General features: G+C 40.9%; 1 long non-coding RNA gene across 1 annotated transcript; it reads left to right on the plus strand.

Annotated features, from left to right (window-relative positions):
• The first annotated feature begins 7714 nt into the window (after positions 1 to 7714).
• Positions 7715 to 73586, plus strand: LOC128822744 (uncharacterized). Its single transcript, XR_008441581.1, has 3 exons — positions 7715 to 8090; positions 25791 to 25898; positions 73515 to 73586. It is a non-coding gene; the product is annotated as an uncharacterized LOC128822744 (long non-coding RNA).
• The last annotated feature ends 70593 nt before the right edge of the window (positions 73587 to 144179 follow it).

The raw sequence follows: 144179 nt of genomic DNA on the forward strand, positions 1-144179 counted from the left end.
GCAAACACTTCTGTATGGTAAACAATGCTAGAAACACTCAACCAGCAAACAGTAGCTCTATGGTTTTGACATCAATGTCAAAAGTAATATTTCTACTCTCAGCAGGTTAGCAGATATAGGTGGTTGTGGCCCACAGAGAAGAATAGGTGCTGATTTGTTTCCTCACAGTTGTATTGGCTCTGCAGTGCTAAAAGTCTTGTTAGTTCTTGTCCTTGGCATGGTCAGATGCATTACTCTGAATTTTGAGAGTTAGAAGAACCATTAGGGACAAAGGAGGGAACAAGAAGACCCACAGCATATGTTCAGTCTGCAGGCGAACAGCACTGCCTGTGCTAACCCTGATCCATGTGCACAAAGATGGTCTGGGAAGTTAATTATGACAGGCAAAAAAAAAAAAAAAAGAAAAAAAAAAAAGAGAAAGGGCTGTAGGAATTTGCTCCAAATTACAGCAAATGCAGTTGGCAAGATGACTGTAACTCAGTCCCTGAAGAATCCCTCCAGGATATGTAGCTTCCCTGACACAAAAGGAGTGGGCTTATTAGCTGGATTTGATGATAGATTCATTTGCTACCCATAGCCAGACTAACATGTGTAATTCTTCCTCTTTCTATTTTTTTTTTCTGCCATTGGATAGGAACCAGCTCCATAGATCAATTTGTTTATTTGTGGTGTTTTTTTTTTTTTTTTTTTTTTCTGATGATGGATGAACCAACTGATAGTGCCATCACCGCCTGGTGAACCCAAGGATAAATTGTTAGCAAAAGCACTGCCTGATACCTGTCATCTCCACTGAGCAGGCACTGCTCCCTTCTCCCCAACTCTCAGGATGGCTGGAGGCACCTTTTCCTTTAATGTTTTATTTTTCACTGAGCTGTACCCTGTGGTTAATTTTCCTTCCTACTTTGCAGCTTCTCATCACCAGCCTGCTCCATTATGTAGGTTTATTCCACTTTCAAATCTCACAGCCCACCAAGTGCAAGGCACAGGGAGGAGCAGTGGCACAGATTTCAGAGGATCTGGCTAATTTATCTCCTGGTTGGCATTAAGGAGCAAATAACTGAGGATTTGTACCTGTTCATTGGAAAAGAATCCCCAAAGGTTTGTGGAGACAGAGGAAAGATGGTTTTCAGGCATGGCCCACCAGATGCCAACAGGGGGAGTTTCAGCTCTGCCTCAGATTTAGGCCTCTGACAGTCTCCTCACCTTTGCTGATATTGATCATGAGGGATAAAAGTTATTTAATTTCCCACATTTCAATAACATTTCTTAACGCCTCTTTCCTTTAAAGAAACACTTCTGCAACTCTTCTACAGATTGAAAATGAAGGCGCAGTTCATATCTCTTGTTGAAATCCTTTTAAAAAGAGACCAGTGATGGAATGGTTCTACACCTTCCTTTGCTGGAAGGAAAGAAAGCTAATTTGCCTCTGGGACAAGTCAAAACCAGATTTTAGAAAGTAATCTCCATTTCTCTCTCCTCCCTAAAAACCCTGATGATGAGGCACAGTTGACTTCTCTTGCTCACTTTGCATTGACTAAGATTTGAGTGATAAGATTTTAGAAAACCAAAAATCTGCTTCTAGCCTACCAGTTTAAACAAATTAATTCATAGCAAGATAGAAATCAAATGTAAAAAAACCTATACCTCTTTGATATATTTGTTTGTTTAAGGGGGCAATAAATGGAAGGACTTCCATTGTGAGGAGGCAGAAAAACATCTTATGAAAATGAAGCTCAGTCCTTAGAGTGGGGGTGTAAACCATGCTTGTGTAGAAATGAATGGAGGAAGGTTTTTTTGAAGAGACATTTTGTCTCTTAATAAACAGGATAGATTATGTCTGTGCAATGCTGCAGTCAGTTCTGCCAGGTCCCAGTGAACTAGAGTTTCTTTCTTTTCTTTTCCCAAAATTTCTCTTTTCTTATTTGAAAAATTGTTTTGGAAATTGGCTTCAAAGAAGAAGGACTGAGTATTTTTTGTAACAGAAGCATGATATTTCCAGTTGCTACTGAAGAGGTTATCTTCCATATAATGAGCCTCTAGGGTTCACTCAAGTTGCATTTCAATCATTTTTTGCAGCCATCCAGACCAGACTTCAGCTGCTGAATCTGCTTCATTTCTGGGTGTGAAAACATGAACAGATTAAATCCAAAGCTCTTCAGGAGAAAGCTGAAGTGTCCTGAGTCATCCCATGAGAGTTAACACTAGCTCATCTTTTCAGAGACTTATTACCTCTGGTTCTAAGCTTCAAAACTACAGCTACTTTCAGCTATGATATCTCAGCTGAGAGGGTCCAGAGCTGTGATCTTGTCAATAGAGGAAGAAATCGCCCTTTGGCAGAGTTGGGCAAATCCTGGAAAATGGACTTCTTCCTAATTTGTGGAAAGAGCATTTTTAAGAGATTAAATATTCTTTGTTTTCCATTTGGCATATGAAATTTGAATTCACAAGCTTTGTCTTTTTCTTCATACCCATCCATGGGAGGGCCATGCTCTCTGTAATATCCAAAAACATATAAGTAAGGATGTCTGTGTATATATGTATGTGTATATATATATATATATATATATATATAAACTGTAATTGCCTATTTCAGAAATCTGAATTAAAATTCATATCTACAGAAGTGATATTCATCATTTCACTCAGTCCAGTTTTGCAGTCAGTTAAAAACCTTTTTAATTAGTAGCTATCAGCAATCCTGTGAGTGGGTTGATGAGTAGAGAAGGTTAATGCTGTATCTGAGGGGGAAGGGAGAGAACTTACTGCTGTAGGAATTAGGACATTTTTCTTGATGAAATTGTGTTGGAGAGAAATCCACCGTGTCTTGATATTGACGTAATTGCATTGCATATGCTGAAACATCCCTCTGTAATGGGCTGATCCAAAGGGCAAGGATGGCCTGGTGAGGTTTGCTGAGATGCTCTGTCTATTCCCATGCCAGCAGACCAGCCAGGAGGGGTGAATGGTTCCAGGGGTATTAGGAGCAATGCCAAAATCAGTCAGGTCTGGCAGGTTTCACTAGGACAGTTGCAATATTGTGGTAATACATCTGTCTGGGCATGGCTCTTGAGTCAGAAATGGAGAGTAAGAGTAATTCCCAAGGATACAGAAGTAGGTCACTCCATCCCTGACTGTGACCCAAATATCTCCCCTGAGAATGAAGCCTCATTTCACACCCCAGCCAAGCAGTGTGAAGACAGGGCTGGAAACCATTCCAGTTCTCCTGTGTGTGAACTTCTGGTTGGAGCCCAGACTGGTTGTTGAGGCCAGTTTCACTGTTGAGGTTGTTGAGGCCAGTTTCACTGGCAGAGAGTGAAAGAGAGGAAAGGCATGTGGATGTAGGAGGCTGTTCAGACCAAGAACTGAGAGAGGCTGTGCCACAGGATTAAGGCAGCTATGCAGGCTTGCACAGGTATTTCCACCCGCGCTATCCTCACACCTTCTCTGAGGGGAGGTTTTTGTCCTGGACACAAGGGCTGTTTGTGCATTGCCATGCACCACACACACACGGCCCCTGGCCACGTCTGCTGGTGTGGACACGCCAGTTTGCACCATGCCAGGTGTGCCCTGGAGAAGGGAACGGACAGGGAAGGAGCTGTGGAGCAGCAAACATCACTTGGGATGGCTGTAGGAGCAGGCCCTGCAGGGCCCAGCTGGAGGCCATGCTGGGGACCCGGCCTGCGTCTCGTCTGTGCCCTACTGGGCTCTGGGCAGCGCTCTTTGGGTTGCAGAAACAAGGATCCCAAGGCTATATTCTGTAACTGTGGGATCTGGTCCGTGCTTGGGAAGCGTACAAAATGTTGCTTGGGAAACATGCAAAATGGCTGCAGCAGGACACGGGGTACGTCTTTCTGTGTCTTTGGCCAAGAAGACAAAGCTGCTGCTGTCGCAACACCACGTGTAGCACCAAGGGTCACGGTGGTGTTTTAAACAGGATTAGCCAGTCAGTGGGGAGATAGGTGGTGCATGCACCATGTGCACAGCTGGCTTTGCAAACCAAAATCAGAAGCCTTTGGAAAGAGTAAGTAGGAAAGCATCAGTTAACTTGTAGAATGAAGGTGGACATTTGATGGAAGTACATTAAGATTGTTTAATATTAAATGACATATCAATAGAAAATGCCTTATAACTCTATCTATAACTGCCAGGCAGGCTTACATGGACAGTAAATAAAACAGTGTGCTTTTATGGAGTAAGGCCAAGATGCTGTCTTGGATCACATATCTTTTAGTCAAAAGTGATATAGGATCATGTTGTCTCTAAAGAGAAAAGGGACAACTACAGAAATATCTGTAGAAGAATTGTTGATTCTGACAGCTGTGTGTTTAAAGCACAAAATCCTGTGAAACACCACCAGGAATTAGAGAGGAATGTGAGGCAATTCTTTAGAACAAAACAAAACAACAAAATGGGAAGCAAGAAAGTTGTGTCTACCATGTGCCTAAGAACAATAGCGCTGAGTCAAAATCTGCTGGATTTGGTTGGGAATGCTGTGGTTTAGCAAGCCCAACTGAGTTGAACTGGAATGCTCTTTTTGTCTTTCAACAAGCCTGTAAAGGCTGGCAGAGATCTGGTCAGCTGTTCAAGCCCTGCTGAAGAGCCCTCAGAATTCAGTTTTTATATCTGGTTAGGGGCCCAGTAGAAAAATTAAGGGTCAGGCATGTTGTGTTTGAGCAGTGTGTAGAATGGGTTTGTTCTGCATGGAAGAAAAATGTTTGTTGCATCAGAAAGATGTGTTCTCGTGCACTCTTCTGAAGCAGGGGATTGCTGTGTAAATAGAAATGTGAGCAGCATTTGGGGGAATTCTTTCATGCTTGTGACGTTACACAGACTAGTTTAGCTCTTTGTTTAAGGGCTCATGTCCAAATTGATTCAGGTCCAAGTCAGAGCTTTGGTCTTGCACCTTGCTCCCTCTCTTCTTGCCAGCACTGATAATTGCATGGTCATGTCATGAGCCAGTTCAGGGAACGAAACTTCTTAAAGGCCTCAGCTTTTTCCTGCAGAGTTACTTTTTATCTGATTTGACTCCCTGAACCAGCTCATAGCAGGGTCATGGCAAGGCCTGGTACTGGCACACAACATCTTGCTGGAATTTGTGGCTGGGGTGTGAAGGAAATTGCAGGACTTGGATTGGTTGAGCTCTTGGGGAACCTCAACTTACAGCAATTCACCCTTCCTCCTGCTCCACTGCATCCACTTACAGACCTTCAGTCCCTTTAGATATTTTATATCCATGTTTACCTGACTGTAGTCTCTGTAACTGGACTCCTGCACTCATCAGTATGTGTCCATTTGGGTCTGTGAAATGCTGTGGGTTCCCAGCTTGGCAGGCTTAAATCTCACCACCGTGATGTCTCCTTCTCAGGTGTAGACATATGGAGAGGTACAAAGACTCCTGCTGTGTAACTGAGGTAATGCTGACTTGTTTTGGGCACATCTTGGGAAGAAAAATGGGTTGGAGCCAATGTCTTGGCCTCATCCAATGCTGGTGAATCTTAAGATGATCACTCATCCTCTGGGCATAGGCAGGCTATGCAGTCACATCCATTTAATGTTAGAAGATATCTATGCATGAAAAGAAATAGACCTCAGGATGGTAATGATTGGTCCTATCTTCTTTATGGGGTCCACAAGTATCAACAGAAATGTGCACTTTGGTAGAATTGGTGCAAAACAGGGCTTCAGAGGATGGTCTCAAACGGTGTCCCCTGGGAGCTTGCCTTACCAAACAACAACATCTCCTTCAGTTCAAAGAAAGTCAAAATATTTTCAAAATTTGGTATGTAAGTAACAGTTGCAGCTGCTGCAGAGATGTTGAGCAATTGTGGCTGAGTGTGGGAAGTGGCCTGTGAAATCAGGAGAGGTGGGGAAAAGTCCCAATGTACAATTTCTCTATTGAGTGTGGGTTCCATGTGAAGGCCTGCGACCCTGACTGTAATTTCACCTTTTCTGTCAGTTTGACTTCTATTTCCATTTGCCAGCCACTGTCATTATTTTATGCCTCCATCGCTCATCTGTTTGCCATAGCAATTTCTGCTAACTCTATCCCAGCTTATGTGTTTTAACTACTAATGGCTTCAGGTGGAGAGACTTGACCTTCCTTCCTTGACGTTTCCTCGGTGTTCCTCTGTTGCTGGGTATGGAATGCAGGAATTTTATCCCCCCAGAATGAGGCTGTAGTTACCTGAAGGCTGAAAAAATGAACATTGTATTTCAAGGCAGTAGCACATAGCAGTGAAGAACCTAAGTGGTGCTTTTCATTTAGCCTGGTTTCCTACAATCTCTTTTTTTTTTACCAGGAGCAAACAAGTGACTATTCCAATAATTAAAAGGAATACACCTGGAGAATAAGCTGCATAATGAGTGCTCCAGATGTTGACACTTCAGCTCTCTGATTGTGCTTTTGGTCTCCACAGATCTAAAATGCAGAAGCCAAATTCCAGTTTAGAGCCGCTGCTTTCAGATGGTAGCATGAGCTCTGGTATCAGCACCAGTTAAAAATATATTATTATTATTATTATTATTATATTAATTATTCTTTTCCAGTGCATACCTCAAAGTGACACTTAACAGGAGGAAGACTAGGGAAGAAATAAATACTGAAATGTGATAGCATGCATTTTATATGATGTACTCATGATCAAAAGTGAAAGCAGTGACCTGATAAGTGTTCCTAGTTTTAATATACCTGAAGGAGGGAGAGATTTACTCCCACTATGGATCTATATATGGCTGGTTTTGGTCATATGGAAATATGTAGCTTCTATGCCCAGGGGTGATGGGGCAAAATCTAGGGTAGCTGTACTCCTCTATGTATGAGTAAACTGGCTGTATTTCTCTCTTATTCAGAGGATATTCATCTTGCTTTTTAATCTTAGAATATAAGCATGGCTGAATCTCAGAGAAAAGGCTTGAAAAAACCCAGTAAATTTCTTTTTCTTGTTATACTGCTTCGGACACCCTTTTCTGAATAAAATGGCACAGCCAAGCGTGAAGTAACAAAGGAATTGTAAGCAGTGGCCAGCTTGTGGGAAGTCAAAACTATCTACAGCTGAAAATGTTCTTATTAGAAATGAAGGGCAAACAGGAATATAATTTATTATTGCCTCTCTATGTGGCTTCAGAGATCACATATCCAAAGTAAAAAAAGGCATGCATATGTTCCCTAAGATATTCTTCACCATAGAGGGGCTATATATCAAAACCTTATTTCCTGGTAATGAATTTTAAATAAGTGCCCAGGGCATCAGGTCACTGATGTTTCCACTTTGCAAACTGGGTGGGCTATGAAAGCCCCTAGAGCCCTTCAAAGGCGCCTTAAAAAAAAGATCCCTAGCTTTAACTGACCAAACTTTTCAAGAAAAATACCTGAAACAATTAGGAGAATGAAAACCAGGAGGTCAGATTACTTGGCCCATGGCTGAGGATTTACATAAATAGGCCTAACCTTTGACTTGAAAATAAAAGGTAAGTACAGAGCCCTGACAGAACAGCAGGTCACTGGTATTTACTCTGTAAAGTACTGCCTCTGATGCTATGACAAAAATGCTAGGAATTCCACTGATCACCGTGTGCTGATAGGGCTCAAAGGTATGCAGGCAGCTAACAGAAACCCAGCCTACCTGACTGATCGAAACTGCATTACTCCCACGCATTTATAACCCACAATCTGCGAGCGTGGGAAAGCGTGCACGGCCTCAGACTAATTCCTCAGGAAAAAAAAGGAGAAAGTTACTGTCCTTAAACTTTTTTTTTTTAAAGGTAGTTTGGGCAACATATAATAAAATTAACAAAACTTCTCTGAGCATCTTGAGACATTTCACAGTGTGTGGTGCTGTTCAAGTGACTCCAGAGCTGGTGTTGCCCATGCAGGCTGAGATTGGTACCACATTCAGCATCTTGGGACTTTGTCAAAGATGAGCTGTGCTTCAAGTGTTGAACTGGTAACCAGCTGTAGGAAGCCAGTCCTTGGCTCAGTTTTTAACTGAGGAAACTTTAGACAGCAAACCTGCAGGAGAAATGCCATGCTGTGTGTTTGTGCTACATTTTGTCAAGCAATGGCTGTGTGCTCCCAGGTGAGAGATGGAAAGGTGAGCAAAGCAATTTTTTTTTCGTTTTTAGTTCTAGTACAATAGAAAAGATACTTCAGACATTTTTTTCTTTTCTACATGGATAGCAAAGAAAAGAGGACCCCTGTGAAAGTGGAAACAATAAGGGCAGAGTTTTTATGTTCATGTTTTATAGAGAGAGATTTGGTTTCCTGTTCCAGTTTGAGACACAAGCACACACCAAGTATCCTGCAGGCTGTTTCAAACTTGTTTCACTAATTAATCAAAAGTGATCCATTACAGAAAACCTGCAGGAATGTCAGAGATGGATGCTTCTGCTCTACTGTTTTTGACTTGCTTGTTGCAACAGAGGGGGAAGCTGTTAGTGCCTGTCTAGTAAATTGTTGAAGGATGGTGTAAGAGAGCCTGCCGCCTTCCTCTTGAAGGGCCAGGGAGCCTGGGGCTAGCTAGTCACATGCTGCTTTCCCTGGCTGCTAGACCATTGTGGGGTTTTGGAGGGAGGTGGAGGAACACCCCACAGCTGGGTATTGATCAGAAAAGACAGGCTGGCCCCATGCCCTGGGCACTGCCTAGCCAAGCCCTACGAATGGAAAGCTGGGCAGGCAATGCTGAAGCAGAAGGAGACAGTGGCCACCTGAGGATGGCCAAGCAGGGTGTCCCAGCACCCATGTGTGACCAGCATGGCCAGGGTAACACTGGGCACAACTTCCTTTCCTCTCCAAAAAACAGGCATGAACTCAAAGGGAAGTTAAAACCCTTTGAGGGACATCCAGTCTGGAGGGTGTTTGTGGTGACTACAACCCCTTTGGTGTTAGTCCTGGTGCCTCCCCTCACCAGCATCAAATGCCTCCTCCAGTGGACCCCACTGGCCCTGGTCTTCCTGGACAGAGCAGTAGCCAAATGGCCCCTCTTCTGAATCAATTCTGTGATTCCCTCATGCTAAGAAGGCTGCACTGCTTTGGTGTCCGTGTGTAGGCGTGCTGTGCTGGCACTGTGTCACTGTGTCACTGGTGCACTAGGCTTGGAGGCCACAGGGCAGAGGTGTCACCTATCCAGTCCCTGTACTGTGCTGCCACGTGCTCAAGCTCTTGCATGCTGAGCTGTGTTCCCTGCCCTGCTCCCATCATCTGCTTCTGTTTGGCAGGCAGGCTGTTAAGGGCAGCATCCTTTGTGGAGTGCTATCCCTGCACAGTCCACTCACAGACTGCTCTTGAGTGCTCTCAGACTAGATTTTGGCCAGTGAGATAGATTTTGTGGAATGCTGAACTTTGTACCCTTACCTTGACCAGTGGAGCAGCAGACTGTCTGTAATCTTCTTCTGATTCTGTTTCTACTAAAATGTCCAGTTTGTAAATCCTCTTATCCCATTTTGCCATCCAAAACGTGTTCTGGCTTCCTGTGGAATGCCTAAGGGCAGTATTGAATTCATCTTTATGTGATCTCTGATGGTAGGCGGCTTTTTCTTAATGGTGCTTGTGCCATTCCATTCTTGCAAAACCACAGGAAAATATTCAGTATGACAGGACTTTCAAACATTGTGCTGCCATTTTCTTTCTTCAGATAATTATTTGTTTTTTTCAGGATCACTGTTAAATGTGACATTCACCCTGACATTCCCTAGAGGCAGTTCAGTTCATGCACACGTAGCTTTTCCTTCAGTCTCTGCACCTAATGGAGCAATTCACCTTTCCAGCCCCTTTTAGCTTCTGCTTTGGAGGTAGAACTAAACTTTCACTTCCTACAAGAATTGAATGGAATTTGTTTGGGGAGAGTGTAGGGGTTGAACTCTGTTCCCAAAAACTCATCATCAGCCCCTTCAGTCTCCACCAATGTTGTTTGCCCCCGACCAATAAGTGCCTCTCTCAGCAGATAAAAGCAAGAATTTCATAAAATTTTAACCCCAGGGAGACATTTTCTTCCCCAGCTCTGTATTGGTTGAACATGTTATTTATTCCTCCACTCATCCACTTGCTGTGCTGCCTAATTAAGGTAAGACACTGGCCCTGTAAAACCCAGATCAGCCCAGCTTGCCTTCTTTTGCCTATAGATTTTCCCTCAGACCTAGAAAGACCACAGTGTAGACCAGAGATCTGGGTACCTACATTCAACTGGAGATTAAGATGCCCCTTTTTTTGCTTAGGTTGGTTGTCTGTTCCACTCCAGGCACAGTGCTGTCCCCAGCTCTGTCAGAGGACTCCCTTGAGTGGTATCTCCTGGGTTGCTGAGCACATGCTCTCCACACATTTGTAAACTCCTCCAGTGCCCTCATGTAGCTCAGGCTCGTTAGGTTGCTTCCCACTGCACAGAAGAGCTATTTCATATATTCACTCATAGCTGGAAAGCATAAACATTCAGAAGAAAACATTACTCAAAGTCATAAGGATGGAAGGCTGCAGTTGTAAAATCTTGTGTGGAGAAGCCCATTTTCTCTTGTGAAGAGCTCTCAGGCACCATATCAAGCTTGTGTTTTTCTAGAGGAGGCATCAGCTGAAACAGCGGCAGCCAAAAGGCATTGATTCCTTTCATTTATTTTTAACTTTCCCATTGAAATGCCTGAGGGGAAAAAAAAAGGGAAATCACTCCCTTGAAGAACCCTTCAGCTCTGGGAAAGATACCTGCTGCAATCTAGAAAGAAGCTTGTTCCGGGAACAGCCAGGCCAGGCATTGCCCAGGGGGCTGCAGTTTGTTCTTTCCTGATCTATTTATTTAACCGTGAGCACAGCAACCTCTTTCAAAGGCTGTTGCCGTGGGTTTGGTTTTTGGTTTGGGGTGGGGTTTTTTTTTGGGTTTTTTTTTTGTGGAGTGCTGAGCAGACTCCAGTCATGGGGGTGGAACGCAGCAAGAGCAGGGAGAGCCTGAGCCTGGGCAGCCTGGGCTGTGTCAGCCAGCCGGTCACAAGGATGCCTGTCATGTGCTGCTGCTCCTCACACAAAGATCCCTTTCTTTCCATGCCTGGTGGGTTCTCCATCAATGAGAGGACCTTGTCCTACGAACAGAAATCAAACGTCTGTAATTGCAGTGTCACTGATAAAACATTACTTCTTTACCAATTTGTGTGAGCACTTTGACCTCCTGCTTCAGTGCAGCAGACTTGAAGATTCTTTTTTGTCTCTGGCTCTTTTGAAGGCTGTGCTGGAAATACTGCAGGAAGGTTTATTTGGGGAGTATTTTTGATCCATCTCAAGCAAAAAGCTACGCTCGTGCACTTCAGTCAAAATTGCACTGAATTGTCTGGAGTGATTGCTAGCTCTAAAAAAAAAAAAAAAAAGGATTTCAGGTTATGGTTTATTTTTGCTTAAATTTAGAACTGCTTTTGCATGAATAACTAGTATTATGTATTTTCAACAAAAATGAGAACAAAATTTCTGCTCCACACAGCTTCCATTCCTAAAAAAAAGTGAAAAACTTAAGAAGGTTGAAAAGAAAAAAAATTTCAGTGCTGAATAGCATGGCTGAGCAGCTGTCTTATTTTTTTCTTCCCTAAATTGGATTATTGCTATAACTGTTCTTTCTAAGTTAAGATCTCACCGGGGGAAGGAAGAAAGTTTCTAGGTTTCCCAGCAGGAAAGTCTTTAACAAGAAGTTAATGTAGGATAATGAAGGGGTCAGGAAAATCGTAAGCATGAATGGATTGTCCAGGAGGCTGTGCAGAGAGGAGTGCAAATAAAGATACTAAAGAGGAGGGGAAATGTGCAGCAACTCTTTTGAATTTTAACCAAGCTTTTCATGCCACAGCACATCACCCTGGGCACAGCAATCAGCAGCACCCATGGTCAGTGTCCTAAGTTGTCACAGAGAAGAGAAATTTCTTGTTTGTTCATGTGTTTTTCTTTAAAGGGAAATACCTTACAAGTGACAGGATTTAAAGTCTAGAAGATGCATAGGAAGACAATGCTGTTTGAACACAAAGATGAACTGAAAATGGGGAGAAGCAGATATTTTTGGGATTTTGAGATTATTCTTGAAGTTTGGATTTTGAGATTATACTTGAAGTTTCTAACATTTAACTCCAACAACAGGGAATTAGAACAAATTAACTGGGTTAGCAGACCACTTAGATTTGCTGTTGTTTTTCAGTCAATAGGTCACTTCCCTGGGTTAAGGATTGTGCTCTGCCAAGCAGCAGGATTTTCTTGCTGGTTCTGTATTGATGAGAAAATAACTCTCAGATTCTATACTGCCATAGGTCATCAATAAAATAAAAAACTATTATGTTCTTCAATACTGCAAAATTTCTGCCTTTAATAGTCTTAGAGTAATAATACTTGTAAACATATTTGAAACCCATCTCAGACATTTTTTTTTTGCAAGCAGTTTTATAAACATTATCTTCTTCTTCTTCTTCTTCATTATCAGTCCTTGAGATGCTGTGTACTAACTGTGCCAATAGCTAATTCAGATTTATTAACTAGAGTGGGATTTTGCCAGTTAGGTCCCTTTAGGGTCAGGCTTGGACACTCACAAGTGTTATGGCCATGGAGACTATTTCATCATGCAGGTGTAGGTACCTCTCTGGTCTGTATAGTTGTGTTTGCATTGATACCCCTAACAGTGAAATAACTTGCCAGCTTTAAACACTGCGTACAATGGATGAGAGACAGCACGAGTAGCACTGAGTTCCGTGAACAGGTCTGTTGCTGAACAGCATTATTAGCAACAGAAAAAATGCTTCATCCAAAAAAAAAAAAAACCAGAAAAAATGCTATCTCATCTACCAGTTTCAGGAGGTTTTATTGTTCCCTGCTAGGATAAGAAGATTCCACATTCCTTATTTCAGACAGAAGTGGTTTTTATCTGTGAAATGTCCTCACTTCTCAAAAACAGATGTCACAGGCTAAAATACTTAAATACTGAGGAAAATGACAGGTCACCCCTTTCCTTTTGCCCTCAACAAAAATGAAGTCATGGCTAGCTACTGGCATTTTTTTTAGGAATTATGCCTGCTCAGGTTTGTTTTTTTTTTTTTAATATTGCTGCAACTTTTTTTTTCCTGATTCCTGCAGAAATGAGGCTTATGCAATCCTACTGCGTGTGCTTGTATCTTCGTCACTTCCACACCCCCGAAATCTTTTGAACCTATTGACAAATTTCAACCCATTGATCTCTCAAAGAAAATCAAGTTCCTACAAGCTTTGTGAAAATAACCTGCTCATAGAGAGGTTGGCTGCAGTGTGAACAGGCACCATTTCAGCCAGAGGAAAACCCACTTTTAGGAGAAGTGTTTATTTATAGACACATGTCCATGGGGAGCATTTCAGGGAAAGCTGTTTCCTTCTTTGAACTGAAGTCAATTGAGTTTGAGGCTCTGGTCTTTCAGTAGCCAGGCTTCAATGTACTGATCTCCACAGCATGTGGGGATACTGATTTGTAGTAATGATTTACCACCTTAACTGCATTTAAAGCAAATTATTTTAAAAACCACTTAATTTTCCATTTCCTCTCCTTTTTCTTCCCTTCCTTTTTTTTAGAACCAAAAACTGCCCAATAGCCTGTCTCTTAAGACCAAGACATTACGCCCATCACCCTAGAAGTCAACCCTTGACCTTTAACACTGTCACTTTTCTCTGTGGATTCTCTGAGGTTAAAGTTACAGAATTGCTGAAACAGATAACAGAGTGCAGAAGGCTGAAAAGTGACTGAGACGAACCTTCAGGGACAAAGTTAATCTGTCGGAGCATTTCCTGTGTGTACTTTGAAACCTCTCAATTTAACTTGATCAAAGCATGAGCCGACACGTTTCAGCTCCCTACTGAACAAACAAATTTGCTGCTTATCGTTGTTGCCACCTCAGCCTTTAAGTTACTTTACTTAGTAAGCCAGTACATGTTAAATGAACAACCTGGTTACTACAAATTCTGGGTGCTGGTCTCCAAAAAGCTGCAGTTTCCCTGACATTATTTAGCTCAGCACATCACAGACCCTGTTTTTCACCACAATCTCAATGTAACGAAGTTTAAGCCATGCACAGCCAGAGGCCTCTTAGAGACCACTAGATCCATCAGCATCCATTGGCTTATATTTCAATATCTTGGGATTCTACCTTTCTTTTTCATTAATTCCCACAGGGCATATGTGAACTGAGAAAATAAATGGTGGTACTTTCAAAATACATTTGTTAACTCTTATTAACACCTTTCAAAGCACGTATGGATTAACAGTTCCTTTAAACATCACTTTTTAAAATCAAAAGCAGTAACTAATACTTTTTAAAATGTTCTGGTAGTTGGGATTTTTTTCCCAAAAAATATCTTTAGTCAAGTTAATAATAACAATAGTAAAGACTAGTGTGAGGTGTTGCATGAAGGGAGCATGGCCAGACATGATAATGAGCTGAAGTGGCTGCTTTCTGTTTTTAAACCAAAACAACTTGGCAAGTGTTTTCAAACCAAGTCTAAAGTATATTCATTGTTTTCCATTTATTTAAATCCACTGGCCCGTATTTTCCAGCATATTTGCCTTCCCTTATTCTCAGAGAAATTGAATCCAATGATTTGATTCCTGTGTCAACTGTTCTTCAGTGCTTCTCTGTGGCTGCAGAACCCCTGAACTAGGAAATTACTCCTGTCCCTTCAGGGTATAGGTTTCTGAGTCCATCATGCAAATATTGAAATATCCTGGGCTAGAGGAAACAATCAGTCAATAAATCAGTCTCTTAAACCAACCTTCCTCCCAGAGCAATGCTAGAAGGGAATTTTGCTTGATATAGGTAGGTACAGATATAACCTACTCTTCATCCAAACCATGGTTGCCTTTGGCAGCTTCTTTCCTTCTTTCAAGTAAAACTGACTTAAAATATTCTGCAAGCTCAGATATTAAACATAATCAGTTTTTGTTCTACTTCTGCGTTCATCACTCATTGAAAATGCAAAATACTTAGACAATGTAAGTAATGATGGAAAATTTCTAAAAAAGTGCAGTGCAGTGACACGTCTTCTCTTGGAATTAATGGGACATGTGTGATGCTCTCCTGAACAATTCCCTCAGTGTCATTCAGAGACTTGTGAGCATCTCTGTAGGAAATGACAGGGCAGCCAGCCACATGGCAGTGTCTGCTGACACGGATCAGCCTCCACAAGCAATTCAATAATAAATGTATCGTGTCTTTCCCCATAATAATCACAGACTAGTTGAGTTTAGGGGTTTGTGAAGCTTGCAGGTGATCTTTTGGCTTTGCTGGCATGTAAGACTCTTTCAATTCCACAAGGTTCCTTCCCAACGTGGACTTGCACTGATTACTCTCTTTCTCCATGTTATTAACATGTTATTAATATGTTGCTTAACAAGTTAAGCAACTTATTTTTCCACCTAAATGAAAACTGTGCCAGACAGAAAACTCCTTGCCCAAAAGAGGAGTTATCACAAATAAATGACCTGCATTTTGGGTTAGGTTTAATGAATTAACTGTAATTATTGCAAGATAATACAAGATTTATCATTTTGCCAACCTGGTTTCAAATTTGTCTAAGGAAATCTAATTGCAACTAGTTGCCATTTTCAAGAACAAATTTAGGCTGCAGAGTTGGCTGTGTAATGTTTCCATGCTTCTCTGGCATGAAGCAGAACTCTAAAAGTATTCTCCAAATAGGGAAAAGAGCAAGTTTATTCTGGACTAGGTGGTGGCCTGGTGCTTGTTTTCCACATTGGGGTTATTGGAGAACCAGATTTAAACCCTTCATTGGCTTGATCTGGGTTTCTCACACCAGGAGGGATTCCCTTGACACCACTCCATCAGCTGCTCTGTGATGGATCTCCTTAAATGGGTCTGGCCATATAAGTTGCTTGTGCTTCTCCAAGAGATGTTGTCTGTGTGGGTTTGAGCACTGCTCTATGATGAGGGACACTCAGATGCTTGCTCCTGAGCCAAGGATTTTTTATTTATAAAAAATGGAAACTTCTGCAGTGGGTGGGCTTGGAGGAGATGCTTTTTCCTTTCTATCAAATGACACTGGTGAGAACACCTAATCCTGAAATTGAAATCCCCACATCAGCTCCAGCAGCCTTGACACATATTGTCTCCTAGAGTGACACAAGCTGGTTTTTATACCAAAAAAATTTGTTTTAACATCTGTATTTCCATAAGATTCTCTATCTTTTTTAGCAAGTCCACATTTTGTAAAAAAAAAAAAAAAAAAAGGTATTTTTTAGACATTTCCATAGCAGCTCTAGAGAATAGGAGGTCAAAGGACTGGTTCCTTGGGCTGCTCTGTGGATCCTTTCACTCAGAACTCAAAAAAACTTCAGTCCTTTGACTCCCCTTCGCATCCCAGCTGGTCTTGGCACAACTAATCATAGAACACTGTTGTTTCGTAGTGCGACAGAACACCAGAGCTGATGCTGCCTGGAACATGCTGCTAAGGGCTGCAAATGCCCTTGCAGATATTCCTGTCTGTGCTGAAGCAGCCGAACAAGTCAGGGCCCCTAAATAAGCAGGGCTGCATGGAGGCCAGCAGCCCAAAGGTGACCTGTCCCATGTGTGGAGCCCTTACACAGCTAGTAATGGTTTTTAAAAGTAGAACGGAAACAAAACATTTAAAATCCCTTACAAAGGAGTCACCATCAGCTGCTGCTCAGCTGTACTGGAGGCCCCGTCTCAATGGAAGTCTGGCTGAATGGTTGGGAAGTAAATTCCACACACCCCTAGTTACTAAAGGAATAAGAGCCAGGATTTGTCAGCCTTACATGCTCCTTGGCCCTTCTCTTTTGGATGAATATTAGTTATACTTTTCTAGGTGGTTTTGTGGGTGGATAGAGACAAAGGAGAAAAAATATCTCTATTTCTGTGGCAAGGCCACCTGCTAGTGTCTTCTCAGGGTGGTGGCCTCATTGTGTGTACTGCTTCTTTTTTCCTCTACAGACAGCCAGTGTTCCACACATCTGCAATTTTCCAACCATGAGTTATTTTAAATTCAGACACCAATTTTAGCCTTCAAAAATTAATCTTTGCAAAGCATCTCTGTCAGGAAAACTGCTCTCCATTAGTAGGAAATTATTCAGAAAAAGGAAGACAATTTGCTTATTTATGTAAGAAACTGCTGTACAACTAAATACAGATATAGGTCAGTAAAATAAGTTCTTTGATCTATTGCCACAAGAAATCAGTGTAAATATGTTTCCTGATAAGAGTTGCTACAACATAATTGCATTTTACAAACTGTGTAGTGTGCTATTACTCAGGAAATGTGTTCACTGATATACATGTCTCCACTCAGCCTCATGGCTGAAAGGTTTGCTTTTTCTCTTATTTATACTTCTTGCACATTTTTTAATAAGGTGATTAAACTCATGAAGGCATGGAAGAGAGTCCAAATAGGGAAAATTGATTCTAGAGCATACACAACCACAATTGAAATAGACACCAGTTGATTGTTTTCAAACATATGTATGTTAGTGGCATTTGAGTTTAAAATGCAAGGCAAATATTAAGAGGGATTAATTTATACTGTCAACTATGACTGTTCTGATCTTCATCCTTTTGCTAGAATAGCTGAGAGCACAACTCCATCACAGCCATAAAAAGGCTTGTTCTTCATAGAGTTTTGTCCAGTTTTAGGGGGAGCAGTGCTCACTCTAGAAATTGAGCCCTCCAGAGCTTGCTCAAGCTGCTAACTGAATGCTGGTGGTATTGGATGCTCACCAGGTCCTCACCTTAGGGCAGATTTACCCTGGGCTTTAGTGGGATTGCTGATATGGGAAGATGGAAATGATCTGTTAGAACTCCAGCCATGATTCCCTATTTACTAGGGATGCTGCCATAATAATGAAAGGTATCCAGGTAACTCCTTTCAAGGTTTGTGAACCTACCTGCTGGATAGAAATTGTTCAGCCAGGCAGGACTGAGCTTATTAAACATTGTCTCAGCATGAAAATATGTATGTGAGTGTACAGGTTTAAGCAAAGCCATCTCATCAGATTTAATATGGGGGATATGAAAAGAGCATTGTTAAGAGTGTCAGGGAAGTGGTTGCAGTAGTATTTCTTTGTTTTGGAGAGCACATGGTTGAGCTACCAGAAACAGAACACCACAGCAGGATGGGAAGAGCAGGAGTGCATCTCTGCACTCAGGTTACAGAGGCTGGGATTTGACTACTTGCGGGCTGCTATAAAGTCCCATTTTGCCTAGGCATGGTATTCTTGACAGGATAAACAACCCCGTTCAGGCTCCAGTGGGATGTCAACCATCATGGTCTGTAGTAGGCAGCAGAGGAAAAAACAGTGGGTCACTCCCAAGAGAGAGGATGTGGTTCTGGGTTCATTGCCAGAGTGGGAGGCAATTCCCGCATCCTGCCTTTTCACTGGGTTCTGGAGCCAAACGTGCTGCTCTGCACATCGTGTTCTTGTCATAGAAAAACGATTTCTACAGCTGTCTGCCCTGCAACAGCTTCAGGGACAAGGCCTTCCTGGGACAGCCTGAGGGAAGCTCTTGCTTTTTCTTACAGGAGGTGCAATATGCAGTCACGTGGAGGACAGCCTGAAATCAAAGTGAAACTGAAATCTGATTTTTCATTGTCTACTGGTTTTGGAGGAGTAATGGGAGCCATCACCATCGCTTGGGATTTAAGTGAGCCTTGTGCTGTTCCATGACTTTACTACTCCTGACCTCTCTCCTCGAGGTATTTCCTTTCAGTTTTTTGGGAACCACTGTCTTTGTGTGACTGTGAAATGGTTCAGTAATACTTGCCTTCCTTCTTAATTCACTTGGAGATTGACTGGTGGAAAGCATTTGGTGGAACAGTCTGAGTTCCTGATGGCATAGCAGTTCAGACTGTGATCAGGTTCTGCAAAGGTAGAAATGTTTTGTCTTGTTGTGATTGTAACTCCCAGAGTATGCAGAAAAACCTTAGAGATATATAGGATTGTCCTTGCCATAGTTGTTAGAAATTTAGCTTCATCTTTTTCTGTCTTCATTTTTTTTTTTTTTACCTTTTAAAATATGTTGGAATATTGAATAAAATAGAGAAAATAAACCTATAAAAGAATAAAAGAATACATTAAGAATATATTATAAGCAGATACCAGGAAACAACTACATTCATGTTGCACACAGAGTCTCAATTTGGCTGTTTTGGGACAGTACAGTCTCTAATTACATGAACAAATACCATTTTTTGAAGTCATATGATATAAAAATATTGACTATTTAAAACCTTAGACAAACATGAAAGTCCCACCAGTTATGTTACTCTTCCTCTGCTTTGTTGCCCTTGTGGGTATGACACTCATTTTCTACAACAGTTCACTGACAGTATGGAGGGATTGCAAGTGTGTTCAAATGTTCCTGACTCCAGTGCTTTCCTAAACAGGGATAGATGTAAAAAATTTTTAAATACTTTCCTCACTTAAGCCCATGAAGATTGCTAGCAGGAGCCATAGCTGGAGAGCAGAGAACCTTGGCTGGGAGGAGGATGTCCCATCACTATATATTAGAAGAACAGGGCTTATCTTTTTCAGATTTCTGAAGAGAAATCTGAAGAAAAGTCTGGAGGGATTTCAGAAGATATGTAAAAGGAATGTACACTAAGATATGTAGAAGAGGAATAGTCTGACCCAGACAGAAAATTGTTTTTCTAGTCTGTGTGAGGGCATCTAACTTGAGTCATCTTACTTAGGGATGAGAAAGTTAAAGTAAGGCTCTGGATACTGAAAGATAAGGGTATTGATAAGATACCTGAAAAGCATGAAAAGAAATTCGGTGTCTCCTTCAGACATACATCAGGCTTTTGCTCAATCTCTTCCCCAGCAGTATTACATGGAGAAATGCTTCCTTCTGTACAAGAACTTTTCTACTGGTTAAAGACATTAATGAAGTCTGAGACAGACCTTTAAGTCCTGTTTCTTGACTGCTCCTAATAGACTGCATGAACTCAATCACACAGTTTTACATCCCTGAACTCCACCTTATTTCTCTGTAAGACAGCCTTCTGCTTTCAGTGTTAGGTACCTCACACAGACTTGTGAGGACAGACTTTATGTAAAGCCAGCAAAGATTTGCTGGGAAAAAAAAAAAGGGTAGTGTAATCATAACATCTTAGAGTTATTATCTTTTGCCATTAAAAGAATTGTACTTTGGCATGTGAGAAAGGGAAGAAGGAAAGATCTGCTGCTCATTAGCAGCTTCCTTCCTTAGGCTCTGAGCTTCCAGAAGTGTGAGCACAGCTGCAGAGAAGTGTGAGCACAACTGCAGTCCCACAGCAGCCTCAGCTGATGGAGCAGCTGCCTCTGCAGTGCAGTGCCATCATCTGCCCCTCTCTTCAGCCCCACTCTATTCCCTCCATCCCCTGCACTGGCCCAGATGTTCACTGCTCCTTTGTGGAGCCATTTTAAGGTGTTGATGTGGAAGAAAGCTATCTGTGACCTTTTGTTTGTGGAGATAAGGAAGGCTCTGAAGTGTGGCAGGACACTCAAGGTGCCCCAAGGTGCTGCAGGAGAGGGGGAGAGTGGTGGGACAGGACAGCAGAAGTGGCTGTGGTGGACAGAAGACACAGTGACTGAGGATGCCAAGGAGCCACAGCCTTTCCCTTCAAGCCAGAGCTTCCTGGTGTGATGGAAGCTTCTGCTGAGACTGCCTGGCTTCCCTAGAACCCCACAAACACCAATGTTGCCCTGACTGTGGGGGAAGTGCAAGAATGAAGAGAAAGGAGAGGAGTGAGGATGCTGTAAGATGGGACTACGATCAAGAATTACTTTAAGAGAGAGAAACAGGAGTCTGAAAGTACCATGGGGAAAATGCTGTTTCATGGCTCTGCAAAGCTGACCAGACTGGGGTTATTAAGAGAAGTTTATCTAATAGTCTGGATATACAATTTTCCCACAGTAGAAAGTGCCGGATTTGCTCGCCTCTTAAACTCTGCAAGGAGTTGTGGTCCTTCTCCCCTCCCTTAGAAGGGGTGAAGTTGAATAAATAATAGGACAAGGATGAATGAAGGTACAGGGCATCTTACCCTTTTCTAAGGGGAGAGGCAAAACAGAATAATCACCCTGGTATCTGGAAAAGAGACCTGGCAAGGACAGGGAGGGGCTCTTGGTTTTTGGTCCTTCATGGGATCATCAATGATGTGGTTGATGGTGTGAATTATATGAAGAACGAGGTGTTTCACTATTATTTGCTAAAAAGGGGGGGTGAACACCCTGACAAGTTACAAAGACAGGATGATTTAGGTTGAAAGGAATCCCTGGACATAATCTGGTTGAAACTAAGCGCTGCCAGCTTAGCTCAGGATTTGTCTTCCTTGGTTTTGAATGTAGGATGCAAATCCTACAGCCTCTCTGGGCAAGCACTTCTAGTGTTATCTGACTAAATATCTGAAGCAAATTAAGAAAGTGGATAAAATGCATAAATCAGATCATTGTATATGTTTTACTCATAGGATGCTATGGAGTGGAAAGTCTGAATTGCTTCATAAAATGACCAAAACACAACATGAAAAACACTTCCTGAGCTACTAAAACTGTGAGCACATCTGGCTCGAGGCAGCAGGTTGAGGAATGAGTATGAGTCCCACCACAACTTATTTGTCCTCCTCTGCCCTGAGACACCTACTATTGACCACTGTCAAAGGTCAGGTATTGGTTTTGAAGGGCCTCCAGTGCACCCAGCATGATGGTCTTTGGTCTGATCAGTGGGTGACCCAAGCCTGCCAACACATCAAGCAGGTGAAAATGCTGCTTTTAATTCTGCCTTCAGTTTTCACAGGACAGCTGCCCAGGCAGGTTCGGACCTATTTCCATCAAGCATTAAAATTTGGTTTCATAACATGTATTTTTCTGTCAAACTTTGTGAATAAAACAGTGCAGGAAGATGTCGTGACTAACGCGAAGCTTTTTATTCAGGCAGCAGATGAAGTGGGTTAGTTTTAGAAAGGAGTAGGAGTCAGAAGAACATGCAGCTTAAGCAGACAGACCAACCCTGGTTAAACTGAAGGGAAAAGCAGTGACACTAGGACCTGTATATCTGATGTGAAAGACTAGGAATACAATACTGGATTTATTGTTCGGGTTATACATTATCCCAGAAAACTGTGGTTTTATAGTGGCAACATCTGACCGCTTGCTATCAAGAGATAACTTGAAAGTGCTGCATGATAGGAAAGCTGTTCTTTTCTTGTTGCAGTTACTTTTATTGACGAGCTTTCAGACACCATGAAAGAGTCCACTGGTACTCAGCAGCAAAATACTGTTCACAACCAGCCAGAGGAAGATTGAAGGCATGAACAACAAAGCAAATTAATACCCTGCTGCCTCTCTGCACACATAGCTGCTTGTTCAGCCTTCAAAAACAAGTAAATAAAACTCAAAGATGCTTGGATAAAGAGATAAGATGATTCCTCAGTGCAGGAATGTCTTCCATTTGTTGGATGCAATGTGCAGCATCTTGCAGGAGAGATGCTTCTTTCTGCAGCAGAGCCCCCTCACTCTCACATCAGACCCCTCCTTTCCCACTCACAGGAGTTGATAATCTCTTTTGTTGCAGAAACATTAATTGATTGCTTGGGGGGGAAATACATTAAGAAGGAATGCAATACTTTATTTATAGGTTAGTTGTTGCTTTTCCTCCTGTAAATTGCTTTCACTTCTGGTGGTTGATTGTTAAGGAGAGAAATGCTGTGATCACAGGCAAAGGCTTTCTGGTGTCTCTGTCTTCTTGCTCTAATTTCTGCTGTTCCCCTGCTGAGCTCAGCTGCAAAGGGAAGTTCTGCACCAGCTGTGGTGGTGTCCAGAGCTCAGGATGGCACAAACCAGGCACAAGGGCTCAGCAGGCAGATCCCAGGCAGGGGATGAGCCAAGGGACCTGTGACAGGTGCAGTGCCTGGATCTGCAGCTCCAGTTCCAGAGGCTTAGTGTTGCCAGGAATGTCATGGTCAAGATGTGGTGGATGGGCAGGTGGAGTGAGCTCAGCCAGGTGTCATCATGGACACCAGCTATGCCAGAACACCCAGTGTCTGAATCTATGAGCAAAAAGATACCCTCATTTCCCCTCCACATGCACTTGCAGGAAAGGAGGAAGCCTAATCTGTGTCCAGTGGGGCTCCACCTCAGATGAGCAGCTCTGGAGCCAGAACTTGTCCTGGATGGCAAAGGAAGGGCAAGCTGGATGCCCACGTCTGCACATTGCAAAGATGGGGAGACAATGAACATGCACATTATTTTGGTTTTGCAGCTTGTATCTTACCCAAGCCTTTATTTTTAGGGATCTCAGTTAGAACAAGGGAAATAGCAAAGCTTTTAGTAAGATCAGTTTCTCTAATGACTCACCAAGTGCTACAAAGTCAAAACAGGTTGCTTGTGCTTGAAAGGTATAAAACATGTCATTTTTATGGTTACTGTACAAAACACTGCATATATGCATGCAAGGGAACATTTTAAAATCTCATCGAGCTTTTCTCTTGTGCAGCTAGAGGCTCCTTTCTCCTGTTCTTTTATTTGTGTGTCATGATTTGTATTAAGCATTATTGCTCTAGCAATTAAGCAAATTTCCTCACTGCACTCTGCCAGTCAGTGTTGCTCCTTTATACTCCCAAAAGAAAGGAGGAATTAAGTTGATGTACCGGTGTCCCAAAACAGATCCTTTTGCAGTCCACTAGAGTCTTTTCATTGGTGTGAGAAGGGGCATCAAGTTCTGTGAGCACTGGGGGATGAGTAATACCTGCATCTGACCTCCAATAAAGACCTGCAAGTCCATCAAATGTCTGTTACATAATGCTATTTTCAACAACAATTAATACACCTACATTTCTTTAATGTCTTTCATTCCAAATGAAATTTCACCACCATAGTGGAAAATGTGCCTTTACTGTTGTAATTACACAAGATTTGACAAGAAAAATATCCCTTTCAGCAAAGTCTGACAGAAAAACAAAATTTCAAGGAAATAAAATATTGTGTAATGCAATTAGAGGTTTTTGAAAAAAATGTTTGAGGGAAATACTCTGATATCTTCAGAAAAAAATGACAGCCATTTTAGGATTTTCCATTAGTTTCTTAATCTCTCCCCCCTTTTTAAAGATTTAAAAAATTTGATTTCATGGAACAGGAAGCATACAGAATTACCCAAGCCCCTAGAGGATACAAAATAATATAAATAGTAGCATGTGATATTTCCTTGAGTGGAGAATAATTCTTGTACATCATATTCCTTTTGCAAGTTATGGGACACCTCTGCTACAGCACCTGATGATTGCTGATGTGGCTGATCCACACCAAAGTCCCACTTCCACAGCAACACCTCTACCCAGGCCCCCACAGCTGGTGTGGAGCTCACCTGGGTGTGAGCTGCAGACAAAGGATGCTCAAGACATCCCTGCATTGTTTTTAGACCTGTCTGAAATGGATTCTAAAAGGAGTTTATCTGATGCGTTAAAGCAGCAATGCATACAAGAAATAGTTCACATCTTTGAGATCTTTGGTTTCTTTGTACAAAGGTAAGTTACAAAATCCCTGGTAGAACTCTGCAGGTGAAATGGCCTTTTTCCTCCTCTTCATTCCTGCTGGGGAACTGTGCCAACTGGTTGCTCAAGGAATTTGTCCTTCTTACCATGCTGGCTACAGGATGAGGACTTCTTGATGAAGACTGTCTTAAGGATGGGGATGAAGTAAAAATTTAACCACACTCTTCCCTTGCAACACTGGCTTCACAAGAGCACTTTCCCTCCCTAGGCCATGGAGAGATGTTATAAAAACAGGTGGAGGTGCATCACTCCCATATGGAATTGTGGAGAACGTTGGATTCTGTGGGGTTTTTTCTACACTGTTGCTGTGTGACTTGCACAAGCTGTTAGAAAAATTGGAAGACTTAATTGTGGTGGCTTTTGGGAATGCCTTCCCAGCTTGGTGCAGGTATTTCCTGCCCAACAGCTCAAAAATGGTAATTCATGAAGTAATTCAAGGATGCACATTTCTTTCTGCTCTCTGCTCATTAAAAAAATCAGTGATTGCAGACACAATCTCCAGAGTGGCTGTTCTGTGCCTTGCCCCATGGCTCTGGCCTTCCCCCAAACAAGAGGGCTTGGTGGTGGTGAGTACCAGGACAAATTTCCAGGGCCCAGCCACACATTGTAGGGGTGGAAGGAATAGCTTTGAATGGCCTCTAGTCCCTAATCCTATTTACATCCTCATGTGGTCAGAGAAACCTTTGACTAAAGTGGTCTTCAAGTTCTGGAAGAATGTGCTGATCTAGGTCTTGTGCAATGCCACAGACTGGGGACAACCCCAGCAGGGAAGAGTTTTACAGCAGGGTGATGGAAAGGTGGGCTTGTTGCCCATGGATGGCTGAGCTGACCTGCACCCCAAACTTCCCAGTACTGGTCCAGTAACTGCTCTAGGCTCTTGGAAACATGGCTTGCATGCCCTCCTCCAGGACTACTGAGCTGCTCTGCTTCTTCAAGATCTTTAAATTTGGGTTTCCCCACAGCCAGACCTTTCTCAGGCTGCTTAGCTTTTTTTTCCTAGTACACCCACATAATTACTCCAGCACAAAGAGTGGGCTTGTGAAGCAGCAGCATTTTAAAAAACCACAAACTCTGATCTCAAGGCAATCTTTCCCTCCCACTTCCTCCCCCTTCAAGCAGGGGTGTCAGCCGTGCTGTTTCTTTCAAACTTTCTCTGAGTCATCTCATCAGGCAGCTTGTAAATACTTGAATGCATCCATCAATGTCAAGTCAAAGTAAGTAAGTAGCAGCACATGCTGTGCAATGGACTTCCCCTTGCTCACATTTCTTTCACTTTCAGGGATGCAGAGAATTTAGGGGTGACCCTATCTTCCTGTACCATCAGCATACATACAGAGATGTCATCAAAGATGTTGTCTCATCATGAGAACAAGACACCAGAAATAAGGTGAGCTGCTTAAATTCAAGAAGGCTTCAACTCTTCTGAAACTCCCACTACTGCATTATCTGCAGTGGAATGCCTTCATGTAGGATGCTCCATTCATTTCATCCTAAATCTAAGAAATTTGAGGAGCTGTGTTACCAACATGCCTTTGAGAATTTGAGAATGTGTCATTGCTAACCATTTTGGACCAGCTGGTCACAGCATTATGAACTGTTGCTAGAGAAATATTATGTTTTCATATTACAAGGGTGTAATTTGCTGTGTCATTGTTGCGTACTAAAATCTAAAAGGCAGAATGTGATTCAGAGGGTGCATGGAACAGAAACCACCTCCTCAGAAGGCAAAAATTTCTGCTGAAGAGCAGCAATGCTCCCGAATATGACTGATAAACATGTGAGTCTTGTCGTGAGCTAAAAGGCAAAATATGGACCCTGCACCAAGGCTTTGCTCAGCACAGTGCATAATTCCCTGATTTGTCTGCTAGCAGGATGGTTTATGGTAATGAAATCATGGCAGTGGGAAGAAAGGAAAAGTCTTGCAAAATTTCTGAGTTATTCCCTCCAGATGGCTTGGAAGGAAGGTCTGGTGTCATCGTGATATTTGCCTAATAACTCCGAAATGATCAGTTGAGGTGGATGAGTGTACTCTCAAACAAGTATATGTGTGGAAATATGTTCCTCCCCAGCCCTTCCACTCAGACAGGTTGGTTATGTGTGAAAATTACATTGTGAGTCAGGAACTCAAGCTCAGTGCTACCTTATGGAGTAGACTGGGGGGAAATTGGCTGAGTAAGAAGAATGTTATACTGCCAAATGGAAGGGAAGATGTTCTGAATACTCTTCCTCCTCTCTTCTCCAGCCCCCAGTGAGAGCTGAGCACAAGTCCTGCTGTGAGGGGCATCTCACTCGTATCTACTTTGCTTTTAAAACATAATGCATGGAGATCTCCCTCTGAATTCAGTGGCCTGTCAGAGTAAGATACTGGTTAAGGTGAGCACAGATGGTAGAACTGATCCACAAGCAATTTTTCCCTGCCATGACCAAGAGACATTTCAAGGGTTGCCCTTCCCTCTTTTTTCTCAGGGAGTGCAAGTTTAGAATCAGGATAATTGCACAGCAAAAATGCTTTCAATCTCACTCCTTTATTTACTTTTTTTTCATTATTTCCTTCCACTCCCAGGTGAAGGAATGTAGGCTGTTTGAAGAGCTGATCTGCTCGGGTGGGGCATTAACTTAATTTGAAGCATTGCTGAATATTTAGTCATGTTCTGTAGGAGTATTAGAATCAGAAAATTCTTGGATTCCTAGCAAACTCTGCACGTGTACATGATCTCCAGAAAGAGAACAAGTGTTTAAAAACAAAGGTCTGTACACAATTCTGAAGTAATTTAAATATAAGATATATATATATGTATATATATATATATAATTTAAGTTTAAAACATCTTGCAGTACTACATTACTGACAGCTGAAAGTCAGACACCAACTGTGACAGCATAGATCTGTAAAGTGCTTTAGGGAAAAATTACTAACTGGTATAAATCTGATTTTAAAATAAAGATAGCACAAAGAGAAGTTTGAGTTAATTTAAATAGGAACATGCCATTTACAAAGAGAAGTCTCTTTACAATGGTCAAACTGGTCAACCAACAGTGGTTTATGAAGGTAGCTCTTTTCTTTTTAAATCCATTAGCTTGTGCTGTGGCATGCGACACCTTGCTTTTGTGACTTATATCTCTAATTCAGGACACTTCCCAAGTCTGCTAAGGGCTATAGCAAGATTCTCTTCTCTAAAAGATTTTGTGTTTTCAAAAAAAATTTCCCATTTTGGACAAGGATGAACATGAGTGCTTAAGTGAGCATTTAATCCAGGGCTTACAGAAGTGTTTTCAGTATGGAATCACTTTGTCTCCCTTTTTCTCAGAGTAATAAAAGTACACTTTTTTTTAGAAAAGCATAAGTACCTGATTAAGTGATGGCTTTATAAATAGGCCCTTTTCTGATCCTTCAGACTCAGACTAGAGATGGAAGTCTCACAATGCATACTGGAGTGGTGTGCAACAAGAACTGGACCCAGCGTTTTCAAACCAGGTCCACTCATCGTTCACACACACTGGCTTCTGGCTCTTTTGGTATCAGATTTCAGAGGAAGGTAGAAATTGTTGGTAAAGTACAAATGCTTTAGAGTGAATACGCTTTCACTGTGTGAAAGATGAGCTCAAAGCTGATGGTGGATGACAGATTGGCTGATTTATCCAACTTCCATGGACAGTTTTCCAGCTGTAGCTCCAGAGCCATAGTCAATATGTAGTCATGTAACTACTTCCTGGAGAGGCATAATGAAGTAATTAGCTGCCTAAGCTCTATCAGATATACTTGCCCCTATGTGCCCACAAAACTGCTCCTGTGAAAGTCAAAACACAAACATGGGAGGAACTCCAAGCCATAATGTTATGTTCACAATCAAAGTGAGGCAAAGGCAGCTGCTGTATCAAAAAACTCCCCCCCCACTTCCATTGTCAAATCAAATTGGCTTTCAGGTCCTAATGGTCATTTCCCAATCCCTCATCTGCCCAGAGGCTGACGGCAGCTCTCCCACAAAGCCACACAACATCATTCACTCTCACACACCACGTTGACTTCAGCACCGAGGTGCATCTCATGCCCTGACTTATCTTGGTACGTGCTGCCTATGAATAATTCAGGACATCTCCAGACAAGTTTACCATTTCAGTCCAAGTGAATAAGCAGCAGTAACAAATTCGATGTAAAAGTGTAGCAACAGACTGTGTAGCTAGCGCAAAGCAAGGAAGGTTTCCATGGACACACTTCTGCTCTGTTAGGAGGCTTTAAGAGAGAAATGCAGCATGAGTGGAGCAGGTTAAGGACATAAGAGAGGATGGACTGCTCCAGAGAGCAGCACCAGTTGTGTTTGCCTGGCCAGTGGGGCAGGAAGGTGTGATGAGATCTGGAGGCAGCTGGCAGGATGAAGGCTGTGCAATGTGCCCATCCCTGCAGTCCGGGGCTGCCCGAGTTTTGCCAGCATGCTGTGCTTATTAGTCACTGCTGGTGTGACAATGGGCTGCACTCCTGGCACTGCAGCTGTGCCAGATGCTCAGAGCTGAGGTGCCAAGTCACACCGTGCAGGACACGGTCACATGCAGATAGACCTGTGCACATGGTTAAAAAGACACTTTGTTACAATGTTGAATTGGTTTTGGGTACATAGCTTCCCGATTTTAACTTTTTTTAGCCAGAAATTATACCAAGCAGCTCCGAGGCTTATGTTAGAAACAGGCAGAATTCTTGTGACAATGTGTTTGGCAAGGATAACACTCAGCAGATTTCAAGGACATTTTGACAGGAAACTTTAAGATACATTGTCAGTGCTATAACGAGAAAGAATATCCTCCTATTAACATGTATCTAGATTTTCTCCTTGATTGTTTGGTTAATGATCCCAGCCTCGTTAGCTGCTACTAGGGAAGATCCAGCAGCTAGAGGTCTGAGATGAAGAAGATGAAGAATTATGGATTTCTAAATTAGAAATGTTCAAAGGTAGAAATGGGTAATAAGGAAATGAAAGGAAAAATCTTTGTGATCATCATCCAAACTCTAGGGGGAAATAAGGAAATCTGCTATGGATAGGAGGTACTCTCCATTCAGCCTTCAGGTCAAAGGGTTTTGTGAAGTTTCTTTCTTTGAAGAGAGAAAATAAAATGAGCACAGATTTAGAAATACAGGGATAATGTGGAATACAAATGAGAATACTTGGAAATGTTGTGGTATTTGGGTCCCTTTCTTTGGGGAGAATGACTTTACTTTACCCTGCCAAAACTCGTCACACCTAAATTACTTAACTATTCCCGTTATGCTTGTCCTTTGCAATATTTGAGTAGCTGAAAGCTCGCCCAGCTTTATTGGTGGATTTAGGAATTTGTTGGGGTTCAGGGTTCGGATTTGCAAAATTATTTAATTTTGTAGTTTTCACCACAGCTTCTCTCTTCATTCCAATGTTTCCTTCAAGTTGTCTGAGCAGGGATTGTGTCTTGCTATATTAACATATCCTGCTTCTGGTATGAAGAGTCCTGCTCTGGGGCAGGGGTGCTTCTCCTGCACAAAGCATATCTAACTTTTTATTTTACAACTAGTTTCTAAAGGTCTTGGTTATCTTTTATCTGCTATTTAGGTAAAGACTCTACAGCAAAGAATCCTATAAGTCTTTCCAGCTATCTGCCAAACTAATTAAAAAAAGTCCCATTAATTTCTTTTGGGCAATTACTACATGGTGAATAATGCAGTAAGTCACTCCAAGCTCCTGTGTAACGTTTCCTTGCTTTATGGATTGTTTCCTAGCATGCCTGCAGCAGAGCTGTTTATGTTGTTTTCACTTTGTAATTTTGTGCATGAAGAACTACAACAAACATAATTAAAACCAAATTTCCCTATCTCTCCTCCTATATTTCTTCTCATGACTCTTCCCTTCTCTTAATCTTTTTCATTCTCCTGCTTCCTTCCTCTCAAATTTATTCTTCTTTCTTTACTCTTTCTGCTTTTCCTTCTGCTTCCTCTCCATTCCCAGTTATTTTCTGCCTTTTTTTTTTTATATTCCATGTGTTTTCAGAGCCCTCAGAGGGCCTACACTTAGCATAAGCTGGGGTTTCCAGAGATGACAAGTTTGTGGGTAGATGCCAATAAGATTTGAAGCTGAAACACAATCATAAAAAAGATCTACAAACTCTTGCAAAACTGGCTTGTATAGACTCATACCTGTGAATGACTTATGAGCAGACTGTCTACATTGCTTGTATTTTCCATTTAAGGTGATCAAATGTCATCTTTCCACCATTCATCCAGCTGCCTGATTTTGTATCTATCAGTATTTTTTTTTTTTTAAGGCGATAGCTACTACAGTATTGAAAGCACAGCTGGATTTTATTCCCTAAAATGCCCCCTCTGCATCTGGATTTGTGAGTGCAGACCCTATTTTAGGGGTCAAGATTTTAGGGCACTCCAGGTTTTGTTTCTGCTTGACCATGGGTTGACTAAGTCATCCTTGATCTTCTGCTTTCCATCTGCAAGATGGAGATATTGACTTCTTTGTAAATTACTTGGAGTTCTACAGATGACAAAGGTCTTTACTGTAAAAAAATATTTTTTCTTTTATTTACACCAAGAAAGCACTAAATGGTTCTTGATGAATGTTCAGCCCTTGCATGTAGAGCAGATGAATGCTGATCACTGGGATGAGGGGGTGAATTTTTCCACAAAATTTAGCAGTTCATCCAAAAAATGTGTAGAAGCTGATGAACATTATCCAGTGGGATTTTTTTTAATTACTTCTTCCTCTGCATCTCAGGAAAAGCCATCACATCTCATTATGCAGATTCTGATCACTAAGTGGGAATAATTGCCTACTGGAATGACACTGCTTTAGGTAAGCATTGCCCATGACATAATGACAAAAAGTGTATCCCTTTTGAAAAAGAGAGAGATGCCACCCTGACTGTGCTGAACACCAATATCACTTTGTATTTTGCTATCTTTTCTAAGGGTCCCTGTAGCACTTGCTCTGAAATTTTGTTTGGCCATTGATAAGGACTGTAGGATTTGGCTTTTAATGAAGATGATACAAATTTCACCTTGGCATCTTTCAGAAATGTCATACTTGTGTTAAAGGAAAATGCTTCTGCTCAGCACAGTATCCTGTTTTGGCAGTCACAATGAAACATAGACTAATACTTTCATGCTAAAATGTTCTTTCATGTACCTTTGCTAAGTTTACATCAAGAAAACATGTCCCAAGGTGTGGAATGGGATCATATTTTTTTCTTACAACTACATAACTTCCAAGCTTCTTTGAATGTTATTTACCAATGCAAGAAAAGAAGGTGAGAAGGTTTTCCCCACCCCTTCACCCCCTCCTCTATGCTTGCTGCTATTACAAAATACCCAAATGAAGAAATGAAGCAAAGATGAAGATGAATTAACATTAAGCACATTTGGACACACCTATGAGAAGGACTTGGGAAGTTCCAAGAGACCTGGGAGAATGAAATCCTCTGTTTGTCAACAGCTGAAATGGGACCACTTGGAGGAATTGCCACTAAAAGTCACTATGTTTTGTCAAGTCCAGAATATCTGCACTAGTAAATTACACAGTACAGTTGCCTCAGTGTAAATACTGTTGCCTCAGTGTAAATGCCATCATTTCTTTAATGCTATAGTGTTAGAAGACTCTTGGTGCCCCAAATACAGCAGCGACCTTCACCTAACAAACTTTTCTAACCAATTAATTCAAAGGTTCCTTGCTCACTAGAAGGGAAGAGATAGGGCTTGATCCAGATTTTGTGGGGATGGGGAGACATCCCTTTGACTTTGCTGCCTCAGGCACCTGGAGACCACTTGTATGTGCATTTTAACGTGGATATTCCTCGCACGTCTCCAATCCAACCCAGGGGTCTTGGCAGGGACACAGCCTAAAGGGGTGACCCAGGGTTCATCTCACACTGCATCGAGGGCAAGGCAGCTCTCTGTTTCCATTTTAATTGTGTCAGTGTTAGCCAGGGCTCACGTCTGCTTCCTCTCTCACCCCACAAGGGGAAAATGTGTGCCAAAATGCTTCCTGTTTTTCACTGCCAGCTGGGTCGCGTGCTCGAGGTGAAGCTCATTAAGGCAGTGTGTGGCACTAACCCTGGCAGCCTCCAGGAGTGGAAACAATCTTATTTCAGCATCCTAGACCTGAGTGGACTCAAGTGGAAATCAGGCTGCAGAGCACAATCAGTCCAGAGACAAAACCTGAATGAGGGAAGGCAGCCACATTTAGCGGTCTGAACAAACCAGGGGAAGAGGGCATTTGTTCCACACAGACGGTGTAATTGTCCTTTGCTTCAGACAACGTAGGAAGGAGAGCCCAAAAGGGACAGCTGATGGTGCAAAATTGCTTATAGTCAGAGGGGTTTGCCTTCTTTCCCACAGTATGAAGGGGTTGTCCATTTGGGCAACCCTTTTCTGGCTGATGGAACCAACAAAAGCATTATCCCATGAATTAACCTTTAATAAAATCCCCCTGTTTTTTGACAAAAGCACACACATCTGTGTCCTTCCCATACTTTTCTGTACTTTATACTTCTCAGCTGTGATATCTCTCTCTCCCTATGTTGCACCTACATTTTCCTAAGCCTTTCAGGCCAAATTGTTTGAATACTGCTGGTCATTTTGTCCTATAAGGGCTTCTTTTTCTCCCAGAGCAGGTTACAGGGCTGTTATGTCTAACTCTAATCTCACACGTGGAATAAAAGACAAAGAAAAGCTGTCTAGTGTTACACTCTCTCTCTGTTCTTGGTGGCTGAAACAAGATTTCATAATAATGTTTATGTTTAGAATTTCTGCAGTAATAAGCAGATCAGTATCAGTGTGTATGCAGTAAGTTTAAAGAGCTGTTAATAGACAGTTGGATGGCTTAGGAATTTAAAACCTTCATTACTATGTCATCAGTTCAAAGCCAACTCAGTTTACCAGGGATCCCTGATAGCATCAGTCTCTCCTTCCCAGATGAAGCAGGTATGCTTGTCCAAACTTGGAATTGTATTGCAATTCCACAGAAAAATTAGGAATTGCAAACTTTCCATTCCACAATTTCCTACAAAAAAAAAAAAGTTCTGAAAAATGGTATTTTTAAAAATTTCAATGCTCATTTTGAAATTTCATTTGGCCTGCAAAACACTCATAAACAGCCAAGATTAAAAATATGCCAAAAGTAGAATGGTGTAACAGAAGATATAATACCCAACTTTCTTTTTTTAAAGAATGAATTCTGAAAATCTATTTTATAGTTATGATCCAGAAGGGATATATCCTATAATAATGTGTCATTTTGGTTATTTTCTCCAGGGGAAATAATTATGAAAGGTTCTATTTTGATTTTTTGATATGAAAATACATCTTTTGTAGTTTTTGGAGACTATTTAGGTTAATGTGCTTTGAATGTCCTTCTGATATTGTGTGTATACAAATTCCTCATGAAGAATGGTAGGGAAGAGCTGGTTACTTAGAGTCTTCCACTTAGGATTTCTAATAATTTGCTAACGATCTTGTAGTCATTTTCCACAGCCACCAGTTGTGGTCTTGCAAAATGGATTGGGACAGCAAGGAACTGAGGGAAGGAAGGAGGAGAAGGAGGAGAAGGAGAAGGAGGAGAAGGAGAAGGAGGAGAAGGAGAAGGAGGAGAAGGAGAAGGAGGAGAAGGAGAAGGAGAAGGAGGAGGAGGAGGAGGAGGAGGAGGAGGAGGAGGAGGAGGATGAGGAGGAGGAGGAGGATGAGGAGGAGGAGGAGGAGGAGGAGGAGGAGGAGGAGGAGGAGAAGGAGGAGGAGGAGGAGAAGGAGAAGGAGAAGGAGAAGGAGAAGGAGAAGGAGGAGGAGGAGGAGGAGGAGGAGGAGGAGGAGGAGGAGGAGGAGGAGGAGGAGAAGGAGGAGGAGGAGGAGGAGGAGGAGGAGAAGGAGGAGGAGGAGGAGAAGGAGAAGGAGAAGGAGAAGGAGAAGGAGAAGGAGAAGGAGAAGGAGAAGGAGAAGGAGAAGGAGAAGGAGAAGGAGAAGGAGAAGGAGAAGGAGAAGGAGAAGGAGAAGGAGAAGGAGAAGGAGAAGGAGAAGGAGGAGGAGGAGGAGGAGGAGAAGGAGGAGGAGGAGGAGAAGGAGGAGGAGGAGGAGGAGGAGGAGAAGGAGGAGAAGGAGAAGGAGGAGAAGGAGAAGGAGAAGGAGGAGAAGGAGAAGGAGCAGGAGGAGGAGGAGAAGGAGAAGGAGAAGGAGGAGGAGGAGGAGGAGGAGGAGGAGGAGGAGGAGGAGGAGGAGGAGGAGGAGAAGGAGAAGGAGAAGGAGAAAACACGTTGTTTGTTTAACAGTGTATATCCTACATGGTTAACAGTCTGTTACACACTGCTTTGCCCTTCCAAATGCTCCATGAGGAGACAGTGGGTTTTAAAAATACAGTTGTAGGTTTTAGGTATTTTCCTGATGAGACTCACCAAGTAAGATCAGAGGGCTAAACTGTAACTCATTTTATGTTTGTCTGTCCATTTCCACCATCATGGGAAATCCCAAAAGTTATCCACCAGAGACTGGTTTCTGTCTTCCAAAGCCAAGTAAGGAGTTCAGAGAGGCTGATTGTTTCCTTGTCTGTGAAAAGTCACTTTGTATTTATCTGTGTTGCTCTCCCAAGGGAGGATTTTCTTGATTAATTGGATTCTGGTGATAAGAATAGATGAGGTAATGGTGTGGTGAGTCCAGTTTTCAGCTATAGAAATGCTCAGGTCATTGGCTGTACTTAACCCTATATTTAAAAAGGAGAAAAATTCATCATCCCTTTGCCTTTGCTATTGTCACTAGGAATGTAGGTACCAATTAACATAAATAATAAAGAAGGAGGAAATTTTCTTAAACCACAGAATTTGAATGTGGAAAATTTCCACTTTAATGCCTGAAAAAATGCCTTTATCACTTTTTTAATGGAAGTTTTCTTGGGCTATGACTTTTTCCTCTAGTGCCATGGTTTTCAGCATTTTGTCTATGAATGCTTCATGGTCCACAAAGTATTTGTAGGGTTCAGGAAAAGGTGAATAAGTGAAGAAGGTTCATACATGCTCTTGAGTGATGTATACACATGAATAGTTGTGGAAAATTGAAAAGGCTTGGACATCCATAAAGCAAAAAATTACACTTGCAGTCAGTGAGGAGTAGAGAAATTTTGGACATGGGTATCTGGATATTTTGTGTTTAGTCTAAAAGACCTTCCCATAAGCTACTTTACAAGTTAAAATGGTATAGTATGGTTTCATGATATTTTTAAAACATGCAATGAAACTGATAAACTGATTCTCATTTGAGGGTATCTAAGAATGCCAGACAAACTCAGGATACATACAACATGTAGGTCCTGCTTCCCTAAGAGGTTTTCGAGTAGGCATGCAGAGACAGACTTTTTCCTTTAGAAAAGCTCATGGTTAAAGAAAAACAGTAAAACAAATTGCTTGCTAATATTCTTTCAAAAGAAAGATGTCATGTGAAATTGCTCCAATCCAACCATCAGGTTGTAACTCCCTATTTTTTCATCTCTATTTTTCAGAGCTGCAATAATGATATGTTCCTTCTGGTATGGTATCTGACATCAGATTGATCCACATACTCTGAATGCCAGGGAAATCTGACAGGTTTTGGTCATTCCCTGACATTCTTCTGTATCCTGAGGCTGGAATCAGGCCTTGTCCTTTCCCTGGTGACGCAACTTACACCAACAGGCACCAGCTGACCTGCAGGTTTCTGTAGGTAAAATGCTCTTTATTTGGAAAGCTTTGTCCTATTGCTGAGAGAGATCTTTTGACAATTATTACTATTATTACTATTACTATTGATTTTTTAGAAACAGAACTCCCCACACCTTTTTCTGCAAGGCTGTAGTTTCAGTGTGTAAAATACTCACATTTTATATCATCTTAGGGTCTGAATCCAAGCATTCCTCTACTACTGGTTATGTAGAATGCTGCCTTTCCAAGTTGGTGTAGCCATGTATTAGGGTGTAGCTTTTATGCAAAATCCCAGCTTTAACTTAATATTAACTCTTTCGGTCAAGACTTTCAGATTTTCAGACCTACACAAGTAGCTCCATGGCCAGAGATGTTAGCAACAGTGAGAGCTGCATGCATTGAACTTCTTTGGAAACCAAATTCCTTGTGCCTCTCTCTCCTACAAAAGCTTTACATGTGCAGTGACGCACGAGCAGTTGTGTTGATGTCAGTGGAACAGCCTCCATGTGTGCAATGAAATACATGAATACCTGCAGCATTGAGCCACCTATTTTGTGATTTGCTTGTCTTGATCTTAACTTGAAGCCAGTGAGGCTTGAAAAAATTGTCTTAGTTCATGTAAGAGATTAAGTGAAAAGTGAAGCTACTGTTTATGCTGAAGAAATTTCTGAGTAATCTCAAGGTAAAATAGCTAAAGAACACTTATTTTGAAGCAGTCAAATATTGTAGCCTAGCTATGATTCATAGCTGCCAAGTTCAGCATCTTAGAACTTAAAAATGACTGCAACTTCATGAGAAAAACCAGGTGAAACTGGAGATGGTGGCACCTTGAAGCATCCTTCTCTGACAAGGAGGTGATGTTTTCTGGACTGCAGCATCATTTCACTTGTTTGTTATTTGCAGATGCCCATAGCTGAGACAATCTGAGTCAGTGCGACAGAGTTCCACAGGAAAGTTTTTGTTTTCAAAGGAACTGAGTGGTGACTGCAACTCACTGTGATTATGTGAGAATCTCTGAACTTCTCACAATTTCATGAGTGCAAAACAGAAGAAGGTTCAAAAGTTGTTGTGTTCCTTCGTTTCTCAGTCTGATTTTCAGCTATACACAGCCAGGACATTCAACAACCTCTGTATCTTAAAAAAAAAAAAAAAAAAAAAAAAACAAAACCAAAACAACTATATCTATATAGATATAGATATATTTATATTCTGATTTTTTTTGGCAACTGTAGTACCAGGTGTTTGAGAATCTCAGCTATCAGCATCAGGTGTTTCCTACATGGAAGACTCGTGCAAAGAGAACTATCATGAGCTTTTGGTATAAACAAAATGTTCCTTAAAGCTCCTTAAGTGTTCCTTCCTGCTATAGAGTGAATGGGAGAAGAATACTCTCTATGTTAGAATTATTTGTCCTCAAAAAGTGAAAGCTTGGCTTTGGTGACAAAAGGAATGGTTTGTTCAAAGGCAAGCCAGTGAAAGATGGAATGAAATTCTGGGTTCTCTGTAGCCAGATCTCTTTGGCTTCAAGGATGCCCTTAAGCCTTAAGTAGTAATTACAGAAAAGAGCTTGAGATGATTGTTTCAACATCTCTGCAACAGAACGTGTATATCACAACACTCTTTATGAAATGCTCCCTGGGTAATGTTTGGAAGTTAACTTTGCCATATGAAGGTAAGAGTTCCCCTCCTGTTTGAAGGGTTTCATGAAAAAAAGAAAAAAAATAGTGGATCGCCCACTGACAATTTCAAAGACCAATTTTAACAATATCATACTTTTGTTTGTTTATAGTAAAGCTCTTGTCTAAACTTGAAGATTCAGGGTTGTTTTCCCCTGGAGTAGTTTTGCTGGCACTGTTCGTAATCTTTTAAATTCCAAGCTAGATTTTGGAGGACAGTCAATGTATTACTTCATGTGAAAGCTATTATTCCCTATGAATAATTAGCACTCCATTCTGCAGGATGGTGAATGTGAGGCTTAGTGCTGAGCTGCTGACTCTGGTTTTCACAATTTGCAGTCCAAAGTGGAATAAACTGTGGGCTTGGGCTGCTTGAAACACCACTCCTAGGTGTATGGGCTGCTCACTGAATGCGTTCTCTTTGGGAGAAAGCTCATGGAAAGCTTTTTGTGCACATGGATGTCTTGTCCTCCCCAGCCCCAGGTTCATCTGCAGGAAGAGCTGCTTGCAAAAGTGAAAATGGCTGCTGTGGAATTCCTTGCCATGTGGAGGATTGCAGCTTGGAAAGAGACCAAACTGCACAAACTTGTTCAGTGTCCTCCTGTCCATAGGGGTGTCACTGAAGTTTTTATCCAATCCTGAAGAGGTCAGATCCTAAAGCAGCAAAAGGATGAGGAAGCAGAGCAGGAAAAGGCAGATTTTGTTTATGTGCCATGCTTTTCAGGCTGCCAATCCACATATCTCTGTGCTGGTCACACTTACAGAAGCTTCTTGTAATCCTGACTAAGAAATTTCATCTGTTTTCTGAATTAATCCATCATAATGATGTAGGGATATCAGTGTTGTAAGGCTGCTGTTATCTATGTAATACAACCAAGACATCTTTATAGATTATTAATTCTAGTGTAAACCATTTACCACAACACCCACATAACTGGTATGTGAATACTGATAGTGTTGGACTCTCCCAGAGCACAGGAGCCTGTTGCACAAAGAATCCACTACACAAACCTAAGATACTGAAAAAGATAGTGCATGGTTGCTTATGGAGTTGCTAGAAGTCATAGCAACCTGGAGAAAAATTGATCCATATTTGGCACTGCATCTCTGTCATTAAGAAAATATGATGATTCCTAAGGCAGGGTATGAAAACAGTTTTAGTTCCAGGACTTTTCAGAGTGCTCCCAGGAGTTTGAAATATCTCAGAAATTACTTTACCACATGAATTGTGGAATTTCTATAGGAGTCTGAGGTTCAGGCCATAGATGTTTGCACATGATCTCAAAAGTCAGTTAGTATTCCTGTGAGAGGACAGGGAAAGTGAGCAATTGTGTTGACCTGAGCTATTTTTACCCAATATCAAAAAGTTTCACACATCTTTATAATTATTCTTTCTATTTTTTTTTCTCTGGATTGAATATTCTGGTCAAAGTGTGGATCCTCAACAGGTACTAAATGTTCTGGAGAAGAGTAGAATAGGAATTTGCACCAGTGAACTCTAAACCTTTGTGTGAACACTGTGGCCATATCACTTTTTTCCTGAACAGGCATGTTTTGAGAAAGAGAGTAAATAGAGACACTTCATTGAAGAATTTCTAAATTAAATACTCCTCCCTTTATGCAACTCTAAACTGAATGCTAGGAATATAGTTTTAATGCCAGAAAGGACTATTTAGGATCATCTTGCCTGACAGAAGCCATACATTTTTATCAAATTGGTTTCTCTTTTGAGCCTCTAACCCTTGGTAGGGTACACAGGTTCAATTTCAAGGCTTCACCTGAGAAGGAATCCAATGTACCCTTCAGCAAGTGATTTGGTTGGAGATCTTGGCTGTTAGGAATGCATGCCTTTGCTCCTGAATGCAGTTAGCGTAGTTGCCAGATGTTGGATCTTGCTTTACCCTAATCCATTAGTTTAAAAAGCCCTTTGCTATCAGAGGTATTTACAGGCCATGTTCAGATCCTTTTTTACCTTTCTGGGGATAAACTAAACAGACTGAAGTCCAGGAGTCATAAAACTCCTCCTTACATAAAGGTTTAACTTTAGATTGTTGCTCCCTCTGAAAGGTGACTGTAAAAACAGCGCTCTGGTGTTTTATGTTGATGGTTTTAATAGTTTCTATATAAAGAGCTTTGGTTTACCAGTTAAAATGCAGTGTGACTGCCTGCCAGACCTTTCAGTTTTATCATAGTCTCTGAGGGAAGTTGAGATTTTGCATCCTGTCTGTCATCACAGGCAGTAAACACAGATTAAATCAGACCAAAGATTGAAGATTGCAGTTGAAATCCATCATCTGCATCCCTCTCCCCTTGGAGGAAAGGGATCACATCTCTGGTGACATCAAGCCTTCTCATGCCATGTGATGTAACTTGGAAGTTGTTCAGTCCCCCCATCCCCTGGTCCCTTCCTGGCTCCCACCACCAGGAGCCATATCCAGTCCAGCATTGTACAAATGGGGAATGAGAGGCTGGAGAGCAGTGCCATGGAAAAGGGTCCTGCTCAATGGAGAGTTGAATGTGAGCCAGCAGTGCCCTGGCAGCCAGGAGGGACATCCCTGTCCTGAGGGACATCAGGCACAGCATGGCCAGCTGGGCAAGGGAGGGGATTGTCCTGCTCTGCTCTGGGCTGGGGCAGCCTCACCTCAAGTGCTGAGGGCAGTTTTGGGCACCACAATGGAAAAAAGACGTGACGCTATTGGAGAGTGGCCAAAGGCAATGAAGATGGTGCAGGACCCTGAGGAGAAGCCATGGGAAGCTGTGGGCACTTGGTCTGTTCAGCCTGGAGAAAGGAGACTGAGGGGAGACCTCAGTGCAGTTACAGCTTCCTTGTGAGGGGCAGAGGAGGGGCAGGCACCGATCTCTGCTCTGTGGTGACACTGACAGGGCCTGGAGTTGTGTCAGGGCAGGTTTAGGTTGGATATCAGGAAAAGGTTCTTCCCCCAGAGGGTTGGTTTGGCACTAAACAGGCTCTCCAGGGCAGTGGTCACAGCATCAGCCTGGCAGAGCTCAAGAAGGGTTTGAACAATGCTCTGAGTCACATGGAGTGACACCTGGGGATGGTGCTGGGCCAGGAGTTGGATGGGTGATACTTGTGGGTCCCTTCCAACTCAGCATATTCTGTGGTTCTGTGATTTTGTGATCTCCTCTGGTCCTGCTACTCCTTCATCTTCCCCATGTGGTGGTGGCATTGTCAGTGCCTTTCACTGAGTCAGCAGCCAATGTCACCCCGTGAGGCCGGACAAGTGGCCCTGTTAACGAGCCACAAGATGAAGCAGAAGTCTGATCTTGCTCCTTCAGCCACACCAGCTCTCTCCTGCAAACACCCAGTGAAGCAGTATGTTGCTCTCCAAAAAAAAATAACTTGAATGTCCCTTAGTGCAAAAAGCATCAATTTTGTTCTGTGAGAGGATATCAATTTTATACAGTCATTTCTTCACAGCGATGCTGCCCTTTAAGGCAAAGAAATGTTTTTTTACTCCCTCTTGTTCCAGTTGGTGGGTGTAGATAGAAAGAAAATTCCATACTTTAAAGATAAGAATTACAAAACTAGTGGATTAGATTGGTGATCGTGAGGAAGAAAACCTAAATACAGAATGAGTGAAAGAAAAAGGGAAGAAGAAATTAAGGAAAGCAATGAATATTTGAGGAAAGAAAACACAGTATTTCTTTTTCTCTCTACTATTTTTTCTTCCCACCACTCCTTCCAATTTAAATCTTTCCTTTGGTTGTAGGCATAAATCCAACTATATGAAGCAAATAATTAGTGCAATGTATGGAAATAGTATTATTAACTTAGGTGACCACAGTCAAGATCAGATTTCTGTTCCCTTTTTTTTTCTATAATATACATGTAGAATTATATTTCCCATGACAGAATATTTCCTTTGCAATTTGTTAATTGCCTCTTTTATTATGAAGAGAATTTGTACTCAGAGAGCTACAAAAGGCCATAGGGCTCCAACAACACTTAGAAACAGTCAGATCTGAATGGGAAATAAAGGGATGAATTAAATGATCCCCAAATGGTTTCCAAGCCTGGAACAAGAGTTAAGGCTGTCTTTTAAAAAGTTAACTTCTCCCTAAGCACATCCACATTGTCAAATAGGCAAATCCAGGTTATTCTGGGTTAGAGCTGCACCTGCAAGACCCAGAGGTGCAGGAACAAACACTGCAGCTGTTTTTTAACAGGTGGGGAGCTGGATGTGAGGTCTGGGGAAACTCTTTGGATTTGCCCCAGTTGCAGGGTAACAGGTGTAATGCTGGTCTCCAAAAGCCCTAAGTACAGACACAGTGTGATCAACCCTTTTGATAAAATATTGGGAATTCAGGCTGCAGTGTTCTAGGCTGGGTGTCATCACCCTCTTCCCCCTGCCTGATGCTTTTACCAAATAGAAAACATTTCCAAATACATTTCACAAGCTGTGTCCTTTTAATTACCATTAATGATATTTAATTCTTGAAGATACATGTCTGCTTAAATATTTATTATAAATAAGCCTGCACTATAGAGTTAGAGTCCATTTTAAAATGCAAATCATCTCTAAAAAGCAGATTTAAGCCAGATCTTATGCAATATTTATCAATTAAAACTAGTTTCAGGGATTCATAGTTGCATAAGGATTTATAAATAAAAAATAATACTGGGGGATATGTTTCATTTAAACGATTTTATTTTCTTTAGATTCAGTTATATCTAATATTTTGGTAGTTAAATTGAAATCCTGCTACATAAATTACATCTGAGAACATAAGCTAACATCTAATTTAATTTCATCTTCTTTGGAACAGATATAAAAGATATTCTGCAGATTCATAGGAACATTTTGAGATTTTTATAATTAAGCTGACTGGACACAGGAAATGCATATATGGATAGTTGTCAGCAGCCTTCCACCATGGTTAAAGTCCTCTTGTAAAGAAATCAAGAAGGGTGTGGATTCCTTCAGAAGATCAAAGGGATAATGTATATTTGTTCCAAGTGTTGTCCAGACCTGGCCCTACCTAGACTGTGAGATCTAACACAATTCTGGTCACAGTCTGTACTGGTTCAAAAGAAAACAAGTTCTGCAGCTGCTGCTGCCTGAAATGTTTGGTTGGTGTAGCCAGTCTGAACTGAATTCGAAAGCTACTATTTAATAGTAACTTTTTATTCCCCCAGGAAGAAAACATTGGAAAGTTAATATTGATATATTTTATTCACAAAGTATTTGAAACTTCCCGAGGCTGCAGAGGTTGGCAGGGTCTTAAAAACATCTACAGATTTAGAATTTTGTCCTGGTATTGCTGTGTAGATCAGTTTGTCCTATTATCCTACATCCTTCTGTTGTTCCTTATCTCAGTCTTACACTGAAAACCCCTTCAGACAGAGACCAATCTTTGCTTCTGACATTGTGCCCATGGCAGGGTTGTCTTTCCCTATGAAGTCTTGATGACACAAACAATTATACCAAAAGGCCATTGTGGCAATCTGTTTAGGATTCCTGTAGTAACAAATGTCTGAAGACTTTGAACAGACCTTGTTTGAATTGCAATGAATCTTTAGGGGGGGGGAAAATCTATTTGTTATTTAAGCATTTTCCAGTGGTAGAGAATCCATCACAATCCTCTGCAACTGTTAAATGTTAATTATCAGCATTTCTATCAATTGTTATCATTTCCTTAAAACAACCACATCAAAACCTACCTTTACTCAGAAAAAGTTTACTCAGATTTTACTCAGAATTGCAGATGAATCAAATCTGTTCAGTTTAGGAATCTGCCAGGATGAAGGTATCCTCCTGCTATGCCACTCCATCCCAAAGAGTATTGTATTTCTCCAGAAATTCACTCCAGGACACATCAAAGAGTTTGGGGGGAGATTGCTTTACTTCTCTAAAGAGTTAACAAGCAATAGGGCTGAACAAATAATGAAATATGTAACACTGTGGATTTCACTTCCCCCTGCTGCAAAGTGTCCATGAGCAGCACATACATTATTTAATGTGGCTCTTGAGAATTGCTGCACAGAGCTGTATATTGGTGTGTGTATGTGAGAAAGGAGGGTTATTATTCCTTCCCAACCAATTGCTTGGCAATTTCCCTGCAAATATTTGGGTCTTGAGAAATATGAACTGTGATGGATCATATCAGTATTTTGGTATTCTTTCTGGACTTGGCAGGTGCTATCAGCAAGTAGAATGTATTTGGGTTTTCAGCTCTGCCGTGCAGATGCACAGTTGGAAAATTCAAAAAACTGAAAACAAATCTCCCCTTCTTGAGTCAGTCAGGGCTTACATGAGACACTATTGTTGCAAATCTTATGTTTGGTGGTGAAATCCGTGGACAAATCTTGAAATGGATCCACTTTACTGGAGCCAGGCTAGCCCTGGGCACCTGCAGCATCATGGCCGGGAGAGGTTTGAGAGTTCCCTGCCAGCAACAGCCTTGGTAATGAGTGGATGACAACTCCAAGTTTCACTCTTCTCTTTTCCCTCACAAATACCTGCACACACCCTGATTCACAGCCTTCAGCAGCAAGTAAAGCCTCAGGTGGGCAGCAAAGGACAGTAACCTCTGGAGGTGTCCTGGTCCACCCACTGCCTCCAGGGACCAGGAATGTGGACTGGCTACAGCAGCACGGAAGATTTGAGGTCATTAAAATAAAGATTGCTTTTTACTGACAATCCTCTGTGAAATTAGCACCTACTTCTCCTGATTGATTGTTTGTTTGTTTTTTAAGTACCTGACACTGAAATGCAGCTAACAGGCACTCTTGGTATGGCTTGTATTATGAAACAAGAAATTATTTTAATTGCACTAGCAATTCCCTTCCCATTGCTGTAAACAAAACGATTTCCTTCAGCAGCAGTCTGACTCATGTGGTGGTTGACAAAGGAGCTGCTCCCTCGGATCAGGGCTGCTGAAAAGTTCTGTGGGGGATGCAGCCTTTCCCCTCACCTGGACCACAGGGGCTGCAGCCAGCCCGGGGATGCTGCTGGGGCAGGGGCTGATCTCTCAGCCCTTTGCTTCCAGCTGTCCTCACCCAGCTGAGTCTGCACAGACCCTGCCCCTCTCCTTTGCAACTGCTTTCATTTACAAGTCATTTCAATGCTGCGTGTGTGGAAAACATTTTAGGATAGGGGAAGGGAAAAAGGGAAAGAGACTGAGCTGGGAGAGCTTCGAGAGCCGAGCTCTCTCTGAATAATTTCTAGACTGAAGTATCTTTGTGAAGTTTGAAGGTTTTTTTCCCTTGAGCAGGATTGTAAAGGGATTCAGTTAAGACAGAAAAGCAGTTGAATCCAAAGGAGTAGAAAAGGGATTTTGATGCATGGGAAAATCCTGTGGATTTTCTCTCAAAATGTGCTGATCTATAAATTCATGCACTAAATGCAGGACACAAATATGAAAATGCATCTCTGGCATTGCACAGCCTGCAGAACCTCCTACTCTGGTGATGGCTTTGAACTCACAGCTTCAAAATTATTGATTTAAACATTTTATTATTGATTACATCATCAAAGTATGAGTGAAGGAAGGAACATGCAGCCAGTTATGGTATTCATCTTCTCTTTATATGACTTTATGAGACACATTATTTATTTGTGCCTTGATGTGGGATGAGATTGAAATGTGTCTTTAGATATGCTTTTGGCCCTTGGCAGGTGAAACATCTTGGATTAATATCAAGTCTTAAGCCAGAAGCACAATTATATGAACACCACACTTCAGCTTTCATATTCTCTATGCTTAATCATAATGCTGTAGTTAACTAAATGCCTGTAACTATCTCCATAAGCCTAGTAAGTCTGTATTATTAATAAAAAAGGCCTTTGCTGAGACTTCTAAAACTCTTCTATATTCTCAGTGCTCAGGTGAAAAAGGGAGACATGAAGAGAGATTTTCAGACACTTCAGGGTGTAGAAATGACATCACAAGCTTTTTTCTTCAATTCATAATAATTTTCTGCAGGCTGCACTCTGACTAATATGCAGCTTAAATTGTGTAAAATCAAATTGGCATTATTTAAGAGACACAGATTTCTCTGGAGAAATACCTATTTTTCTACATGTATCTCTCCTGGTAGTGGGACTGCAGAAGCACACAGATGTCCCAGTCAGAATTTGCTCATAGACATAAAAAGACCTTTGATAGTGATACATATACATTTTAATTAAATAAAGAAGACATGACTTCAAACTAATTCCTGTAGTAGATGATACAGCAAAGCTAAATATTATCTTTGAATCTGATAACAACAGAAGTAAAATCTTCCTGATGCAAGGGAAAGAGATATAGAGAGCATTTGGGAAAGAATGTAATGCAGATTCAATGACTCTTATTTTCTATTAAAATCAGATATGAAAGTAATTATAGCATTTTTGTGTGCCTGTGTCAAATTTTGCCAACGTCAAATAAGCTGGAACTACAAATTCTTAAAAAGATACCCCAAGTAACTTGCAGTATTTATCTTGTCAGCATTTTCAGATGGATATAGTACTGGTTTGCTGTGTTGGCTGCACTTATTCAGCCAGAGATGAAGTAGAAGAGATGTTATTTATAGTTACTCCTTCCATTAAACTCGAAGCTTGTACTCTGCCACAGAGGAGCATCCAGCAGTCTACAGAGTTCAGATTACTCCAACTGCTCAGACTTCAGTCTGGCCTTCATTCCATAATCAATAATGATCCAGCCCTCATTTTTATTGCTACCTAAGCATGACTACTAAATAGATATGGTGGGAGATATACACCACTACTACCACTAAAACATCTTTGTTCAACATCCTGTCCATGACACAGCAACACTATCTTTTTTTTTTTTTCCTCATCCTTTGAAAAAGAAAAGATTTTTAAAAGATTTGCTATATTGATGAAGTGGATTTCCCTTAAATCTGGAAACTTTTGGGGAACTTCATGCAGCTAGGTTACAGACTGTTTTTTCACTTGCTTGTTTTCTAATTGCATATAAATTGCAGCCAAAAACTTGGTAGATTTGAACACATATAGCCTCTGGGAGATGTGATCTGAGCTCAAAATTGAATTAGATTGCAAATTTTGTGATTTTTTTTGTTTTCAAATCACAAAACTCTGAAGCCAGACGTGCTGACCTTGAGAGCACTCCATACTATATGGTCCAAAGTCATCTCCTATAAAACCCTAGAATTTACAATCTGTTACAAAGGGAGCAGAAGAGTCTCTTGGTACCGATACTATTAGTGTCAAGGTTAATTATTCAATAATTAATTACATTTGGTTCAAATTATTAGCTTTTGCTTTCTGTTCTTCATTTGTTTGCATACCTGTGCCAGCTGTTCATACAGATTGCATAGGATTGGGTTTCTTCATTTGGATTGCTTGATACTTTTAAAGCAGGAAAATTCTAAGCAGAGCAATTTTGGCTTTGAATTTTATGATACACAGTCCTTTGAACTAAAATTTGTAAAACTCTGCATGTCCTGTTAATACATAAAATCTAATTTGTACTTCTGAATAGTTGAGGTAGTAAATAACATAATTCTCTCATAATCTGTAATACAAAATAAAACTAATTTTTTTTTTTAATGTGCCAATCTTTCAGGGAAAACAAAGTGGCATTTTAATAGCATTACTAATTTCTAGTTAGTAACCAGTAACGAGAAACCCTAATTATTCAAGGTTTCTTTTTTCTACATCTTATAAATTCTGGATGTTTATTATGAGTTAACTCCTTAGTAAAGATTTGTGAAGGAGTGTTTTCTTGCCTTTAATATGAGCAGTTTTTTGCCCCTCAAATTCTGTTCAGAATTCTGAAGGTTATTTTCTTCTCCAAGGTGAATCTGTGTAGAAGCATGAACTCAGCTGCATATGAAAAAGGTTGAGGGCAAAACCTGACCTCAAATTTTGATTTTGTTCAAAGTCAAAACCCAGGTGTATTTTCTAGCACTCTGTCAAAAATGAGCAGTATTGAGAAACCTGAATTACTCAGGCACAGCTGAGAAGTTCACAGTTCAGTCAAGAAGGATAATGTAGTTTTCAGGTCTGTGGGTTTAAACTCAGGCAATTTAAAGGAATGTTGCTTAAACTGATCATCTCCTAAGGAAATATGCTCAGTAGCCTCTCCAAAATGAAGACTAGCTGGCTCATCAGACTTTCTAGTAGATACCCATCTACAGACCAAGAAGTAAAGTTCTTTTCTCAACTAAAAATTCAGGCAAATAGGACATATTTGAAGTAGGGAAGGGTTCAAAGCCTTGTGGTTGAACTGGAGATGTTCACCTGTTCACAACAGGCCTGGATTGCAGCAGTCCTATGTTATTAAAAACTATTGTCACAGCTGGTTGCAGATGTCCAAAGTATCCAAGAGTTTATGCCACTAAACCTCATGCCACAACTACACCTTGGTAGAACATGGCTTGGAGCTTAAAATCAATTGATAAACTGAAATAATTAAATCATTCTAGGGAAATCAGGATTCAAAATAACTCCATTCATTAGGATTAACTCTGTCTGGCACTGTACAGCTTGGGCAACATGGATTGCTATTCCATATTTATTTTCTGAATATGGTCTGAACAGTATTTGAATTGACTCCTGCATTAGGAACTTTATTCCCTGGGTTTAATCAAGCTGAAATTGCATGTATATGCTTCACATTTTGACTGTGTGCATTAAGCATTCAGTTTTCAGGCAATCATGCACATCAGAGCACTCTCAGATCATTTCAGATATGATGAGAAAAACATCAGCTCTTGGGTAACCCAAACCTGCCCCAGTCAGGTATCTCTTCCTTCCAGGCCCACTGTATCATGTTTCTATGAAAAGTCAACATCCTTCCTGGAATGCTCCCCCTTAGGGGGAAGAGCAAGGGGGAAAAAACAGGGAACTTGCCTGTGAGACAGTGGTATGCCTTTGATTCATTGATCCTAAGGACATTGCTGAGGCATCCTCAAGAATTTAATAGCTTTGGAGCCTGAATTCCAGCTTGCCAGTGTTTTTTTCAATGCTAAAACCATGGAAAATTGAAGAGTTTCTTTCTTCTTGTTGTTGTGGTGTTTGTTTAGGGTTTGTTTTTTTTTTTTTTTTTTGCTTTTCTGTCAGTGAAAATGCTGGTTTAATGTTTTTCATTTGTTTGGAAAGAACAAGAATTAGTCCTCCTCTCTGTAGTCCTGTGTTGATCTACAGTACACCAGCATGAAGTCAGTAAATGATGCTGGTATTAAAAACTGAATCCATTTATTTTCCTGTGTTTGGATCATCTGTGGATTATAACCTTGCAGCTGCACTGAGCCCCCAAAAGTCCATAAAGCTGCACTTAGTGTTTCCACATGTAGTCAGATTGCAGGGAAATATTAAATACAAATATATTAAAAACAAGGTTTCAAGAGCAGGCCTGACACTCTTCCCTGTAAGTCTGGAATATAACCACACATTTTTTCTGTTATTCTAGCTGTATTAATAGAAATAAAAAATTAATTTTAATCAGAGTATAAACTCTATTGTAAAAACTTCCTTTATTTATGAGTAATGTTATAAAACAAATAGTATTTACCCTGGAATGTCTTTAAACTTGTTGAAACTGTAAAATCCAATTAATGCTGTCTCTTCTTTGCTTCAGTCCATTCAAAACCCAGTGTCTAAGTCTTGCAAACTGACAGAAGTGTTGGTTAGCTTCATAGAAAACATCCAAACAGTTCATGGAATTTATGCCTTGGGGAAGCATTTGTTTTTCTTGTTTGGTCAATTAAACACTGCCTTTCTTAAGGGAGGGTGTATTGTAACATCAGGCATGATAATAAACAGAAATACCAACGGGTTGCTGCAAAAAGTTTGGGTTGATGTTGGGGTTCCAGTTATGCCTTTGGAGAGCTCAGACACTCAGGGAAGGGGTAATGCAAACTGAGGAGCCTTCTGCACAATTTTGCTTGAGATTATTCAAACTGAATAGCTCCAAGCTTCTTATGAAGCTGATGGTACTCTAGTGGCAAGAAGTGAAAAAAAAAAAAATTAAGCTACGTGATTATTTTTTCAATGTGAGCAAAGGGAATTTTAAGCAGAAATGCTATGAAGAAGTTATGATGGTTCCATCAAAAACATTGGGAAAGCTTTTCTGCTGAAAAGGAATAGATGTACAGAGCATACAAATTCTTGAGCTGGATGGAGGCTTAGAGAGTCCTAATTCAACACAGAACACTATGATTTCACCAACATCTTTATGAAAAGTTTTGCTTTATTTCAATACATTTAAGATGCATGGTGTTCACTTTAAGTTTTATTTTTATGCTTACATTTAGATTTATCTTTTTTGTAACATTATAATAGAAAGGTCAAAATTATATGAAGCAGCAGGGAAGCATTTATGTAAGTATGAAGTGAGTAATTAATTTTGAATTATTTCAATCTCAAACAAAGTTAAGGATTACAGATTCTGAAGCCTAGGATTTTCCCATGAGGTGGTCTCGAGTGGGAAATCATCACATTGCAGAGGGTGTGTTTCCTTTCATTGGTTCTATTTGCAGGTCCTGCCTTCACAGTCACAGGCACAAAGTCTTTCCTGATCTTGCTCTTTCCAGGAGGTCTGGCTGTAGAATTGCACTCAAGAAGCTCTGTCCTGTTCCTCTGTCTTTTTGGTGTGTCACCAGTGATTTAGAATGAAATACAAAGTGTATTCTTCAAAGGTTCAAAATAGCTGTTGGTAAACTTCCTCCTTTGATTTTGTTCCTACCTTCCCTCTACCTACTCTGTCCCTCCTGAACTGATTATGTTAAGGATGACTCTGGAAGAGGAGGTGGCTGGAAAAATACAAAAAATACACACATCTGTGCTTCTCTCTCTCTTCCCCCACAGGGTTGCTGAGCACATATAGAAACCCTGGACTGCAGACCCCAGCAGGCCTGTGGCAAACCATAAGTAGGACATGTTAACTGTGATTCTCTCACAAAGTCCTTATTAGGCTACACCAGCAGACTTTCCTCTTCTTCCTTCTCCAGGTTGCTGTGGGAGTATAACTGATGCACTTCATTAGGGTTTGAAATGATGTGAGTAATCCTATTGTTTCTATCACTCTGTGTAAAGTGTGTATAATCACCCTGCTTCCTCATGATGGTATGAGTAACCCCTTTTTATGACAAGCTTTTTCCATTTTCCCTATTTTTTTGCTCTTTAACTTGTGATTCTACTCCTGCAGCTTTGGATTGATTCAGGTGAGGGGGGAGGCTGGGAGGTGGGAAGAAGGAGAGATGCAAAGAGACAAAAAGAGCACTTTTCCTTCCCTTACCTGTAACCCTGATGGTTCAGTTTGGCTGTGGGCTGGAGATCAGATCATAAACCAGAGGAAATCCCACAGGCTGTGACTGCTGAGGGTTGTCAGTGAGGATGTGGCAATAGAGGTGGCTTGTCCTATTCCCAGCAGATGGAAGCAGTGTTTTGGTGAGGGTGTCACCATCCCAGGGGCCTTTTCCATGCTCCCTCTGCCAGTGCTGCTCCTGCTGGTACAGTTGTACTGAGATGGGAAACCTGGGGCCAAGAAATCAAGTGTAGGCAACATCCAGAGTTTGCTTCCAAGAAAGTTCTTTTAGCTACTCTGTGAACAAGGATCTGGAAAAGAAAAACTTGAGCTGGTTCTGGGCACAAGGAATACCATTGCTCCTCACTCATGTCTCTCAGTTACCTAAAAGCACTCAATGTATAACTTGGCTTAATTATTTCAGGTAATACATGTGTTTTCCTCATGCTGTGTGTGCCTTGTTCTTGCTGCTGCTCAGTATTCAGTAATGCCATCACGTCCAGCAGTTTGTAGTGGTTTCCCCAGTGTGTCCCCGTGTTCAGCTCCCTCAGAGTCATTCTGGGTTCTACAGTCACATGTATTTTGCAATATTCCTCTGCCACTCATTTCCACCAGCACTGTCTCTGCTGCAATGTTTTGCCACAGGAGGAGAGGACAGTGTTGTTCAGAGCATTTCCCAAAGGCTCAATAAGACTTTTTGTTTCTGAAGTTGAGGGTTTGTTATACTTGTTATACTTCCTGGGAATGAAACAGTTCCCATCCTCTTGGAAGAGCAGAAGTAGGCCTAAGGAAGAAAGGAGATTAAACTCCAGCTACTGGATTGATGGATTGCCTTGCTTTACTTCCTTCATAATATACGGACATAACCCAAAATCTTCCATCTCACACTTTGACATTTCTGGCAAACGTAAAATACAGACCAATAGAAAAAAAAAAGTAGCATATACCAGGAATCAGTCCCACAAACCAAACTTTTTTTTTTTACTTTGCTGCCACAAAACCCTTATCCCCATATTGTTAAAATAATTCCTTCTCTTCCTTCCTACATACAAGCTCAGCCCCCTTGATAGATAGTCTACTCATTTTTAGTGTCTACTGTCTTTGTTGTAACATTTTTATTTGCTGGATGAAAGGGGAGGAAACCCACTGGTGATTTTCCATTGCTGTTTATTTTATGCAGAATTTCCTCAGATGCTCCAGCATGGGTATCTGGGGATCTTTTCTTCTGTAGTATTCGGCATGGAAGGGTCTTGATCCTTGTTACACATACAGTAAATACTCAGCATTAGCAACATATCAATATTTTGTTTTCCTTAAATAATTGTTGTTGCCACTGGCTGGAAAATAGAATAAATGGGAGGGGAGGCATACCATGGGCAAGTATTGATTGCTGTTTCAAGATATTGTCAAAAATGAGATCCACGTAAACTATAGTAAAACATTGCAGTACAAGTTGGTGAGACACTGTGTTCTGAATTGTTTTCAACTTTGTTGAGAACATTATTGATCTTCTATATCCAAGGGGACTTGGTTTCCTAAGCATTTTCATTACAGCTTCTAGCTCCCTACAAGCACACTAAACCAAGAATACTTTGTCTGGGGAACTAAGTGGTCTCTGGTCTGCCTTGCCCTTGAATTGAATCCGACTTCTAAAAGACTTCCTCAGCCCTGATGTTGTCAGCAGAGCACAGTGCTATGTTGGAACATGAGGGAAATATTAGATCATGGAAATTAACTAAGTGGAAGGACTTAATCTAATTCCTTCAGCCTAGGTTATTGTTCTTTTAGAGTCATAACAAATTAGGAAGACTACATAGTGCAGGGAAAAAAATGAAAAACACTTTACCCCAAAATCCCCTAAGAAACAAAACAACAGACCCTGGCTCATGATGTCTTTGCCTTGTGTTCTGATGTGTCCCTATTCTTGTCCCTTTAAAATACATCATTAATATTTCAGAATGTGCTCTCTGCTGTTGTGCATGGAGCCGTAGGTCACAGATGTTAATAGGATGTGGTAGAAATTAGTTTTAAAATTTCTGGTGAAGAGAATTGTGCTGGATATGGTCATAGGTTGGTTAGATGATCCACAAGTGGTGCTGAATGTCTGTGATTTCACTGTTTTGAAAATATACATCCCAGGAGTGGGGCTGATTGGAACAGCTGCAAAAAATAGAGCTTTTATTTTAAGTGTTGAGGAGAGATGATAAGAGGGCATTTACTGCAAACTGAAGCTTGTGAACATGTTGGTGACAGTTCTGATACTCTGGCAGTGGCTGCCACATGAGAGAATCCCTGAGTCTGAGGACGGGCTGGGGCAGTTTCCCAGCTGCCCTCAGACAGATGGAGGAATGGATGGGTGCCAGACTTCTCTGGCACTCGACACTCTCTTTCTCGACAGGTTTTATGTGACCCAGCAGAACACTACTGAAACAGTTCCTATACCACTCATGTAGTAAAAGCTAATGTGTTTGTTGCTGAAATTTTTAGGTTTTCTGTGTGCAGTTGTAAGCATCCCATTTATCTAACAGCTGTGCTATTGTTGTTTATGACCACTGACTTGAATGAGTTACCAGGAGCTGTTCAGAAGGGGCTCTTTGCTGCCTGTGACTGCTTTTATCTATGCTCTTGTGTCCCCCAAAAAGAGCTGGGCTTTAAAAAGGTGTGACTCAGCACAGTTGTGTCATGTAATTTATTATTATTCTTGCTGAGAGCCTTGGGTATTACCTCAACACAATTATGAAACAGGGCCCTTTTGTGGTTAGCCCCATACACAAATATGCTGAAGGGTAGTCCTGTTATAAAATGAACTGTACAATGAGAAATACCAGCTAGAAACACTAAAATGAATGCAAAAACCCAATATAATGTTTTAGCCATCAGTGGCTGGGTTAGTCTACAACTGCCTCAGCTGAAAAAGTAGGATTTCTAAATTGTAAAAGGCTCCTTAAAAAAAAAAAAAAAAAAAAAAAAAAAACATAAACTTTTCACCATATTTGTGGGCCAAACAGAATCAACAGTTTTGAAATGTTTGCAGAGTGATTAAAATAGGGCACTAGCAAACCTGGGCTTGCATCTCATGGTCCTTGCTGCTGGAGAACGAGTCTGTTTCTATGGCTGGTGGTTGTGTTCCCAGTCCTGTCCTTCTCTGGCAGCACACTTTTGGAAGCTGTTTCATGGCAGGATTGAGAGTGTGATGGGCTTCAGACGAGCTGGCTCAGACAACATGTCCATTGTTCCAGAGAGGATTTCCAGAATCCAGCTTTGGTCCCACAGGAGAGCACTGGATTGCCCAAAGAGATCCCATTAAAATAAAGGTTCCAGAAATTTCAGATCTCTCTGCTGCAGAGCTTAAGCTCAATTAGATCAAGAGCTGCAGGACCTTTGCTTTAGCTCCCTGGATGACTAAAACTTTCTGGGGGTCTGGTTTGTCTCTCACTGCCCATGAAGTTTTCCTCTAGGAAAAGTCTGATGAGTCACAGTGGGTTGATTCTGCCTGGATGCCAGGTGCCCACCAAAGGCATCCTATCACTCCCATCCTCAGCTTGACAGGGGAAAGAAAATACAACACAAAGTTCATGGGTTGAGATAAGGACAGAGAGAGATCACTTACCCAGACTTGATATGAGAAAATCAGATTAATTTATTACTAATAAAAGCAGAGTAGCATAATGAGAAATGAAAAGCATACCTTAAAATACCTTCCCCCTGCTTTTCCCTTCCTCCTGGGCTCAACTTCACCCTCATTTCTCCTCCTCCTGTCCCCTAGCAGTACAAGGGGACAGGGAATAGGGGCTGCAGTCAGTTCATCACTTGTCTCTGCTGCTCCTTCCTCCTCAGGGGGAGGACTTCTCACAGCTTTCCCTTGTTCTAGTTTGGGGTCAAATATAGGGGAAGCTTCCAGCAGCTTCTCACAGAAGAAGCCCTGTAGTCCCCCGGCTTCCAAAACCTTGCCTCAAAATCCCAATCCAAAGAATCATAGAATGGTTTGGGTTGGAAGGGACCTCAAAGATCATCTAGTCCAGCTTCCCTGAGAAGAACAGGGACACCTTCCAGTAGATCACCTCTAATCATGACATGTAGGTGTCTAACCACTGCCAGATGTCTAATAAGTCTTGTGGCTGAAAAATACATTTAATTTTAGGGAAACCTTGAATTGACAGCAGCGATTCTGCTTTGCAAATTTCCATGAGTGCTCCATCAAGACTGAAGTACCATCATAGTGGCTGAGTGGAGATTTGATTTGTAGGTCAAGAATACATTTTCACATCTCTGAATAGTATAACACCCTTTCACATTGATCCAAGAACACACAGAACTTCTGAATAAACACTGTTTTTCCCTGTGACTGTGGCTTCTTCCTTCCACCTCCCTTCACAGGCCAGACTTTGCTGCTGCTACATAAAGTCGTTCAGCTGAAGTCCATAAGGCTGTGACAAATGACCACAACTGAGTATCTGTCCCATGGATGGTTTTCTTCTCTGATTAAAAACTCAGGCAAATTCCTCTCATTCCCTAATTTCCCAAAGTGCCATGATCAGGTCTGTGTACCAGCACACCAGTTCCTCACGAGCAGCTTGGAGTGACACAGAACTGCTCTGTGGCACGTGCAGCTGAGGATGTTGCAGAGTGAAGATGTCATTTAGCAACTCCCTCTAAAGTGACACTTTTTTCCTCCTGAAAATAGAAATAAAGTTTTTCCTGTCTCTCAGGACAGGTTCTGAGCTACAGCAGGTCAGTGGTGTCTGGGCCAAGCAAATATTGCATCAAACATCTGGCCCCCACTGATCCATGTAAGAGCTCCAAGCATGTTGTTACTGCTTATTTTACCAGGTAGGGAGGGAGGTGAACCAAGCACACAGCAAATATTGCATGGTTATCTCTGCAGCCTCAGAATGAGTATTTAACCTGGAGGGGGAAAAAAAGCACATAAAAAGATAAAGTGGGTGTGCTGGGAGGGGAGGTAATTTTTAAGCAAAACAATATGGTGTTTGGAGATAATGGTTTGATTCATAAGGTTTTCTAGAGCTGGAGGAAGGATATGTATTGCTTGAGTCAAGGAAAGTCTTTGGGGGGGGCATTCTGAAAATATAAAATGACATGATTAGTACGAGCATTCTCTAATTGTCTTCCCATAAGACTAAAGAATACTTATTTTTTCTACTTAGCCATGCACAAGTTTTTGTGCTGAATGGCTGCTTTTGGGAGATTGGCAATGCCAAAGGTATAGGCTGGCTACTCTTTTCTCTCCAGTTGATACATCTGGATGTATCAGTCAAGGAATGTATTGTGAAAATAGTAACATTTTAAAATTAGACTAATCACTGAGAGAAATAATTTATGCCATGACATGAAATAGTTTAGGTAGTTTAGGAAGTGGCATCTATGTTGTAGCCAGCTGCAACTGGATCTTGTCTGTCTCTCAGTTGTTGAGTTTCTTTTCAGTTGATACTGTCATTGGAATAGCTGAAAGTCAACTCCAGATACCTTGACCTTTTTCTGCTTATTTTAATACTGGCTGATTCTTCTGGATTCCCTACTCTCCTTATTAATTATACATTGAAAAAACAAGAAAATATTATGAAGCACTGCCATGTTTGTGGAATCCAGCATATTGGATTTTTCGCCTGGAGTGTCAAGCTAGATTAATTATTCTGAAAACAGCAGGATTAATCCATTCATCACATACAGTGAAAAAGGCACTGTCAACATTCGGACTGAGTTATTCTTGGTCTTGAGAGGTGCAAATGGCAGAACTGGGATTTAGAGGGCATTTGTGCCTTTAAAAAAAAACACATTCCCCTGTTACCTTCTCCCTTTCTTGGGCCAGATTCTTGCTGCAGGGCTGGCAGTTACCATGGGGGCAGGAGGCAGCTCTGTGCAGGGCTGTGTAGGTGCAAATGTTTGGCAGAACCCTCCAGTGTTAGGTAGAGGGTATAATTAACCTGTCATTTAACATTAAAAACAAAACAAAACATAACAAAAAAAAAAACAACAGAAAAAAAAAAGACGGAAGTGTTTTTGTTTCTCTGGTTGCTTTATTTCTTGCTTTCCTAAGGTGAGATTGCCAAGAACCATTATACGGCTTTTGAAAGCTAATTTGAGGTCAGACAGTGAATCAAAATCAATTCCTGATTTTTGTCAAGTGTGAGCTGCAGCCGAAGGGTCTGATTTAGGAAGAGGGTGAGCATCCCCGCTGGCATCCTGCCCTCACTGCTGCTTCCAGCTGCCAGCATCTTCTGTGCTGGCCTCCATGTTCCTGTACTTCCTCTGAACTGATGAAACTCAGGGGCAGGATTCTTTCAGCTCAAACCCCTCATGTTCAAAAAACTTATTCTATTTTGGTACAGGGAAAGGAAAAGAAAGTTAGATCTCTGGAATGTGCCCTCATTAAAAAGAGGCAGGTAACTGGCTGGATGCATGACTGGAACTCGTCTCAGCTCATGCACTTGTAACTGAAACAACTCAACTTTCCAGAAGTCTCTAAATGGATTGCTTTCAGTCGGAACAGTACACAGACATTATAAAACCTGCAATTACTTTTACTGTAGGGCCATAAAATATAGATCTGTTAAAGTCTGGGTGCAGAACACACGGACATCCTACAGTTCCGACCAGCCCAGATGAAAGTCTATTATGAATGATGAAAACAAGGTACTAGAAAATCCATTAGAGCTATTTGTTCCCACTTGCAATGATAGTCTCTGTAACCACATTAAATCAAAGCATCTCTGGGACTTCATTACAAATTTTTTATCGATCCCATAAGCTGATATAAATAACAGTGTAAGAAAATCTGGGAGAAGAAATTACATTGCTTTGTATGATTTAGGGATTTGTGATCAATTATTTAGCATTTCTAGCAGAGATGCACTTAATGTTTTCATTGGAATGGGACCCTCTAGTGCTGGGGACCGTGTGCATATTGAGCGAACAAAAGTCGCTGGCCCGGAATGCTCTGAACCCATTTAAATTGGGTTAAGGACATAAGAGTGTAAAATGAGAGAACAAAAATTACTAAACTCCTCTCTAGATACCACCACTGCTCTGGGAGTGAAACTACATTCATATCCAGTGAGAAATGAAAAAAATATGTTTGGTTTTGACCTGTAAGAAACTGTAAAAACAGAGACCAACAGAAACCTGTGGTCACTGTGTGTAACAGCTCCTTCCCTGTGCTCTCCCAAGCCCCTTCCTCTCTCACAAAGAGAAACAAGACTGGCTGGTGTCTCTTCTGGAAATAATGACCTTGGTCAAGAATGGTTAGCAAAGAGAAGCAAGAACTGCATGTTTTTGTGGCAAAAATTGAATCAAGACTTTCTACAGGGGCAAGTAGAACAAGGGATAATGTCCTTCAACTGAAACAGGGTAGACTTAGATTAGATATTGGGAAAAAATTCTTTACTGTGAGGGTAGTGAGACACTGGGACAGGTTGCCCTGAAAAAATGTGGACTCTCCAGCCCTGGAAGTGTTCAAGGCCAGGTTGGACAGGGCTCTTAGCAACCTGGTTTAGTGGAAGGTGTCTCTGCACATGGCAGGGGGGTTGGAATGAGATGATCCTTAAGGTTCATTCTAACCCAAACAATTCTAACATTCTCTGATTCTATAATTAAGATTATTGTTGTGTTTTTGACAAGAGTCAAAACCAGCCTTGTCCTTCCTGACCCATCAAGAGGTTTGTATTTCAGTTTGTAAATGAGCTCAAAACATAAAAAAGAGATATTAATCAAGCATGCCAATAAAGTTCAGAGAAAGTAACATGAACCTAAACCAGTGATTTCCCCCCCACACAGATTGCCCTCCTTCTCTGCAATATGTAATTATCATGAGGTGGTTATCAGCCCTGCATTAACTAGGCACAACAGCATGAATTAGGAATGTATCATCAATTTATCATCAACATTACCTTGTAATTTTTTTGCTTTTATTGGTCTATACAACCTCATCATACATAAATAGTGGTATGCAACCTTGTGAAAATTGTTCAAAATTAAAAAGCCCACCTTGAAAAAATGATATTAAACACATCAATTTCTAGCATAAATATATAATTTGCATTTTAGAAATCCAAGATGCCTGCAACCCCAAATTGTAAGAACTGTGACTTGTTGACACAGATGAGAAATGTCTGTGTCTGTCAGTGGTTCCAAAATAATCTTAAACAATAAATCTGAAACTCAAACTTGCATAATGCCACATTTGCAGGGTCTGCCTGGGTGGGTGAAGTTTAGACAATGATGGCAAAGGCTCTAATTACCTAAAGGATGTGAAAATCCATTTTTTACTCAAGGTGGCTTTAAAAATCTTGGACTGTTTATTCAGCATTATCACCTCCATGCATTTGTCCCTGTGAACTGGATGTGTCAGAGAAACATGTTCCTGTCCTGAAGGATGGCGCTGCTGTAAGGAAGACAGAATTCCAGGAGTATTCTTTCAGGATGCACATGGGGGAGAATGGAGTGGTCTTCTGAAGGCCTCAAATGGCAGAGAATTCTTTGTCTCCCTCTAAGGGTAAAGCCCTGGAGACCTTCCCCAAGGTCTGGACAGTTGGAGTTGATGGCATGTGCAGGAGCAAACTCCCAGTGCAAGCAGCAATGCTTGTTCCTGACCCCAGCCACAGCCTTCTTGTCAGTCGTGGGGGTTGGTTGGCTCCAAGACAACTGCAGCAGCTCATCCTTTACCCTTCTTTGGGTCTGAAAGTCTGGGTTTGTTGTACTGTTCTCATTCTTTGAAAGGAGGAGCAGATGTGAGTATCCAATCCAAAGAGAGCCTTTGGGGCAGTTGCTATTCCTAGTTTGATCTTTAGTCAGTGTAATCATGGAAGCAGAGTGTTTTACATTACTGGCATTCATGAAGAAAGCAGAGGACCCTCCAGGTGGGCATTGCAGGATTACATCAATATTGCCCCTTTTCCTCTTCCACTTCACTGTACCAGAAAGGTGAATCTATTAATTATGTCGCAAAAAGCTACTGATTAAATAAACACACAGCCTGCTGTCTCCCATCAGCCTCTGTCTGACCTGTTTGACTGAATGCCACATAGCAAAGCCAAAAAGCAGGAAAACTTCCTGTCCTCACAGCAGTGACATGATATAACCAGTGTCCTTGTCTCTGGTGTCCCTAAGAAAAAACCTTTTGAGGTTTAGCTGAAGCTCCTGAAAACATCTTTGAACATGGCTTCTGAACACACCAGAGTTACAGCTTTTTTGTGTATATCTGTTTATATACATACGTACATATAAATATTTTTAAAAGGTAAAAGTCCAATTCAACTTCCATTCCTTACAAGTAGAGTACATCCACTGGGTTTAATGAAAGGGCTTCAGTCTGAGCTTTGAGGAGGTGACACGTACCAGAGACTTTAATTAGTCATGTCAGCAAAAGCTTTGCTGACTAAGGGCTTCCATAGCTCAGCTGGTCTGTAGGGCAGCATCCAAGCTGGATGCTATAGGATGTTGACCTCTCTTGAGAACCCTGTGCAGCAGCCAACCATCTGCAAAACATGCAGAGTAATCATAATAATTCCCTTGGCAGTCTGTTTCAGAGAGGAAAGGGAAAAGAAAGAGAGAGAGAGAGAGAGAGAGAAAAAAAGGAAATTAATTTCAATATTTCAGCATTGAAATACTCCTATGATTATTGTTTTCACGGTTTTTAGTTTGGGGCTATATATTAGAACATTTCTACTCTCAACACCAAATGTTGTTACAAGGTCTTCAGGGCTAAGACAAAAAAGAAAACTTGTTATACTAGTTTGGTATTCTGCCCCATCAACAAAGGTAGATCTTGATTCTTAAGAGATGTTTTTTACACATTTTTACACAGGGGTAGTTAACATTATTTGTTAGTAGCTGCAATAGCTTTCATATCTAATTGTAGGCTAACCTCCCCGACCATATAACAATATATTGTTCCCTCCATGAGCAATATAACAAAATCTTCAGATGCTTTACAGTCTGTTATCCCTAAATTTATAAGAAGAGGAAGGGAAATAAATTGATGGTGGTGGTTTTGTTTGTTTTTTTTTTTTTTTTTTTTTTTTTTTTTTTTTTTTTTTTTTTTTTGTTGTATTGCTGTATCTGATGCCCTGAACTCCTCCATTCCCCTGGAAGCAGTGGCAAGGGCAGGTGCTGCTTTGCAGAACAGCTGCCTCTGGCTGGTGACTGCAGCATTATCAGGCCAAAACTGTTTTCCGTAGAAGGCCTTGTTTACCCAGGAGAGGTCAGGAGGTGGAAGTGTCCCCACGTGGAGGCAAACCCGTGACAGTGCATGGAGCTGACTTTAAAATAAAGGCACTCTTTAGCAGGTTCAGTTCTGAAATTTGTCACTTGTACAAATGGGGGAACAGAAAGTAAAATGAGACTATTTTTCATGTACCACATGTAATAACCCTTTAAATACTTTGTGAGCCCTCTAGTGGTGCTGTCCATGCCCTGGAAACCTCCGGGAGGCAGCTGGAGCAGGGCAGCCCCTCGTGTGAATACCAACACTGCTCTTAAGGGTACAGCATGCACATCTCCTTTTTTCTGATTAGCTTTTAAAACCACAGAGGTGAGGGCTTTATTTCTGCTTCCCCTGATAAAAAATTCTTCAGAACAAAGGTGTGTGGCTCCTACGTCTCGGGCAGCTGTGGTGGGCAGCTAAGACAACATCATCCTTAATGTGTCTATTGCAGGTCTGGTTTTCAGTATGCCATGGGTTAAACAGCATAGCAGGGATACATCAAGAGTTCACCAGAGAGGAAAAATTTGGCTGGAAAATCCTAAACCCATTTCTAAAAGAGCTCATCTATGGGATTTCTGTGCTGTGAAAAGCATCACTCTGCTTTTATTCCAAACACAGTTTGGAGCGCTCCTTTATTTTTTTAGAATTGACTCATAAAGACTACAGGAGGGCAATTAGTGAAATAAACCTCTAATCCTCGGTGCAGTGCCTGCTATGGGACTGCTGTTTAACAGCCTCCTTGCTAATCAATTCTCTTCAGTCGGCTAAATGCCATAGATGCTATGTAAATAAATGCAAGTTTAAGAGTGTTCTACAGCGAGCAGTTGCAGGTCTGTTCCTTCTCCTCCACCATAAAATCAGCAGGCATGTTAACAGATATCTACTCCACCTTGTAGAAACGACTTTCCTTGTTTGTTTGATTGCTGCAGCTTGGGAAAAACAGAAAGAGGGAGCAGCAATAAACCTGCCTGTTCATCGTGGGCAGCACCTCAAACATCTGATACCTCGATGGCAGCCAAGGCATGGAACAAAGGTGCATATTTTAGAGTCAAAACAATGCCCACAGTTTAGATGGCTATTTTATTTCTTCTGTGATAAATTTAAAGTGAGACTCTTATAGTTACAGCTTTCTGGATGAAATGGCTGCTCCTTGTCACCTTCTTCATACATAACATTCCTCCAGAGAGGTTTTCCTGTACAAGTTGAGATGTTTTCCCTTACAAATTGAGATATTAGTGAAACATGCAATAAGTATAATTTGAAATGAGGCAGTGAACAAAATCTCATCAAAGACAAATGGAACCTAACCCTGTTGAGGATGGTGGCAAACCCACACCTTCTTTAATGGAACTAGAATTTCACCCTAGTGTGTCAGTGAGCAATACCTTTTAACTAACATTTTTCTCTTCTAAGGAGGGTAAATGATTTTTTTTTTCAGAAACCTGAAAAGCTGTGTGTATTTTTCATTACTTTTCTGTGCTGTCCTGAGGTAAGAGCAGTGATGCTCAGAAAGTGATAATTAAACCCTTAATATTTCTAATGCTACATCCCAGTATCCTCCAGCACAGACTGTGAAAAAATGAAGACATGGGGAGATGGAATTACTTGCTCTGAATTATCCATCAGAACTTTAAACAAAGCACAGGCCTTGTATGCTCATGGCATTGAGCAGACTTTTAAAACCAAGTAAATAAGATGATGCTGTGTCCTGCAAGTTTCACTGAGTTACTTACATAACTGTCTTGTCAGTCTTCATACTTACACTGAATAACAAATCTAAATAAACAAAGCATTTTATTTGAGTTGAATAACAAATCTTGAATAAACAAAACATTTTATATGAGTATCTAGCATTTAAGAATTTTCAGAAGCTCCAAAGTTCCATTTTCTTGCCTTTGTAGAAAACTACTCCCTTCCTTTTTTTTCAGTGTGGATTTTTTAATAATTTCTGATAATGTTGTGATACATATCACTGACAACTTCAAACACTCACTTTTTTACAGATAAATGATCTTAATTATACAAATTCCTTCTGCCTAGTGGGAACTTATTAATATAGCAACATCTTATACATTAACGCTAACTAATTTCCACATATATTATTTATCAATATTTTAGCATCTAGCACAGGTGGTGAGCTTTTCACTGACTAAAATGGTGAATGAACTCAGGTAAATTATACTGACAGACCATACGTACCATGCGCATGCCTGCTGAAACCTCAGAATTTCACAAAGGAGAAAAAAGGATGCCATACTTTTTTGCTCTCCAAATGTTACCAGTTTTGGAGCTCATTTCCTTCTATGCACACAGAGACACAAAATGTTCAGCAGCTTCATTAGGTATATTTATTAAGGATAGAGAACTGGACCTATTGACATACTGCACATGCAAAGCCATACTGAAGTTATTAGTTTGACTAATAAGCAGTTAAATGATTTCAAAATATGCTTAGGACAGGCAAGATTGCTTAAAGAGGAATATTTCTGAATTCAGTAACTGAAAAAGGTGGCAGCAAACCCTGTAAATTTAAATCATTGCAAACTAGAGGACAAAGAGCTGGTTATGCAGAAAATGGGAATTTAAAAAAACTCAGTGAGTCCTGGTGAAATTCCACAATAGCAAAATATAACAATTTCTTTGGACAATGTTGGAGAAAGTTTTTTTCTTTAACTTTATTTGAATTTTAATTTTAATATGAGATGTTCAGATTTTTTTTTTTGTTTTCTTAAATTAGCAAGATCTTATCCATCTAGGAAAAAGAGTGGGGGCTTTTCTTCTACCTTGCATTGGATTGAAAATATACACACTTAGTATGAAATAGCTTTAAATTATGTAGCATAATTTCCTGCCAAAGATTTGGGTCTGCTCTTACTAGGGCTAGTGGTTTGTCAGGATAAACCATACATGTTTTCATGGGGAAAATGCAAGGTAAGCATCATGAACATGTAGTATAAAACATGGGTAATTTTATTTAAATACATATATTCTTTATTTTTAAAATACACATAGATATTATCTATTTTTAAATACACTTATTGAAAAATAAAGGAGAACAACAATTTTGTTACCTATTTATGTTTACTTCAGTGGTAGCAATAGCAGAGTGGTGTTATTGCCCCCTCCTCATTTCTGCTGCTTTGGCTGTGCAGAGGGAATTGAGTTCCTGGTTTTGTGGAGTCAGGAGCTTGTGAGCACACAGGTGACTTCTCTAGGGGCTGCCAGGAGGTGAGGCAGCCAGCCCACATCCAGTGGGTCACCCTACCAGCCTTCAGTCCTCTAACAGAGAACTCCAGGGATCTGTGATGGACAAGACAAAAATCATTGCTAGGACAGATTTCCACAGAGCAGCCTCATCCCTAGAGGGTGTAATTACAGAATCATCAAAGTTGGAAGAGATCTGCAAGATCATCCAGTCCCACTGTCAACCCAGTACCACCATAATCACCCCTAAGCCATGTCCCCAGGTGCCACATCCAGATGGTTCTTGAACACTTCCAGACACTCCACCAACTCCTTGGTCAATTTATTCCCATCCCTGATCACTATGTCAGTGAATTTCTTTACTAGTATCTAATCTGAACCTCCTCTGGTGCAACTTCAGGTCATCCCCTCTTGTCCTTTCACTTGAGAATGGCAGAGGAGGCAGACCCCAGCTCACTACAGCCTCCTCTCAGGTAGCTGTAGATGTCTTTGGGCTCCTTCCATGATCACAACTGAGATGAAGTAATCTGATATAACTGAGATAAGGTACTCTCCCAACTGAGATAACATAACCACTTGCCCAGAGAAGTCTATTTCTGTCCCTAATTAATCAAACAACCCTGATAAAAGAATCTACAGCAACTTAAATTTTTTCTCTATGAATTTTGTCCCCTGTTAAGCCGCCTTCCATTCTAAGCACAGGTGGTACAGAACCAGAGGGGGTGGGTTTATGTACAGCAGCCCTGCCAAGTCAGTGTCCACCTTTCACTGAAAAGAAAGGTCCTGCTCCATCTCCCCTGCCCTTTCTCCCCAGCTGCAGGCACCCTTCTGCCTCCTCATATTGGCTTTGGAAACTGTGTGGCCTCAGGGTGAGCCCGCTCACTTGACAGGTTGACATATCTGGCAGTAAAATGTTCTTGTACTTGCATATTTATTTATCTGCGGTGTTGGATTTCCACCAGGTCAATTCTCTGCATTGATTTGCCCCCGGGCTACCTGATCACTCAAACCATCCCAAGGGAATGGGGCAGGAGAGTCTGGCTGGGGGAGGAGAGAGGGTGAGGGGCAGGGTCTCCTCTCTCTTCCTTGGCAGGACTCAGCGAGATGTGAAACCATAACCAGAAGATGAAGCTCACTGGCAGCTTGATGTCCTGCCTGCTCCTGTCACATGCTCCTGTCCTGTCCTTGTACCAGCCCCAGCAGCTGCAGGAGCTGCCTTTGACAAAAACCTGACACTTCCTTGCAGTCCTTGTTTCAGCTGCACTGGCAGAAATGCATTTCACTACTGGGCAGGCAGGCAAGAGCCCACCCACAGTGACAGGAGGGAGCAGGCAGGGCAGGGACATGGAACCACAGCAGATAGGATACAGATGGGTTGAGATACTTTGGAAGGGCCTCTGAGATATGCAGAAGAAATCATGAGCTCTAGTTGTGGGATTGGCATCCCTGAGAGCCCCTCTGAATGTGTTCACCGTGTCCCTCTTCCCACATCACTCAGCACATCTTTCTCCTCTTAAGAAACAAATGTCTCCTTATGGCAGGAGCTGTGAATGGATTTAAAACCACATGAAGCCAGCTGAAAGCAAAATTCATGTGACAGCTATCACAAAACTGCAGCTCTAACAGTGATGGCTGCCTGGATGTTGAAACAGTGCTGAAAGAGAGTCGGACTCAGTGCAGTGGCACTCGTCAAACCCTGACATGATGGGAGGTATCCTTCCTGTTCACACAGGCATCCCAGAAGCCAGAACTGTCTTTCTGCATCTGCCTTATAAAAACTTGCTTCTTGAGCTACACGTATCAATTCAGTTTTCTTTCCATCTGGATGATGAGCAAACGCGAGCTTTTCAGTTTATCAAGCCACAGCTGTGAGATACCTTTGACAGGGAATCTGCAAACCCAAATCCCCCAGTCTGATGAATATTCTCAAAACTAAGCACATCCAGGCTTATGTGCACTGGATATCACACGGGCTTCCACAAGATGTGAGGGACTGGCAAAACAGAGTAGTGAGCTTAATTATGAAACAAAAGCAACTATGAGAGCAACTCTGTAGTAGCTCAGGGTACCCAAAACCCAGAGATTAACTCTGTCTTCCTGGGATATGAAGGACTGGCTGTTACAGGCCTGGTTTATCACTGTGTTAAACCAACTTTATGTTGGTGTAAAAACAGGATGATAGAGTTGTGCTGAATAAACCTAAGTATGCATCCCCTCTGTTCTGTCATGCACTCTCACAGATATAAAACCAGCTAATGATTGAGAAAATCAAAGAAAAAACTCTAAAAATGAAATGGTAGAAATGTCAGGTGTGGGGGAAGAGAATCATTACACTACTTGATCAATATACTCCTACTGAAATGATTCGGCCTGAGGGGCAAGAGAAATTTATTGGGAAGATAACATGCAGCAAGATAAAGACCTCTTGGAAAGCAGCATTAAAATATCTTTCATGAGTAATTAAACCAGGCTGAAAGTTTCTTAAAGACTCTAAAGTTCAACATACACCTTGTGTGTTTGACCACGTCCATCTCACTGTGTTATTTAATGCTTGTAACCCTTTGAACCCCGTTCTGCTGTTACTGAGCTTGTTGTACAGTACTTTATTGGTTTAGGAGACACTTTGATTCACAGTGACTTATTCACAGCATAATTCTATTCAAGAGAAACAAGCATGTGATTCTGTACAACAGCAGCACATTCTGAGTGGATAGTATGGCACACATTGCAAAATCTATATTCATCACAGAGCATGTGTTCATGCCATGAGAATTCATATTTCTTCTTTAAAACTACACGAGTCTTTCTCAAGTGTAAAAGGCATTAGGAAGTGCACTTGAAAACACTCTGAAGTTTAGGAAATGCCAAGGAACCTCATTTCTAAGCGAGTCTATTTGCACAGGAACGTCAATATGCGGGATGGATATAGCTTCTGCTGGGCTAGAACACTGCAGGAAAAGAATTTGCAGAAAGGGGGCCAGCATGGCTGGGATGAGCATATTGTGAGAAAGGTACCTTGCATGGTACCAGAGCTTTCAAATAATGGCTCCATTTGATTCCATCTATGATTATTAACTTTGGCTGTTTAAAATATTGCAAATGTATCCCTTATGAGATTGTTTCAAAGAAATATTTGGCTTGCAATAAGTCAGTAATAATCAATGGTACTTTTGCAGTAAATGTACATGAAGTTTATGAGTGACTACACAGTAGGACATAAAAATATGTATTTGGAATTTCCAAGTTTTATGGGTGTTCTCCAGAAAAAAAAAAAACAACCTTCTGAGAAGCCTATTTACCCAAGTAGGCATCTATATACACTCATTAACTGTAAGAGAAAGCAAATTTGTGTTCACTGTAATGTTTACTTTGATTAACTATAGGTGGTTTGCCATTTGATTGCTGCTAATGTTCTGTGGAAGTATTTGTTTTCCGGCAGAGTTAAGGGCATTAAAGGAGGAGGTATTGCCTTCTTTTTGGCATGAATTAATTTTAAAAGAATTTTTGTTTGAAAGAGTATTTAAGAAATCCTGAAGAAGCAGAGATTGCCCAGTCTCTTACCTGTCCACTTTAGGAGTGTGCATGAGAAGACAACTGGGACAAGGACCTTATTAAGGAAGAAGGGAGAATATTTTTGTAAGGAGCACTCTGTTAAGTTATTGGCAACAAATCACTTGTCCCTCAGGACACACAGCACTTTCATTTCTACTGGCAAAACATGGAGGGAGCCTGTTCTAAGTTTACCTGCTATTTATTCTGAAAGGTTTTAATAAAGACTTAATTGTAGAAGGGTTTCCAAGGAACGACTTGAAAGTGAATGTATCCCTGTCCAGGGAAAATAATGGTTCTGCTGCATAGTTCAGAATCTTTGGGATTAAGGATGTGGCTGGTGGAATTTATGAAAAATAGTGTAAATAAATACATCAAGATATGATCATTTGGAGGTTGTTTCTCATAACTGCTCTTTCCCCTCCTTTTGTGTTATTTATTCTTCTCAGTTGTGGAGCCCTGACAGTTTCCTTTGGGAGCTGGTGCAGACACCTGGGTTCTGGCTGCTGGGTCCCCACAGTCGGGATAGGCTGGTCCCACCTCGATGTGCTTAGAGGGCTTCAGCCTCCAAACACACCTCAGGAGAAAGCAAACAAGGGAAGGCTCAGGTTCCCTTGTCGATGTTCAGAGATGTGGTACCTGCTGTGGGTGGGGGCTTCACCAACCTACAGCACTCTGCTGGTGATCTTCTTTCCTTTGCTTTCTGTGGAGGAGTCTGTTGACAATGAACTATTTTCCACCTGAAAAATTGAAGCAGTTTTGCTGTTCATCTTCGCCACTGGAGGTTTTTGATGGCAGGTGTGCTGCAGCAGCTCTGGAGAGCTTGAGGAGCCCACTGCTCTCACACCACAGAGTCAGAGAAAGGCATGTGGGCATGAAGAGCCTTTTGAGAGACTCTTGAACCTGAACTTGGCTGCTTCTGTTGTGAATGAAAGCAAAGAGCAAATCACCCCTAACCAAACTCATGTTGCAGTAAAGGGAATTTAAATCCTGAGTTTTTGCTTCAAGGCTATACAGACGCCTCCATTTGGTCACTGGCCTGTCTTTTTTTTCCAGCACCATTGTAGGAATGTAAATTAGGACCAACAAGGAACAAAATGGTTTCTATTCCTAAGTAGATGCTTAAGTTAACACCATCAGATGCAAGTTTTAATTATCATTGAGGTAGTCGAATACTAACATTTTTGCCTTTGTTTCAGGCTGTAATTATCTCATTTTACACCTTCATGGTCACTGCTTGTTTTCATGGGGAGCTTTTTTGCAGTCCCTCACACTGATTTAAAAAAACATCTGAAATTACTAGTACCATAATTAGGACTGAAATTAGGAGCAGCTCTCCCTAATAATTGCAGATATGATGAGTAACTGTAATTTATATTGGCTTTTTATCCCCACAAGTTTTACAAAAAGCAAGCAAACAAAAACATGTCAGCATCCCCACACTTGTTTTTTGCCCAACCTGTCTCCTCCCCTCCTGGTTCCTGTGGGCTGTGGCCACACAAAGGCAAAGGTGTGGGCTGAGCATGTCTGTCTGTCAGTTTTTTGCTGCATCTCTCCAGCGTAACACAGGGATGAACCACACTGGATCTCATCCCCTTATCCCCTCCTTCTCTGTGCCACATCCTCACACAGCAGCTCACAAGGGTGTGAGAACTGAGCTGACAAAGTCAGAGGACCCAGTGGATGGGAACCTACAACACTGAGTGTTGTGAAGCTACGAGGAGCCAACACAGAAAGGCTTGGCCCCAAATCCTCCTCCCAAGTGTGTCTGCTGAGCAAAGGTCCATTGCAGTCTCTCTTGTCTCAAGATACTGCAGAAGTACTTTAAGAATTAAAACCAATTATGTTTTTAAAAATAACTATATTTGGGGGAGTTGCAGGTTGACTTTTTAGACACAATTGTCTAAAACCCCAGATGTTTCATGTTTACCATGAACTCAGAGGTCTGATGCTCCACTCAGGCTAGTCCCAAGGCTTAGGACCATCTAATAGATCATCCATATGTTGTCAATCTGTCCTTTCAGTGATGATTCAGACATTAAACTTCTAATTTTTATGCTTTGTCTTTCAGTGTGTTTTTCATTAATATTAAGATAAAAAGAAACCCCAGAAAGTTACTAGGTGTATGAATGCATCATTAAGACAAGTGTTGAATGATTGCGTAAGATAAGAGTGCTTTTTCTTCTCCCTTGTATTTCCATGGAATAAGAAACTGTAATACACCTCAAAACCCTCCTTTGAAATGTTGCTTCACAATCATTGACTAGAAAGATCAGAACATTTCCTGAAATAATGTGGTTTGCATAAGGTCACAGTAGAGATCAGAGGGAAGAATTGCACCATGTCCCAGTTAAAATATGTCTTTTAACCACTGAATTTGATCTTTTGTAATTTTGACTATTCCTCCCAAATGAGCATAATCAAGACACCTCCACATATGTTATTGTGCATATATCTGTATTTATACATACCCATATATATAGCATATGCAAAGATTTTGGTTGTGCCACATACAACTGCAAAAGCAAACTTACTTCAGAAATTTAGCCAGTAATAAAATGCTGTAATTTTTCTTAGAAAGACAAGAAAATGTGAGTAAAGATTAGATTTATAAAAACAAAAATTCATCTGGAAAACTCTTCTGCAGTAAGCAGAACTGCTGTTCTTTATCACAGTGGTCAGACAGTCACCTGCAGTGTGGCAGCTGTCCCTGACCACCATTGAGTTCTGCACGCCCATGGCTCTGTACTCCTCTCATAATTGCTAACTTAAAGTTATAGGAAGGTAAATAAAATAAAGGGAATATCAGAATATCAATTGCAACAGAGCACTGGAAACCAAAGAGCCACAATGTGTTGTCTGGCTGATGGTGTATCCAAAGTTCATCTGGAAGTTGAAAGGGGCTGCAGGAAGACATCGAATGCACCTGAGAGATAACAATGTAAATCAGGCTTTGTGGTAATTAAGGTATGTGTGGTGAAAACAGAGGCAGATGCATGTTTAGATTAGTGAGTTGTGCCAGACATGATTGGTGCTGAAACTTCAAGAATTGATTGCCAAATTTGTTGTTATTCCCATTCTGGGCAGAGGGTTTGGAGTAGGAGAAGAATCATTAGCAGCAACTCTCTCAACACATACCAATGTAATGATTAGTAAAACACCTGAAACATGCTGGTGCTGAAACATGCTGTCTGGAGAACTGGCTGCTTACATGGCCCTATAATTTTCTCTTACATTTTGTCTTTTACCTCCTGGTGTCCTAAAATGATATTTTCCACCTTCTTTCGTCCTAACCCCTGATTTTGGAGACTAAAATGAAACGTATGACACACCCTTCTGTTCTCAGCGTCAGTAGGAATATTCACTTGCTGAGAGTTAATCACACACCAAAAAAAGCATTTTGAATGGCCATTTTAACCCTGCAACACCTTGCAATGTACCAAAGAAAAACGTACTGGCAAGGATCAGTGTTATTCCCAGTGTTGTCTCCCCAGCTCTGTTTATGGCAAGAACCTGTGCTTTTAATTTATCATAGTTCCCTCCTGAAGTCTGATGTTTTCAGGTAAAGCCAAACAGAGCAGATGTTGTTATGACGATGATTATTAACATTATTATTGATGTTTATAAATTAAAGCCTGTTTAGGGGAGCAGTCACCTGCCTGTTTTAGTTCCGTGGAACTGACAGGACCACTGAGGTCCCCAAGCTTGATTAAAGGCTGTTTTAAATAGGAATGAACCTGAGCATATGTTTAATTGATTCACTAGATGTATGGAAAGTCTCATTCTCTTCATGGGACAAATCTTTGTTCCTTCCAGCCAGACCACGCAGGCATAAATCACTCTGAACAGCCAAAGAATCCTGCAAAAATTCCCGGATTGATCAAACTTAGCACCTAATTACAGAGCTGGTGAACTTACACTGAAGGTGGTTTGAAAGGCTGCCTGGAACATCATGGGTTGAGATGCCTTTGTTGAGAGCATTGTGCTGTGATGTGTAACGTGGGTAGATTCCTGTGGCATGTTGACAGTTTGTGGGAAATGCATGTAGGAGGAACTGGGTTGTGAAGACCAGGGGGTTTCAATTTTTATTTTTTTTTTACTCTCTTTCTCATTGTACTGCGTGTAGGCTTGGAGATTTTTGGGGTTTGGTTTGTTTTGTTGGCTTTTTAAAGTATGGGGAAGGAAGAGCTTTTGGTTTTGGAAAAATCTGGCCACTACGTGCAGTGTGTCATGAGCCACTCGTTCCTGAAGGTTTGACACTGCACTGGTCCTGCCTTCCCAAAAGGATGCTGGTTGATGCTCCTGAAAGCTCTAATGTTCTGTTTTTTGGTTATGGCATTTATATTGAGTGCTAATCACTTGTTAAACTATGGATTTATGTAATAAATTAATTAGCTCTACAATGTTTTCTCCACTCTCTGCCTGCCAGTCTGTCTCTGCTGGGACTTGTTAGTTTTTTTCCAGTTACAAATAGCTCTCAGTCTTATTATTTGCTTTTAAATAATTTGTCAGGCTAATATTTTTTTTCCCTTTCACACCAGAAGTCGATTTTCTCCTGTGTGTTATCCCAGCCTGAGGCACAGGGCAGGCGTGATTTGGGTCTGCACTGGCAGTGAGTTTTCCACACACAAACATACAGAGTTTAAAGTTCATTGGCTTACAGCAATGCAAGTACAGGGCCAGAAGCTTTGCCATTGGAAAAGGATGAATCTTGCCTTCATAAACAACTTAGGGCTATTATCAACAGGGCATGCGAGATCCAAAGTCATAATGCCATTAGTTGTAGAAAAAACATTTTCATGGCATCCTCCCTCCCAGGCTTTCTGTTCCCTCTCCTGAATGTATACTGGAATTGGTATGATATCAGAGCAGGATCTGTTTAATCCAGAGATGGTGTTTACAACTGCTTGAAAAATATTTCTTGAACTTCATGAATTTGCATATTCTAGTTTTCTTCATATGCATTCAGTCCATTTTAATTTTGCTAGAACAAAGCATTTCAGAGAATAGTTTTGTATTGGTGTTGTGAGAAAAAATGCAGTCTTTTGTCACTCCTTATGGATTTTTATTATGCAATGTTTCCACCTTTTTGAATGAGAGAAACACTGAATAGGAGCACAGGATATTTCATTTGCATTAAACTCATCATATTGAAACCTCTAATATATTTCTTCTTATTTTGTCTTCAAATTAAATGGACCTAATCCTTTTTATCTTTTCACATAGCAAATACTTTATTCCTCTATTTATTTTAATTATTTTTATCTGAATCCCCTCTGTTGTTGTATTATCTCCTCTAAAAGCACTGACCAACACTGAACACAGTGTCCCTGTTGGCAGTGCATTATTCATTTACCTATCACGTTATGCTGTTTATAATGTTTTCCACCCTGTCTTACACCTCATAATACACAATTTGTCATTTTTTTTCCCACAGATTCCACACTCTACAGAAGCTTTCCTGCAGAGCTGTCGTCAGGAGTGAACCAAGCCTTTTCCAGAGTGTAGCAGTTTAAAAGTCAATAAAGTTCCCTTGACTTTCCAAAATCTTCTTACTAATTGTCAGTGCTTCTCACTCATCAGCATGTACTAGGCTGCCATTCACCTGGCATTGTTAGGGTTGTCACCATGTTTTTTCTCTAATTTTAGCCAATAATGTGTTCAGTTCTGGGCCCCTCACAACAATTAATACTTTGAGGCTCTGGAGAGTGTCCAAGGAAGGGCAATGGAGCTGGGGAAGGGGATGGAGCACAAATATTATGATCAGCAGCTGAGGGAGCTGGGAGCTGTGTTTAGCCTGGATAAAAGGAGGCTCAGGTGGGACCTTATCACTCTCTAAAACTCCCTGACAGGAGGTTTTGAGCAAACAGGCATCAGTCTCTTCTCCCAGGAAAAACAATTATAGGACAAGAGAAGGAAGTCTCCCTCAAAGGGAGGTTTAGATTGGCTATTAGGAAATATGTCTTCACAGGAACAATTGTCAAGCATTGAAACAGGCTGCCCAGAGAAGTGGTGGAGTCACCAAACCTGAATGTATTTAAAAGACCAAAAATTGGTCTTCTATATAATATATTAATTATTATATATTAAAGTGTAAGCATGGCACTGAGGGACATGGTTTGGTGGTAGATCTGGAAGTGCTGCGTTGACAGTTGAAACCGATGCCTTTTCCAACCCAAACTCTACGACTCTGCATGTGTGTGTTCTGCAGATGCTCCCACATAAGCACACATCCCTTTCTCAGGTTCATTTCCATCTCCATCAGTAGCCCTGCTAGAAGACATGAGACACCCCAGCTCAGTTTCTGCCGGGCCATCTGGGTTCTTTGTTCTTACTCTTCACCTCACACCTCTGTGCTGTGTTCCAGCTGTCAGTGCAGAGCTGGCATGGGGCTCAGACACATCTGAGCTCCTCTGAACTGGCTGGCCCAGGTGGAGCTGGCAGCAGTGTGGGAGGCTGAGAGCCTCCCTGAGGTAGCTGTGATGATCTCTGTGCTGATACACCTCCCCTCCTGCAGCACGGGAGCTACGCTGGCAAAAAATGATTCACATAAAGCTCCTCAGCCTCCAGCTGCACCTCTGAGTGCAACTTGTGCATGGCCTGCATATTTCAGCCATGAGGAGGGTTTCTCCAGCATCCTGGGCTGCCACGTGTTAAACAGCCTTTCTGGGAAAAAAAATCACTTTATCAGAGGCTTTTGGATAGTTCTATTGCATAATATCCACTGAGGTAACTCCAGTGATTCTAGATTCTTTCAGGCCTCCATCAAGTAAAACTCATAATCTTTTGCTTAATAGTAAGTTACCACCAGTGGGATTTTTCCTGTGTTCACATGCAAAAATGCATGCTCCTATGTTAAACTCAGTGACATCTTTGTGTTTGAGTACTTGGCTGAAGAAACAAGCTGTTTTATGGGACGCAGTCTTTAGACTTTATTTCTAAAAAGTTCACTTCTGTAGCCTGCAGAGCAGGTTCTGCGGTGCTGTGCCTGAAGGGCTGCTCACTGATAGCGGGAAATGTTGGCTGCACTACCTTTCTAAACTCTGGCCAAAAGAGCATTCAGATTAAGCAATAATTTAAGCAACATCATCATGAGTGGGGAGAGCACATGGCCAGTTAGTCACCAGAGGTACAGACGCACGCAGAAAGTAAATCCCCAACCTGTTATAGTAATGCACTTAGTTACTGGAAATGCAATATGAGCCTACTTTCATGAGCAAGGATGAAAGAACTTGTTTAACCTTTGTACAGCATTTTCCACCCACACACAGGAGTGACATCAGATGCTTTGTATAGGTAAAAAAAAACAAGTCAGCATTTGGGAGACTCCCGAACAAGAGACAGAGATAACCCCTTACCTCTAAATTTGTGCATTTAACACGCTTGTGGTGGGTCACTTGAAACTTCTTGCTACTTATTCCTGGATCCTGATGACTCTGACAGAAAAAAAAAATCCAAAAAACCTTCAGCCCTTTGTGTAAAACACTGGGTGTGAAGCACTTACTGGAAGGTATTTTGTGTTTGTGCATGCAGTATAAAGTAGGGTTTTGCATTTAAATTGGGGGACATTTTAATTTTGAATATCCTGAAGACCAAATCATTGGCACTGAAGAGGGATTTTTAGGAGGCCAGTCATTAGCTGGCCTTTAAGTAAGATCATAAAGCCTGGGAATGGAAGTTTGAGTGAGCATCACTGAGCCAGATAAGCAGGACTGGAAGTGTCTGGCTCTGCGCAGCACCTGGGTGGATTTCAGTCCACTCAGTGCCACCTGAAAAGCCCTGCAGGATTTCTGAAGTTCAAGATCTCCTGAGCAACTCCATGCTAACCTTTGTGTAACTTTCAAAATATGCTGGGGCTTAGTTCCTGTGTGTCCCAACATACAACAAGAAAGAATTTGGTTTTAATTGATGGTTTTGATTTTTGGAACAATCTGATTCCTCTTTCCTCCCTCCTGCTCACCTCCCACCCCTCAAAAATGCTTGATAAATAAACTTTGAAGTCCTGGGAGAAGTAGCATGTGTTGGTGAAGGGAGAAGGTGGGGGTGGCAGGGGTGGTGGAAGGAGCTCAGTTTGTCAACACAACAGCCAGGAAGCAAGTTATTTATAAGGCTTGTGGTGGAGATGGGGCTGGCCCACGTGTTTTTAAAAAAGGGCTTAACTAATCACATGGTACAGCTATTTCTGATATTTGTAAATACATTTCACTCTCCCTTGGTGGATGAAAGGAGAGCTAAAAGAGGATCACAGTTCAAGACATGATAAGTCCTTCTCTATGCCCAAGAGCTGCCCCGTGCAGGTGCCCAGATTTCTCTGGACTGCAGTGATGCTCCTGAAAAGGACTTTGCTGTCCCTAGGCAAAGCATGAATGGAGGTGCACGGGAACTGATGCTTTCTTGGAATTCAAAAATCCTAAATAATGGCTCTGACAATGCTCAGCCTAAATTCTGAATGCATTCTTAAACCACAGAATGCCTCATTTTCAGCAGGGTTTCATGACTCTCTCAAGTTGGAAGTTGACTGTGAGAGGCATATGACCATGAGACTATACTTGGCTGGACTGATATCAAAAGTGATTTTTTGACACACAAAGATTTTTAAATCCATTGATTCAGTACAGTTATATATATATATTTTTTAACATATAGTGAGCCATTCTTGTGGGTTCAAAGACACTCAAAGTCCCATGATGGAGGCATGACATGGACTTGACACTGCTGCTACATTCCTCATTTCAGCAGCCATGGGAAGACTGTGTCCTCCTCAGCTAAAAAAGGCCAAAAAAAATAGTTTTATCTCCAGAGGATAGTCTGCAATTTAGTGCTTGGCTGGGCAAACTCAAATCACATGTATATGTCTCTCTCTCTCTCTCTCTCTCTCTCTCTCTCTCTCTATATATATATATATATATATTTTATATACATAATGCATAGACAGAAATATACATATATGTATATAAACAACAGTGTTGCACTCTTCAATACAGTTATATTTAATTTCATTTTCTTACAATAAAAAACTAAATCACACAAGTTCATTTCCCTTTTTTCCTTAAAGAGCAGTAAAAGATATAAACATGTGACATAGCAGATATGCAAGTGTTTGTACTTTATTTTTATACTTGGAAAATATATTATAAACAGATACATGTATAATAATATTAATAAAAATAATAATAATAGTAGTAGTAGTAGTAGTACTTAGGTCTGCCCTGTTAAAGAAAAGGAAAGCAGAGAGAAGCTGCAATAGGTATTGCTGTAGAAACCCCACTGAGTTATGGCCATTTACTGTTTAGAAAACTAAAATCACTTCAGGGCATGCCCTGCCCTTCATCCTCTGGACGTGATCCCAGTGGGATCCTGCAAAGTCTGGAAGTGCAGCAGAGCTCCAGCTGGGGACGTGCCATCACCATCAGGAACTCACAGTTAGCGTGGAATGAAATTTCTTGGTGAAATTCTGGCCCTGTTGACCTTGGCAGGTGTTTTGCAATTGGATGAAGTGGAAAGAGAATTTAATCTTCTTTGTCCAGAAGACTAGAGAAGAGAGAAGTTGTGAATCAAAATTAATACCCAGGTACAAAACTGAGGGAATTTTATACTTTTGGGTATTAGGGGACCTGCTCTTGGTCTGGAAGGTCACTGGATGAATCAGGAAATGAAGTAATAGAAAAAAAATCAGTGTCAATTTCAATGTTTTCCTGGTGTTCCAAAGAGGTAGGAAATTAGCATCAGTTATAATTTAAATGTACCTTGCTGACAAGATTTACCAGAACTTTCCCACACCTGATAATGAGAATATATGGCAACTTTTACTCTCCTTAAAACAAAAAAAAAAGGCATCCAAGAGCAATTTTGGAAAGCTACATTTTGAAAACAAAAAGTTTTAAGAGAAACAAACATCTGGAAAAGTACTTTTAGAGGACATTTTGGTACCCTAAAATGCAGGGCACTCAGTACCCTTCCAATATTGTATAAAAATGATGGAATTTGCTGCACCCCAACGTCATTGTGAAGGGCGTTCCTTCCTGGCCAGCAGAACATGACATTGGAAGGACAACAAAAGGAGCACTTACTTAAAAGTTACAGCTCCCATTTAGCCTGTAAACTCTTACAAACAGGGGAAGACTAAATAGAATTTCTATTTTATATGCATATATGAAAATAGATATTTTAGCAATCTACTCTGTGTCACTTCTCAGGCCAGTTCGAACAGAATGCATTTAGGGATGCACAAAGAAATTATATTTCCATTTAAGTATAAAAAAATGAAACTTTCATTTCAGTCTTTGGATTTATTTTTAGTCTAATATTTATATTCTTTCACAAAGGCAATGTATCAGCAAAAGCTGTCCTGGCCCTACAAAACACAAAAATTGTCTCCAGTAATTTGCAGAGGTGTTTGAGCCCAACATTCCTCACTGGAATGGTTTGCTGAATGTAACCTGGTGCTGCTCTTCCCAGAGGATCATAAATAATGTTTTCAGTGGAAGTTCAGGAGGCTTCTTGACTTTAAGACTCTCCCACATTCATATCAAGCTAATCTCTGTTCTGTGTTCTTGTGTTCCATAAAATAAGCGAAAGCAAGTAACATCTGAGTTCCCAGCTATGGTTTCTGGCTGATATTTTTCCCAGAAACAAATTCAGACAGTCAAATCCCAGCACTCCCCTCCAGTTCAATTTGTAAAAATACAATTTTATGCTTTAAAGGTTGGATTGCAATTTCTTGTTATTTTGCCTATGTTTTAACCATGATCAAGAAATGATAAATTGATCTCATCTCATCAGTACCATCAGTCTAAAATGTTATAATAACTTTAGCTAAGTATTTAAATTGATTGCAAACAATTCTAATGAGACCTTTTTATGTGAATTTATTTTTAAATGATACATAATTATCTTAAATTGGGACAAGTGTTTAAACTGGCAAGCAAACTAATTGAGACAAATGTCTCAAAGCCATGATCTCTTGTCTAGGAGAGGAAATGTTATACTGACAGTGGATAAAATGATAGGATTTGTAGAACTTACTTATACAGGGGGTCTGTAACACCTTATGTCAAATCAATCAATCCATTTCAAGCAAGTATGTTCTTTCTGGGCTGACTATGGATCCAAACCAGAAGTCTGTGCTTCAGAAATATTCAGTTTAAAAATTCTGATTCTCTATGCATTTCATGGACTTTGAGTAGAACTGGATCAAAATTTCCATGGAGAGCAGTTCCAGCACCAGTGATCCATCCGTGAAGCTGCGTGCTAGCATTGATCAGGCTGTGTTGCAAGTATTGTGAAACTGCAATATTTGTTTTGAAAAGGCACAGATCCTGAGGCTCAAGAGCCTCAGCCACTTTATTTTTGATTAACAAACTATTTCTAGCACTGAAGCCTGAACTTTTTTATTCTGTACAAAACACCTTGACTTATTAATGGAAAATTATAATTAGACTCAATTTTGTGTTTTCTCTTTTAGATATTTGTATGGCAGAGGTGGCATTTAATTAGGGAAGAAAGAGACCAGAGTTTTGCACTCTTAACCTACCAAGCTGAGGTGCTTCCCTGCAGAAATCTCACGTCTCCCATGTACCAGGCAGCAGCATATGAGCCCATGTTCTTCCTGCTCAGATGACCAGCTGGGTAACAGTTAATCCTGACATTTTAAATAGAACTGACAATTCAACAATAGTTGCTACAGCTGTGAGGGAGTTCATTACGCCAAGGGACTGCATCTACAATGCACAATGGAAGTGAATCTGGGGAGGATTTGAATAAAAAGGAGCTGAGCTGTTTGGAGGGGAAATGTGGAAGATTAAATAGCGTCAAGAGCATGAAGGCTGCCTTTGTATAAATATGAACATATGAAAAGAGGTTGTGGATGGAACTGAATTTCACCAGGGAGGTGGGCTCCCCATGCACAGCCTCTGTGGGCTGAGCTTCCCTTTCCAACCTGGATGTTGCCAAAGTGCAGCACAGAGTGAGGAAGCCTCAGAAAGAGCTGTGGTACAGAGGAGAAGCTCAGGAGGCCAAATAAACCAGCCAAATAGAGTATTGGACACCTAGAAAGAGCACATGTTATAATTCTTTTTCCTTCATTTAATGGATCCTAGAAGACAAAGTCTCTGTTCAGGAGGATCTGTCAAGGTAGATTTCAACTGTGCTGTATCGACATCCTCAGAAACCCCTTGCCTAGATGTTGGTTGATTGCTAATATTAAGAAAGGTGGGCAGACAGAAATGGGCTGCAGGCTAAAAAACATAATTCAAAACTACATAAAAATGTGTGTTAGGCTACTGGGTGAGCTGTGCAATACCCTGGTGTTGCGTGACCCAGCCTAAGGAGAGATGCATGGAACAAACCTGCACGTAGAGTCCTTAGAAGGCAAGGAGCACATGAAACCACATCAAGGCATCTGTGAGCTCCTTCTCAAATGTTAACAGGCAGCTTGCTTAAAGAGCAGTGGCAATGATGAGAGAGACAGAGAGAGAGAGTGTAATTGGCTAGAAATAATTTTACTGCCAGAATGCTCTTTTGAACTGCTTGCTATAGCTTTCCAGCAAGTTATTTGCAATTTCAGCCCATGTTTAGCAAAGTTTCATTTGAAACAAACAAACAAACAAAAAAACCCCAAAAACAAACAAACAAAAAAAAAAAAACAAAACCAAGCAAAAAAAAAAAAAAAAAAAAGGGGCAGCTATGATCCTATGTGTCTGCTAAGAAAATAGTACTAGCTGACAAGAGGAAAATATGACTTGGCCAGCAGTCTTAGCAGCTTTTGATCTTTTGGAAAAACTTAGACTGGATGAAAAGAGAGGGAGTGTGTGAAAAATGTCTGATGGTGTGTTGCTGAAGGGTGGAGAGATGAGTAGGTTGTGGTAGTTGTTTTTAAATTGTATTAGTAAAATGTTTGCAAAAAGGACTCACATGCTGCTGATATCCTTCCTGAGCTAAAAGGAAGACAGAAGAGAAGCCAGTCCCACCTGCAGCCCATCAGCTCCCATCACAGCTGTTGGGATAAGAGGGATACGGGGAGGTAGTCCCAGATGAGATGCTGAAGATGAGACCCTTGGAAGCATCACAGTGGCCTGGCTTCAAAACTGCTGGTGCACCACAAGCCCTGGAATTGTTTCACACCTCTGGCATGGAGTTTGCTCCCACAAAGCAGGAAAAAAATCACAGAATGATGTGGCTTGGAAAGGACCTTAAAGATCCTCCAGTTCCAGCCTCCCTGCCATGGGCAGAGATTGAGTGGTCATGGTGCCCTGTGGCTCCTGAGAAGTAATCTCAGAAACAGTTTTCTCAGAAATAATCTGAGAAATAGTTTTGGATCAGCCAGGACCATGCTTTAATTAGGCACAGTAGTATTGTTTGAAAAACCTGGCAACACACTGGCCATGCTGATATTAAGAGAACCTGAAAAATTATGAGCGAGGCCCTCATACATGTTTTTTTTTCATTGTTCTTTACGCAATCCAGTGCCTTCAGAGAGTAGCTGTGCTGTTTGTTTATTATTGTCATTAGCTTTTATTAGATTCAATGCAACTTACCTCAGAGTCCCTCTGTGTTTCAGTTTCTGTTTTGACACCATTATTTGTACTGAGGAAAATTTCAATATATTGTAGAAATTATTATAAAGTAAATTATTTTATGATAAATTATTAAAATTTCTTATATAATATTTTAATAAAAAATGACCAATTGTTGAAAACATTTTAAATGCAAATACTTCTGCAGCTGGCTGAGGGGAGACCAAGCAATTCAAGCAGCCATGAAATGTTTATATTAGTGGTATCTATAGGAAAATGGAGGGTTTTTTTAACACAAACTAAGCAACACCTTGATTCAGATATGGTCTTGAGGTGAAGATCTGGAGCAGTTCTAGCACTTGGTTGACTCTGCATTTATCTACAACGGTAGCTAAAGCAATTTCTTTTGATAAATGTAAAAATGCTGTGGAGCTGAATTATATTTGTTTGCTATGCAATTAAACTGTTAAGGTCGACATTTCAATTACCATCATTAGCCCTCAGGCTGAGCACCCCACCGAGAGGGATGGCATCAGTTTACAACCACACAGAGCGCCCCGGCTCCAGGCTCTCTGAAGAGCTGGGCATGGCTCCCTGTGCTGGTCTCCCGTTCACCCAGTGTCTGGAAGGTTGCTCCCATCCCCAAACAGGCTGGAAATGATGGTTTAGTTCCCAGTACAGCCCCACTTTTTCCCACTGCAAGCCAATTTCAACAATTTCACGTGCTGAGAGCTGTGATGGCTGCTTGCACTCACTGCATATCTTCAAGTGAAACCCATGTCCTCCTGTTGCCAGCTTCTGCCCCGCACTCACTGGAAGCTTTCTCACCCTTCCTCTCCTGTACTATATTCCCAAACTTCCTTGGCTTCCACATCTTGTTGCACATGTGCCACACCAGAGCCCTGTCCTGCTTCAGAGCCCTGTGAGGCTTCTGGCTCTGGGACAGGACCTGCTGCATCTGCTGAGGGGAGCGAGGGTGTGACAGACACACAGCCAGGAATTTTTGTCTCTTTTTTGCCCTGAGCCACTGCCCCTCCCCAGTTCCACCTTGGCGTTTCCATGACCACGTCCCCTGGTCGGGCAAGGCACCAGCGACAAGGGTGATACTGAAGGAGGGGGAAGAGCAGCCAGCTGAGAGAGGGGAAGGTGGCACATTCAAAGCAGAGCTGGCAGTTTTGTAAAGCTGACACCAGCAGTGCCAATGCCCAGGAGGATTACCCAATACACCTCAAAGGTTTCATCAGGAGAAGGCAAGAAACTCTGGTTTCAAGAATGGAAAATTTGGAATAGTTCTGTCCTGTCTGGGAGATAGTTCAACCTCGAACACAGATTTTTGTAGGGTGCCTCTCATTCGTGCATCATCTCTGAAGTTACTCCCTGACTCACACCCAGTCTAAGTGCTCTAAATGCAGTTATGAAGGTGTCATGCTCACAGGAGCCAGAGGATGGATGGATCTTCCCAAATCTGCAGGCAGAGCTGTACAGAGGTCTCAGGGGGCTGCAAAACCTCTTCATTTAGGATGCCTGACACTCTTCTTTCTCTGAAGCTTTTCTTTTGTAGTTCCCCTTCTGCAGGGGTGGGATGAGAACAGACTGCCTAGATTTTGTGTGCATTTCACCAGGGCTGGGTTGGGCCTTTTGGGAGATTAAACCACATTATCATTGCAGACAGCTCCTTATTGTGCAAGGTCACCAATCCAGATTGTGGGCTGAAGAGATGCCCAGCATGAACCCCTGTGGTTCTGGCTGGTCTCTTCACTCCAGCCCAAAGCTGACCACAGATGAACAGTGGAACCATGACATGACCATGGATATCTCCACCCTGTGCTTCCAATTCCTGCATTATCCCAGCCTCTGATCCCAGGGAAGCGGGAATTGATTGAAGCCCAGAATTACACTACAAGCATTGCATTGGCAGGCTTGCTAGTGTGGAGTATCAAATTAAAAGTGACAATAACATTTCTTTTTCTTTTACTTTATGAGCATTCTCATTTTTAAGTCTGGCAAAACTGATGCAGAGATAAGGTGACTTACAAAATGTCACTCATCCAGCAAGTACCAGTCAAAATAGAGACTAAGTAGCCTGAATCCCTTTATAAGCAGCTTTTGTCTCATATTTTAGCCTGACTTAGCATCATCTCACATCCCAAGGACTTTTAAGTGAATACTGTCTTCAGCAATGCATGACAGTGACTGCATGACATTTCCCAGAGTCCTGAAAACTTAATACAGGAATCCAGTGGTGATTCTGATGTGCTTTTACGTGCACATCAAATCAAACCTAACCTTAGTACACAGGCACATTACAATGTCAGCTTTATCCCCATCATAACTCTGTTAGCTCTAACGGAGCGGCACCAGAAACGAGGTTTGGCAGTGAAATGCTAAAGCAAGTTTCAGGAACAGGCTTTTTTAGCCCATGTGCAACTATTTTCCACAATGGCAAGAAGTACATTATTCAGTGAATGAAATAGAAACACTGACAGTCTGAGTGTGATGTCGAAGAAAGTAGTTTTTTCTTCATGTGCTGAAGGAAAATGAACTGTCTGTGTTTAAATATGTAGCCAAGCATATGTGATGAGTAACATATAAAATGACTCAAGAAAAAAACCAGGACATTTTCAGCATTGCTGGGAGCCATGCTTTTAGACCAGAATTCATAGTAAATCCAGGTGGTGGGACTTTTTTGGTTTGACTTTTTAAAAAAATTTAAATCCAACTCAGGTTTATCAGAACATGGCAGAAAAAATTCCTGTCCACAGCATTTTTCCCTGTGGGGAAGGTCATAGTGGCAGAAATTTCACAAGGACAACTGGCACCATCCTGTCCACAGCATTTTTCCCTGAGGTGGAGGTCATGATGGCAGAAATTTCACAAGGAAAACTGGCACCAGCACATTTCCACCTTTCAATTGGTTTGGGGCCAAAATAGTAATTGATTTTTCACTTTCTGCTGGAGATTGTAAGTAGCCATAGTGTCTTTCTTTTTCCTGCAAGTTTTTTTCATTAGTATGGCACTAATGAGCTACAACAGAACTACTTCTGATCAAATTTTAATTTCTTCATCTTATTGTTAAATGCAATAATTTGTATTTGGCACATTCAATCAAATTTGTTCTCAGATAAGCTATCCTTAATGAAATATAAAATAAATGACAAAGAAGATTGGAGGATTTCTTGAGTACTACTGTGAGTAGTAAAACCAAAGCAAATTGGTCAATGAGTATTCAATTCCTTTATTTAAATGCCTACAGAGAAAAAGGTAAACAAAAATATATTTGACAGTGAGTATGTCCAGTGGGAGCATTTCCTTGTATTTTACTTTATACTGGCTAAACATTAAGTCAAGCCTTTAAGTTGAATTTAATGTATTAAAGCAATAACAATCAAGGCACAAGGCATTTCCTGGGAATTAATGACTGACTGCGAGAGTTGATGGGCCAACGTGAAGCTGAGGGCCATTAACCTTGGCTAGTCATTAATTTCCCTGAAAATTCCCTGTCCTGAAGTTGTTAGTGCTTTTCATAATCTTCTTATCTGTTAAGTGTAAATATAAACATTTTCTCTCATGTCCAAGAATTTTTTTAAAATAATCCATAGGATGGAGCTAAGCAGCAATATGGCTCCAGATGTCCCTTCCAAACCCAGCCACTCGGTGACTCTGGGAAAACAGAGAGTTTTGACCACAGAAAAGATTCTCTCAGGAAATTCTTATGAATAAATGCTGAATTTCCAACATTTTCTAAAGGCCTTGCATGGCAGCAGGCTCATGACATCGGATCCTGAACTGTCTCATGGAGTATAAAACCAAAAAGGGTGGTTGTGATCCTTTATTCTGATGAAATTAAGTTCCTTTGTACATATCCCTTACCAGGTCATCTTTGTGCATTATTAGTTGCTATTAATAAAGTTCACTGCAGGAATATCTCAGGGGCTTTGGGGAATGGCTTCCTTTTGTGTCAAGGGAACAGAACAGACCCCCAGACAGTCCCATGGCATCCACAATCTCACTTCTCCTTCACTGCTTGGGACAATAAATAAATGATCCACAGCAACTCTGAGGAACAGAAATGGTGATGGCATTCTTTGTCTGGCTTTTATTTTTTTCCCTTGATGGTATTGATTTAACCTTTACAAAAATTAATCTCAGGAGAGGGACAGAGCCTGAAGATTTTATTATTAAGACTTGCCATTTGCAAGAGCAATTGCAAGTTCTTGCTCTTCCTGTTTTGGTTTTGTTTTGTTTCTTTTCAGGTTATTTGTTGTTGTGGTTTGTTTGGGGTTTTTTTGGTGGGAGCTTTTTTGAGTTTGTTTGTTTGGGGGTTTTTTGCTGGACTTCTTTTTTTTTTTTGTGGATTCATTTTTTTATTTGATGAAAAGGTTATTAGTTAGTGCCTCCTAACTTCGCCAGCCTGCTTTGAGGAATCATTCATTCATCTTATAATTGGCAATAAAATGTTCCACCTCACACTGTAGCATGCTTAAAAATCAGTCATTGCTAACAACAAATGAAAACTCAGCATGTGGAAGTGTTGAAAAAAGATGCTGAACCATGTGTAGGGAATTTTATTCATCCTGATAGTTTTGTGCACCTGTGAAGTAAATTGGGGCATATGAGCCCATGATTAAATGTAGGTAGGAAAGTAATTCCAACCCTGTATTAGACCTAGGGAAGAAATTACTCACATGAAGAATAACCTCTGTATTAAGAGATTTGAGATGCACCCCTTCAGCATGGAGAAGTAAAGGAAAAAATCCATGATTGGCAAAGGGCCACTCCTCTTAAATCTGAAGTCCAGCTTCTGTTTAGGTAGCATTGCTATACAATTTTCCATAGCTCTGTCAATTTTCTTCACGGATGCAGCTCTCAAAGTATTCAGGGAATTGGAATGCAACCCTGGCTCGACCTGATCAGAAGCATAACAGGAGATATCACCTCCCTCTGTGCCCTGTCCTGACTGTGAATAGGAGAAAGGAAATCTAAAGAGGATCCTAAACCAAAGGTACTTAATTCAGCAGATTCTAGGGAAACTGTGACCCAAGTCACAATCTGAACTTCGTGGCTGACTCTTCCTTCTTGAATGGGCTACATTAAAACTTAAAACCCAGTAAATGAGGTTGAATTGACAGAGGGGAAAAGACAATTCAGATATATATTGTGTTGCCTCAAACAGTGGCAAATTACCCAGTAGGAAACTATAGAAAGCTGTATCAGTGCCTTTTCTTTTTGGCAAAACTGTTTCCACTAACTGAAACAATTGCCAGTGAGGAGACAGTATTTCATCATTTGAAATGCAGCCCCAGCTGCAAGAGTTCTATTAGATTGTCTAGCTCAATGTTTTATATTTATTCTTATCATTTAGGAGCATCAGATACTCATATCTTGAAAGGTGTCTCTTCGTAAGTGTTTAGTACTCACACAAGTGATAACACTGCATTGGAGTTAACTCAATTTCACAACCTGTGACTTCAGAGTATTATCATGGAAAAGGTCTTGGAGTTTATTTACATCAAATTGACCCATAATTAAGTTTGGCACTTGCATATATAAAATTTGTGATTTCTCTAGTGCTTTCTCCCAAGATGTTCTACAATTCTTCCCTAGGCAGTCAGTCATCTGATTATCCTATTTATTGCTGTTATAAACCCCTCACTTTAGAAATGTATATATTGCATGGGTAGTTAGAGATAGAGCCCTTACAAATAAATATTAAGAATATATTCTAAAGAGATCCAAACTACTGGAAAATGAACAGTCCACGTGTTGCAGTGTTATGAGCTGAAATGACTGTAGACAGCAGAAAAAGGGGCACTGGAACTTTTCCTCCTGTGCAGCTGTGTAGTGGTTGAAGAAGTGTAATCAGGCTGAAAGATGCTTGCAGGGAATTGCAGTTACTCTGCTAGTTGAGGTGTTAGGGCTGGATTGGACTTGATGATCTTGAAGGTCTCATCCCAACCCAGTGATTCTGTGTGATTCTCTGTGATTCTGTCTGACTCATTAGCATGGCAGCTATTTGGTTAACCAATTAAGAAATTATATTGATTTACGCAGCAGTTCTTAGAAATGCATGTCAGTTTTATTGCAAATGCTTTTAATAACCAGTGGTGTTTCTAAAAAGGTTTGGTCCAGGGAAATGGTTGCATTAGAAAACAGATTAATGAATGGCTTCAGTGGTTGATGTAGACAAAAAGGGATAAATTTCCCAGGGAGTTATGTGGTCATGGGCATCTAATTTGTAGGCCCATATTAGCTACAATCCATTTAAAAGCAGATAAAAATTTTTAATGATTTCCCAGTCTGTTGGAACAGAGCTCTTCTGGTTTAGATGAAAAACACAGGGTTTTTTTAACCTGTATTGGAATCTAAGTGTAAACTGTATTGCTTTTGGCCTCTCCTCGAAGAGGTTCAGCAAACCAATGTATTCTTTAGGGGAAAGTAGAATAAAAAAGGGGAAAAAAGCAACAAGATCTACTGAAATCCATTTGGGGAAGAACATAGTAAGGGTTTGGGCAGACCTGTGGTGAAGACCATCCTAAGAAATAAGACAGATTCTACTACATGTGTTTAGTTAAGAAGCAGCACTGATCATGAACCTGTTACAGAGATGGCAAGGGAAATACTTTGAAGCACAGTAGATGAAGTAGGAGAGTTTCATTAAATGATTGTGTTTCCATGGAATTGACACTCAAGCCTTATTTTGCTTGAGCTAGATGGTTGCTGGCATTATCATATTCATTGAGTAGAGACCAGAAATAGTTGGTAACGAATAAATTGATGTGAAGGAAAAATCTCATTTTCTTGTCCTGATGGTTGGAGATTTTGTAACTCCAAAATAAGGAGTTTGGAATTACTGTAATACCATCAAATTGGAACAGCCTATTGCCTTAAAATGCTGTCCAGGTTTTGTTAACATTTTATCACTGAACATAACTCTCAGCTATTCTTTTCCAAAGAAGGAGAAAAAGGCTCTTGATGGTCCTATTATTAGAAGGATGATAATTTAACAGGGGAGGAAAGATGTAACGTGAGGAAATTGCTTGTTGTTATAGGCAACTGTTATTCATTCCCAATGATTGGGATTGAAGCAATTCTTTGAGGGAGCAGATTCTTTGAGGGAGAACTTGTTCTAGGGGAGCTGATCAGCTGCCTCCTGGATTTTCTGGCTTGGCTGGAGACAGAGCCTTTGTAGTTCTGTTTGCTTAGATGTAGCGTGCAGGATTATAACATTTCCTTATCCTTGCAGAGGTCTGGCCACACATCTCCCACTACCACCATGAGCAATTCCTTCCCACTGCCAGCTCATTTCCTTTGCTCTTCTGAATCCCATGTCAGGGCATTTAATCTCCTCTCCAGCTCTGAAGTTCTCTGGTGTAAATTTCAGTGCTCACTGGCTAATGAATGTCTCTAAGCAGATGTTAAAATTAAATTAATAGTTTTAACTAGAACTGGTTTTTTACTCCATAGCTCTGCCTGTTTTTGTCTCTGATGTCCATTGGGGAATGTTGCAGAGCTTTGACAGAAGTTGAAGATATTAAAATACCCTCATTGCTCCTTGCTGATGTTCAGTGTACATAGCAAATTGAGGCAAGAGGACTCCCTGAAATTAGGATAACTTTCCAGCTTCTTGCACTACATTTTGCATAGTTCATAAGGACTGTTTAACACAGATTTCTCATTAGCACAATATTCTTGCATGCTAAATGTTTTATAGAGTATTTTTTTTGCCGCTATTACAAGCAATGGATGGTTTTCCTATAAGAAAATTGGTTCTTGATAGATGGACTTATGAAACGGCTTTAACTCCTTACTACTACTGAGAAACATCATGTGCTATCCTAACTCTGTCTTTGATTGTTTGCGTTCATCTATGAACATCAAAGACCCCACACTGTTAGTCTTCCTCAACCAGCTGTTGGCTTTATTATGCCAAATTCTGGTTTCCTCGGAGTAGACTGAAGTAATTCTTTTGATTATAAATGGATCAAAATTTGCTTCATCACCTCACTGACTCTTAGAAGGGATTGTGCATGTTGAGAACAAAAACCTATTTTCTCCGAAGTAGTTTCTATAAACTCCCGACACAAAGTAAAAGATCTCTGTACCCACTATTCAGATTTCCCTATACAATAAACAAGGGTGCAGTCCAGCCTGGAAAGTTTTATTATGACCTGCATGTTCTTAGAGCTGTAAGCACACTTGGTAGCAACTGAAACAAGGAGCTAGACCAGAAAAATACTGGAGTAGAAGAGCTTTCCCCTGGTCTGGTCTCAGATGGACAGGGCAGGACATGGTGTGGCAGATTAGACCTGCAGACACAGGAGGGTTCTTAGTAAGTTCTGGTGGAAGGAAAGGGAGAGATGATTTATCAGCACATAAAATAAATGGATGGTGCATTGAGATGTATCAGTAGGAGTACTGAGTCACAGCTCATCATCTGGAAAACTGGAAATTTTCAGTACTACAGGAACACATTAGTTGATGTATATATTTTGGGAATGAGGGGACAGTGATAAGTAATGCTCTCTGGAGCATATTATAGGAGAACTGGATTTTATCTTCTGAGTGTTTCCATCCTATAAGTTTTCCTGTCAGATTTGGGAGAACAATATTTCACTTGGCTTTCAGTTTGTCTCTGAATCATTGTTACAATGGAATTTATTCTTCCAAGCCTGAATTGCTGAAGAAAAAAAGGCAGAGCTGTTTGGGAGGTGGGTGGTATAGAGGAGAGGAGGTGAAAGAAAGGGTCTGTGCATGACTGATCTAATTTTCTTCATCTCACACACTCAAGGCAAGTATGATTGTGTCTGATTAATAGTCATTATTAAGTGACCAAATGCTTATTTTCTTGGTTTGAAAATAAGAATTGAGAGAATTTCTCCTGTGATGGGCTAGATTTAACAGCAGTGTTGTGTAAGACCTGAAAGGAACAATGACTTCTTTTGCAGAGGGAACAGTCTGTGCACTGGCCATGCTTCAGCAAAAAAAGACAAGAACTTGCTACTAGCATTTAATACATTTGTAACAGTTATAGGAAAGACACCTGTTGACAAAACATTATGGAAAATGAATTCTTCTGCACTGGAGGCATGTCAATGTGGTTTCTATTGCTGAGGTAGTGTTTGAAGAGACACAGTCCTCAAAGTCATGGGCAGACCTTACTGTAGATAAATATGGAATTTCATATGACATTCAGCAGTTGGTAAATCTTGGTATATTGATAGTTGCATTTAATCGAAATTTAGGTGAGGAGGTAAAACTGAAAAACTTAACAATTTTGTCTCATGTACCATAAGCTCAAAAGAAACAGGATAAACATACAGTCTAGAGATAAAATTTATTGTATATCAGCTGTAAATCTTGTTCTGTATGTTCAACAAATGCCTTTTTGAGCAGAGCTATGGCACAAGGATTTTAAATATTCACATTGTTTTCTAAATTATTAAACCAGTGTGCCACTAGGTTGTTAGGTTTTGAAGGGAAAGACCAGGAGTGCTTTCTTGGATGGAGTAGATTACAAAAAAACCCCAATTTCTACATGCCTGTATAAATTCTTATCCTCATCATTATTGGGTTAATTTATCCTTTTTTTTTAGTGTAAGCTTTGTTTCATTTTGATATTTTTACATTTGGAGTGGCTGCAGATATGATTAGATAAAATTGCTGTTTATTAATCTAGTGGAATTAAATTGTACAAACTTTTCTCAGATAAGTACCTGTCTATGTTGCTATCAAAATATGTGCGTTATATTAGCTACTTTTATGGATTTCTGGTTTACTACTCATTAAATATTCAGGTAGTCTGGCATCTCACTTATGAGATGTAAGAAGAGGAACTGAAAATTCCTCTTCTTCTCTGCAGAAGATTCCTCTCTTCTAATTCTGCAGAAGGCTAGATGAAGAAAAGTTATTTTATTTTTGTAGCTTACTTCTTAATATGTCTAGACTACAGGGTGATATCACAGTTTGTAACATGACTGTATGGATTTCTGGCTTACCTTGAAAAGTTTGGGTCCCAAAATATTAGGATTAGAATAAAGCATTTGGGAAAGGTAAAGGTTGTCTTAAACAAAGTGGAATCTATTGCTGTGGGAAGAATGAATGTAGTATATTTTTATTACACAAATTTGAAAATGGTATCAGTTGGTGTGACGCTGCATCAATGCACTCAACTCCTCCCAACGCTCCTTTACTGGGTTGTGCTAGGGCACACTTTTAATGCCAACATCATCCATTTGAACAAAAAGATACAAACTCAAGAATTTAAATACATCATATGTTTCCAAGATGCAAATACACCAGGCAAAAGACAGAGAATGAGAGAAGTGTTCATAAGGATGAGCTGTTCTTCCACCAGTGCGAGAGCTCAGACGGCATGTGCACAACCTCAAGTTGAGCTGCAGTTTTAGTTACAACACAGACATTTTCCTAACACTTTTTTTGTATTTACCTGCTGCTTTTCTCGAATTTTTAAAGCATCACAACTCAAATTTTTAAGAGCCTACCACCTCCTGCTAGGTTATCTCTCAACGCCAGCTGTCAGAGACCCATCAACAACTGGGCTTCCAGCACGTTCCTGAACACGTAAATTATTTGTAGCGGCCAAGACTCCTCGTTTGTTTGGGCGGCAGAGCGGGGAGGCACTCGGAGCTCCTCCAGCGCCTGGCAAACGCCTCCCCGCCGCGGGGGCGGCGAACATCCCGGAGCTCGGGGGCTGCGGGCACAGGTGGGACGCGGCCCCGCTGTAGCAGCGCGGCCACCGCGGGAGCGTCACCGCCACCTCCTCCCTTCCTCCGCAGAGCCCCAGCCCGAGCCCGAGCCCGCGGGCGGCTCCGGCGGGAGCCGCAGAGCCCCGCGCTGGCGGAGGCCGCTGCGGTGAGCGGGGCCGGAGCGGGGGCGGCTCCGGCGGGGCCGGGGCGCGGACAGGTGGGTGGCGGGCGGTGCGAGCGCGGCGGCGGCGGCGGGGGCGGACCGGCCGTGCGCAGGCGGCGGCGCGGATGCCGAGCCCCCCGCACGGCGGCGGCGGCGGCGGCGGCGGGAGCCCCGGCCCCGCGATAAAAAGGGAAGGGGCCGGAGGTGCGCGCTGCGGGTCCGCCCGGGCGCCGTGCGGCAGAACGTGCCTGGAGGGGATAGAGGCAGGCTGAGCCGGCGGGGGAGCGGGAGGCTGTGCCCAGCGATGAGCCGCCTCCCTCCCTCGCTCGCTCCCGCCCGCCCTCCCGCAGGAATCCCGGGCGGCGCGGCGGCACCCGGGACGCGCGGCTCCCCTGAGCTGCGCGGCGGCGGCGGCACGGAGCGAGCGGGGGAGCCGCGCTGGCGAGGAGGAGCCGCCGCCTCATCCTGCGGCACCGGCCCGGCCAGCGCAGGTGAGTGGGCAGCGCCCGCTCCCCGCCGCGGCTGTAGCGGTGACCCCTTGCCCCGGCAGCGTCCCGGCGGAGCCACCGGCGCCCGTGTGCGGTTGGGGCGGGGGGCGGCTCGGGGGGCGCGAGTGCGAGGGGTCCGTGGGGCTGGGGGATGGCTCGGGGGTGCCGGGGAGGCGGCGGCGGGGACCGCGGGCAGCGGGGCGGTGCCCGGCGCACCTGAGCGGCCGCAGCCGGGCTGGGATGGTGGCCGGGTCCCGGGGGGCTCCCGTGGCCGGAGGAGCCTCTCCTGTCCGGGAGTGGCCGGCGCTGGTGGGAAGGCGAGAGGGTTGCCTGGACGTGTGCGTCGGGACGTGGGCAGCCTCGCCGGCGCTTGGGAATTTTATTTCTTTATTATATCATCTTCGGGTTTGGGTGTTTTTTTGTTTTTTTTCTAAGACCAACTTGTTCTTGGAAATCGCGTTAGATTTCGGTTTCTATTCTATTCAGTGTGAGGTTTCTGGTGGCGGCTGCGGCTGTCGCCGCCGTAGGGCAGCGCCGGGTGCGGGTGCCCGGAACCTCCCGTGGTGCGGGGACACGAGTTTGTTTCTGCCCGCTCCTGACTCCGGAGCGTTTTTCCCGGGAGACGCGTGGTGGGAGCATTCGGGCGCCCGCTTCCAGGGATGGTGAGCAATTCTTAGCTGGAAGAAAGGAGAAGGCATGTGCGTGCAAAAGCCAGGTTTCCCCCCAGAGCTCGTACTCCGAAACTTCGCTATTCGGTGAAACCCGTGTTCTGAACACCAGGAAGCTTTGGTTTTTCTAGGAAGGCTGAACTTTCTGGTTTTTTTACATTTTCAGGGAAGGATTAACGTGAGGGCTCCGGGTACACTGTGTTTAGGTCCTATCTTGTTGTAAATTGTTAATTTGGCAGGATCTGTGGCATATTGCTCAAAGTGCAGTAAGCCTGGAATAAATGGAATGGTTTTCATTGCATAAAATGTTCAAGATCACTGCTAATTCTATGAGATAATCTTTCAAATACTAGCAATTTTTATTTGCATACATCTCCTTATAACCTATAAAAGGTAACTAAGCTGAGCACGGTTATTATGTTTCTGTAAAACTATGTTCATTTTTCAGATGGAAGAACAAATCCAATTGAGTTTTTTGTATTTACCAAGTAATTAGGCGCACATGTTTTTGCATTGCCACTTCAGAAGTCATCTTGCTCTGTGAAGGTTATAATGTATCCACCAAGCAACAAGAATAAAATAAAAATCTGCAAAGATTCTGAGAGTTTTAAATGTCCTCTTGGTTTAAAATTAATTGGGATTGTTTGGTGGGAACTCTTTTTTTTTTTTTTTCTTCAATGTATTAAAGAGAGAAATGTAAATAACTTGGTTTGAATATTGAAATGCACCTTTTACAAAAGGGGATGCTTTAGAATGTTTGTCTAGAAAAACAAGTGAGCTGAAACATTGTGCTAATAGGATTTGCAGCATAAAATATTGTTAATTTCTCTTGTATGACTACAGGTGGCAGTGTAGAAGCCAAGAACAAAAATTGGCAGAAATTGTGTTCTGTGTACAAGAATATGAAGAGTGTACTCATGACTAAGCACAGGAACCTGGAAAACCACAGGTATGTGAAGTGATTCATACAACTGCCTATGGTGCTCCTGGTATTTACTGTATTCTGATATTCCTGGCTCAATAATTATTTTTGGACCAATTATCACTTAATGTGTTCACAGTAAGAGCCTAATCAAAATGTCATGGAAAAATCTATATTTGACTACTAAAAGGAGCAAAAATACTTTGAAGGCAGTATGGAAGGAGAGGTGGGATTTTCCTACTTTTTATGGTTTATTGTAACTATTGAGAATTGGAACACTAAGTAGCCTGAAGTTGGGGGTTTTTTATCCCTTTAAATAAATAGGTTTTATATTTGTAAACCTAGCAGCAGTTACAGGCCTGGATATCCTTGAAAAGGAGAAAATTTAGATGCAAGAGGCAAGTTTGCATGTCTGGATGTTTTGGATGTCTTATCAGTAAAGTTTTTTAATGAGCACTGAAGGATTGAAAGTGTGAGGAAAATTGCAGAATTGAGAAGATGTAATTAAAAATTACATGTAATTTCAAATAAGTGCCCAGTGGAGATATATATACCTTGTTAAGGGTTAAATCTTGTAAAATTAAAAAAAGACAACCCTGCTTTCAATTAAGAAATAAAAGTAAAAATAAGCAGTATGTAATAAGAGCTCAAGATTAGGTCTCCTATTTCAAAGCACGTGGAAATACTAGACTATTTTAATAATTATTATTTGGTCATTAATTAGCAACATTAGAGTAAGGCAAAGCTTTTCCTGCATGTTTACCTTGGTGTGCACAGCCTGTGGAAATTAGTCCATGGATCTGCATTCCTGGATTCCTGGGAAGCCATGGAGGATGAGACAAGCTCAAAGCCAGGGCTTGAGGAGTTTTTAGAACTGATGAGTGGGAAGTTATCCTGGTAAGAAGCGTCAAAGTGGAATTATCACTGTGATCATGGATATATTTATAGTCTTGCACTTCCTTTTCTGGTCTAGGAGAGCAGTTTGTCTAGCTGCTCCTGAGAGAATGTGGTTCTACTGCAAATTCCCATGATGACCAAGTCATCTTCTGTCAGCCCCTCTGCAGGAACTGGCCTTGGGCACGGTTTGAGCTATGCCCAGTTGCAAAGGAAGCTGCAGAGAGAATGATTTATTTTGCTGTTAAAATGGGCTAAGACTGTGCACCCCATAGGTACAACCAACCAGCTGTCAAATTATAGTCACTTGGCATCTTGAGATTATCAAATCCAAGTAGAAATGATTAATTATTTCCACCCAGTGCTTAAAGTACCTGTCAGCAAACCATAGTTCAGGTATGGCTTTGTGGGCACTCAAGCCCTGAAATTGTAAGGTCTCTGTAGAAAAGCTGAGTCTCTGTTGAGGAATAGTAAGACCCTGATCTCTGGCTTTGAGTACATAATAATGCTTTCAAAATGCTGTGTGCCTTGTGCAAAGCTTTCAGAGTTCTTCAATTACAAATGAAAAGGTGGCTAAATCTAGATCTCCAGGCTGGTGTGCAGAAGAGAGCTCTTCTAAGCATCTGGCTGTCATGTTTTTCTTGTCAGCTGTTACTTCTGAGTGAGCATCAGCGCTAACTTCCATATAGGCCAGTAGTTCTTTTATTATTATATGTTATTGAGCAACAAGGTTTAAATATCCATCAAAAACTCATATTAATATCCCTGATAAAGACAGATGAACTGTTTATGTAGTACAGGTCAGCATATGCTTATGGCTTTGTTGAATGTTGTTGAGTTCATTAGCTTGTGCTAACACATTTAGAAGAGAAAATGAAAATGTTATTTGTAATTGGCACAAAATTTTAATGGGGTCTTCCATTACATCAAGTGCTGAAAATATTTTAAAAAAATGGCAACTAAGCAGTGTGATGCTCAAGAGTTCAATTTACAGACACTTCTCTGTGCTAATTATGAAGTATTGACATAAATGAATGAAATCACTTGTTAAAGCGCCTTTTTTCAGTGCATAGCAGTTATGTGTTCACAAGATGATTCATAACATTCAGCAATTTGTAATGAATTTCCCTGCCATTACAGGAGATTACTAAGTATCTGATGTATTTGCACTACAGTGGGTTATTTTAAATTAGATTTGATGGTGGAAAGGGAACTAGAACCATTTTCTATCAACTAAAAAATCAGGCCTGTTTTTGTGAATCAGTATTGAATTTTTCTGTACTGTATGGCACAATTTACCCCTTACAATAAAATGCAAATGTTTGAGCATCTTGCCTATAAATACAGCAGTGACAGCGTATGTATGGAAGCTCTCGAGACTTCTTTTGTGTCGAAAGCTGTGTACATCAGAGCCAACAAAATGCAGCAGACTTGATGTAATTGAAAGTAGAATTCATAGTAAGAAATCTAAATCTGGAATCTAAACGCGTGAGGTCCCACTTTGAATCAGCAAGTCTTGGTTATGTAGAATACTCTTTGATTTGGTGAAGGGTGTGTTTGTAAGTACAGCTCCCCTCAACAGTGCAGAAGAGGCTGCATCTTAAAAAAACCAGTTCTGTGCTTCTGTTTTGAACTAAAAGTTGTGGCTGGTTGTGTGCTCTGTTGTCTTAGGGAAGCAGTGTTTAAGGGCTTGCACAATCAGTCCTTTCATGCTGTCATAAAGTGGCTGTGATCTGTTAGATTATAAAGCATGATTGCCCAGCAGTTATGGGAAATGTCTCTTAATGATACCAGAGTGTTACACATGAAAAAGTAAACTTTCTATCTCCTCCTTACTTTCATAGGATTGTCTTGAAAATGATTTGTGGGAACCTGAGGAATGGCTTAAAGATGCTGAATGGAAGGCAGAGAAGTTATTAACATTACACAAAATAAAGAAATACTTTACACTTTCACAAGCACCAACCAGTCCAGGATTAAAGATGGATTTTTAGGAAACCACAAGAATGATTTTAGGCTTTTAGAAAACCAGTGTCTTCCAGGAGGATGAGGACAATCTGAACCAAAGTCTCTGGAGGGAAAGACACAAAATGAAAATTTCAATGGAATACAATGAGAATAAGCCTAAAACACAAGGAGTGTGTCTGAGGCCATTTAGCCTAGACCCTTTGGCTTCTCAGGCTATAGGTTGATATCAGATTGCCAGTTGGAAATAAAAAAATAAAAGCAAGCCTTTACTTGCCCTCAACAGTATAAATGCAGCTGTTAAACCAAAGGGATAGTTATGACACTGCAAGATGCTCATTGCAGATTAATGCAACTGAACTCTTGTGAAAGTCACAACATGCAAAGGGTAAGGAAAATACTCTCAATCAGCAAATGTGTAAAGCAAACCTGCAGGCAGGTATTTCCACCTCTTTCTCCAGGGAGGCTGCCACTGGGGTTCCATGAGAAGCTGTAATCCAGTGGGACATCAATCCTGCAAAGGAGAAACGACCCTGAAATTACATCCAAAAAATCTCATCCTGTAGATGAGACCTTGCTGTCAGGCGACGGCCAAGTATCCTTTTGCTCTAAGAATTCCATTGCATGGTGTTGGTTCCAGGTGATGGAGAGACATCTCCTGCTGTGGAGTGTAACCAGGGCTGGAAGGGAGCATTTGGAAACCTTCCAAGCACATGCCAAAGTGGCTTAGAGCAAAAGGGGTCTGGGCTGTCTTCTCACAGTGGAGAAGTGCTGGAGATATAAAGGCTACCAAAAGAGTGCTGGAAGCAGCGCATGAGTTGCTGGATAAAAGGTGAAAAATAAAGAGCTGTGCAGCATCAGTCTGCAGTGTAATCCCAATGTTCTGCATGAGGGCAAGCAGGAAAGGCACACAGGTCAAGGTGACACTGGCTGTGGCTGAAGTATGTGAGGCAGAAGTTGATGAAGGTCATTTAGAGAACAGTCAAGGACTGCTGGAAAAATTAGGTCCTTTTTAGACAGGAGGACAGAAGGACAGACCAAAATGGAAGTGTTTCTATGCAAATGTTGAAGACTGGAATTTAAAATGGAAGGATTGATGGCTTAGTTTTGCAGTGGGTTATTGACAGTCCTCATCTGCCATAGAGAAGGTATCAAGTAGGACACTGATTAGGGATCCTATGGACAGGGTTCCTGGTAAGAGGAACTGTCAGGAGAATAAAATGCTTGCAGCCACTGTGGAGAGACTCAGGAAAAAATGCCTATTTCCTAAAAACTGCTTCTCTGACTCTTTAAAAAGGTTTTGAGGGATATTTAGCATGGTTGAGCAAGATGTAGGGAACAGAAAGATACTCTGCAGAAACATGTTCAAAAATTTTAAAAAGGTGAAATTCATGCAAAATAAACATGAAATATACAGTAAAACAACTTAAAGCCTGATATGTGATTTGTAAAAGGCAGAGAATCTTGTCATAAGCTCTTTCAAAACAATCAGAAATGGGATGGCCAATGGTCCAATAGATAACTAAGATCTAAAAGAGCTCAGAGCATATTGCACCCGTAGCCAAAGGCATATGAGAGAGCAGTGTTCACAGTAGCAGGGAAGCTGAGGCTGCCAAAGGTGATGCCAGATTTTATAAAGGCTTCCAGAAAACCTGTGGGAAAGAACAGGACAAGTTTGACTGGCATTCATACCAGCCAGTTTTCTTGTAAATACCATGGAGAAGAAAACGAAAGCATTCATGGACAGTTTGATGTACCAGGAAAGAGTCAGAACAGTCTCACAGGTCTGGTGGAGTTCTTTGAAGGCACTGTTGAGGTTGTGAGTAAGTGTGATTTAGCTGATGCAGTACACTGGGGTTTCAGGGAGTCTTGTGAGAGCGACTCACCAAAGGTGCTGAGCAAAATGAAACTGCTCTGACATAAGAGGAATTTTTTTGTCCTAGACTGATGGCCAAAAGATGAATAAATGTCCTGTTTAATAGAAGGGATGGATAGAATTACTCATGGATCTGTGCTAAGATTAACACCAGTATGCATTGGTGATCTGGAAGGGAGTGTACAGAATGATTCTAAGTTAATGAGAGTAGCATAAATGAAACCAATTATGAAGAGCCCAAGAGGGAGCTTGTGATGCTTAGTAAGTGGGGTTGAAGCTTGCTGCTGGTGCTATGAAGTAATGCATGTGGAGGAGAACAATCCTGCCATTGTTGAGATTATTAGCATGGAAGGAAGCAATGTGGAGAGTTTATCATGACAAATCCAAGCATTGATCAAGTGTTTGGGATTGGTGGAAAAGAAAATTAGGGAAAAATGGCTCACAGAGCAGAGTCTGCTATGCCAGTTTGTAAACTGCCTGTGCTTTTATCTTGACCTCAGGGTGCTGTTCTGATCCCTGGATTTAAAGGAAGAATGAGGAGGAAAAAAAGGGGAGATAACAGAACTAGAAATGGGTGGCAGTGATGATAAAGAGCAATTAAATAGATTGAGAACCTTCAGCCTGGCAAAGAAGCAGCTAAAGATGAAAATGATAAAAATCTATATAGGAGTGTAATGGGGAAAAAAAAAAAGAACAGGGAATGTTCATTAAGTGTCTCTTGTAGAACAAGACCCAGAGGGGATCAAATAAAATTATCAAGTGACAGATTCAGAACAAGTAAGAGGTGGTATTTTTTTCATAGTGCATAGTTTAGCTGTGAGCCACTGCACATACTGCAGGATTATCTGGATATGGACTGTCAGTGCAAAAGCATCAACTCTTGCTTAGAAGAACACAGAGCCCAGTCCCTGAAGGCTGCAGAGGGATCCCAAAGTCCATCCCCTGTTTTTCTTGTCCTGGTGCTCTTGCCAGACCTCTGCTCTCTAAAGACACAATATGAGGATAGGTGTATCTTTGGCCTGATTGAATGTGGTTATTAATACGTAAAATGAAGAAAAATTGCAATCCTATACAGAAAATGCTGACCAAATGCCACTCCAGATACATAACAGAAATACTGGTGAGGAAAACATGTTGAGAAGGACAGATTTATTTTTTTTGTCTTGGGCCTGGTAACTTCCCAAAGCAAAAAAAGTTCAATTTTCTTTGAGGAATGTCCCAGTCTTTACTACATTTTAGTGCTGTGGTTTAGTTGATATGGTGATGACTGGCCAAAGGTTGTGCCATCTGATCTTGCCTGGTAACTTCCCAAAGCAAAAAAAAGTTCAATTTTCTTTGAGGAATGTCCCAGTCTTTACTATACCACATTTTAGTGCTGTGGTTTAGTTTATATGGTGATGACTGGTCAAAGGTTGGACTCTCTGATCTTGGAGGTCTTTTTCAGCTTTTATGATTGTGTGATATGTGGAGTTTAATGCCCATACAAGGGAGTTAAGATTCTTTGTTCTGAAGTATCAGCGTTCAGCTGTACTTCTGTCCTTGTTCAAAGTAAGTTGGACACTTGTTATCCCTTACAGTTCACCTTCAGATGGATTGAATTTAAAACCTATATGTAAAAATAAACTGGAGAATGTTTGTTCAGGATAAAATGCTTATTGATATAATAAAATGAAAAATACAGGTTTTGAACATGGAAGATGAAATCTTTTTCTATAAAAATGGTGAGGTTACACCTAGGCTTGTTCCTTATCCAAATGTAGAAGGACTAAAGCTCTGTTAGACTTGAACTGAGTAAGAGCTTGGAGAGAATAGCTTGTTCAGAATAAATAACAACTTGACCATTAGACATGAGAATGGCATTTAAATATTCAAAGTATTTAGAAGTTATGAAGCCAGGATTGTGTAGCCTTCCAACCCAGTAATAAATGAAATCAAAGAAGTCTCCCAGTGGTAGATCTTGGTGTGAGCACAACAGAATCAGCACAAACACCGTGCTGCACCCTACAAGGAGTCACAGGAGTGGACAGTGTAACACAAAGGTTAATCTAACCCAGGAATATTTGTCTCCTTGGGTTCCTGGGCTTGGAACAATAATTCAGCTTCCCCAGTGGGTGATGAGGAGCACCCTCTGGTTTCTGCTCTGAATTACCTGCTGGAGGAGGTTTTGTCTGTCCACACTGGCTACAGACTGACAAGGGAAACAAAGTAGGCTGGCCTCCCTAAGTCAGAGCTGGCCTTTGAATATACCCATTCTATATGTTACTGTCAGATCTGATTTTTCTAGAGGTTTTTGTAGGTCACTTTTTTTTTCCCCAGTGGTACTAAGATAAAAATACATGAAAAGACAATACCAGCTAAACCCATTTTTAAGAGTTTCATGGGGAAGTGTCTGTTTCCTACTAAAGTTCAGATTGTCCCACAAAGTTTTCCATAGTTGCTTATTAAGCTGAGAGCCATATTAAAACATGAGACTAAAATATTCTTCTGTTTAATGAAAAAAAAAAAAAGTAAAATCAGAGGTTTTTCTGAAATAAAATGAAGACTCGTGCAAAAAGATTATATGGAGTTTTTGTAAATTACAAAATTAAGGCAGTAGAGACTGTTTGAAAGAAAGGGTTAATTATTTACCTAATTATTTACCACCTAAGGCACTCATCTCTCTCAAGAATGGGAGAAGAATCAGTCCTGTCATTAGCTCAGTTATTTTGATGATTCCTTTGAATGGTCTTCAGTCTTCCCATTTGTTCAACAATAGCAAAACAGGCTTCTTAGAGTAATTTCTTGAGTTTATTTTTCTAACATGGAATGTTATCCTAAAGGAAAGAAAAACTATAGGAAAAAATCTTGGTTTTCTCTTTATCCACTAATTGATATAGTGAGGTAATGAAGCTGAACCACTGGCAGTCAGACATTAAGGAGATTTGGGTCAGCACAGGATAACAGCAAGGTTTGGTTGTTCTCTAAAAAGAATTTGTTACCAGGCACTGTGGAACTGAACTTCACTAGTAACATAGAGAGTTAGGCTTTCATATCTATTTAAAATCATGCTTTAAACTGTAGTGTGTGGTCTTAAGTGGTTAAGGGGATGCACCAGCCATAACATATTTCCCAAGCAATTATTTATTCCAGTGTTATCTTAGAAAGTGGACACTGCTGTATGCTTCTTTTTTTTTTTTTTTTAATTGAGTGGAATCAGTTATTTGGAAACTATTTCAGTTATATTTTTCTAATACAAGATCATCTGAGAAAACAGGTTGTTTATTTCAGTATTATAAAGCTTGTGCATACATACCTTTTTTTTAAATTTTCCTTTTTATCATCAACTACACTTGTATTTTTCATTTTTTGGGGGGAGGATATCAGGTACTATAATTATTCTCTGATGCCTTACAAATAGTTGATTGTGCTTGGTAGTTTTTATCTGGATGGTTCTCAGTGTTCCTGATAATTGAGGAGGTTGTGTACTATATAATGAAAATAATAATAATTCCAAAGTCAAAATGAAAGTCACATGCTGCCTTTGATTCAGATTTTGGTTGTATGAAGTCTGTGTTGCTCACAAAGAAAGTTGTAAACTCTTATGAAACCTTTGATAAAATGGAAGCCAGGGCCCAAAGCAAACCAGAAATCTGCTTATCAGGTCTCTCCTGAGCCCAGTGGCGAGGCACAGACGCACTTCTGACATCACCTCCCACAGCCTTGCATCCTGCTGGCTCCTGAGAATGCACAGAAATTCCAGGTCCTCTAATTTCAGACCCTGAAACCATTGCCAATTTACTTTTTCAACTTTTAGATATGCCTTCTTTTCTCATTTTGTTTTTCTGCTTGCTTTTTCTTTGCTTCACAGCAGTTTTACCTTTAATCACCAGATTTATAGGTGGAGTGTTTTTTTAATTTTGATCCATCTTGGTGCTTCCTAACATATGTAAACATAATCTCTGTGGTTGCTTTACCCCATGCACAAGTAATTTCTAATTGGAATGAATATTTAACAGCATATCAAACACATAGACATTACAGTGCTATCTCCATTGACCCAGACTGGGTGATTTTATGAAGTTTAAAGAAGTTTTTGTTTTGCTTGTTCAGTCAGAGCAAGCTGGGCTACCCTAAGTGATGGTGTGCTGTGTGGCAAATGCCTTGAGAGGGTTATTCAATTTAATATATGTTTCCTTACCAGATAAACATTCATATGATCCTTTACAGAGACCAGCCAAGAACTGACAACATTTTAAACTCTGTTTTCTCAAATGATTTCCCATGCAAGCATTTGCCTGTTAAATTTTTCCATCTGTAAAGGTGTAAGGTTTTGTTGACTGTGGTGAAGATGCTTTTGAACAGGAGGGTTCTGTTGGATGGTTTGTGGAATTTCAAGGACCTGCAGCATCCAGACTCAGCAGCTGCTCTGGGGCAATGTTTCCTCATCCTTCTTCATCAACCCTAATTTTCTTAATTTTAACTCTCAAAGAAAAGGAAGGCCAAGGGGACCTTAATGCTTTCTACAACCACCTGAAAGGGAGGTTGTAGCCAGGTGGGGTTGGTCTCTTCTCCCAGGTAACAGTGACAAGAGGAAATGGCCTCAAGTTGCACAGGGGAGGTTTAGATTGGATATTAGAAAAAAAATGTCATGGGAAGAGTGGTCAGACACTGGAACAGGCTGCCCAGGGAAGTGATGGAATCACTGTCCCTGCAGATATTTAAGACACGGGGACATATTTGAGTGGTGGATTGGCAGTGCTGGGTTAATGGTTGTACTTGATAGCCTTAAAGGTTTTTCCAGCCTAAACAATTCTATGCAATTAATTTCTTGCAAAAGTATCTTATGAATCTTTTATTTAACAAAGTCTGTGAAAGGAAACATTTCCCCCCCCCCCCCCCTCGCTCCTTTGTAAACAGACCTAGAAATCTCAGCCTGAAATAGAATTGCTTTGTATTTCTGAGGCTGGGGAATGGAGGAGAGTGGAAATAGTGCTTGTAATGACTTTTGAAACCCTTAGAAGATAGCAGTCCTTCCAAGAAGTCTGCTGTAGCTCCTTTGATTCAGCAAAACCTAGAAAACTCATAAGAATTTGAAGCCAGGTGGATTACTTAATTAAATGGATTGCTGATTTATGACTGGTTCAACAATTACTTTAGGCTTTATTTCATTTTAATGATTCAAGATAGAAGAAAGTTTTGTCCCACAGAAATTTCCTTGTGTTTTATGTCTCATTAATTAATGTCTTGGAACATAGTGAAGAGGTGATCAAACCCATGGATTATATGAACCTGGGAAGATAGAAAATTCTTAGGTAGTTAGAATTAAATCAAACTTATCTGTGAGGTTTTAGGGGAGTAGTATGTTGTAAAAAATGAAGCTTTAGAAAAATATGTAGCTGTTCTAAAAAGCACAGAATTAGGTAACTTAGTGAGCAGTGGCGCTCAAGCAAGAATTTTGTAATTAGCAGCAAGAGTTGAAATTTCTCAGTGGAAAAGAGGAATGTGTGCCTAGATTTCATGTCCATCAGGCTCTTTACATTAATGCAGTCAGAGGTTAGGACAAAAATTTATTAAACAGTTAGGGAATAAAGAACCAAAAGGTTGAGGGAATAAAGAACCAAACACAAGGCCAGGCAAAAGATGCAATGGCTGAGTAACTAAACAAGTCTTAATAAAAAAGTGCATTTAAAAATAATTTTTTCAAATGTCTTGTTACATGATTCTGAATTTTGACTGCTACTTGCTTACTGAAGATTATTTTCCTATTGTTCCTCAGTGTATTCAAAATAAGTGTTCAAAATAAGTTCATCTAATTTTCCACATTTGAACTGGGGAATATTTTATTCTGAAAATGTTATAGATCGTCAACCCTTACATTTGGTATTTTATGCAGAAGTGTATCTGAAGATAATAAAGTTTCATCTCTTAGACCAAATGTTTCTGAAATAGCACAGGACTTTCCTTGAGTGGCAGCTGTGTGTTTTCTTGGTTATATGGGGAAAGAAATACTTCTGCCTTCTTGTTAAAGTTCATAGATGGTTTTGTTGCCTGCTCTAATTATCTCAAATGTTCTTTTACTTTTGCTATCTCCACACTGTTTTAGTCTAAGACCCTTATGAAGAAGCTTCTCTCATTTTACAAGCTGATTGCAGTTACCTTTTAGTCACTTGGGTTTTCCACCAGCTCTGCTGGTAAAGACATGTGGCTGGCATGGCACCTTGAAGATCTAGCACTTTTTTCTCTCCCAAGGCAGTAATTACTGTGATTTTTTTTTTCTCTAATTTTTTTTTTTTTTTTTTTTTTTTTTTTTTTTTTTTTTTTTTTTTTTTTAACACTGAATGTTACTCTGTCTCAAGCTGGTCTCACTGAAATGCTCTTCATTATCACCCTTTTCCTCCCACTCTGATAAATCCATATTATGCTCCTGCTTTGTCAGGCAAGGCTTTCCCTCCCTCTGCCCCTCTTTTAGGCAGCATTATTTTCTGCTGGAGTGTTACCTTAAGGACATTAGCTTTGATGACTTCGGTGGGGCATTCACAAAGGCTCTCCTTAGTCTAGAGGGAGCACTGACTGTGTTTCCTCCCTGGCTAGTGGAAAATGATTGGGGTTTCCAGGGCAATTCTGAGTTTCCATGTTGGGTTTTTTTCCTGAATTTCCCTCCAGAGAAGTCCATTGACCCCTCCAGCTGCAGCAGGGCTACGTTTGATGGTCATTGGTGAGGAGCTGCATCTCCCTGCCCAAGGGAGCTCAGTGTATCTGGAAAGGAAAAATAAGATAATTGATTGGGAATTGCACCTTTTTGTTATGTTACAGGTTGGCTTAAACTGTGCACACTTGGTACAAAATGTACCCTACAAGTATTTCAGTGCTTGAGCTGTGTTTCCACTTTTAGTGGCTTTTGGAAAGTGCAGAATCCAAACAGCTTAGCTGGAATTTTCTCAGGGTGCCTCTCATTTAGTTGAGCTGCGAATATTTGGTGGCTGGTATTATTTGCTTCATAATATAGTCATTAATTTTCATCACAGTTCTGTAGAACTTGTCCTGTTCTGCCATGAATAAAACTGTGCTTTTTATCTCGCCTGACTTGAAGAGCTTTTTGAGGCTGATACATGGTTAAAATATTATGTGGTGCTTTTACAAACTTGTCACTAATGAATTAATTACAACTCAAGAATTTCAGTTCTTGTAGTGTGTCCCTCTGTTCCTGTTCTGGAAAAAAAAATGAGACTTCTATGGAGACAGAGCTGGCTTTGAGACCTTGGAGGCCTTACTCCTCATCCCCTTGGGTGGTTCCAGACTGTATTAAATCAAAAGTTAATGTTTACTACTGAGGATATCCATGATGCTTCATAATGCATGGATTTTGGGACCTTTAGAAGTAAAGGGCCTCTCTGGTCTCGGGCAGCTTTTTGTAGAATAAGAAAGGCACTGGACAACAGACAAATCTTTGCTGTGTATTCTTTTGCTTTCTCTTAATTCATTATTTTCTCTTTCTCATCATATTCACTGTCTAATATCATTCAGAAAGTTTGCCTCAAAGGCATAACTTGTGTATTTTAAGCTAAATTCCAAACTCAGATTTGTAATATTTACTTGTACCTCAGGTAATTCAAGTAGAAACCCATTGAGGAAACCTGAATGATTAACTTAATTGCATTTCTCAGTTTTTAATGTAATGGGTTTAATATTTGCACTTCTCGACCTTGCACTTCCTTTACATATTTTTTTTTGCCACAGTTCTAAATGTATTTTCTTTTTTTCTTTTTTTTTTTCTTTTTTTTTTTTTTTTTATGTTTTCATTTTCTACAACTACTGGGAGGGGATTGAGGGTGACAAAAGGATGTGAAGATGTGCAAAGAACCATGGCCTTGTGAGACATAGACTGAAATTGTTTATTTGATGTTAATAACTTACTTAATGCTATACCTAAAATCTACATTTGGAAGAAGAATGTGGGGAATTCCTTTAAAAAGTGGCTCAAAGGCAGGAAAGAAAGTTAGCAGTGATTAATTGCTTTATTGCAAAAGGGGAGATTTTTGTATCTCCTCTTGGTTTGAAATGAGTTGCTCTATGTCGAGAAGACTGGCAGAAGACTTTCCTGTCTTACTAAGTTGTGACATCAGGAAATAACTAAATTTACCACGGGGAGTTTACCTAGCTAACCACAGCCTTTTACTGATATGTTAACTTTGTCCTTACATACAAATTTTGAAATAAAAATGCCAGTACTTGGTGTGTCACTGATGGGAAGTAAAAGGCAATATTTTGGTCATAATTGGTAGGAGGCAAGACTGACATTCGCATGAATTTTCCTCAATTAGAGAATGAGCAGAAAATATTTCATAGAAATTAAATTATTTCTTAAAATTTCTGTCAAGCTGATTTGGCATTTGTAAATGCTTGTGCTTTCCCCACTCGTAATGCTTACTGTCTGAAAGTGGTTTTATTTAAATAAGAAACACATTATTTGTTTAAAGCATGAAATATTTTCTTTAGATTGCTGTCTTCAGCTTTAGCACAGCCCTCAGAATTTTGTTTTCAAGGCCAGAAAGATCCTCATGCTGTCTTTTAAAACATCCTGCATGCCAAAGGACACAGAAATATATTCTGCAATGATTCTGCTGTGTTCAGTGTCTTGCAAAAACTTAAGGGGATGACAGAGAATCCATCACTTAGCCTGCTACTCTGTTCAAACATATTATCCTTGCTGATAATTCATATAGACTTAAATCCTTAAGTCTCATGTGAAGACACTTTGGTTTTATCCCTTAAATCACCTGGGACTTCTTCTATTTCTTCTCCACTTCTATTTAGCACCTTCTGCATACAGTTCCAATGTCTGTGCATTCTAGTATTGATCTCGCCATGCAGAGAAAGAGCAAGATTGGTGAGCTTGCATCTGTTGGGTGTCTGAGGACTGCCCTAATCCTTCTTTTCCACAGCACTGCCTGCCAGGCACGTGTTGAGAGATTTGTTCAGTGATCCTGCACCTCCAGGAGAGCGGCGTCAGTCCGGGCTGTGGTCCCAGGTTTCAGACATGCCCCAACTTTGTGTGCTCTCAGAGGAGCATGGCCTTGCATTAGCCTTAGAGTTTGCCTTCCCTGTGTGTAATTGGTGTCTGCAGATGGGATTTTGGGGAAATACCAGGCCTAACTGGGGATAAATCTGCTTATATAGGTTGTCTGAGTCTTGTAACACTACTGTAGGTCTGATTCTACTGTTTGAGTCTTAAGAGTAAGAAAAGAGTCCTAAATTGTGTCTTCTGTATCTCCTTGCATTTTGTAATTATTTGAAGATGAGTCATGTACATATGCTGGCTTATCATTATGCTTTGCAATTAAGTCAAACTGTACTTTCCTCTTACATAGGGAAAAACTAGAAAAAATTTACTTTTTTTTTTTTTTCAACAAACTCTAAGACCTCTTGGGAACTCCCCTGTTTCCAGCTTGCCCTTCTGCAATCTGTTTCTGCCTTTCTGACAAGTTAGATTTTACTTTCTTGGCAGATCTTTCTGAAACCTGTGTCTGGTAGTTTGTAGCTAAAGACAGGCAGACTAAACCAGGCTTTCCAAAGCTGCTCCTCTTGTATAAATAGTCTAGTATGACCCTCTGACTCTGTGTCATGGATGGTGGCAATGGCAGGTAAATAGGTCCTGGGGACTCTTAACCATGCAATGTCCCTAAAGTTGTAGCAGAGCTGCCTGAGAAATTTGGGAGGGGAGAAGCAAGCAGCATTTCTTTCTTGACAATGAAGTGAAATGTTGGCTTTTCCATGAATAAAGTTGGAACTATTGGTCTGTTTTGGGCAACTGACAAGTGAAGGTCATCACAGAGCTGTTTGGCTGCCTTCACATGAGCTTTTTTGTCCATTTATGTGTTTTAGTAATGGTCATCTTTGCCAGCCACCAAGAATTCCTGGTGTGTGGTGGTTCCCTGTAACAAGGTGAGCTGCCAGGAAAAGCACTGTGGAGCTTCAGCCTGAAAACTTTTTTTCAAAACATACTCTCTATTCCTGTCCCATATAAACTAGACTTGGGCTGCTCAGCTGCTGAAATCCATATGTGGTCTTACCCAAAGGCTTCTCCAGTGCAGACCCTGGACATGGAATTATCACCCTGTTAACTGCTGCTGTTTTCCCTGCAGTCCCTCTGGTGTCACGCTCTGTATTTTCCTCTGAAAGCACTGTGGCTGCACGTGGGTTGTCACCACCAGCATAATTCAGTTTGTGTGGGTCCCTTCCTTGTCCAAGTTGTTGCTGGGAGATAACTGAGACTGCTTATGAGTGGACTGAATTATCCAGGCAGTAATTACCCATTCCTGGACATTGAATTCCCATCCCAAAGGGCAGGTGAGGATTCAGACTGTGTAAGTTCAGAAAGTCTAAAGCTTTGAGAAATCATCCAGGATTTGCACTGGCTGTGTTGTTCTTATGGAATTTGTGCTCCTGGGATATGGAGAGCCCTCAGTGCAAATGAAGGGTGTTGCACATCTCACAAGATGTACATGAGGCTGAGAAAGGAGCTATAACCTCGTGGTGTTTGGCATCTTTTTGGGTGTGGAGCTTTGAGGGGCTGGAGTTTTTGCTTCTCAGCTGGCCCAGTTTGTGAGGTCACAATGAATGCTGATTCTTGGCAACTGGAGATTCAAGTTATAATGAGAAAACCCTGACTCCCTTCTCTGTCCCCCTGTGACGTCAAGTTGCCTACCCCTGTAAAACCATTTTTTGGGTGGGTGGGGGAATTCAGAGCCCCCACACCAGCATTTGTGCTTTGTTTTCACCCTTTGGAGAAAGGCAGCAGAATGGCCAAGCAAAGAATTGGTCTTGTAGTTGGAAGCTGGGGAGGCACAAGGACCAATGGCCAGCAGAGCATCGTGCAGGGACGTTCAGGTGAGACAGCCCAGAGTGACACTAAAGGTAACCTGATGTAGCTGGGGACCACAGCAGTTCTGTCATCGTGTGCTGGGTCTCCCTCTTATCGTGGGATTTATCTGTGTGCCTGCAGAAGCGCAGGTCATGGGCAAAAGAAAAGGAGAAATTACCTTTCCCAGCAGCTGAAGGATGTGTAGGTTACCCAGCTGAAGAAAAAATTGAATTTCTAGAGGAGAGGGCAATGGAAAAGGATGATAAGACACAGCGGAGTGAGTGTACATGAGCAACTCCTGCAGTGTTAAATTGACTTTGAAATAAAATATATGCCCTTTGAGTTAAGTTAGTTTGAGTTTCTGGGACTTAAGTCCCAAAACTTTTAGAACTCAAAACTAAAAATGGAGTGGGAGATGAAAGGTCCAACGTGGTTGTGACTAAGGTGAGGTCCATGTAGAGAAAATTAAGGTCTCTGAAGGCAGAAAACCAGCTGCAGAGAGTTGAATGGATTGCTTCAGGTAACATTCACTAGAATAGACTTAAAAATAATGAACATGTTGATGTTTTTTTGGCAAAATGAAGAGCTTGTTTTGGAGCTGTTTAAATTCGTGGCGGGTGGGAGGGAATAATACTATTGTAAACGTCATGAAAACAGGGGAACAATGTAGATCTGAACTCTTATTCCCAATGGGTTTTTTCTTTTTTGTGTTCCCTGGTACATGCTAAAAATATTTTCAATATCTCAACATCTGCATTGTTATGAAATATGGCACGTCTTTGTTTTGTTTTCAGCTGTGTCATTCTTCCATTACATTTTGTTCCATATGCTCTCTTCAGTTGGGATGTGAAGTCATTTTCTTTAGACAGTTTTAGGCCTAATTGCCTTGACTCCAGAACTGCACTGTGCACCACTTGGAAGAAGTTATTTCTTTTGTTCTGCCTCAAAACAAACCCCAGGCTGTATGTTGGGGAATATGAATTGTGAAAATGTCTTCTGATTGGCAGAGAGGGGCAGAAAATAGGGTAAAAAGAAAGCAGTTATGCCTCTTGAGAGGTAGAAAAACATGAGGCTGAAGAAGGACTGGGTATGCCAATGTATTTGGGATACTTCTGTGTATTAGCACATCTTACCTCCAGTGCAGCCTCGTGTCCCATTCATTTGATTCGGTTGGAGGATGGGATAGATGGATAAGGCAGACCAAGCCTCCAAAGCTCCAAGCAGCAGAGGAAGATGGTGAATGAAGGTGGGAAGCAGTTCTGATTCATGTGCAATAGAAGCTGCAAAACAGGCAAGAAACAGGGCCAGACTTGCCGCGAGCACAGGAAAGGGAAATATTAAGTCAGACTGGTAATGAGGGCAAGATGGAAGAAGATGAGGGGTAACCATGGGAAGCTTGAATGCTGCTGCTCCCCAGAATGCTGTCTGAAACACAAGATTTCTGGGTTCTGCTTTCTCTTCTAGCCTGGGGCACTGCAAAGTAAGATAGAGCCTGGTTTTGGCTTCTTGGTTGACTCAAGCAACAGCACTGGGTGTTAATGCTGTCTCTCAGGTGTGCAACTGCCAACAAAGTGACCCAAAAGAAAAAAAAAAGAAGTTTGCCTGGTTTGATTACTTTTTTCTCTCCCCTAAGTCTGAGGAAACTTTGCATGCACACCATGCACTTTTAAAAACTTGCTAAGGTGACAAAGCTTGGCTACCAGAACTGGGAAATGCTGAAATCAAAGTTGCATATGTTACTTTAATTCTGTTTTCATGGATGTTTGTGCTGTAGCAAAATCTAAATAAATGGTAACAACTGGAGGTTTGGTTATTGTTGTTGGGGGTTTTTTGTTTGTTTTGTGGTTTTTGTTTGTTTGGGGTTTTTGCTTGTTTGTTGGTTTTGTTTGTTTGTTTTCTGGGAGAAACACGCCTGTAATAAAACTGTGGTGTTTATGGGATGAATCAGGGATAGGCAGGTAATGAGATGTTCACAGATATTTCTGAGATGAGTTTTTCTGCACAAAGCTGTAACAGCCATTTGCCCTTGGCAATCTTCTCTTCCCAGGGGTTCCTGCCACCTGCCTCTTTATGCAACTCCCCTCTTACTCGTGGCAGCAGCAGCCTCTGGGACTTGCTGCAAACCCCTGGAGGGAGGGGGTTCCTTGCTTTGAACCCTTGTCCAGAGGAGGTGCTGGGCTCTGCAGGCAGCCTTCATTTACAGTTTTGAAGTAGCCAACATCCCACTAATGGTGCGTGCGCCGTACTCGGAGAACATCTCATCTCTGAATCTCTCCTTGTCACAAGAGTGGGAAAGTGTGACTGACAAGGCACAAGGACAGAGAAGGGTCTCCTGGCTGAGGCATCAGGTGGTGTGAGAGGGAGCTGGATTCTGGCATTGCTGCCTGTACCACAGAGTTCCTGCCTGAGGCTGTCATTCTGTGGCCAGCTGCTCAAATACTGGTACGTGTCTTGTTTTCTGGATTTCCAAATCAACTCCAGGAGCCACGTGGTCATTCAAAGGCAGTTTTAGATGATTTGCTCTGAGGAATTCAATAAAAGGCACAACCACTATTAAGGAGTAATAGGGAGTGAGGCTTAACTATTGAATAGATTACGTGAGACTGGAAGAATCAGACAGCCTGAGGTCTGGAATGGTCTGGTGTTTGAATTTTCAATTCCAGGTCAAACATAACTTGCTGGGGTTCCCCTCCTCCCCCCCGCCAAGTTTTTATGTTCCCCAGAGTGCAGTGCACTTAAACAGAAGTGATTGGAACAAAAAAGGCAATAGATGTGTCAGTTAATCTATAGCTCTTTTCTATATTAAGTTAGTTTTAAATAGCATTAAAGGCTCAGTTTAGTAAAGCACTTAGTAAGGCATCTAACGGCATATTTGAACTGAGGCCAGCATTGATAAACTTGGATACTGTGTGATAATATATTCTAACAGGAGCACTGCATCCACAATGGTTAATGTGTATGTCCCAAACAGGGCTGTGTTCTTCCTCTGCTCAGATTCAGGGCTGCAATTTAAAGCTGGTTAATTTGTGGGTTTGCTTCACACTTTTCCAGTAAGAATGGGATAAAAATGATTTTTTTTTTTTTTCTTTTGAAGTGATGGATTTATAAGCAAAGGATATTCTTTAACTTCCCTAAATACCTGCTGTCTGTCACAGACCTCATTCCCGCTTTGATTACTTTTCTGGTGGGTATTGGATCATTTGATGTCCCTGTATGAGATCCAGTTACAGAAGGTTTTCTGAAAGAGGGTTCTGAGACTTCAGGAAACAGGAAGGGAAAAAACCAAATATTCTTTAAGTAGACCAGCATTAAAATAATGCTTATTCTTAATTTATGGAGAAATATGTAAATTGTGTCTGGAAGGTCACTGTAATGAGACCTTTACAATTTAAAAAAAGACACTATTTGCTAGGTAAAAAAATCAAACACAAAACCAAACAAAACCACAAAAACAATAAGGCTAAGACTTTCACAACTTCCAGAAGGTAGAATTTTGGACAGTTATCTTCTTAAGAGAAGGGATAAATATTAAAAGTCTCCAAGACACATTAAGTAAGAACAAGAAAAGTAAACTTCTTGCAAGGAATAAGGAATGCAATCAAGGACCTGTCTGTGTAAGAGGTACAAGATGTACCTAAAACATTAAGCAGATTTCTGAAGTCTTGTTAAAGTCATGTCAATCTGAACCATTATAAACAGAAATTAAATTAAAAGACACATTGTTTTAACCTGACAATTAATTGAAAAAATATTGACTTCATTTTGTATTTAATTCCTGAAAAGGTTTTCAAAATTATTTCCTGTGACTTGGGGCAAGAGCACCTTGGCAAAATGTTATTTAAAATGTCATAAATCCTTCATTAGTGTATAGGAAATAATAACAGATTTTTTAAAAGTACATTTTCTTTAGCATTGTGGTTTAAGTTATAATTTCAAATTTAAAATAATTCTCAGTGATTCCATTTCCTTTAGGTTTCTCTGTAAATCAAATCAAGAGTCAGAAAATGCCACAGTTTTCTAAATGAGAATTCTGGCTTCTAGAAAATAGCATCTTTTAGATAATAGAAAATTTAACCGAAGTGTTTATATCCAAAACAAAATAGCTGTTATGTGCAAGGATGTGAATATTTGATTATTTTACAGTAAAATTTAATTGCATTTGTTGTTAAGAGACCAGTGAAGTGGATACATTCAGAAAAGCTGTGATTGGAGAGAATGGCATTTCCCATTGTACCCTCATAAAACTAAACGAAGCAAATAATGTTTGGTTTTCATGATGCATTTGATCAACATGTTAAAATGACATTATTTGAATTAGAATTTAATAAAACTGTTACCACCTTCATTTAGGGAAAAAGAAAATGTTGTCTTCTTTGTTGTTGTTGTTGTTATTTGTGATCATCAGTTGAAAGATTGTCTGGAAATTCTCTTACAAATTGAGCATAACAGCTGATAAAATACAAAATACTGTTTTAGTGTACAATGATAGGGAACTTTGCTAGGTTTAAGTCTTAATTTTGAAGTGCTCTGGTGACAAAATTACTCCTGTTTTCTGTATTTATGCTACTTTTTCAGTGAACACAGCTAAATCATAGGAACCCCTAATTTCAAATTTCCACCCTTTTCTTTAAAAAGAAAACCTTAGTAAATTTAATGTAAGTTACTCATAATTATGTATCTCTTCTAGGCAAAATACCAAAATAGCATAATATATTTTTTTTGTCCAGATCTTATTGGAATGTTATGACATAGTTTTGTTTCTTTTCTATTTCCACATCTGGGCTCTTGTTCTCCTTCTGCATGCACAAAGGTCTAACTCCAATTTACAAAACAACAAAAACGCCCAAATGAATAAACCACAGGCAACAGTGATGTAAAGATTTAATTTTTTTTTAATCAGGAACGTGTTTCTATATTACTATTTTGGCCCATCTGGGTAGTGTATATTTCTCTGGTGTGTAGCCCCAGCTGGGTCATGGTTGTAGAGGAATTTTGTGTGTATGGATATCTGATGCACCCATAAATTAGAATATAAACAAGACTGTGCTTTAACCCAGCACATTTAAAACACTAGGGTAATCTGTAGTCTTTCCTCTCCCTCCTGGAATAATTGTTCTATAAATTCTTTTTTACCATAGTTTTCTTCTGTAGCATTTTAGATTCTTAAAAAAATCCAAACCAACCTAGCTAGCTGATACGGCCTTAGTGAGTTTCTTTTTTTATTTCTATTTTTTGTTAGCTCTCACAAATGTTTGAATTTTTGTTTGATATATATCCCTTCTGTTATATATATATATATAGATAGATAGATAGATATAGATATAGATAAAAATATGGGAGGGGTTTGTATATATATAAAAAATACAGGCTGTACATATACATAAATAAAAATAAATGGGGATGTGTGCATATATATATATAGACACACATATATTTAATACCTATCCAACTTCCTTTGGTTGTTTCTATTATTGTGACTGAGACAAATGGTTTTTTTTTTTTTTCTTCAAAGGAAGAAAATCACCTCTCTCAGTTGGTGATTTGTAAATGAAGCTGTCCTGCACATCTAGTTCCACTTCTGGAACTCCCCCTCTAGAGAGCATATGAAGGGAATATCCCTGGGTGATTCATAGGAAAAAATCATGAGTGGGGGTAAGATTTTGATAGAGAAGTTAATGACAAAAGCCCTGTTGACTCCAGTGGGATGAGAGGATTCACAGTAAAACACCAATGGTTTAAATTACTGTTGTTCCCAAATATAGTTTGTGCTGCTTCACCACAGTTCACAGTTCACTATGCAGTTTATGAAAACTAACTCAACTAGTAGCAAAATTCAGCTAAATCTCAAAATTCACTAGTGCTTTTGTTGTCCTTTTTAGGCAGCAACTTAAAATACTGCTAAAAAGGTGTTGAACAAATTTGAGCTTGGTTAGTTTAAAGTGGGTTTTCTTAGCACTTTTTTCTCTCGTGCTTTTTACTTCTGTAGAGGAAAAAAATAATTTCTCTTCAGTTCAGATCCACAGTGAGATCAAGAAGTACATTGATAGTCTGCTAAGACTTGAGAACCTTAATGGCATTGCATGATGAGTAGTGAAATAATATAAGGAATTGGTTAAACATTTATGCACGTGGCCAAGATCTGCCCTCTGTTCTGTGACTTCTGAGTGCTTAAATGTTGGATTCAAAGTATTTGTGTCTCAGGCCTTGCAGAAGTGGTGCTGCCTTTGTGAACCTGAAGCCAGCTGGTGAGGTGTAGGTGGCACACCTGGTGTTCCCCTATGTGAATTCAGTGAAAAATGGGGCAGGTTTGAAGCAGGACCCTAAAGTTTTGTTGCAAATTCGGTGAATTACAGTGAGATGTCACAACCTTGCCTAAGGAGGGTTTGCTGCATTGCTCTGCAGAAAGTGACAGAACTAGAAGACAGCATCTAGAATATAAAAATTACAGATTTGTGGCACCAGAAATACCATACAAAGTAGAGTTAGGATTTTAAAGATTCAGTTTATTTAGAAGATAGGTGCTGATCTTGTTTTGAAAACATAAAGCTACATATTTGGTAGTTTAGAGATCTACCAATTTTGCTAAGAGTTGCCAAGAAGAAGTTGACAGCTTGGACCAAGGATTGATGTGGTTGCTATGTGCAAAAAGCCTAGAACAAACCAGTGGGAAATAATACCAGGGTGGGAAAGTATTGCTATGGTTACGGAGTATTTTCTTTAAAGGAGAGGTGGATAACGCAGCAAGAATCACTGAAACTTAGGTAATAATGTATTATACAAAAGGAAAACGACTGAAAGATAATAACTGTCTTCTGCTCTTAATGGCATTTTGTTAGTTTCCAGCAAAGAGGGATTTAATTAAAATAGAAATAATTTGTGAAAGTTTTGTTAGAAAAGTATCCTTAGCTTTTAATTTTTAAAAGTGAAATGCCAGCACAATACCTTGCATTTTTTTTTTTTTTGGTCAAGGAGATTAAGACTTCTTTTAAAAATAATAAAAGTGTAAATATACACAAATAATTTGGTTCATATAAACTTTTAAGATAGGCTTTCAGAACATTAAAAAATATGAAAGAACTGAGTTTTGCAAAAGATGTGATATAAAGTGACTGCAAAATACAATAAAAATTACAATAAGTTATAAAAGCCCACTTTAAGTGGTGCTGTAAATCTGAACTAAAAAAATCATCTGGGAAGCATCCTGATTTCATTTGTAGGTGTCCTGCAGGATTTCATTGTGATCACCTCTGTGGGTTTGAGCCTGAAAATGAGGCAGTAGAGGACCACTGTGCAGCTCAGGGCTGTGTCTGATGGTGTGGGCTGGGCCGTCCCCACCTCATGGTGCCCACGAGTGCTCTGCTGGGAAAGGTGGGGCTGGGGTGGGGTGACCTGGGCTGGATTCCAGGTGGCCACCAGAGCCACTCTCTCACTTCCCTCCTCAACTGGACAGGGGAGAGAAATTTTAAAGCAAGGCTCATGAGTTAAGGACAAGGAGGAATCGCTCACCAGTGGCTTCATGAGCAGCCTGGTGGGAGGGACAGGACAGATCTGTGCTCCAGGACCAGGAAAAGGGAAAATGTAAGAAGTGGAGGGGTTTTTTTTGTTTGTTTGTTTCCTGTGGCTACTGTGCAGTGTTTATCCTTCACTCTGACATCCATGCCTTGGAATGCTGCCTTGTCCAGCTGCTCTTTGAGGCCACCACGGCGGTTCACTGGGGTGTGGTTGATGGAACCAGATGCAGCTCCTGAGCTGTGTAACTGTGCTGAAAGTCTGCACCCGACCATGGCTAATGTGTCAACCTAATTCCTTGTCCAGGGACATGGAGGAGAATTTATCGTGCTGGGGAGTAAAGGATGGAAAGAGAATAAATGGACAATTTCTCTGTGCTCGAGAGCCTGCTCTCCTTCAGAGCATGACTCCACCACACCACATCAATTGTTCATCACATCTCTGCCTTGGGCACAATTTGTTGAAGTTGAGGAGGAGGAATTAAATTGTCAGTTGAAATATGTTCAGCTGTTTGTGACTGTTTTGTGTTGTTTCAGTGCCGTTTTGCCTGTACTGTGGATAGGGATTTGAGACTTGGAGGTGAGGCAACAGCCTTTTACTTTGCTCTTGACAAGTGGAATTAAACATGGAAATAACCTGCTGTACATAGCAGTGCAGACCCTGGCTATTAAAACTGAGATCAAAGACCGTCTTCAAGTTAATTTTGTAGCTTTTCCAGCAAATTCTTGGCTTTTTTGCAGTGGACACATAAGACAGACTGTAGAGTACAGAGCAGGGCAGGAATAGTCCTGCTGGGGACTGATTATACCAGGACTGGACTTCTTCTGTATAAAAACACTGAGACAAGGGTCCTGACAAGTCCAGAACAAAGATCTGAGACGGGGGAAAAGCAAGGGAAATAAGGTCAGCTGGGGAGACGAGGAATGGCCATTTTGTCAGGAAAACGGGGAATTTAAGAAAAAAATTGTAAGAGAGAAAGGAGAACTAGACTAGATGCTGGAAATGAGAAGCTGGGACCAGTGGGAAAGCAGGATAATGATGAGGGCCAGTGCTTGGAAGATTTAGAGTGGATGAAGTCCTGGAAGGAAAAAAATGATGAGTATAGGAGCAGAAAATGTCAAGGCTGAGGAAATGGGTCAAAAGTTGTGTGCAACTCAGGTGCACTGCTCCTTGCAGTGTAGAGCCAAAGATTTCTGAGCAGAGCTTCCTTTCTTTTCCTAGATGTCTTGTGTAGCTGACCCACTGTCAAAAAGATGGCTTGCATGGATGAGAGCATTTCAGTGCTGTAATTATTCCCTCCATTAGTACAAATGACAGAGACAAATGTAGTGTGGATTCAGCTGTTCCACATTGGGCCATTTCCCTGTGAGCATTTGTTCTACATTTTTTCCCTGGGGTTTAAAAAAATATACTGAATAAAAACACATTGCATAATAAGGTAGTAAAATAATAAGGTAGGTGCTAAAGATTATCCAAAGTTGGAATTAATTTTTCCTATGCTGTCTTAGCTCACTGTAGGTCTGATTATTTAGCCATGTTAGAGGCTCTAATTATGTGTTCACATGATGTTTATTCTACAGGACTTCCTTCTTGCACTCACTAGCTCAGGTGAATTTGCATGGGGGTACATCAAAATGTGACAGCTATGGATTCTGAAAGATGTGTTGTGAAGGAGAGAGGTTTGCAAAGCAAGGACAACTCCCTTAAGGACAGCTGAGGGCTGCCCAGGGACTCTCCCAGAGGTCTGTGAGACAGTCCAGTCTCTCACCACTGCTTGAAAGCTGTTCTCCCTACTCCTTTATCCCATTTTCAGAGCATCTGACTGCTTGATTGTTGGCATTGCTGAACAGCCTCCTGTCCATCTGTGAGGTCAGTGACAGCTGTGTTCTGAAGCTCTCTGGCTCCTGGCTGGAGACACCTTACTCAGACATGGTTGCCCCCAGCCCAGATCTATGGCAGGGTTTGGCTGTGGGCATGGCTGGGGTGGTTTGGAAGCAGCTGAACTATCTTAGTACAGCTCAGCCTGTGGTGTTCACCTGGCACCATTTCTCATTTTCTTTGCTATAGCTTAACCTGGATGACCACAGTCATCCAAGCCTTGCTCTCTTTACACCTCAATTCCCCAGGTGTGAAATTAAAATAGTTCTTCTCCCTTTTTTTCATAGGTAGGTGGTGCTTACAAATATTATGGAATTAATTTTCCCAGTATCCATATGGTGGTGATAAACCAATGAAGAAATTTGCAGTCTCAAAGCTGGAGTTAAATAGGAGATGGCAGGAAAGTCTGTGGCCATCTGCTGAATGGCAGAGTGAACTGGAATATACCTTTGCTTGTTGAGCAAACAGCCAATGATCTTGTGCACTGACTGGGATGTTCAAGGAAAAAAAAAAAAAAGAAATCTAGGTTTTGAATAATAACTGAGGATTTTTATTGTGATGTGTGCACACACAAAGAAAGATGGATTTACAGGTGCTCAAGGGTTCTTCAGTCTGGCCCCATCTGCCTTTTGCTCAACTTCACACTGTTTAAGATACCTTTTTGTGCATCATACATCTTTAGAAGCACTAATGCTTTACAGACCTGTGTGCCTTTTTACCTCCTTAATGTTTCTGTAAAAGCATTAAGGAGCTGGGAATACTAATTCAGCAATAAAGTTTTCCTAAGATAAGTAGTTAAGAAGAGTTCTAAAAAGCTGGTCACTTGGCAAGCCCACATGAGCCTCCATCTGGCTCATAACCTGAAAGACAGATTCAGAAACTCATTGAGATAATTTCTTTCAAAATCACGGCTTTCAGTCCTATTGTTTAGGTGCAATGGACATTATATTTAAGTACTTGCAAAAGCAAATTTAACATTCCTTAGGACTTGAAAACGCCTCTTCTTTCTCACTGTCCTGTTCTTGCTCTCCACTCTTCCTTGAAATCTGACATTCATTCAGTTTGCCAAGGTCTCCTCCTTTCTTTTGTTTTCCCATGGTTCTCAAATTAAATAAGACTTGATTTAAATAATGACATGCTGTAGAAAAGAATTAGGCTTCTAGCCATAAAAACTGGGAGTAAGCTATTTGAATTTTAATTAATACTTCACATTTGTACAGGATAAATTTTTGAAATAAGCTGTTGAAACTTTTTAAACTGGAAGAAAATAATGACAGTTTCTCAGAGACCAGAGAACTTCAACTCTCATTTCTTCTCTATTTAAAATTTTTAAAAAACCAAACCAAACTTAACCTTTTTTGATATTATATAGCATACTTAAACTTTTTGATACATCATCAGTGAAAGCAAGTGCAGTTCTTGTTGATGAATGTCACTGCTTATTAACTATAGCACTAATTGTCTATAAAACAGCTTGGTAGAACAAAACAGAGACCAGGGTGCTGATCACTGATCATCAGTCCTGTTTGTGCTGATATAAATAACAATGAATGGGAGGCCTTGAAATTCTCCTCCTTCCTTTCTACTAGGAATCACTGCAGGACTCTTCATTTTGAGTGTAATCATTGCTTGAGATGATGTAACAGGATACAAGTATGCTGAAAAATACTAAGCAGATGTTTCTATAGACACATGCAATAAATATTCTTCCTGGTTTTGTGTACATGGGACAAAAATTCACTTGTACAGGAGCAGTCCAGGTATGAGAGAGCTGTTACAGTCCTCCTGTTTGTGTGCCTACATCCAGCACAGTGAGATTATTCACAGCATGTCACATTGTAGCCGTTGAGTCCCAAAAGGGGGTTTTAAAGGTGTCCATTCACAGCAAAATCCCCAAATTAATATCGTGTATCGAACAAAAGATGTCAGCACCAAAGCCTGAAACTGCAGCACCTGAAAATACTGCAGCAGAAATGAGAGTAATTATTGGTGCTTTATTGGCCTCTCTAAGGAAGCTGAATAAATGTCAATATTCTTAAACTGGTGCTGGTCCCTGAGGAGCCACTTCAGAGCTACAATAGCCCTGCACCTTTCTGAGCCAAGTGATTGAGTTCATATTTTTCTTAGAAATGTTCTGGAGAGGCTTTTAATTGTTTTCAGAAGTGTATTAATACCAAAGAAGAAATATTTGAAGATGCTTTTCCTTTTTTTTTTTTTTTTTTTTTTTTTCCTAAATCAGAAAGATCATGGGTCTGTAAATATTTCAGAGTATAAAACCGGATTTGGAAATATGGAAGTCACTGGAAAAGATGTGAAGAAAATCCAAGCCCTGGCAAAGTGATGATTTTTGTGGGACAGAATGTATGAAATTTCATTGGGAATATGAGGCACATGTGCAGTGTCTGTTCTGTTTTGCCTGATTTTTTTTTTTTTTTTTTTTTTTTGTGCTGCCAATGTCTGAGGGGTTCTCAGTGAACTTTGTGCTGTAAGAAAAATCACTTGCTCTCCTATTTTGGAAACAAACCAGTTTGTTTCCCTTTTTATGCTGTGGTAAGGTGGCCTAGATTTGCCTCTGTGTCTTGTTGAATTATAAGTAGTTTCTGGTTTATGTCTGAGCATAATTGCTCTTACTTTGGGACAGGCAACGTATACATTTATGTGATAAAGAGATTTAGGGTCTTGGACACACATCTTGCTCAAAGGATTCAAATATGAACATGAAAAGGAGTCACGTTGTAATTTGGGGTGCTTAGGGTGGCTTTTGGTGCCTACACATCATTGTTCAGTGCTCTTTGAGGTGCTGCAGTGAGTCCCAGGCCTTTGCATGGGGTGTGCAGCCCTGGGGCAGATCCTGAGCCCTCTGGAGTTTGGAGAGCTGGCTGCAGGAGGTCACGGGAGAGATGGCACCAGAAAACTGGACTGGAAGAACTGAATTGCACCTGTAAAATCTGAAGAGAATTTGTGGTTACTGTGTTTGTGTCAGACAAGCTGTTTGTTTGGTAGCTACCCCTTTGGCAATAGATTGTCTGATAAGAAGACCCAAAAGAAAACATTTTCTGCTGTCCTTCCTATGACAGTTTGACATTTCAGAGACTGCAGTGGGACTCTACCAGTTCATCAAATTCAGAGAGCTTTTGCTGCTTTAGTTCTGTTGGAAAACACCATGAGAACATCCTGCAAACAAATACCTCAGCAACTTTACTACTTTTAATTATGGAAATGTTTTACATATATTTCCTTTCTAAGTTTTCTGTTCTAAGCCCACTCTCTCAAAATGCTGGAAAACTGTGGAAGAGGCAGAAAATGTCAAGGTAACAGAAATGAACTGTCACTAAAATCTTACCTTTTTTACTCCAGGGAATACCTGGTATTTGAGAGAGAGGAAAAGAATAGTGAGGCTGAGGGATTCCTTGTCAGGCAGGGGAGGGAAGGAAAACAAAACCTGTTTCAGGAAGCCCAGCCTGTATCTGAAAGTACAGAAATAATGGTGTCAATGAAAGCAGTGTGCACCTTAGTCCAAATATGCAACTTTTCCTTTCCTGGAGGACCTACAGAAGTAAGCACAAATCCTGCCCCTGGGCAGGAACAGTCCTGTGCCATCCAGGGATAACCAGCTGGAAAGCAGCTCTCCAGAAAAGGCCCAGGGGGCTGGTGGACACTAAGCTGAGCAGAAGCCAGCAGTGTGCCCTTGCCTTGAAAAGGACTGATTGCACCCTGGGCTGTGTTAGGAGGAGTGCTGCCCAGCAGGTGAAGGAAGAGGATCCCTGGGTGATCCTGAGGTGATCCTTCCTCTCTGCTCAGCCCTGATGGTCTGCAGTGTTGGGTCCTGTTTTGGACTCTCCAGTAAGGGAGAGATGGAGCTACTAGGGACTTCCCTCGAAGGGACACAGAAATGATGAAAGGTCTGGAGCATCTCACCTGTGAGCAAAGGCTGAGAGAGCTGGGACTGTTGTGCCTGGAGAAAAGAAGGCTTTGAGGGAGGAGCATAAACGTGTTCAAATACCTGAAGGGGCATTGCAAAGCAGACAGAGCCAGGCTCTTCTCAGCGTTGCAGTGACAGGAACAGAGACACTGGCCCCAAGCTGAGGCACGGGAGGCTCCATCTGAACATTAGGAATCACTTTTTCACTGTGAGGGTGGCAGAGCGCTGGCACAGGTTGCCCAGAGAGGTTGTAGAGTCTCTGTCCTTGGAGGTGTTCAAAAGGTCTCTGAAGGTGGCCCTGGGCAATGGTCTGCAGGTGCCCCTGTTTGAGCACAGGGGTTGGACCAGATGACCTCCAGAGGTTTTTTCCAACCTAAACTCTTTTGTGATCTTGTAGATGTGCTGACATGCCTCCTTCAAGGTATGTCTTTACCATAAAGAAGGTGGAAATTACCTTCACTAGTCTTCCATCTGCATCTGTTTATTTAGCCCTCAAAATGTCCTCTAAAAGTTGTTTTTTGATTTATAAAATTTATTTATACTAATGCCTAAAAAATGTTTTTTTATTTTAGAAGGCTTAGGTAATAAGTTCTGCTCCTCTGTAGCACTGAAAGGTCTGTGAGTAATTCACTGCACAGTCTACACAACTCTGCTGATACAAGGAAACAACAGTGTGGTAATGTGGAACATAAATTCACTCACTGGAGGTAAAACAAATATCAAAACTCTCTAAACATATCTAAGCTCCTAGATATAAATTTGTCTACATTATCTGACCACACTTCTGGCATACTGAGATCAGATGGGTTATTCTTAAATAGCTGAACACTTCTTTCACCTGTGATTTCATATTATTTTTTCTTTTGTACTTGATTGTCACCTTATCATTACACTGATATATGTAATTCCATTCATTCTTGCTTGCAGCCATAATGTAGTTTTGAGACAGTTGTGCATACTGAACAACGTACCAATCTGATTGTTACTACACTACAAGTCTCTCCTGTCTCTTTCCATTCCCTCTCCCTCCTGTCCAATTAGCAAAATGCTGATTCAGTTCCTTTCACTTGGAAATTTTGCTCTGGTTACAGACATGATGACTTTTTGTTTTCTTTTCTTCCTTTTTTTTTTTTTTTTTTTCCCACCTACTTCCAAGTAGAAGTAGTGGTGATCTTTCTCATTGTTTTCTCTGAAGTAATTTATTTGATGCTATTTGTTCTCTGGAACACTTGTGTTTAGGTAGTGACTCAGTAGTCTGGATGCCCTGGTGGAGGTTGCTGGTTTGGTGGACACACTCATACTGGTTTATATCAACACAGAATTTCTCCTGTAATGTTGACTCAAGATAAATATTTTGAAGGAGATAAACTTGAAGTGTTCATAGCATTTCTTTCTTTAATTGGTTTCTTGGGTTTTTTTTGGTGCAATTTTTAAAAAGACAACTTCTTCCATCTTTGGAAGAGTTATCATAAACATTTCGTGGGTTTTCCTCCTCTTTCTTCCTGCTACAAGTTATCAAACCTTTAATGGTCATTTGTACTGAAATAGTCTATCAGTTACAATAAACCTGCTTGCTGTGAGCTGGGCTATATTAATTATATCTAACAACAAATTATGGGAGTTTTTAATATTTGTTTTGCAGTTCAGTTCTACTCACAGTTCCTTGGGGACTGAAGACTAAAAATATGTTTAACTGTACAGATTGTTCTAGCTGTTAAAGAGCATTTCCTTATTCCTGTAAGGACTTGCTGTGGGAGCAGCTCTGAGTTGACTGAAGGGCAAATTTTTTTGGCAGAATGAAAGTCATCCATCTAATACAGGATCAAAAGAGCATCTCTCTCAAATAGATGCTATTGAAATTTTTTAAAAAGTGAAAAAAACCCTAGAAATTGGAAAGTCACAATCAAAGCATTGCTTACCAATGCTCTGCAAAGAAGCCAACTGGTTTAAAATAAAAAGCCCAGGAGCATTAGTGTTGACCAGTGACAGTGTCTGATTTTGCAATGTAACACCTCATGTTTTCGTTCCATCCACGATGCCTTGGGGCCATGTTTTTGTATCTCCAGTATTAATGGGCTTGCTGCCACATAATTGGTGAACTTGTTGCAATGAGAGCCTTGGAATAAGAATTGTGTTTGAGTTCTTCCCAATAGTGTGAGAGAGTAGGACACCTAGAAAGTGACCCATGTAAGTAAAGATATTTAGGATGGCTTTTGCTCGGCATGATGGAATGCTGTCCCATTGGCAAAATGTCTTAGAGATGCAATTTCTTCAATTTTGAGAACTGGATGTTGGTTCAAATGAAATCTGAGAAGTTTATTAATGTTAGTGTACCAATTTTGAATATCTTGGAAAGTTTGAAAGTGTATGTTAGAAATAAATCTCTTTCCATGCACTCTACGTGTGTTTCGTGCAGCAGATAAAGGAAACATAAGCAGATGCTACTCTAGGCCAAATTCCTTTAACTATGTTATTCAAAACTTAAGTTTGCACATAATTCTGGTGTATTGTGGGGTTAGTGGTTCAGAATTTTCCTCTATCCCTGCAGAAAATGCCTGTGCACCACTGTTCATTTGATTAGGTTAAAACCTGCAGGACTGTTGAACTTTTTGATGTTTGTTAGCATAAAGCAAGGAAGTTGCTCTTTTCAGTGGGCACAGGACTGGTACCCAGGAGATGAAGCTCTATTCTTGCCTCAGTCTCCAAACCTTCCTGTGTGACCTGGAGAAAATAATTTAGTCTTCTTGAGGCCTTATAAACAGGAGGAAAGTTCTGAAAGTCCTCAGTAATGGGGATTTTTAATTCCTGAGCATTTTCATGATGCCTTGGGATCCTGAAAAGGAAGGTACCAGATAAAGGTAAAGAACTGATTGCCTTTATTTTTGCAGAGAATATTTGTCGATGTTCTTCCTTTTCGAGATTCAAAAGCACAATTTGGAAAAGCCTTCAAGTCTGAAGTCTCATTTCCTTAATATATCCATCATCAGACATAAACACTTTTTCCCCCCCTCCCTCTCTCTGGCTCGATTTTTAGCTTTTATTTCTTACTCCTCAGGAAAGTCTCCTACAAGTGATCTGCATGTTTCTGCTGATTACTACTTGATGCCATTTTAGAAAAATGTAGCATAATTAAGTAGTAAGAGGAACTGGGCAGTAAAAGGGGTAGCTTTTGGACAATTCATTAAATACTCGGTGCCTTTTAATGGTAGGGTACTTCCTTTGCTCATGAATTATTCATTTTAATGCTTTTGTTATAATGGCGACAGTGTTCGGTCTCTGAGGCAGTTCTGGACAGCATTCCTCTGCTGAAATACTGCACAGCAGCAGCTACCATTTATTTTATAAACTAATGCATCTAAGTCAATAATACAGTGAGTAAATGTATTTTCAAAATCGAGAACATGAGAAAAGAGGACAGATAACAATATTGTAACTAAGGGGATCTGTTTTGCTGAAGGGTTTGATTTGTTTACTTTTCTGGGAACTATTTAGGGATGTAACTTAAAATAAATATTTTTACAGATTATTGTGTTTAGTATTAGATTAAAATTATGTCTATAATGAAAACAGACATTAGTGTCTCTGCTTTATACAGCATTGTGCAATAAAAGGCAGTTTAAAAACCCTCACTGTACATAAACACATCGAGTTTTTCTTAAAACTAATGTTTAAAGGTCTCTTTGAAACAGTTTTTTAAGATGAAACATAACACAACCACACAACCCACATAGAAAATGCATCTGAGTCATGTGTGTAGAGAAATAAAAGTTTCTTTGTGGTATCTAGTATCAGTCTTTCATTAAAGCATGGACTTTCCTGAAGAGAAATTCCAGTGCAGGCGCTTGAGGGCTCTCCCCATCTTCCCCCCGCCTCCCTACACTTCCCTGACTCTGGGTTAAGCCCCTGGGTCTTGGCAGGGTGTGTTAGGGATAGTCCCATGAGGAGCAGGGAATTTGGGGCTGGGAGCCAGGATTTTGGGGCTGAGAGCCGGGAATTTGGGGCTGAGAGCCGGGAATTCGGGGCTGGGAGCCGGGAATTCGGGGCTGAGAGCCGGGAATTCGGGGCTGAGAGCAGGGAATTTGGGGCTGGGAGCCGGGAATTCGGGGCTGAGAGCCGGGAATTCGGGGCTGAGAGCAGGGAATTTGGGGCTGGGAGCAGGGAATTTGAGGCTGGGGGCTCCGTGGTGGTGTTCCCAGGGGCTGGGAGCAGGGAATTTGAGGCTGGGGGCTCCGTGGTGCTGTTCCCAGTGGACACAAACGCGTGCTCCTCGCAGCGCTGTCCCTCTCTGATGTGATTTTAGAAGCGCTGTTTTCTCCCAAGCCGTGTCCTCGCTCCTAAAATGCCTTCAAGCGAGAGATAAGTGCGTGTGGGGGACGGAAGCAGTGAGCAGATAGATGAGTGATTAGGTCATTGGGATGAGAACGGAGGGGGTTTTTTTACGCCGAGCTCCCTTCTCGTTTCTTGCTGATCAGATTCCCTGCGAACACGGAGGGCTGAAACTGCGTAAGTAGAGGAAACAAAACTCCATAGATGGATAAAGCTGCAGAGCTGTTAAGGAGCAGCGAAGAAGAGAGAAGTCTGAACTGAAAGTATATGTGGTTTCGGGGAATCTGAATCATGCAGTATTACTTTCACTTTTTCTAGGCTTGTATTTCCTACGAACAAACCATTGGGGAGATAGAAGTTCTGATTTAGATAATGTCTTGCAGTCTTTGGGATAACACATCCTGCTGGAGGGGGAGTCCTTTTGGCAAGGGTCGGGCTGCATGAGCGGAGAGCTTTCCCCGCTGCCCACGTCCACATTGTTCCTGCTGGGAATGTCAACTTTGGGCCTTTTCCTGCGGATTTTTCATACATTTAGGTGACCACCCCATGTAAAATGGAAGCACCAATAGGAACCCCTCCTTTCCTTTTTCCTGTAGCTCTGCTCAGACCATTCTCTGTTAGCATGGTAGTGGTACAAAGTGTGTGGTCTTTCAGCTCTGACTAATGCATTTTGTGCTGTGTGACTGAAAATGTCTCATAGTCTGCCAGGGCTGACTGAGGGTTGTGGAATGTGGTGCCTTTTCTCCGTTTTTCTCTGATTTATTTTTTTCTTCCTTTTTTTTTTTTTTTTTTTTTTTTTTTTTTTTCCCTCCAGTACAAATGTGTAGGCAGCCTGTTGAGAAACCTCGGGATGCAGGGGAAATGCTTGTGCGTTGTGGAATGCGGCTTCCCCTGGGAGACCCCAGCCAGGCGGGCAGTGAATGAGCAAAGTGGAAGAATGAGAAAGGGAGGAGGTCGGAGGCAGGGACAGATAGGAAAGAGTGAGCGAGGAGGAAGGAAGGAGGTGGAAACAGAGGGGCCCATTTCCCTTTTTTCTGAAGCAATGACAGCTGGTTCTGTCCTGCCTCACATGACAAAGTGCTGTGGAGAGGAGCATTTAAGCTGGAAGCCAGTGAGCAAGGGTGGTCAGCTGATTATATTTTAATTTCTTTCCAGGCTTTAGTCAGGTGATCCCTGATGAGTAGCCAGCCCACCAAGAAGGGACTTGAGCACACAGGTAAGAGAGAAGCTGTGTACTCTTACATGCAACTGGGGGGTCCAGGGAAGAAGGTAAACAGCTCTAAAACTGTTTGAATAGTTAAAAAGATTCTCACTTGCTTGGATGTGTAACTCTTTCAGTGCTGCTACTTCTGCTATTCAGCCTTGTTCTTGATTTTTTTAATCTGTCTTTAATTAGAAGCTTTATTGCAAAAAAAAAAAAAATCCAATTGTGTGGTGTTAAATATAGACCTGGGTATTGCATGAATATTGCATTTTGTTGCTTTTTGAATAAAATAACTTTCAATAATGCAAGTGTGTCAAACTCATATTTAGAGGGGAATTCCCAAATACTTGAGCTATGAGTCACAAAAAGTTAAAGGACCAGTACAACAGTTCAGGATAAAAACTCCGTTCTGCCTTGGGTGGCTGCTTTTGTACACATTGGTAGTAAAATATGTCTTTAAAAAAACCCCAAAGATTCACAAAGCTGAAGCTCTTTAAACTCTGCTGACCATAACCAAAAAATGGGTGGGAGAGATGAAACAGATGACTAGGGAGGAGGATTGTGCTCTTGGTTTCATGCATCTGTTCTTTCATTGTGTCTAACAACCTGGTGAATGAGTCTTATGTGCAAAGGATGCTTCAAAGAGCTCTGGCTCCTTAATTCCTGTTACATAATGTCTTAGCAAGAAAACAGACTGAAAACCAGTAATAAGTGCACTTACTATAAATGAAAGAGTACAGAATAAAAATGCCTGGTGGGTGTGACAGATAAAAGTGGGGTTTAACTGGTTTTATGTGTGGCTACTGTGCCACACTCTCTTCTCTTTAAACATAACTGGGCAAAATTTTCTTCCTTACTGTTGTTTTTCCTTACTAGAAGAGCTCAGATACTCTCTGAAGTTCTGAATTATTCCTGTTTAAAGATGTGTTCAGAGTTTTTTAAGATGAAAAAGGCAGGCAAGTGTTCCCAGCTCCCACCTGCAGCTCTGAAAAACTCCTTGAGGTCTAGGGTTGAAAACTTTATTTTCAAAATGTGTCATACAAATTTCCACATTTTACTGGTGGCATTGCTCCTGCTCTCTAATTTGCATTATTTAAATAAAATCTATTTGAGCCATACCTTTTTCTAAGAGGCTTTTCTAAGAGGCTATACACAAGAATAATAAAGATGGGTGACATTCCAATTCTTTGCTTAATTTCATGATGTTTCTCTTTTTCTCATTGTTAAAAAGTCTCTGCTTGTGACAAGCTGGCTGTGGGATGTTGGTATTGTATTGTAACAACAACTGCTTCTTAGATGCTCAGATATCCTGAAATTTGATCTGGAGGAGACCCTGGAATGGGGTTGTGGGATAGTTGGAGGAGCATTTCTGTTGGCTTCATGGACCTTTATTGTGTGCAGGTTTGAGGAAAAACCCATGTTTGAGTGGAAATCTGAGAGGGTAATTATAAAAGCATGGGAAGCATCAGAGAGGTTGAGGGTAACAGTGGATTTACAGCACGGGATAAGAGATATGAAGTTGGATTTTGCACTTATCATGGCACAGAGAGCGCTCTTCAGTTTCAAATAATCCTTGGCAATAGTTCTCCACTGAAGGTTTTCGAGTCGTGCTTTTCCCTTTCTGTGGGATGGGAGGAGGAGAGGTTTCATGAGGTGAGGAAAGCTTGGTGGAGTGAAACAATGTCAGGCAATAATGGTTCTGGATAGCAGGGACTGCTCTGAAGTGGCTCCTCTGCTTGCCATGAGGGCCAACAATGAGGCACTTGGTGTTCAGTCCCCCCTTCCCCATAAGAACTGGGAATTGCATGGGCTTGGGAGTCCGGAAAATCAGGCAATAGCCCTAAAAGCATCCCAAGTTCCTGCAAGCCTTACACGTTGGCTTCATCTTAAGCAAAGTGATCTTTTATGAATGGATGCAAATCTTCTTAAGCTCCTTGCAGTTGTCCTTAGGGGAATTCCTGGCAGGTGGGCTTGTCCGGGCTGCAGCTGCAGAAATGCTGCCAGGGCACACCAGGGGTTCATGTCCTCACTCAGGGCTGTTGCTGTGGAGTGAAAGAGGGTCAGACACGTGGAACTGGAATGGGTAAAACTTTCAGAGGGTATAAGAGTATTCATTTGTTTTCTTCTTCTTCTTCTTTTTTTTTTTTTTTTTTTTTTTTTTTTTTTTTTGCTTGCTTGGTTGGTTGGTTGGGTTTTTTTGGGTTTTTTTGGGTTTTTTTTTGTCTTGTTGCCGTTTTGGTTTTTGGGTTTTGCTTCCTTTATTTTATGATGTTTAACCTATTGATTATCTGTGACCACTAGCATCTTTAATAATGTAGACTGTCTAGTTCAAATATATCTCAGAGACAGGAAATGTTTTGGTTTCAGGTCTATTTCTGCCTTTTCATTTGTATTCTTAATATGTTTGCATCTGAAGAGAGGGATTTTTTTGAAATATTTCAAGTGCAGTTCCTAGATTTCCACTTATTGACACGAGAATATCTCTTTCACATAACTTCTCATTGTGATCACTTTAGGTCATGTTTATTTAACCCTGGCAATGCCTAATGATCATGATTGCCCTGAAGATCAGTAGGAAAAAATAAATAACTTGCCCTGCAAATAAGGAACTGATTCTGTGTATATGGCATTATAAAGGATAACATCTGCAGCATTTAATTTTCCTTAGAGCAGTAGAAGAAGAATTAAGAGTTCAACAGCTGTACTGAGTAAACTTGCAAGAACATGAGCTCTTAACACCTTTAAATACAGAGATTCTTACTTTCATAAATAAAATTGGTCTAAGAATGTCCAAAAAAACCTCAAGAAAGTTGAATCACAATTATTTTAATGGAATATTTATTATAATGAATTGTTTCACTATACATTTTATCATAGATTATTATTATTAACTTTAGAAAATGCTTTTTTGTTTTGTTTCACTCTTTTTTTTTGCTAGGTATGGGGCAGACCCCGATGTTACTAATTTATTAAAAAGCTCTGTACATTTTAGGACTTAACTTGACACCGAAACAGTCATTACTTAAGTGCTACATCCCACTTGTCTTGCAGTTGGACGGCGCTTTGGCTGCTTAAAACCAAAACCCTTCATTCCCCTCTTTCCTAGTTATGAGCACAAACGTCTGAAATGGGATTTTCCACTCCTGCAGCACTAAGAGGCTTAGACCTTTTTGGTATTATTCACACGAATCTCTTAGGGCTCCACTTGCATACTAACGCTTGGACAAGCCCGCGAGGTTTCACTGTGGCATGGCGGAATCCTCCTGGTGCCTTTGGGGCGCTCTCAGAGGGGTTTTTGGTGGTTTTTGTTGGTTTTTGGGGCTGTTTTGGCTCCGAAGTTGAACAGAGGGTTTTGCGCTCGCAGCCTGGGAACGGGCGGGGCAGTGCGGCTGTCGCCCTCCTGCGGCAGGACGCGGTACTGCACCGCCCGCGCCGCTCCGCTGGCTTGGGGGAATCGCGGCTGGAGAAACAAGCGATGAACTCCATCACTTCCCTGCCTTCTTTATCTTCTCACCCTCAGAAAAATGAAAAAAACCGGACTGTTAGAGGCAGCTCCAGCAAGTTCAATGTTTCTCGCTTTTCCCTGATATGATGGAGAGGGACTTTTTACAAGGGCGTGTAGAGACAGGAGAAGGGGGAATGGATTCCAACCGAAAGAGAGTTTGGATTAGGTATTAGGAAGAAATTCTTTACTGTGAAGGTGGTGAGGCACTGGCACAGGCTGCCCAGGGAAGTTGTGGCTGCCGCATCCCCAGAGGTGTTCAAGGTATGGTTGGGTGAGGCTCTGAGCAACCTGGTCTAGTGGAAGGTGTTCCCGTTCATGGCAGGGTGTTGGAATTACATGGTCTTTAAGGCCCCTTCCAGCCAAGGCCATTCTATGATTATATGGTTTTATGCATTTTTTTCTGCATTGGTGCAGGTTGTGTGATAGAATACATCGTAAATGGTGATTAATACTCTGGAGAGATATACTAAAAACACTCACCTCAATGAAAATTGATAATATGCTGAAACAATAAAAAAAGAAGTCTATGTTTACTGAAATGCGACATTAAAGTTAGCAAAGCAGATTTAGCCTTGCTGCAAAAGCAGAATGATTTTTTACATGACTGGATCACTTGGAAAGGCTGTTTGTGAACTTTGTAGCAAAGGTAACAAAGACTGTAACATAATGTTGGAAATACCCAAAGCTTTCTAAATCAAGTGTTTCATGTTAATATTTAATATCAATATACATGAACTACTTCCCAAATCAATTTTGCTTTCACTCTTAGGAGTTGAGAAGAAAAGAAAAAAAAAAAAAAACAAAAAAACATTCCTTCACTGCTATATGCACTGATAGTAGTAATAAGCTTCTAAAAGAGTCATGAGCTCTGACACTTAATCACTCTTTGTGATGAATGATTATTCAGAAGCGAAAGTCCTACCACAACACACATTTCATTTGAGAGCTGTCACTGCACCATGTACTCTAAACCTCAGTTCCACAAACTCAGTATCCAGTCAGTTCACTGAGGAAAAGGCACAGACAAGGAACCATCCTTGATCTGAAAATGTCTCTGTACTTTTGGAGCATCTTTAGAATAAAGGGGATGCTCAGAGAGATGGAAGGACCAGGCATGTGGAGATGCTTGCACAGGATTTGTCCCTGTCAGCTTTTGCCATCTTTTCTCTCCCCTGCCACCACATGCACTGTTGGACCAGCAACAGAAGATTTCACTCTGTGGAAGCTGCTGAGAACGATTTTTGTGAGCCTGAACAGAGAAAGTGCCATAGCAAGCATCGTAAATGTCCCATACTATAAAAATGGCAAAAGGCAAGGAAGTATGAAAAGAGTTAGTCAGTGATGCTAATGATGTCCAAAATTCTTCAGCAAAATCAGGACTCAGTACCTGCTCACAGAAAGCAGAATATGACTGAAATGAAGGAGAAGAAGAAGAAGAAAAGGACTGCAATTTAAATGTAGCAAATGGCATCTTAGTAAGTTTTGGGGGTTTTAGGGTTTTTTCCCCCCATTCATTCAGATCACAGCTGGCTTTATGCTGAATCACCTTTTCTGAGGAATTTATTTGTGAGTGTGCACTTTTAAAAGCAGTGGCATAATTTGTCATTTGTAAGACAAGAATATGGGTAAACCCCAAAATAGTGACCTGCAACTGAGACTGGCAATCATTTACATCTTAACAGGAGGAATCAGAAAATCCACATTAGGGGTGCTCCCCAAGTGTTGTATTCCAAGCACTTCAGTAATACTGTGTATTCTGAAGCTCATATTTATTTTGGTATTCAATAGAAAATCATGCCAACAGTAGCAACATATTATGACAAGTTAATGTTGTCTCTACTGCACAGTGCCACTGCTCAAGGTGTTGTTCTCATTAGAATTTTTTTCCCTTAAAATTAGAGACCTATTTTAATGGCACATCTTGTCTGTCATAACAATAGAAGTTCAAGACCTGCTTTTCCAACTGTTTTCTCCTCATTTATGTAATTATTCAATACCCAAGTGTGCACTACATGATAGAAAATTTTAATCCTTTAATCTCTGCATTTAATCTGTGATACAAATTCATTGTTTTTTTTCCAAGACTGCCCACTGCTTCCTACTGGGTGGGAATTGCTGCTTTTTGGAGCAGGGTATAACATTCTCAGGAAGTTTGCTCCTGAGGAGTGGCCAGATCTGAAGTGTTGCAATAAATCTTGCAAAGAGGCAACTATGGTTTTAATTGTATTTTAATCTGTGCATGCTCAAATTGTATCAGTGGTTCTGAGCAATGGCTATGTGGGATCTCTTATTAACCACTCCATCTGAAAAATATATAGGACAGTGTATGTTTAAAAAGAATATTGAAGAAAATAATTGCTGGGATTCACTAAAATTAAAGTCTCACTGTTGTGAGACTAGAAATCTTAACAGTTGTGAGAATGTAATGTAATGTAATGAGCCTTTCCCATAGCCCAACCTGTTCATCACCACACCAAATTCCTCTGAAGAAAAACAAGCCATAGAGTTAAAACTTTTTCACTGAACATTTTGTTCTGTGGTCACTTGTGCAAAGCGTTGGCTGATATGGGACATACATTACGAGCTAAAGCTGAATGTTCTTCGTAATTGAAGACAAAGCCCTTTTTAGAACTTCTCATCAGTCTCTGAAGAATGCTTTGTAGACACTGATCTAAATGTTTCCTGAGAACGGGGGGGAATCCCCCTCAAAAAAACCTCTCTGTCTGGAGAGAGAGTTCAGCCCAGCAAGTCAGGATGGGGATTTACTGCCTGGGGGCGGCGGTGGCTGCTGTGTGCTTTTGGGGGTTATTTGGTTCAAGGCTTTAACTGGAAGAGGTGTTAACGCAAGCCCTGCCTGTGCACGAAACCCACGGGAAGGACCTCGAGTACCGAGCGGGGTCGCGCCGGGAGGGAGCGGGGGTGGCGGCGGGGGAGCGACGGGACGGGACGGGACGGGACGGGACGGGACGGGACGGGATGGGACGGGACGGGATGGGATGGGATGGGATGGGATGGGACGGGGCGGGTTGGCGGGGGCGGCTCCCGGGGCAGCCGCAGCCGCGCTCCGGGGGCGGGTGGGGATTGCGGGGTCCCGGCCGCGCTTCCTCCGACACCTTTTAAAGACACAGCCCGGGACACGGCGTGCGGAGCCCGCCGAGCTCCAGGAGCAGGAATAATTCTGGGCAGCGCCTAAAGGTTCTGCGCATTAACCCGACATTGCCCAGCTCCCGTGCAGGAGTGGTTTCCAATTAACTTCAAGCAAATTTACATTATATCTGCTGCAAGCAAAGCCCTTGTAAGCAACATTTTGGGGTAAGGTTTACTCCTTTTAATTTCGGTCAAGGTGGTGAAAGATGTGCTTCTTCCACCTTTAGGTTTCCTGAGCCTGACTTGTTGCAGCTCTGGATGTGTTAAGTGTTCAGGATTCTTGTGAGCACAAAAGTGCTGAACAGCCTGTTGCTACTGGTGTCTGTTTCCCCCTGAAGCACACAGCACCTTTTTTGATATAAAGGAGTAGCAATTAGTTGACTAGTTAACAAGTTAACCCCTAACTAGTAGAAAATATTTGCATATTTAGTTTTGATCTCAGTTATGAAAGTGCAAAATAATATTAGTTGTGTAGTCTTCACTCTTCTTGTTCTGTGAGAAGCTTAGAAGCTATTACAGATTAAATACTTGTCCATTTATTCAGTATTAGTAATGCTTGTGTTAGAGAAAATACAGGCATAGAGTGAGTTATTCTGTGTACCCAGGTTATTTTGTTTTCCCTTTTTGTGAGATTTATTTTTCAAGTAATAACATCCAGTTAGTCAGCTATTGGGTGGACAGGCTGAATAGATTCCAACTTTATAAATGTTAATGCATGTTATGAGTGGCCTTGAGCAATAGTGGATGACAGTACAGCGTTCAGTCAGAGAGGATGCCTGAACCACTCCAGTGTGACTCTGCTACGTGCTTGGGAAGGGCATGTATGTTTCTCAGTAATAGGAGAGAATCTGGTAAATGCAAAAAGCTGCTGGGGAAATGCAGCTTTGTGTTTTCAAAGAACACAGCAGGCAAAGGCTTAAAATCACAGAACCATAGAAAGGGTTTGATTGGAAGGGACCTTAAGGATCATCTAGTTCCAACATCCCCTGCTATGGGCAGGGATACCTTCCACTAGACCAGGTTGCTCAGAGCCCTGTCCAGCCTGGCTTTGAATACATCCAGGGCATCCACAACTTTTCTGGGTGACCTGTGTGAGGGCCTCACCACCCTTACAGTCAAGAATTTCTTCCTACTATTGGATCTAACCCTCCACTCTTTCAGTCTGAATCCATTCCACCTTCTCCTGTCACGCCAGGTCCTTGTGAATAGTCCCTCTCCATCTTTCTTGTAGCTCCCCTCAGGTACTGGAATGCCAAAACTGGGACACCTCAAAGTCTTCTCTTTTCCAGGCTGAGCAATCCAAATTTTCTCCACTATCCTTCACAGGAGAGGTGCTCCACCCTCATAATCATCTTCGTGCCCATCTCTGGACTTGCTACAACAGGTCCATGTTCTTCCTGGAGATGACTTCTCCTCCTAATTAAGTTCCTTGATGTGTGATGCCATACCTTCATTTATGAATTTCGTGGCTTTCTGAGAAATCCAAGCCTTAGTCCACGGACAGTTTGTAGGCATTATTCAGAAATGAGCTCTGCTATGGATCTTAAACTAGAAAAAGTGAAGCAGTTGTGGATTGATACTCAAAAACTGAATGAGACAGCAGCAATCCTCTAATCTGGTAGTGTTGAGTTAGCATGAATGATATTTGTCAGATGTCCCTGTAAGTATGAGCTGACACTTGTTTGTTCCTTGCTAATTTAGGCACAAGCATTGTCTCATAAAGTTGTGCAATCCTTATTGGAAATATACAGGCACTTTTTCAACCAATGATGAGAATGAGAATTCATCTGCTCTTCATTTTTTTGGTGTAATTATTTAACATGTTCATCTGACATTTGGAAACTTTAACTGAAATTAGTCTCTTTTAAATGTGTTTGTCACTAAGATTTAAATGGGTTCCAGTATATTTGATTCGTGTAGTGGAGGAGGAGGAGGGGAAGTAACATTTGAAAGTTATCACTGCTTGCCTAAAAGCATACAAATGCTACCATATGTCCGGAGGTTTTACATCATTTATTAAGAGGAGAAAATAACCTAACTATTCATACTTTGAACAAGATATCTAAAAGTGAAACAGTATTTCCCTGAGAATGATATTGTGCAGTCTATTCAGTGTAGGAGAGGTCAGAGTGGTTGATTATCTCTAGACACAATGTAGCCAAAGAGCAATAAATCAGATATTTTTAAGCTACCCTGTGAACAGGAATACCTTAATGTTACAGCACCACTTGCCTTTCAGGCTCGACTGAGCAGACATATTTTAAGATGTTTGTTACAGTGTATTTTTAATCTAACCTGCTTCCCAGAACATTTAATTGTGGAGGCGTCTAAGTGGTTAGCTGTCCTGGACTTAAGCGCAGGACACTCAGAGCCTGCAGGAAATCAGAAGATTCCTGGGCATGGGGTATAATAATCCTGCCAAACTTTGCTGCATCTGTCTCACAGGAGGGCTGCTGTAGGGCAGGAAGGTGCAAGCAGAAATCCAGGAATACATAAATGTGCCACCTTCCCTTATGTGTAGATTCTGCATGTGCAGCCAGAGTGCCCTGGGAGTGCTGATACTCCTTGTGCAGGGACACTTTGGCTTTGGGAAGGGTTTAACCGAAGGATTCTCCTTGTGAAATGGAGCAATTTGGGTGTTGGGGAAAGGGACATTCAATAATGGAGCTGATGGTGTCTGTGACATGAAGGAAGGAAGATGTGCTGATCACTTTTTGTCTGCTCTTGGAGGGTTTTGGTAGCTGCTGGCATGTGTTTTACCAGCAGAGATCTATGAATGGGATCTTTAGGCTGTTAAGCAAACAGGAAGCTTAAAGAGCTTTGATGAGGAATTACCAAGGTGCCACTTTTGGGAGTATTGGCCAGACAAACACTGAAAAGATTGTGCAGAGCTCCCAGTTTGCCCATTTAATTGTAGTAATGGCTGTGATGCAACTCCCTTTACAAAGCAGGTGGGTGCATAAGAGAAAGGAAATGTTAGGAGTATAGAAGGAGGGAAATCATCCTTATGAACCTGTCAACTAATCCTAGAGCTTTCTCTTTTTTTTTTTTTTGGGTGGGTTTGTTTTTCTTGGTTTAGGGTTTTTTTGGTTTGGGTTTTTTTTTTCCCTTTAGCTGCTGCTCTGCTGTTGATGATCCCTCCTACATACACACATACACATGCCATGCTGGTCTTTCCTCTCCAGCTACAGGTTGATGGGATTTCCACAGGAGTGTTTCACAATTGTCCCTAAATATGTGAGGGTGATAATCAGACAAGGGATATTATCTCCCAGTGCCATATTTACCAAGGCTCTCCCTGAGAAACCCTGTAAGCAAAGACTCAGCCAACACAGCCTTTCACACAGTGGTGATTTCAGGGTGGATAACATGAGGATAAGGCAACCTCTGCTCTTTCTCCAAGTCCTGCCTCGCCAGATCACCAGAAGATTTTCCTTAGGACAAGATAGCCAGCTTAGAGTAGAAGATTTAGTATTGCTGGAGTGCTTTTTGTTCGGAAGAGAATGTTTCTGTTGATCTTCTCCACATGTGTGTGGAGTAGTTCTTCAAGATGTCATTTGTGGTCATTTTTTGCTAGAGAAAAGGTTCTGCCCAAGCAGACTTGGCCCCAGTCATGTCATAGGAGCCAAGGTAAACGCAAAAAGCATTTACCATAAAATGGGGTGATGTACCCATACCTGGCCATTCAGGCAGGTAACAGGAGGTCAGCGTTGTCCCTGCTTAAGCACCTGATTGCTGAGCAGGTCTGGGTCACCTGTCAACCCTGGTTTTGAATCTTGCTTGGCAGCATCTGCAGAGGGGTCTGGGGCTGCCTGTGGAAGCTCAGAACCATGGATTAAGAAGTGAAGTGTCTCAGCTCTGTGCTCAGAACCATGGGTTAGGAAGTGAAGAGTCTCCTCCTCTGTGGGAGGAGCTGACTCTTGCTTTGTTCTACAACTCAATTCTAGGTGAAGTCTTACTGGGACTTCTCCAAGCCAGGCTCCCCATGCTTTGTCAGGCAGCTCCTTGCAGGGTTGATTGTGCTGGCTCTTTTGATCACTAATGTCACACACAGGGGTTGGAAAGAGTGGTATGACAGACCAGACTCTGCTTTTTAAGGTATGTGTTGGCAGTTTTGCTCAACATCTTTCAGGGACAGTCATGCTCAGGTGTCCAGGTTGCCTCTGGTGCACCCTGTGGGGAGGAGGAACCAGCTGGATCTTAGGTTTTCCATCTGTCTTTTATCTTTTAGCAAGAAGTCTTACGTCAGCCTCTCTTTTTTTTTTTTTTTTTTTTTTTTTTTTTTTTTTTTTGTTTAAGTATAGAATACGTTTCTTATCCATTCTTATACATTTCTTATGCGCACTCCACACACAAGTACAGGTGTGTTGCCAAAGTTTTATGTAGATTGTTCAGCACAGTGAAGTAACTGCAACATACTTTCACATGATTCCAGAGATAGAGGAATTCCAGGCCGGCTGAGCAATACAGCATTTCTCAACCTTAGGGGCAATGTTTTTTTTTTTTTGTTTTTTTTGTTTTTTTTTTTGGGTTTTTTTTTGTTTTTTTTTTTTTGGTTTTTTTTTTTTTTTTAACCCTCAGTAATAGGGCTTGATTTGTTTGAACTTTAATAGTTAGGGTAGAAAAAGGCAACTGGCTACATCCCATTTTTCAGCTCAGAGAACTTACACAGAATTACTGCTTGTAAATTTTAAGTGATGTTTAGATTGTTAAAGAACAAAGTGATTAAATTATATTATTTGGATCCTCTGAAGTCTTTCTAAAGATCTGAGTGTTGTTTGGTTTCGGTATGCTTGCTTTAGTGTTTGGTTAGGGCTCTTCATAAACAAAATACAAACATTATCTTTATTACTCACAGTGCTGCTGCATACTTGCGGTTTAGGTTTTGCCAACTATTTGCATTGTATAGCCACAGACTCTGTCTGGGTGGCATAAACAAAAACAAAGCCTTTCTGTTCCTATCAAGACTTGTTTTTTCAATTAGGCGCATTAGTGTATCGTTAGGTAGAGAGGTAAGATTATGTCTCTGTGTGTGTGTGACTCTCCTTGAGTCTGAAGTGGCAAAAAACCACATCAGAATAGATTTATGTGTGTCTTATTAGCCGTGAGCACCCACAGCATGATTAATGCTCTGCAAGAGAGACAGACAAGGCTGTCTCTGCCCCTAGAAGCTCACAGTCTAGCACTGATAAGACTTGCCTTGTAATTTAGGAGGTGTGAAATTAATTTTGCGTTTATTAGTATTGTGACCCTCCTCTGGATGCAGTTCTGGGGTGCAGAAGCTGTTGTAGGCACATGAATCAGCCTTCACTAATCCATGCAAATCAAATGCCTCCTGTTAGCTCTGTAAGAGGTGCCAGATCAGGATTGTCTGTGCTAAGACTTCTCTCTCCTGAAGCCTGCCTTGAAACAAATTTCAGATAATGGGTTTCAGGAATCGCAGGCTAATTTAAAAGCTCACATGTGCATCCATTATGAAGTCACCAAAACTCATAATCCTGGACTGCCTTTTAAATTTGACAGGGCAGGAATAAAAAATGCACTGGAGGGCAAGCAATAGTTTGTACCCATGGCCACCCTGTGCCTATGAGTTCTGAAAGAAAGAAGTTCTATATTTTATTATGAGCGGTGTGTTATGTTCCTGACAACAATTGTGATTTCCTCACATCCCCACACACTCCCCCTTCCTATAGCTTTTCTTCATAGGATTGAAGAAACAAAATGTGTAATTGTGGAGAAATATTTGTTCTTCGTTCTTGATCGTGTTCCCATCCCATGCTTCAAATTGTATTTGCAAGTGTTGGCATTTTCAAATGGAATTTCCCATCGTCTTTTTCTTGAACTGTTCCAGCAATTCTGAAAATGTGAAGGATGTGTGGACTTTTTTGAAACCAAAACAAAATTTCAGTTTTTAAAGGCTGCTCTCAGAAATATTTCTTAAGCCATTAAAGTATATAAATGGTAACAATATGTGTACTAATTTAAAGCCATTGCATTTATAGGAGGTTTTCTACAAAAATCTGTAGTGTTTAGATAAATCCCTAATGATTTTGCTAAGTGCATAAGTATATTATTTTCTATACTTGGATAAAAATTACTCTCTATCCTTAATATGGTTTTGTAGCCAAGTGTCTAGATAGAAGGCTGTCTTTGAAATTCATCACTGAGATGGTTGAGAAGAGCTGGTAGAAATGTTCTAGCAGCTACTTAAAAACCTCATAGCTAAAATATACAAAATTATATTGTATATAGTAAAAATATTTAAAACATGATTAATATCTGGGACTGAAGTGTAAGAGCTTTTCTGTTTAGTGGCTGAGAATGTTACTGCTCTGATCAATATTGGTATACAGTCATTTTTTGCCAAAGAAAAATGTTCTTTTCCTTTCTGTACCTTTCTAACACCTGCAAGAAATGGCAGCTATTTGCCACGGAAAGCTGGGAATTAACTTTACCAAGTGTTGTATATCATCTCTAGGGCAGTTAAAAGTCCTGACTAAGCTCTGGCATTGTATGCCAAAATAATGAGGATGGACATTTGAGAAGTTTGGTTTCTACACAGTAGTTGAGAAATAATTTAACCAGAAATGTAAAAAGCCCAACAACCCACGGCCTGTGGTAATCTATTGTGTAATAAATAAAGATGACCACAGCTATGGTAAAAATGCTGATTTATCCTTCAGGAAGAGATATTAAGCATCTTCTCTGGTTAACTTCTGGCAACTTGCATTTTATTTCTACTTGGAGCTTATTCTTCATTGCAAGTAAAATTAGGGAACATCAGTGATTTTTGTCTTGAGGCAAGTGAGGGGAAATTGGCCTTCTTTGAGTTTGTGAATATAAAGGAAAAAAATTGTATATTCATATTATACCATGATAATACTGGTTGCCACTGTGGCACTGATCTTGCAGGAGAATTTCTATTGCTGTGTTTTGAGGGATTTTTTAGGATTGTTGGAGAGTTTCAGTTGCTGTGTTTTAGAAAGTGATTCCAGCCTGTGCAGTTGTCCAGTAATCCTTCAGTCCTGGGTGGTTATGTCAAAGACATCTTCTGAGTTATTTTGTTCCCCCTCACATGTCCTGCATGTGAGGTGAGATTGTGAGATGCTGTAAGGCTGGGATAATCCACATGGGATGTTTTGAATCTGCCTCTCACCAAGCACTGCAAAGTTGTCTGAGCTTTTGTCCTACCTGGCAGAGGCTTGGGTGAACCTGGGTACTGAGTGATGCTGATAAAAAAGGAGGAACAGCTTCCACGAGGTAGCAAGGAGGTTGTTGGGCCAGCAACTTTGTGTTTGAGATGGTCCAAGGGGGTTTTCCAGAACGGCTGAGGGAATTGCCTTCCATTTTCTTCCTTCCCCCACACACAGCACTGGAAAGTCACAGCAGCTGCAGTGGGCTCGACAGAAGTTTTCTGTCTGTCTGGGAATCGCGTCCTTAAGGCTCGTGGTTCAGCTGAATTCCTGAACATGCTGTACACCCGTCCTTTATACAGAGAGTTTTACTGGGCACGTGCAAGAGAATTACTATGGGAAAGATCTGGAGTTGTTTAGGGGGAGGAATTGATTCCAAATGATGCCTTGCTGAGGCTTTATTGTGTTTTTCAGACAGGGAATTAAATAATATTTTCTCTATACTAGAAGCTTGGAGGCAGACTTTTTAGTTATCAAAATCCTACTAGCAGGATTTTCCTTACTAGTACAAAAATACATATATCATTAGTTATCTATGTAACTAGTAATTAATAATGCATGGGTTTGTTCCCCAGTATTTATGTTGGCCTCTTTAAAAGAGGTATTATGGTCTAAGCCCTTTGTGCTTACCCTGGTGTTTCATAGCTAAATGGCTGTTCCAAAGTGTAAAAAAGCCAGTGTTCAACACTCATTTTTCCATGACATTATCTCACTCTTATAGGAAAAGACAAAGGGATATTGAGTGTTTTTCTGTTTGGCTTATTCACTAAATAACTTGTCTTTATTAGGATGCCTAATAAAGCATCTGTGCTAAGGTGGTAAATCATGTATTCCCTGGACTTGCATCCTTGAGCTAGTCCTGACTGAAGCAACTACATGTGGTCTAATATCTAATTTTCATCATTAGCAGCAGTCTTTTTACCACTGGAGCAAAAGGGCATCTAACAGACAAAGAAAGATTTTGTTCAAAGATGCTCATCTTTTCCTTGTTATAATGGGGAAAAAATTAAAAAGAAGAGTAAAGTAATTGAACGGTTTTAATTCCTGTGAATTTTTAAATGGATTTTATCAATTAACAATATTGCTGCATCTTATAGCAGAAACTTTTTACAAGAAGGCAGTAATTGTAATTAATTTTTAGTCTGTGCCACATATTTGATGATAGCTCTGATTCATGCTATTATATTCTCTCTTCCTTCACCCACAGCAAAACAAATTTAATTTGATTCATACCCTTACAAAAAAAAAAAAAAAAAAAAAAAAAAAAAAAAAAAAAAAAAAAACACCAAAATTACTCACATGGTTATGATTCAGCTCTTGGCATAAAACTCTGTCCTCCTCCATCCTCCCCTTCTCCCACCCAAACCTCCCCCACCCTCACC

The sequence above is a fragment of the Vidua macroura genome, chromosome 2 (assembly GCF_024509145.1).
Source record: "Vidua macroura isolate BioBank_ID:100142 chromosome 2, ASM2450914v1, whole genome shotgun sequence".
NCBI classification, from domain to species: domain Eukaryota; kingdom Metazoa; phylum Chordata; class Aves; order Passeriformes; family Viduidae; genus Vidua; species Vidua macroura.